Below are 132,381 nucleotides of genomic sequence, written 5' to 3' on the forward strand. Positions count from 1 at the left end.
AGTTATTTTTTTAAATTTACACTACTGTTACAACAGATATGAGTGGTGGTACTAGTTGGCAAGTGGGCCTGGTACACACGCTGGCAGGCAGGCAACTGCAATTAGATTACACTAGCAGACTGATGTTTCACAGTCAAAAAAGATTTTTTTTTTTAATTTACACTACTGTTACAACAGATATGAGTGGTGGTACTAGTTGGCAAGTGGGCCTGGTACACACGCTGGCAGGCAGGCAACTGCAATTAGATTACACTAGCAGACTGATGTTTCACAGTCAAAAAAGATTTTTTTTTTAAATTTACACTACTGTTACAACAGATATGAGTGGTGGTACTAGTTGGCAAGTGGGCTTGGTACACACGCTGGCAGGCAACTGCAATTAGATTACACTAGCAGACTGATGTTTCACAGTCAAAAAAAATGTTTTAAAAATTTTTTACACTACTGTTACAACAGATATGAGTGGTGGCACTAGTTGGCAAGTGGGCCTGGCACACACTCTGGCAGGCAGGCAACTGCTATTAGATTACACTAGCAGATTGATGTTTCACAGTCAAAAAAGTTTAAAAATAAATAAATTTCACAGTCAAAAAAGTTATCTTTTTTAAATTTACACTACTGTTACAACAGATATGAGTGGTGGCACTAGTTGGCAAGTGGGCCTGGCACACACGTTGGCAGGCAGGCAACTGCTATTAGATTACACTAGCAGATTGATGTTTCACAGTCAAAAAGGTTTTTTTTTTAAAAAAAATTCACAGTCAAAAAAGTTTTTTTTTTTTTAAATTTACACTACTTTTATAACAGATATGAGTGGTGGCACTAGTTGGCAAGTGGGCTTGGCACACACGCTGGCAGGCAGGCAGGCAACTGCTATTAGATTACACTAGCAGATTGATGTTTCACAGTCAAAAAAGTTTTTTTTTTTAAATTTTACACAACTGTTACAACAGATATGAGTGGTGGCACTAGTTGGCAAGTGGGCCTGGCACACACGCTGGCAGGCAGGCAACTGCTATTAGATTACACTAGCAGACTGATGTTTCACAGTCAAAAAAGTTTTTTTTTTAAATTTACACTACTGTTACAACAGATATGAGTGGTGGCACTAGTTGGCAAGTGGGCCTGGCACACACGCTGGCAGGCAGGCAACTGCAATTAGATTACACTAGCAGACTGATGTTTCACAGTCAAAAAAGTTTTTTTAAAAACATTTACACTACTGTTACAACAGATATAAGTGGTGGCACTAGTTGGCAAGTGGGCCTGGTACACACGCTGGCAGGCAGGCAACTGCAATTAGATTACACTAGCAGACTGATGTTTCACAGTCAAAAAAGATTTTTTTTTTAAATTTACACTACTGTTACAACAGATATGAGTGGTGGTACTAGTTGGCAAGTGGGCTTGGTACACACGCTGGCAGGCAGGCAGGCAACTGCAATTAGATTACACTAGCAGACTGATGTTTCACAGTCAAAAAAAATGTTTAAAAAAATTTTACACTACTGTTACAACAGATATGAGTGGTGGCACTAGTTGGCAAGTGGGCCTGGCACACACTCTGGCAGGCAGGCAACTGCTATTAGATTACACTAGCAGATTGATGTTTCACAGTCAAAAAAGTTTAAAAATAAATAAATTTCACAGTCAAAAAAGTTATCTTTTTTAAATTTACACTACTGTTACAACAGATATGAGTGGTGGCACTAGTTGGCAAGTGGGCCTGGCACACACGTTGGCAGGCAGGCAACTGCTATTAGATTACACTAGCAGATTGATGTTTCACAGTCAAAAAGGTTTTTTTTAAAAAAAAATTCACAGTCAAAAAAGTTTTTTTTTTTTTAATTTACACTACTTTTATAACAGATATGAGTGGTGGCACTAGTTGGCAAGTGGGCTTGGCACACACGCTGGCAGGCAGGCCGGCAACTGCTATTAGATTACACTAGCAGATTGATGTTTCACAGTCAAAAAAAGTTTTTTTTTAAAAATTTTACACAACTGTTACAACAGATATGAGTGGTGGCACTAGTTGGCAAGTGGGCCTGGCACACACGCTGGCAGGCAGGCAACTGCTATTAGATTACACTAGCAGACTGATGTTTCACAGTCAAAAAAGTTTTTTTTTTAAATTTACACTACTGTTACAACAGATATGAGTGGTGGCACTAGTTGGCAAGTGGGCCTGGCACACATGCTGGCAGGCAGGCAACTGCAATTAGATTACACTAGCAGACTGATGTTTCACAGTCAAAAAAGTTTTTTTAAAAACATTTACACTACTGTTACAACAGATATAAGTGGTGGCACTAGTTGGCAAGTGGGCCTGGCACACACGCTGGCAGGCAGGCAACTGCAATTAGATTACACTAGCAGACTGATGTTTCACAGTCCAAAAATTTTTTTTTTACAATATTTACACTACTGTTACAACAGATATGAGTGGTGGCACTTAGCAAGTGGGCCTGGCACACACGCTGGCAGGCAGGCAACTGCAATTAGATTACACTAGCAGACTGATGTTTCACAGTCAAAAAAGTTTTTTTTTTACAAAATTTACACTACTGTTACAACAGATATGAGTGGTGGCATTTAGCAAGTGGGCCTGGCACACACGCTGGTAGGCAGGCAACTGCTATTAGATTACACTAGCAGACTCAGAAAGCAGCAGTACTGCACTTCCGGGGGTAGAGTTAGCCGAGGTGAGGAGTGCTAGCTACAGGCTCTACACTAAAGGCCTACTTTCGATCTCCCCAAGCTGTGTTGTGTCCTTGGCCAACACAGACATCGTGCAGCCCGGATCCCTTTTGGTAAAGCAGCGGCGGAAGTGATACCAGAGCAAGTTGGCTCGAGTGCTGAGCCAGTACGCCAGTGGGCGTTCATCCACATAACCAGCTCCAGAGCCAACTCCCCTGTTGCCGCAAGCTGGAATTCTCCCGTCAAGCGGCAGTCACAGACCGCAACTAGCCTCCCATGGAAGCACCAAAGCAAGGAGTGGAGTTAGCATGGCTAACAGGGTATACATACCACCGCAGGATGTGAGTTCCATTCTACCCTGCAACCCGCAATGAGGTGAAGGAGGTTGCAACGTTGAGGAATGCAGAGAGGGTATACACCCTGATGAGGTACCGGTAAAGGGTTGGTTGCTAGCCCCGGAGGTTGTGGCTGCCGGGAGGGGCAGGGGGAGTGGAGTCTCTTAAGAAGTATGTTCTGTGTATGTGATTAAGGTACAAAGTGACTGCACACATTATGCTCAACTATAAGACTGTTTAAGGGATTTGCTCAAGCCAGCTGTTTTGTTGCATGTATACCGGGGTTGTCTTCCCTGTGTGGGATATACGGAGAGTGATGGCCCGCTGTGCAAGGTTTCATTAGACAGCATTTCGAGGCTGCAATTAAACTAGACCTGTTAGAAGCAATTAAACCAGAACGGTTAGAAGCACCATTCAATAGCTGGATGGGAGACAAGCCTGAGACAGGAACTGCTCATTAACTCTGTTTCGCCTTGCTTGTGACTAACAATCTAACATATGCTTGCATATTTTGCCGTATATATGCTGGGATTATAAACTTTGGGTTGGAGATTTGATGAGTGGTGGTCAGTAGCCCAAGTTTATGCTAGGCAGCACTACGATGGAGTATTAAAATCAGTCCTGCAAGAAGGAGCGCATAATAGTTCGGTGTGAAATAAGACTCAGAGGCCTAGATTCAGAGTTGGGCGGTAGCCGTCAAAACCAGCGTTAGAGGCTCCTAACGCTGGTTTTGGGCTATCGCCGGTATTTAGAGTCAGTCATTAAAGGGTCTAACGCTCACTTTCCAGCCGCGACTTTTCCATACCGCAGATCCCCTTACGTCAATTGCATATCCTATCTTTTCAATGAGATCTTTCTAACGCCGGTATTTAGAGTCGTGGCTGAAGTGAGTGTTAGAAATCTGACGACAAAACTCCAGCCGCAGAAAAAAGTCAGGAGTTAAGAGCTTTCTGGGCTAACGCCGGTTTATAAAGCTCTTAACTACTGTGCTCTAAAGTACACTAACACCCATAAACTACCTATGTACCCCTAAACCGAGGTCCCCCCACATCGCCGCCACTCTATTAATTTTTTTTAACCCCTAATCTGCCGACCGCCACATACGTTATACTTATGTACCCCTAATCTGCTGCCCCTAACACCGCCGACCCCTATATTATATTTATTAACCCCTAATATGCCCCCCTCAACATCGCCTCCACCTGCCTACACATATTAACCCTTAATCTGCCGAGCGGACCGCACCGCTACTATAATAAAGTTATTAACCCCTAATCCGCCTCACTCCCGCCTCAATAACCCTATAATAAATAGTATTAACCCCGAATCTGCCCTCCCTAACATCGCCGACACCTAACTTCAATTATTAACCCCTAATCTGCCGACCGAATCTCGCCGCTACTGTAATAAATGGATTAACCCCTAAAGCTAAGTCTAACACTAACACCCCCCTAAGTTAAATATAATTTAAATCTAAGGAAATAAAATAACTCTTATTAAATAAATTATTCCTATTTAAAGCTAAATACTTACCTGTAAAATAAACTCTAATATAGCTACAATATAAATTATAATTATATTATAGCTATTTTAGGATTTATATTTATTTTACAGGTAACTTTGTATTTATTTTAACCAGGTACAATAGCTATTAAATAGTTAAGAACTATTTAATAGCTAAAATAGTTAAAATATTTACAAAATTACCTGTAAAATAAATCCTAACCTAAGTTACAATTAAACCTAACACTACACGATCAATAAATTAATTAAATAAAATACCTACAATTATCTACAATTAAACCTAACACTACACTATCAATAAATTAATTAAATACAATATCTACAAATAAATACAATGAAATAAACTAACTAAAGTACAAAAAATAAAAAAGAACTAAGTTACAAAAAATAAAAAAATATTTACAAACATTAGAAAAATATTACAACAATTTTAAACTAATTACACCTACTCTAAGCCCCCTAATAAAATAACAAAGCCCCCCAAAATAAAAAAAATGCCCTACCCTATTTTAAATTAAAAAAGTCCTCGGGCTGAAGTCTGGATCCAAGCGGCAGCTGAAGAACTCCATCATCGGGCTGAAGTCGGAAGTCCATCATCGGGATGAAGTCTTCTATCAAGCCGCATCTTCAATCTTCTTTCTTCTGGAGCGGAGCGGAGCCATCTTCTTTCCAACCGACGCGGATCCAACCTCTTCAACCGACGCTTACTCGCCGAATGACGGTTCCTTTAAATGACGTCATCCAAGATGGCGTCCCTCGAATTCCGATTGGCTGATAGGATTCTATCAGCCAATCGGAATTAAGGTAGGAATATTCTGATTGGCTGATGGAATCAGCCAATAAGAATCAAGTTCAATCCGATTGGCTGATCCAATCAGCCAATCAGATTGAGCTCGCATTCTATTGGCTGTTCCAATCAGCCAATAGAATGCGAGCTCAATCTGATTGGCTGATTGGATCAGCCAATCGGATTGAACTTGATTCTGATTGGCTGATTCCATCAGCCAATCAGAATTTTCCTACCTTAATTCCGATTGGCTGATAGAATCCTATCAACCAATCGGAATTCGAGGGACGCCATCTTGGATGACGTCATTTAAAGGAACCGTCATTCGGCGAGTAGGCGTCGGTTGAAAAGGTTGGATCCGCATCGGTTGGAAAGAAGATTGCTCCGCTCCGCTCCAGAAGAAAGAAGATTGAAGATGCGGCTTGATAGAAGACTTCATCCCGATGATGGACTTCCGACTTCAGCCCGATGATGGAGTTCTTAAGCCGCCGCTTGGATCCAGACTTCAGCCCGAGGATGGACGTCACTCTTCAGCCCCCCGCTTGGGCTTGGATCAACACTTCCGAGGCTTGGCTCAAGACTTCCGAGGACGGATCGGTGAACCTGGTATGGTGAAGATAAGGTAGGAAGATCTTCAGGGGCTTAGTGTTAGGTTTATTTAAGGGGGATTTGGGTTAGATTAGGGGTATGTGGGTGGTGGGTTGTAATGTTGGGGGGGGTATTGTATATGTTTTTTTTACAGGCAAAAAAGCTGAATTCTTTGGGGCATGCCCCGCAAAGGGCCCTGTTCAGGGCTGGTAAGGTAAAAGAGCTTTGAACTTTTTTAATTTAGAATAGGGTAGGGCATTTTTTAATTTTGGGGGGCTTTGTTATTTTATTAGGGGACTTAGAGTAGGTGTAATTAGTTTAAAATTGTTGTAATATTTTTCTAATGTTTGTAAATATTTTTTTATTTTTTGTAACTTAGTTCTTTTTTATTTTTTGTACTTTAGTTAGTTTATTTAATTGTAGTTATTTGTAGGTATTGTATTTAAATAATTTATTGATAGTGTAGTGTTAGGTTTAATTGTAACTTAGGTTAGGATTTATTTTACAGGTAATTTTGTAATTATTTTAACTAGGTAACTATTAAATAGTTATTAACTATTTAATAGCTATTGTACCTGGTTAATATAATTACAAAGTTGCCTGCAAAATAAATATTAATCCTAAAATAGCTACAATATAATTATAATTTATATTGTAGCTATATTAGGGTTTATTTTACAGGTAAGTATTTAGCTTTAAATAGGAATAAGTTATTTAATAATAGTTAATTTATTTCGTTAGATAAAAATTATATTTAATTTAGGGGGGTGTTAGGGTTAGGGTTAGAATTTGCTTTAGGGGTTAATACATTTATTAGAATAGCGGTGATCTCCAGTCGGCAGATTAGGGGTTAATGTTTGAAGTTAGGTGTCGGCGATGTTAGGGAGGGCAGATTAGGGGTTAATACTATTTATTATAGGGTTATTGAGGCGGGAGTGAGGCGGATTAGGGGTTAATAACTTTATTATAATAGCGGCACGGTCCGGTCGGCAGATTAGGGGTTAATAAGTGTAGGCAGGTGGAGGCGACGTTGTGGGGGGCAGATTAGGGGTTAATTAATATAATATAGGGGTCGGCGGTGTTAGGGGCAGCAGATTAGGGGTACATAGGGATAATGTAAGTAGCTGTGGTTCACGGAGCGGCAGATTAGGGGTTAAAAAAATATGCAGGTGTCAGCAATAGCGGGGGCGGTAGATTAGAGGTTAATAAGTGTAAGGTTAGGGGTGTGTAGACTCGGGGTACATGTTAGGGTGTTAGGTGCAGACGTAGGAAGTGTTTCCCCATAGAAAACAATGGGACTGCGTTAGGAGCTGAACGCGGCTTTTTTGCAGGTGTTAGGTTTTTTTTCAGCTCAAACAGCCCCATTGTTTTCTATGGGGGAATCGTGCACGAGCACGTTTTTTAAGCTGGCCGCGTCCGTAAGCACCGCTGGTATCGAGAGTTGCAGTGGCGTTAAATTATGCTCTACGCTCCCTTTTTGGAGCCTAACGCACTGAAAACCCAGCCATTCTGTGAACTCTAAATACCAGCGGTATTTAAAAGGTGCGGCCAGAAAAAAGCACGCGTAGCTAACGCACCCCTTTGGCCGCAAAACTCTAAATCTAGGCGAGAATATGCCGCTTTCTAACCCAGCTTTGCTTTGCCTATTTTTACCCTAACATTGAAGTCGAGCACTGACTGATATACCAGGATACACTTTAAACTTCAAAGAGACCCTTGTTAATGTGTACATTGCCTGATATATGTGACTTTGAGGAGACATATCTGCTTTTACTAACCTGGGTGCTTATGTAAAAGAACTAAAAAGACTCTGCATTATTTTAACCTCCAATTAAGAACAAAAGAAGTCTCCTATTTTTTCCTTTTTCTGGTCATCTTTTATAGGGCAGAGATGATTATCAAGAAATAAGAGATAACCTGGGGATGTTGTTACTAATGTATTTCTAGGGTAGATGTATTCATAGTTGGGGGCTGGTTATATCTGCTCTCTTAATTAGAGTCCTAGGACTATAAGACTTGAGAAATCCCCCGAATTTCCTGATTTTGAGGAGACACAGCAGTTTGCACTAACTTGGGACTTTATAAAAATGAACTGAAAAGACTCTGTATTATTTTGATTCCTAATCAAGAACAAAAGAAGGGGTGTCTCCTATTATTGCTTTTTTTTTTTTTTTCTCTCCCTTTTTTTTTTTTCCTTCTTAGGACAGAGAAAATAATTAATAAACAAGAGATAACTAGAATTGCTTTAATTTTTATGGGGCTGTCTATATTAATGTATTTCTGCTATCTTATTGCAGTTATATTCATAGTTGAGGGCTGGTCACGCCTGCTCTCTTAATCAGAGTCCTAGGATTACAAGACCTGGAAATACTAAAACTGGTGGGGTAAAAGTAATGCTTGTCTCTCCGTTTTTTTCCCTTTACTATCTACTTTGTTAGTGCCCACTGGCGCTATATACCTAAACTGTGGCCCAAGATAAACTTAGGAGAAAACTTTGAGTACTTACCATAGGGGTCTTAGCTAAAGACCCTGCAAGGTGGGTCACTACACGGGTTTAGGATAGGAGGAACTTTCTAACGGAGTATATAGAAATCTGTATGTATGCTATATTGAGAACTGCTTAGGCAAGGTTGTCTCTTTTTAGTTTTACATACTCAACGTTTAATTTTTGAGATTGCTATTACATATCACTTGGTGTTTTTGAAACAATAATTTGTGCTGAGGGGTTATATAAGGAAGAATCTCATAGGTTTTTACATTCATTCACCAGTTTCACAACCTCACATGATTAGGTAGATTTATGCCTGCTTTTCAAAGTCGATTCTTATTAAGATAGGAGGAATCATAAGTAGGCCCTATACACATTTTCAAAAACAATACACATTAGATGCACTTTTTAAGAGAAACGGGGAATACGACCCATATTTTTAAGTTGTTCAGGCTGCTACTCTAAGTCAGAATAGGTAGTGGAGTCACCTTTTAGCTAATTCAAAACTCTCTTGTTGTGTGTGTTTTTTTAGTCACTCTCACTATTTGTTTTTTTTTCTTTTTCTTTTTTTTTTTTTTTTTCCACTAACATACCTTTCACTAATAAGTGTACATGGAAAGATTTGTCACACACTCTAAAGCTAACTCACCAACTATTCCACCAAAACCGAGAGACAAAAAACTGAAACCTAACGATAGCTCCTTAGAAGCACAAACCGAAATAAGTATGACAACTCAAGACAATACGCTTTTAATCCAGCAAATCTCAGCACTTATAACTCCACAATTTGATGCACTAAGACAAGAGGTAGCTCTCCTTACCAGTGAAGTCAAACAGTTCTCTACCCGTATGACCGAATTAGAAACCAGACTTTCTGACCAGGAAGACGGGTCTAATGCCATGGACCAAGTAGTTAATGCCCATGAAAGTAGGCTCAGTGTAATCAACCGGAAGCTAGAAGAGCTAGAAGATAGGTCCCAACGAAATAACCTTAGGGTGATTGGGTTACCAGAGACCGTAGAATTTCAGGACCTAATCAGTTTTGCCTCTACTAAACTACCGCAGTTAGTTGGTAGTAATACCGACAACATAAGACTACCAGTAGAAAGAGCCCATAGGATAGGACTAGAAAGAAGGAATTCTGATGGATCAGTAAGGCCAAGAGTAGTCATTATAAGATTTTTGAACTATCAAGACAAGTACCATGTCCTGAGGTTGTACCGTAAGAATAATAATATCATGATCGGCCCCCACAAAATACTCCTATTCCAGGACTTTTCGGGAGAAACTCAGAACAAAAGAAGGGCTATGGCCCCGTATTGCTCAAAACTAATTAAAGCTAACTACAAGGCTAGACTGGTTTATCCGGCCAAGATTATTCTGGATAGGGATGGGGAAACAAAGATTTTTAATAATTTGGAAGAAATTAAGACATTTTGTCACAGTCAAGGGGTAGAATAAGACATAAAAGGGAGGGCTTTAGTACACACATGAAGTTTCAAAAGACTTTGTGCATGTATCTATCCACACTTTTGGATATAAATGAAATTTGGATATTCCCTTCTTCGGTTCTGACTTTTGGGAAAAGAAGATCCCAGGGCAAGCTTGGTGGAGTTTGTGTCCTGCTCACTGGGCACGCAACTTGATTCATCTATCGGATGAACTATGTACAAGGGGGGAGGGGATGGGTGGGAGGGGCAGGGATGTGGTTTTTTTTTCTTTTTCTTTCCCCCTTTTTTTTTTTTTCTATCTCCTTTTATAATATGGTTTAAATGGGTAAGATAAATCTATTATCATGGAATATCGGTGGGATATCCTCTCCCAGGAAGAGGAAGCTGATGATCAGACACTTGGGGGCTAAAAGACCGGATATAGCGTTTATCCAAGAGACCCATTTAAAACCTGTAGAAGCTGCTAAATTGAAAAGTAAGTGGGTCGGGGAGGTGGTTTTCACCCCCTATGATAAAGCAAAACGAGGCTTGGATATTCTGTTCCATAAACACCTGAAATACCATATACTCTCGGCTGAAAATGACAATAAAGGGAGGTACCAAATTATAGAAGTCAATATAGATGGCCGCAATTTTGTTTTTTGCAATGTATATGGACCCAATTACGTGGAGCCGAAGTTTTGGGATAATATCAGTTTAAAATTGTTCCCGCATTTAGGCAAAGATATAGTAATTGCAGGTGATTTTAACATGGTTTCCTCCTATACTTTAGATAGGTCAAAAATTCAAAAAAGTACTAGGAAGACGAGAGAATCTAAAATATTGCAAAAATTCTCTCAAAAGTTGGCACTTTTTGATATATGGAGGGCCCAGAATCCGGATAATAGGGAGTATACGTGTGTATCAGGGGTTTATAAATCCTTTTCTAGAATCGATTACTTTTTAGTGGCTAAACAGCTAATGAGGCTGGAAATTAAACCAAATCCATGAGATAATAGTGTCCGACCACGCAATTATCTCTTTGGAAATAAATGTTCAAAATTTTTCTGCATCTGCCAATAGAATTTTTTTTCCACAATACTTAATTAATAACGTACAATTTAAAGAGTGGCTTCAGCAGAGATGGAGACAGTTTGAGGCAGAGAATGCCGACTATAGTAGTAAACCTGAAATATTTTGGGAAACTGCCAATGCAGTATTCAGAGGACAGATTAAGGCATACCTGGTCAAATTGAAGAAAATTAGGATTCAGAGGGAAGAACAACTGTCCAGTACGCTTAGGAACAGCTATCAAAATTACATCAGTATGCCCTCTCTTAATGCATGGAACAAGTACAAAGAGGATAAGATCGCTCAAGAGATATACCTTAAACAGAATGCTATTCTAGACGAGCAAAAACAGAAGGCCTTTTTTTTCAGGGGTTCAAGGGATCTCGGCCAAATATTTGGCCAGATTAACGAAAATCAGACAGGCCAAAAATTATATTGCAGCTTTAAAGTATAAGAACGTTAGATGTACGGGGACACCAGGAATCAAGGATGTTCTTTCAAAGTTCTTCCAAGAACTATATTCAGCTAAACAGATTGACCATGAAAATAAAGAAAGGTTCTGGCAGAAGATAAAGCTACCGCAGATAGAGGCTGGTGACCTGCAGAGAAAAAATGAGCCGATAACGATTCAGGAAATAGTTAGTACAATGAAAAAATCTAAAAATTGGAAAAGCCCCTGGACCCGAAGCACTCCCAGCTGAATTTTATAAACTATTGATAGATATGATCCCCCCTAGTCTCTCTACTCTCTATAATGAATATTATATTAAGAGTCACACACAGTCAACCTTTTTTGCAAAATCTCATATAGTCCTAATCCATAAGAAAGGAAAGGATCCAGAGTTGCCGGCATCATACAGGCCAATATCCTTACTCAATCAGGATTATAAAATTCTACCAACAATTATTGCAAATAGGTTAAAGTCCTGCTTGGGCAAGATCATACATAATGATCAAACAGGTTTTATGACAGGAAGGAATCCGGTCAAAAACCTTCGGAAGGCGCAGCTGGTGTTAGACTTTTTTTGGAATAAAATGAAGGATAGGGGTGCTTATGACGGGACGGACCTCTCCATTCTTATGGTCGACGCCGAAAAGGCGTTCGACTCCATTATGGGGGACCACCTCTTTACATCATTGGAGAGGTTCGGCCTAACGGGAGTCATGTACCAGTTTATTTGTCAGATATACTGGGCTCCAGTTTCCGCAATTGTAGTTAATGGAGAAACCACAGAAAGATTTCAATTACAAAGGGGTACGCAACAAGGTTGCCCACTATCACCATTGCTCTTCAATGTAGCGTTGGAACCGCTAGCGATCCTTCTCAGGCAAGAATTACAAGGTATATATTTAGGAAGGCAAAGATTGGTGTTGTCCTTGTTTGCTGACGACTTACTTTTATATATGTGCAATAATGCAGTGTTGGTACTTGAATTATGTAACCTCTTTAGTTCCTTTTCTGGGTACAAAATAAATTATGAGAAATCAGAGCTACTCTGGGTAATTAAACCTTTTAATCATATAACGCATCCTTTTCAGGAACAGATTAAATATCTGAGGATTACTTTGGCCAGGAACCCCAAATTATGGTACAAATTAAATTATGTTCAGTGCTTTAAAGTAATAAAAGATAAACTACAGATATGGACGGATCTCCCTCTCTCATTGACGGCACGTAGCATGTTGATTAAGATGATTCTATTTCCAAAGTTATTGTACTTCCTACAAAACATCCCTCTACTTTTGTACAAAAAAGACGTTAGATATCTTAATAAGATTTCTAATCAATTTATTTGGAGGGATAAAAAGCCACGTATATCTATCCTCAAACTGACTTTACCAAAGAGCTATGGTGGGCTGGCATGCCCGAATGTGAAGCTTTACAATTATACTACCCTTTGTAAATATGCCGTAGATTGGATCACGGAGGAAGAAAAGGTTACATTTTATGAAATTGAATCTAGTATGATTTCTCCATTTGCGGTACAAGCAATATTGCATTATCCAGTTGCTAAGCTACCAAGTAACATTGTTCAGTTTTATACCTTTAAGGATATTATACGAGCTTGGCAGCTGATATGTGGGATACTGAAAGCTGATTACGCCAAATCAGAATTCCTCCCTATAGTAGGGAATCCGGACTTCGTACCTGGATTAGGTGTATCAGTGTATAAAGCATGGGCAGCAAAGGGATTAAAATTTGTAGCACAAATTTGTGAGAAGAAGACTTTGACAATAAAAATTATATAACGCTATCGCAGGAATATGATCTTCCCAGAGCACATTTCTATGCTTATCTGCAGGTCAGACATTGGGTTGGGCTGTTAAAACAAAAAACTGGGCCAGAATTAGACTCTGGAGAACTAGGGGATGTAAATAGGAAGTATCAGGGGGGGGGTGAGGACCATCTCACAGACATATAAGGTACTAATTACCTTAGCTGGTAAAAGCAACATTATGAAGATCCAAGAAAAATGGATCAGAGTTAGAGTAGATGCGAATTTTGATGTACTAAGTCACAGTTTAAGACTGGCGTCTAAAGCAACAGTCTCAACCAGCCTTAAAGAATCCCACCTGAAGCTAATAAATATGGCCTATTATACACCAAGTAGAGTTGCAAGGTGGGCACAAGACCAAGGAACTTGCTCCAGATGCGATTCGTTGGGAGCAGATGTTGTGCACTGTTTCTGGTCATGCCCCAAAATCCATCAATTTTGGCAAAAAGTTACATTTTGGGGCTCTAAGATCCTTGGAATATGATTCAAACTGGACCTGTTACAGGTCCTCTTTTTTTTCCATTAAACGGTTTTATTACTTTTTAAATTAGAATAACATGAAATGGAAAGCAACATTGACAATCCAACATGGATTGTTTACAAACATCAGGTACAGACCGAAAAATACAGTAGCTGAGATAGCAAGTCATACAAAAAGTACATTACTAATGCAATACCTAAAAAGTATAAAACTAAGCCTCAACAGTTCATATTTCTGACCACTCAACAATGCAGTTAGTACTAGACGCAATGTATACGCTAGAGCTGTGATTTAAGTGTGACTATTCTCTCTGCTCCCAAATGTATAGTATGTCTGCAATAAAGTCTTGTTTGCCCATATAGGTGTAATACACTTTTTCTAAAGACAGTACATGATCCATTTCTCTTACCCACATTAAGAAATCAGGAACTTGGTGTTTCTTCCAATACCTTGGAATTAAGCGTTTGGCACAATTTAACATGCATTGCAGTAGTTTCTTCCGATATATACATGGGATTTTAGGTGTGTCGTTTAAAAGGACTATGGTGGGAGATAGTGTTATCGATGTTCCTAAGGTTGTGTTAATACATTCAGTTATAGCCTGCCAGTAGTTTTGTAATAGCGGACAGGACCACCAAATATGAGATAAAGTGCCACGGTCTCCACAATGTCTCCAACATAAGGGGGAAGAGCAAGAGAATATGCTATGTAAGCGATGAGGGGTCAGATACCATCGAGAAAGCAGTTTGTAATTAATCTCAACAATTGTCAGTGACAATGATGACTTTTTAATTTCTGTAAAAAATATGACTCCAGTTGGTTTCTGGTATGTTGATATCTAACTCTTTTTCCCATTTAGAGATATAGGAAGCTTTTTTAGACGGGAAAGAGCCCCGTAATATCTTGTAAATAATAGAAATGTGGGCTTTGTTTATAGTGGGCGAAGCACAGAGATTCTCAAAGGGGGTGAGGGTTCTAGTGAGGGCAGCTTTGTGGGGGTTGGAAGTGATAGCGTGTCTAGTTTGTAAGTAGGGAAACCAAAGATGGAATGGGGGGCTTAGTAGTTGAGAGAGCTCAGTTTGAGGGCGAATCATTCCTTTATTAATAAGCAGGTGTACCGGGATGTTAGTGGGAGATCCCTCTATTGTTGGTGTGGGTATGCTGCCAGACTGCAGTATTAGGGGATTGTTCAAGAGGGGAGTAAGGGGCGATGGTAAGCTCGATATCTTTTTGTCTATTGTCAGTATTTTATCCCAAGTTCGCAATGTAGCTGTCACAAAGTAGTTAGTGTATATGGTGGCTGGTCTGTATTTAGGGAGAAGTGACATTTTTATTGCATTGATACGCCCTAACCAGGAGAGGTGTCCCTGTTTCTGCCAAGCTTCAAGAGTAGCCCTGATTTGCTCCTGAAGAGGAATATAGTTAAGGTCGAATAGTTCTGTAAGTTTAGATGAGATATCTATTCCTAGGTAGCGTATTTTGTCAGTTATCTGAAAGGTAGTGTGGGTCTTTATATAGCGGAGATCGTCCTCGGTCAAGTTTAGGGGCATTAATGTGGACTTTTCCATGTTAATAGAAAAATTTGAGACTTTTTTATAGGATTCGAATTCGGAGAGGAGGGCCGGCAGGGATATATCTGGAGAGCGGACAGAGAATATAATATCGTCCGCGTAAAGCAGGCATTTCTGTTGGGCTGAGCCAAAAGCAATGCCCTGTATGTTGTCATTGTTTCTAACCCTCGAAGCAAAGACCTCCACTGCCAAAGCAAAAAGCAGTGGAGATAAGGGGCATCCCTGCTGGGTGCCATTACATATAGGGATTGTTTTGGGACAAAGTACAGTTAACATTAACTCTAGCAGAAGGGTTATTGTATAGGACTTGTATTCGTGTGATCAGGGTGTTGGAGAACCCGAACTTCGACAGAGTGGACCACAAAAATTCCCAGTCCACCCTGTCGAAGGCTTTCTCGGCGTCTGTCAATAATAAGATCAGGGGGGTCTTATGGGTATTGACAGTATGGATAGTTTGCAGGACTCTAATGGAGTTGTCCTTAGCCTCTCTCTCAGGGATAAAGCCAACTTGGTCAGTATGGATGAGGGAGGGGAGAACTTTGTTAATTCTTGACGCTAACAACTTTGCATACAATTTAATGTCGATATTTATCAATGAGATTGGCCGATAGTTAGACACTTGCTCTGTGTTCTTACCCGGTTTCGGTATAACCGAAATAGTCGCTTCTAGTAGTGTTTTTGAAAAATGGCCACCATTGCCTATGGAGTTATATAATGATAATAGATGGGGGCCCAGCAATGTTTTAAATAGGTGATAAAATTTTGGGGTGAAGCCATCAGGGCCTGGGGCTTTGCCCTACGGAAGGTTTTTGATGGCAATTAACAACTCCTGTAGGGAGAACTGAGGATCTAGGGAAGCACTTTCCTCCTTGGAGAGGGATGGTAATTGGGACTCTGATAGATAATCTAGTAATAGCTGGCGCTTTGTGTTTATATTGGAGGGTGAGAGATTATACAGGGAGGAGTAATATTTTGCAAACTGATTAGTTATATCTCCACTAGTTGTGAAAGAGTTTCCTGATGCATCAGATATTTTAGTTATGAAAGTCTTATAACGCTTCATTTTAAGGGAGCGAGCTAGGAGGCGGCCTGCTTTATTGTTCTCTATGAAAAATTTTGATTTTTGCGTGAGAGCTCTGAGATGTGCATTTTTAACCAGGTACTGGTTAAGGGCCTCTCTAGCTTGTTGTGAGTCTGCTAGTAGTTGTTGAGATTTGGGGTTTTGTTTTAGTGCCTTCTCACTGCTATGAAAGTCTGTTGTTAACGCCAAATATTGTGCCGCTTTTTGTTTTCTTAATTTGTGTGTGTGGCTCATGATTAGTCCCCTTACGTAGCATTTATATGCTTCCCAGTTATTTGTGGGGGAGGTGACAGAGGGAATATTAATGGAAAAAAATTCCTCAGTCTTATTTATAATATCAGTGATAACTAATGGGTCAGAGAAAATATGGTCAGTAAGTTTCCAGTGTTGGAGGTGCAAAGGTTTAGGGGACCATTTAAATGTGGAGCATACCATACTGTGTTCAGACCAAGTAGTATGATATAACCTGGAGTCAGAAAAGGATGTTAGTATGTTTTGGTCACAGAGAATATAGTCCAACCGGGTATAGGAGCGCTGTGGGCTAGAGAAAAATGTATAATCCCTAGTTGTGGGGTGTGTGATTCTCCAGGTGTCTATGAGGGGAATGGTACTAATTGCCTGGCTATTAGCTTTTATTTGGATGTTTCGCAAGTAAGACCTACCTGTGGAGGTGTCAAGTGCTGGTGAGAAAGGAAAATTGAAGTCCCCGCCTAGTAAGATTGGTCCCTTGGCTATATCTAATATTAGATTAGTGACTTTACGGAAAAAGGGGGGTGAGGGGCGATTAGGAGCATAGATGTTGGCAAATGTTATAGGCCTTCCGTAGTATAACCCCACTAGGATTAATATTCTGCCGTCATGGTCTTGGGTTTTCTGTAACAATTTAAAGGAAATCCCTTTTCTAAAGAAAATGCCTACCCCGTTATGTTTGGTCGGGCTAGAGTTTAAAAAATGCTGGTCAAAGTAGAATTGGGACAAGGTAGGCTCATGATTTCTCTTAAAGTGTGTTTCCTGGACCATTACATATGGTAATGGTCCAGGTGCTTTTTATAGAAGTCATGGAGGGCTATGGATCGTTTTTGAGGGGCCAAAAAGTGGTGTATTAGGATGATGTGTGAGCAAATCACTGAGGCTAGATATCAGTAAGATCAGTCCGTACCAAATTTTAACACTGTAAAATGGGAACAAAGAAAGGAAGGAGGGGAAGAGGAAGGGGGGGGAAGAAAAAAGAAAAGGAAAAAGGGGAAAGATAAAAGTAAAGAAGATAGGAAAAAGGAAAAAGAAAGCGTTAATATACCCTCTATTCCGGGAAAAGAAGGTTTAAAAGAGAAAGAAAAACTGACAGAGGGGGAAAGATCAGCTCGACGGAGCTCATCCCAAGAGGCACTTAATATATAAAATATAACCTTAAACATTTCTAGAGTATAAACACATAACTAGCTAGGCAGCATTTCAAACAATTAAATCAGAACAGCAATGACATTTTGTTGACATTGTCTTGTTGTGACCTCTACTAGTATATGAAGATAGTCTCAGATGTCCCTTTTGGCCTAGGGCCCATTTCTTAGGCATTTATATAACTTAAAATCTACGCATTGGTTCAAACTTTGAAAGATAGCAAGAGATAAGTGGAAGAACAGAGAACAAAAATACTATTCTAGAGCATAAGATACTAAGGTAAACAGTTGCATGTATGGGAATTACCATCCCTGTCTGAGGGCAGTTTCTTCATTATTTAAGAGAACAGAGAAAGTGTCCAGACATTAAGTACTTACAGTTACCAATAAATACAGACTGGGCCAATATAGGTCAAGTGTTTTCTAATAGATTAGTCGGTTCTACACATTGCTTTTTCTTGCCTTGCTTGTTGACCACCTCGGACCACATTCTCCTCTGCGGTCTAGGTGGTGCTGGGTTTTCTTTCACCAATGGAGTATTAGCTGTTTCTGGGACAGGGATATCAAGTTTACTGCAGAAGAGAGGTAGTAGGATATGTAATATCTTTTGGGTAAGCAGAGACAATCAAGTAACTACTCTTGGTAATTGTAATAATAACCCCTTTCCACCAAGAACTAGACGACACATAGCTTGGGAGTCAACCACAACTATTTCTTCAACAGAACAAAAATAACAAACACTTTTAAAAAACAGTCTCCCCTACAAGGGGTTTCCCAACTGAAACAGCAGAGAGTTTAAACAGTAACATACAGTTTAACATACATTTTAACCATTAGCCTAAATAACAATTCCTGCATAGTTCATAAAATTGTAGCAGAGAGGCAGTAGGATCTGTAATATATTTTGGGTAGGCAGAGACAAGCAAGTAAATACTCTTGGTAATTGTAGCAGAGAGGCAGTAGGATCTGTAATATCTTTTTGGTAAGCAGAGACAAGCAAATAACTACTCTTGGTAATTGTAGCAGAGAGGTAGTAGGATCTGTAATATCTTTTGGGTAAGCAGAGACAAGCAAGTAACTACTCTTGGTAATTGTAATAATAACCCCTTTCCACCAAGAACTAGACGACACATAGCTTGGGAGTCAACAACAACTATTTCTTCAACAGAACAAAAATAACAAACACTTTTTAAAAAACAGTCTCCCCTACAAGGGGTTTCCCAACTGAAACAGCAGGGAGTTTAAACAGTAACATACAGTTTAACATACGTACATTTTAACCATTAGCCTAAATAACAATTCCTGCATAGTTCATAAGTGGCGAGTTTTGCCACAATGCTCCCCCAGAACCAAGCCGGCATACCCAGTCTGATCCCAACGGATTGGTTTGGGGAGGTCCGGAGGAGTGTTCACAGATCAAGGTTCAAGTTCAGTTTGTCTGGACAACCCGTCGGCGTTGCCGTTTTGCTTCCCAGGTCGGTAATGGATTGTTAAGTCAAACGGCTGCAGCACCAAAATCCAGCGCAATAGCTGGGCATTGTCTCTGGATACCCTGTTTAGCCACACCAACGGGTTGTGATCTGTGAGCAGGGAAAATTGTTGTCCATATAGATATGGCTGGAGTCTCAGCACGGCTCCCAATCCAAACATAGAAGCGTCTGTATGGACGAGAAAGTGTTTAGTTGGATCCGGGGCAGCAAGGATAGGGGCATTTACGAGAGCGTTTTTCAGTTCTTGGAATGCTTGTTCACACTCTGGGCTCCAGGTAACAATCTTAGGAAGGTTTTTACGGGTGAGGTCGGTGAGGGGTTTGGCTAGGGTACTATAATTAGGTAGAAACTTCCTATAATAGCCTGCGGTACCTAGAAAGGCTAGCACTTGGGTCTTGGTATGGGGAGTGGGCCACTTGGCTATGGCCTCTACCTTGGCCGGTTTGGGCTTCTGCTGCCTGCTACCTACTCGGTGCCCTAGGTACTGGACCTCCACCATCCCTATATGACATTTGCTAGGCTTAAGGGTTAATCCTGCCTCCCTAATGCGATCTAGGATCACCCCTATATGGTTCAAATGCTCGTCCCAGGAGCTGCTAAATATAGCTATGTCGTCTAAATAGGCGCATGCGTACTCGTGGGACCCATCCAGTAGCCGATCTACCATTCGCTGGAAAGTAGCCAGAGCGTTCTTCATCCCGAATGGCATGACCTTGAATTGGTACAGGCCAAACGGGGTGACGAACGCTGATTTGGGGATGGCATCCTCGGCTAGTGGGATCTGCCAGTACCCCTTACACAGATCTATGGTGGTGAGGTACTGGCCTCGAGCCATTTTATCTAGGAGCTCATCTATCCGGGGCATAGGGTAGGCATCAGAGACGGTTTTATCATTAAGTTTCCGGTAGTCTACGCAGAAGCGAGTCGTGCCGTCCCGCTTCGGTACTAGAACTACCGGCGAGGCCCAGGGGCTGTCCGAGTGCTTAATCACTCCTAACTGTAGCATCTCGTCAATCTCCTTCCGCATATGTTCTCTCACCGATTCTGGTATGCGGTAAGGAGGTTGACGCATGGGGAGGTGACCTGGGGTTTCTACCCTATGGGTGGCCAGTCGAGTATATCCAGGCACGTTGGAGAACGTGTCTCTCTTTTCCTGCAGTAGCTCTGCTATTTGAGCTTGTTCCCGAGGACTTTCGTTCCGGTTCTTCATTCCTAGGAGGTCGGGAAGAGGTAAACTGTCTGCGTCATCCGCGGCAGGAGCGCAAATAGCATTCACCTCCTCTGCGCGTTCGTGGTACGGCTTCAACATATTTACATGGAGCATGCATCTACCGCCTGCTCCAGTACATGGGCCGATCACATAGGTGGTGTCACAGATTTGTTCCACTACCTTGTATGGGCCCTGCCAGGAGGCCTGCAGTTTATCATTTTTGACCGGTTTTAAGATTAGCACCTTCTGCCCAGTCTGAAAACTGCGGTCCCTGGCGCCCCTATCATACCAACGGTGCTGACGGGTTTGAGCCGCCTGAAGGTTGGAGCGGACGGTCCGAGTCAGGGCCTCTAGGCGCTCCCTAAACTCCAGCACGTATGGTACAATAGGAGTACCGTCACTAGTGACTTCCCCCTCCCAATGCTCTCGGATTAAGTCTAGGGGACCCCGTACCCTCCTTCCAAATAATAATTCAAAGGGAGAGAACCCCGTGGACTCCTGAGGTACCTCCCGGTAGGCGAAAAGCAAATGGGGTAGAAACCGCTCCCAGTTCTTCTGGGTATCCATGAACGTGCGGAGCATCTGTTTTAGTGTTCCATTAAACTGTTCACAGAGCCCATTAGACTGGGGGTGATAAGCGGAATTTACAATGGGTTTCACCCCACATGCTCTCCACAACTGGTGGGTAATCTCGGCCGTAAACTGGGTGCCCCGGTCCAAAATAAATCCCATGTGGGAGAAGATTCTGATGAGGGCATCCGCCACAGTCTCGGCATGAATATTAGCCAGAGCCACTGCCTCGGGATATCGGGTGGCATAATCCACGACAGTGAGTATATATCTCTTCCCCGAGGGGCTAGGCTTGGCTAGGGGGCCAATGAGGTCCACCGCCACTCGACTAAAAGGCTCCTCTATTATGGGGAGGGAGTGTAGCTTCGCCTTATATCGGTCTCCTCTTTTCCCTACTCGTTGGCAGGTGTCACACATCTGGCAATACTGCCTAATATCTTTGGTGATCCCTGGCCAAAAGAAATTCTGAGTTAGGCGGTGCTTCGTCCGACTAACTCCTAGGTGGCCTGACAGCGGAATATCGTGGGCAACCCATAGCAGTTCTCGTCTATACCTCTGAGGTACTATTAACTGCTGAACGGACAGGGGAATAGATCCAGCCACTATCTTCTCTGCATACCTGTACAGTAACCCCTTATCCCAACCATACCTCTCTCCTTCCAACCCCACCTTATTCTGGTCTACCTTATCCCTATATACTTGCAACGAGGGGTCAGTGGCCACTTCGCTACCAAACTCTAGTGGAGGGGTCCAAGAGACATTAGGGGGGTGATTGCTTACCTGAGCCTCAGAGTGATCAGCCAGTGCGTTGGTGCGGGCCTGTTGTCGGGTAACCATGGGCAGTGCTGCTTGTGGGGAGGTTCGGGGTGCAAAAGCTGAAGTCAGCTCCCCTAAGTCGTTGCCCAAAATAACTTCTGCGGGCAAATTTTGCATAAGGCCCACTTCTACATTCCCCGACCCTGCTCCCCAATCCAAGAGTACTTTGGCCGTGGGAATCTTGTAAATGGCTCCCCCGGCCACCCGGACAGCTACACAGTCTCCGGTGAGTTGATTGGTAGAAACTAAATGTTTCCAGAGCAAGGTTATGGTGGCCCCAGAGTCACGCAGCCCTTGGACACGTCGGCCCTCTATATAGACCACCTGGCGGTGGCTTTGTAGGTTGTCCGAAGTGGCCTGTACTGGGTTTACCTCGTGTAAGATGCCCAAGGGTTCCTCGTGGAAGACTGCAGGTTGGGTCTGTAGTCGGGGCTCATTCTGGTAGCAGTGTACAGCTGCCTGGTTGTTTGACAAGTTGTTCTGGTTGTTCCAGGTGGATCGATTCTTGTTCCTGGGACAGTTTCTCTGAATGTGCCCTTGTTGGTTACAAAGATGGCAACGGATAGCTGATCGAGTCTGGTATCGGGGAGGGGGTGGGTAGAGTCCCCCTCCAGGATGGGGTAGCAGAGGTGTGGGAGCTGCAGTGGGGGTTGGGGTGACCCCAATACTGGAGCGTTGCTGTGTTCGTTGAGCTCTCCGAGCGTCTTGGTATTCATCGGCCAAGGTCGCTGCGGCATGTTCTGTGCACGGTTTTCGTTCTCTCAGCCAGTTTTGCAATTCAGTGGACACCCCTTGGAAGAATTGCTCCATCAACAGGAGTTGTAAAAGGTCTTCCAACTGGGTGACTTGGGCTGCCTGCAACCAGCCTTTAGCGGCCCTGGTTAGCCGATGCGCCCACTGAGTTTGGGTATCTTTCTCCAGCTTCTTCAGGTCTCGGAACCGCTGTCGGTATGCCTCCGGGATAATAGCATACCTAGTCAGGATGGCCTGTTTTACCTTCTGGTAGTCCCTGCTGTCATCATCTCGTATGGTGCGGTAGGCTTCAGCAGACCGTCTGGATAACTTGCCAGCCAGTAGGGGAACTTGGTCAGTGGTACTAATGTTATGCAGTTGGCATAATCGCTCAAAGTCCTGTAGGTACCCATCGATATCCTCTGTGTCGGTATGATCCTTGAATGCGTGGTAGGGAATCTTAGCTTTCCCTGTACCAGCACTGGAGTGTACTGGTAGCCCCTCTCCGGGTCTCGGGGTGGTTTGTCGGGTCACCATCAAGTACTCATGTACGTCTGCTGATGTCCGTGTCAGGAGATCCTCCGAATGGGGTAGCGGAAAAAAAGCCAACCGGGTCCGCATCTCTTTTTGGAATTCAGTTTCGTTGTTCGCAATGGGTACGGCCGTACCTGTTACCCGGTCTCCCTCCATGAGCTCTGCAATCAGCCTTGCTTTGGTTTTATTGCTGGCAATAATTCCTCTCGCCTCCAGTAATTCCTTCAATGCAGTTCTCTTTAGTCTGGTATAATCTGTCCCCATTCACCGTCTGTTTATATACATCACATGTCCTACGATTTGCTGTGCGGTTTGAATCCCGTCGCTTGCCACCAATTGTAGCAGAGAGGCAGTAGGATCTGTAATATATTTTGGGTAGGCAGAGACAAGCAAGTAACTACTCTTGGTAATTGTAGCAGAGAGGCAGTAGGATCTGTAATATCTTCTTGGTAAGCAGAGACAAGCAAATAACTACTCTTGGTAATTGTAGCAGAGAGGTAGTAGGATATGTAATATCTTTTGGGTAAGCAGAGACAAGCAAGTAACTACTCTTGGTAATTGTAATAATAACCCCTTTCCACCAAGAACTAGACGACACATAGCTTGGGAGTCAACAACAACTATTTCTTCAACAGAACAAAAATAACAAACACTTTTTAAAAAACAGTCTCCCCTACAAGGGGTTTCCAAACTGAAACAGCAGGGAGTTTAAACAGTAACATACAGTTTAGCATACATTTTAACCATTAGCCTAAATAACAATTCCTGCATAGTTCATAAGTGGCGAGTTTTGCCATAGGCGGTAAAAAAGGCATATTCTCTTCTGGTATATCTGGATTTTAGATTCCAGAAAAGTGAATGCAGGGTGTTCTCTTGCTAACTGGAATATCTTCTCCCGATCTCTGTAGGTTTGAAAGCAGACAATGATATCCCTGGGAGGTTGGTTATCAGAGGGTTTGGGGCGTAAAGCAGGATGAGCCCTTTCCAGGAGGATATTTTCTATTATTCTCTGACATGCAATCGCCAGGGATTGAAACAGGTTCTGCAGCTGGTTCTTCACCTTTTATTGTTTCTGGGACCCCTCTAATCCTGAGGTTATTCCGGCGTGCCCGGTTTTCAATGTCGTCAATTTTATTTTCTAAATCAGTCATTTGCGTTTGTTGCGATTCAATTGAGTCAGACATAGAGGACATTTCCTTAACCAGCTCTTCTCTATCGTTCTCTAAGGTCTCTACACGAAAGCCAAGTTCATTTAAATCTCTTTTAAGCTCAGCACATTCAGACTTGATGCAAGATTTAACCTGATTTATTAGGGCTTCCATTGCCTTGAGTGTCACTGGACCATCTGGGGTCTGTTGTGCAGGATCTGGGGATAAAGTGTGGTCTAGAGGGGTATCCGGGTAGTCTGATAATGATTCATCTTCCCTTCCCATCTGAAGTGCATCTGCTTTTTTCTTTTTGTCTGTGTTCTTGAAAAAGGTACTCACAGTGGCAGCTGCATTAATGGATTTTATATTTTTGTCCGCTTTTGTATTCCTTTTCTGCGCCATGTTAGGATCAGGGGAGCAAATTATTTAATACAATAGAGTGGGCCTATACTGCAATTACAATGTCTGGTATCCGATATCTGATATCTTAGAGCAAGACCAAGTTGGTTCAAACAGGATGTGCACCTCTTCTTGATTCAGCTAGCTGTATTAAGTTAAAGAGTATGTCTTGTGCTTGATAAGCTAGCCCAGTAGGGGGATAGAGACAGGAAAATATTATGGCAAGTTGTCCATGTTATTCAGTATGTCATTTATTTATTAGGCGCAGGGGCCTGCTTTCTGAGGCTAGTATAGCGTTTACATGTTCTGCCGGTTATGTAACGTTCAGGTTTATAGCTTAAAAATCGCTACATTTGTCCTAAAATTCTGCGTTGCTGTATTAAAGATGTTATTGTGCTTTCTTCTCTATGCCCATGTTGTGCTTTCCTGCGCTTGCAGGATCTCTTACCCCCAAAATGTCAGGAGGATGCCTCTCACTCAGGTCACTAGAATCTGGGGACCGTTAACGTCAGGTCAAGCACCAAAGTTAAGGTTGCTGCTGCACGCCCTGTTAATCTATGGACGTTGTCTCCACTTATGGGGATTGCTCCGCTCCTCTGTTCCGGTGCCCGGTCACTCTAGGCAGGTCTCATGTGCGGCCTAGGCCGCAAATCGGTGCCGCAAACTTGTAAGCTCTACTGAGCAGCCAAACACCTGCAATCAGCTCCCCAACTGTTCACATGCTGCCAGGAGCTATTTTTAAGGCTCTAGAGATGCATGAGGATAGCCAAAAGGTAGGCTCCGTCACTGCCGATGCTGGAGCTCTAGTGAAGTGCGGCCATCACCGATGGCTGCACACTCCGCCCCCCCTACAGGTCCTCTTTTTATATGAATATTCCGTGACAATGACAAATATAAGATTCATAAACTTGCTTATATTGGTGGGTAGGAACTCAATATTAAAAACATCTTTCTCTCCCCTTTAAAAATTCCTGTTGGGTCCAAGAGCAACTGGAACAAGGGGTGCTTTCATTGAACTGGTTTAATTCTGAGTAGGAATTTCCCCTCCCCCCTCTCCTTTTTTTTCTCTCCCCCCTCCCTTCTCCCTCCTCCCTCCCCCACCTTTCTAGCTGCTTGCTATCTCCTGGGTCGGTTTATCCCTCCTTCCCTCCCTGTTGGTTGGTGTGAAGTGAGTGGGGCACAGTCCTCTTGGCATGATTCCTACTTAAGTCAACTTATAGGATGTAAGGGGGTGATAAGAACACCAGAAATACAGCCGGTTCTGGGTCTATAGCCCTGATTTAATAGGTATTAACGGTAGTATATTCACTGATATCTAATAAGCTGAGTTTGTAAAAATATCATTCACAATAATAGGCAGTGCCTCTTCTCTGGGCTTTTTTTTTTTTCTTTTTTTTATTTCATTTTTTTCCTCTTATGGTTTTTTTTGTGATGTTGTTTCTGCTACAGTCTGAGTGCTTAAGATTTCTGAATGACTAGATAGGTTCAAGACAATGCTCCTCAAGGATATGTTTAGTAGACTAACTCATAAGTAGTCCTATGCATAGAATCTCGTTGTATACAGGTACGAAATTATACATTTATTTTGTTCTTCAGCTGTTATGCCTGTTAAGATAAGAGCGACAGTAAGAGATTGTCACCGCTGTTATATAGCAAATGTTATAGACATTTGTCTGTAAAGCTATGGTAAGATATAATTTAGATCTGCCATATGAGTAATATTGTTTTTGTTTATGCATAAATATGTTTGCATGTGATTTTTGAAATAAAGAAATTAAAAAAAAAAAAAGTTACACTAGCAGACTGTTTCACAGTCAAAAAAGTTTTTTTTTTTTACAAAATTTACACTACTGTTACAACAGATATGAGTGGTGGCACTGCAGGCAGGCAACTGCAATTAGATTACACTAGCAGACTGATGTTTCACAGGCAAAATTACACAGGCAAAAAAAAAAGATGTTCTAGCCCTAAAAAGGGATTTTTGGGGTGCTGTCCTTACAGCAGAGATCAGATGAGTCCTTCAGGACTGTAGTGGACACTAATTAATACACTAGCCTAGCTATGAATTTCCCTATAAAATCAGCAGCAGTTACACTATCCCTCCTCTCATTAAGAATGCAGGATCAGAATGAATTTAAAATGGCTGCTGTCCAGGAGCTGGGAGGGTCTGGGAGGGAGTGTCTGCTGCTGATTGGCTGAAATGTGTCTGCAGGCTGTGAGATACAGGGTCAAAGTTTACTCAATGATGAGGAATAGGGGAGGATCGAACATTGCATATGTTCGCCCGCCACGGCGAACGCGAACAAGCTATGTTCGCCGGGAACTATTCGCCGGCGAACTATTCGCAACATCACTAGGGCTAGAACATCAGTCTGCTTTTTTTTTCTGTGTAATCTAATTGCAGTTGCCTGCCTGCCAGCGTGTGTGTCAGGCTCACAGCGTATACTGTGCCCACTTGCCCAGTGCCACCACTCATATCTGGTGTAACAGTAGTGTACATTTAAAAAAAACAACACTTTTTTGACTGTGAAATAATAACAGTTTCCTCCAGTGTCACACCAGTGCAACTCATATATGGTGTAACAGTAGTGTACATTAACCCCTTAATGACCACAGCACTTTTCCATTTTCTGTCCGTTTGGGACCAGGGCTATTTTTACATTTCTGCTGTGTTTGTGTTTAGCTGTAATTTTCCTCTTACTCGTTTACTGTACCCATACATATTATATACCGTTTTTCTCGCCATTAAATGGACTTTCTAAAGATACCATTATTTTCATCATATCCTATAATTTACTATAAAAAAAATTATAAAATATTGAGGAAAAATGGAAAAAAACACACTTTTTCTAACTTTGACCCCCAAAATCTGTTACTCATCTACAACCACCAAAAAACACCCATGCTAAATAGTTTCTAAATTTTGTCCTGAGTTTAGAATTACCCAATGTTTACATGTTCTTTGCTTTTTTTGCAAGTTATAGGGCCATAAATACAATTAGCACTTTGCTATTTCCAAACAATTTTTTTTTCAAAATTAGCGCTAGTTACATTGGAACACTGATATCTGTCAGGAATCCCTGAATAGCCATTGACATGTATATATATTTTTTTAGAAGACATCCCAAAGTATTGGTCTAGGCCCATTTTGGTATATTTCATGCCACCATTTCACCACCAAATACGATCAAATAAAAAAAATTGTTCACTTTTTTCACAAATTTTTAAAAAAACTTTAGGTTTCTCACTGAAATTATTTACAAATAGCTTGTGCAATTATGGCATAAATGGTTGTACATTTTTCTCTGGGATCCCCTTTGTTCAGAAATAGCAGACATATATGGCTTTGACGTTGCTTTTTTGATAATTAGAAGGCCGCTAAATGCCACTGCGCACCACACTTGTATTATGTCCAGCAGTGAAGGGGTTAATTAGGGAGCATGTAGGGAGCTTTTTGGGGTAATTTTAGCTTTAGGGTAGTGTAGTAGACAACCCAAAGTATTGATATAGGCCCATCTTGGTAAATTTCATGCCACCATTTCACCGCCAAATGCGATCAAATAAAAAAAAACGTTACATTTTTCCAAATTTTAGGTTTCTCACTGAAATCATTTACAAACATTTTGTGCAATTATGGCACAAATGGTTGTAAATGCTTCTCTGGGATCCCCTTTTTTCAGAAATAGCAGACATATATGGCTTTGGCATTGCTTTTTGGTAATTAGAAGGCCGCTAAATGCCGCTGCGCACCACACGTGTATTATGCTCAGCAGTGCAGGGGTTAATTAGGGAGCTTGTAGGGTTAATTTTAGCTTTAGTGTAGTGTAGTAGACAACCCCAAGTATTGATCTAGGCCCATTTTGGTATATTTCATGCCACAATTTCACCACCAAATGCGATCAAATTAAAAAAAATAGTCAACTTTTCACAAACTTTAGGTTTCTCACTGAAATTATTTACAAACAGCTTGTGCAATTATGGCACAAATGGTTGTAAATGCTTCTCTGGGATCCCCTTTGTTCAGAAATAGCAGACATATACGGCTTTGGCGTTGCTTTTTGGTAGTTAGAAGGCCACTAAATGCAACTGCGCACAACACATGAATTATGCCCAGCAGTGAAGGGGTTAATTAGGGAGCTTGTAGGGAGCTTGCAGGGTTAATTTTAGCTTTAGTGTAGAGATCAGCTTCCCACCTGACACATCAGACCCCCTGATCCCTCCCAAAGAGCTCTCTTCCCTCCCCCACACCACAATTGTCCCCGCCATCTTAAGTACTGGCAGAAAGTCTGCCAGTACTAAAATAAAAGCTATCTTTTTTTTATTTATATATATATATATATATTAGCATATTTACATATGCTGTTGTGTAGGATCCCCCCCTTAGCCCCCAACCTCCCTGATCCCCCCCAAAACAGCTTCCTAACCCTCCCCCTCTGCCTTATTGGGGGCCATATTGGGTACTGGCAGCTGTCTGCCAGTACCCAGTTTGCAAATAAAATGTTTTTTTTTTTTTTATTTCATTTTTCTGTAGTGTAGCTTCCCCCCCCCAAGACCAATCCCCCACCCACTCCCAGATCACTTAGATTTCCAAGTATTACATATTTTGCACCCCTTTCTCCCACTTATAAAAACATTTTTTTCTGTAGTGTAGCTGTAGCGGTTCCCACCCGCTCCCTCCCCGTGTACGCGCCCGCCCGCCTCCTCCCGTGCACGCGTGTGCGTCTGTCACTGTGAAGCGGGCGTAACCCTTACACTACCTAATCGATACAACATCATTGCTGATGTTTTAAAGCACATTATTCCAAACAATTTAGCAATGTTAGGTGATTTATGCCCTTTATGGATTAAAACCAGACTCTGCATCAACTATGTAATTTTCCATGGGAATTTTGCCATGGATCTCCCTCCGGCATGCCACAGTCCAGGTGTTAGTCCCCTTGAAACAACTTTTCCATCACTATTGTGGCCAGAAAGAGTCCCTGTGGGTTTTAAAATTCGCCTGCCTATTGAAGTCTATGGCGGTTCGCCCGGTTGCGAACATTTGCGGAAGATCGCGTTCGCCGTTTGCGAACCCAAATTTTTATGTTCGCGACATCACTAGTTATTACACTTTTGGATTCCAGAATAATATAATTGGGCTAATACCTGAAGGATACTTAACTGAAGAACAATTAATAGAACAATCCTTTGCATCTATGCCAGAGGGACTATTTACAATTCAGTCTATTTATCCCTTCAGCTCAGAGGAAGGCATCAGTAAAATTGAAGAAGCCTCTCTAGTGTTTGATCAGCCAATCAAACAGCAAGATTACCCCAATACCCAGAGTCATGGGGGCAATGTAAATTATAATCAAGGGGATCTCACCTCTGGGTTGGAGAAGCCTATGAGATAGGACAGTCTGAAATCTTTCCAGGATTTCAGCAAATAGTCGAAGAGCAAATATCTTTAGCTAATGGCTGTTCCAGTGTTGATGAACCCAACTAACTTAAAGGAATTGAGATCACTCCTGGGTATGACGAATTATTCTCACAAATTTATTGATAATTATGCAGAATTAGCGAAACCACTACTACTTCTTCTAAAGAAAGATGTGAAATGGCACTGGAGTGAGACTCAAGAGACAGCCATCAGAGAGCTGAAGAGAAAACTCACTCAAGCACCTTGCTTAGTGTACCCAGAAGGGGGTAAACCTTTCTACTTAGAGACAGGTTACCCAGATATAAGCATGAGTGCTGTTTTGTACCAAAAGCATGATAATTTAAACAAAATCATTGCTTATGCGAGCAAAACTCTATCCCAAGTAGAAATAAAATTTAGCGATTGCGAAAAAAGCCCTCTTATCTACTGTATGGGCTCTACAAAATTTCTGCAGCTATATACAGGGCGAGAAAATTATTGTAGAAACGGCCCACCAGCCTTTGCTATGCTTGCAAAGTTAGAGAATAAGAGATGGGAATTTGTCTAACAGCCGCATAACCGCTTGGACTCTCCTTACAAGGCTGGCCATTAGAAATTCGCTACAAACAAAACAAAAAGAATCCAATTACACAGGGGCTTGCTGAGCTCCCCAACTCTACTGTAGGAACAATTGGTTTTCCCATATAATATATATAATGAGGACCATTGTCAAACATTACCTTGCCTTTACAAATGCCCTTTTCAGATTAGGTTTAACTTTACTTTTATTTTGTGGGTTTGGGGGGTGGGGCTTACTGTTATGGGTTGTTTGATCTTCTTTTGTTGAAAAAGAGCTGATTTCTTTAGGCCAATGCCCTACAAAAAGGCCCTTTTAAGGGCCCACAAAAGGCCCTTTTAAGGGCCCTTGGTAGTGTATTATAGATTAGGGTTTTTTATTTTGGGGTGTTTTTTTTTAAACAGGGTATTAAAATAGGAATAATTTTTATAGTTTTGGATAATTTGGTTTGTTATTTTTTGTAATGGTATTTTTTTTGTTGTTGTAATTTTAGTGTTTTTATTTTTTTAATGTTAAGTTTTAGTGTAAGGCAGCTTAGGTTTTATTTCACAGGTAAATTTGTATTTAATTTAACTAGGTAGTTAGTAAATAGTTAATAACTATTTAGTAACTAGTCTACCTAGTTAAAATAAATACAAACTTACCTGTGAAATAAAAATAAATCCTAAACTTAATAGAATATAAATATTAGTGATATGGTAGCTAGCTTAGGTTTTATTTCACAGGTAAGTTTGTATTTAGTTTTAAATAGGTATTATTTAGTTAATAATTGTAACTTTAATTTAGCTCTACTTTAATTATGTTAAAGTTAGGGGGTGTTAGGGTTAGGCTTAGGGTTAGGTTGAGGAGTCAATATAGTTTAATTTAGGTTGTTTTGCAATGTGGGGGGCTGGCGGTTTAGAGGTTAATAGGTTTATTTAGTGGTAGGGATGTGGGAGGTCAGAGGTTTAGGGGTTATAAACTTTAGTGTAATGGCGGCAATATCGGGAGCGGCAGATTAGGGGTTAGTAGATTTATTTCGGTGTCGGCGATGTCGGGGGTGGCAGATTATTGGTTAATAACATTATGTAGGTGTCGGCGATGTCGGGGGCAGCAGATTAGGGGTGTTAGGTTTAAAGGTAACTTTTTTTTCCCCATAGACATCAATGGGGCTGCATTACGGAGCTTTTCATACCGCGAACGCAGGTGTTATTTTTTTTTCTAACACTCTCTCCCCATTGATGTTTATGGGGAAAGCGTGCACGAGCACGTCAAAACAGCGCTTGGATTTTGTGTGGTATGGAGTCAACGCAAACATATTGGACGCACAAGACGGCTGTTTGAAAACTTGTAATGGCAGCGCAATAGAGTGTGAACTAACGCAACTTTTGTTGCGTTTGTTTCGCACCCCGTTGCGCCCATAACTTGTAATCTACCTGTCTGTAAATAAAATATGTACTAAAACATTTATTCTGCTTTCAGTAACAGATAATGCCCCTAATTAGTATCTTCCTATAACATCAGCTGCTCTAACCAAACAACCAATTCCCAAAACTGCAGGAGAGTTGTGTGATCATTTAGCTGGGAACGATGGAGCTGATTTACTAAGGAGGAGCTTTGCATGATGGAAGCTGTGGTGCATGATGGGGAATGTAGTCTTCTTTAACACACTGCAGGAAACTAGTTCTAATGCTCTCTTGCCTGGGTTTCTGGGAACTGTAGGCCCTTAATTACACTAGGATGCCGGGAGATAAAGTTTAGAGCTGAAGGAAATATAAAAAAAAGAATCTCATAATGACTACATAACCCAGCATGCTTTGCATTACTTTAATACACAAATCCCAGGCTGCTGTATTAACAGACCGAACCCTTTCATCTATCTCCTGACTGTGCATCTGAGAACTGATAATGTATCACTAAGGGTAAGGAAATAATATGATGTTCCCTTATTTAATGTTGTATGTACATGCCAGGGACATAATTTATGTCAGCAGGAGGAGATGGCAATGAGTCTCTGTATGTGACAAAACAATTACATAGGATCATCATTAGCAGGAGTGGGTGTAATATCATCCTTCTTCTATATATATATATATATATATTTATATTTAATGTGATATTCACAAAGGAGAGGTGATAACATCTGCCTAAATGTGTCATAAGTATAATGATAATATTATACAGACATATATAATGTGATATACACACAGGAGAGGTGATAACATCACTAAATGTGTCATAAGTATAATAATAATATTATACAGACATATATAATGTGATATACACACAGGAGAGGTGATAACATCAGCCTAAATGTGTCATAAGTATAATGATAATATTATACAGACATATATAATGTGATATACACACAGGAGAGGTGATAACATCACTAAATGTGCCATAAGTATAATGATAATATTATACAGACATATATAATGTGATATACACACAGGAGAGGTGATAACATCTGCCTAAATGTGTCATAATTATAATGATAATATTATACAGACATATATAATGTGATATACACACAGGAGAGGTGATAACATCAGCCTAAATGAGTCATAATTATAATGATAATATTATACAGACATATATAATGTGATATACACACAGGAGAGGTGATAACATCAGCCAAAATGTGTCATAAGTATAATGATAATATTATACAGACATATATAATATGATATACACACAGGAGAGGTGATAACATCAGCCAAAATGTGTCATAAGTATAATGATAATATTATACAGACATATATAATGTGATATACACACAGGAGTGGTGATAACGTCACTAAATGTGTCATATTAATAATATACATATATATATATATATATATATATATATATATATAATGTGATATACACACAGGAGAGGTGATAACATCAGCCTAAATGAGTCATAAGTATAATGATAATATTATACAGACATATATAATGTGATATACACACAGGAGTGGTGATAACATCAGCCTAAATGAGTCATAAGTATAATGATAATATTATACAGACATATATAATGTGATATACACACAGGAGTGGTGATAACATCAGCCTAAATGTGTCATAAGTATAATGCTAATATTATACAGACATATATAATGTGATATACACAGGAGAGGTGATAACATCAGCCTAAATGAGTCATAATTATAATGATAATATTATACAGACATATATAATGTGATATACACACAGGTGAGGTGATAACATCTGCCTAAATGAGTCCTAAGTATAATGATAATATTATACAGACATATATAATGTGATATACACACAGGAGAGGTGATAACATCTGCCTAAATGTGTTATAATTATAATGATAATATTATACAGACATATATAATGTGATATACACACAGGAGAGGTGATAACATCTGCCTAAATGAGTCATAAGTATAATGATAATTTTATACAGACATATATAATGTGATATACACACATGAGAGGTGATAACATCAGCCTAAATGTGTCATAAGTATAATGATAATATTATACAGACATATATAATGTGATATACACACAGGAGAGGTAATAACATCTGCCTAAATGTGTCATAAGTATAATGATAATATTATACAGACATATATAATGTGATATACACACAGGAGAGGTGATAACGTCACTAAATGAGTCATAAGTATAATGATAATATTATACAGACATATATAATGTGATATACACACAGGAGAGGTGATAACATCTGCCTAAATGAGTCATAATTATAATGATAATATTATACAGACATATATAATGTGATATACATACAGGAGAGGTGATAATGTCACTAAATGTGTCATAAGTATAATGATAATAATATACAGACATATATAATGTGATATACACACAGGAGAGGTGATAACGTCACTAAATGTGTCATAAGTATAATGATAATAATATACAGACATATATAATGTGATATACACACAGGAGAGGTGATAACATCAGCCTAAATGAGTCATAATTATAATGATAATATTATACAGACATATATAATGTGATATAAACACAGGGCAGGTGATAACGTCACTAAATGTGTCATAATTATAATGATAATATTATACACACATATATAATGTGATATACACACAGGAGAGGTGATAACGTCACTAAATGTGTCATAAGTATAATGATAATAATATACAGACATATATAATGTGATATACACACAGGAGAGGTGATAACATCAGCCTAAATGAGTCATAATTATAATGATAATATTATACAGACATATATAATGTGATATAAACACAGGGCAGGTGATAACGTCACTAAATGTGTCATAAGTATAATGATAATATTATACAGACATATTTAATGTGATATACACACACAGGAGAGGTGATAACATCTTCCTAAATGAGTCATAAGTATAATGATAATATTATACAGACATATTTAATGTGATATACACACAGGAGAGGTGATAACATCTGCCTAAATGTGTCATAAGTATAATGATAATATTATACAGACATATATAATGTGATATACACACAGGAGAGGTGATAACATCAGCCTAAATGTGTTATAATTATAATGATAATATTATACAGACATATTGTCATGTTCTGTCTCAGGATATCATGTGAGAGCCTCATTGTCTGGAACAGTTGCTTTAAAGGAAGATTAGTAGAAGCCATACTGATTGAAAATGAAAACAAATTTATTTAAACAACAAAATACTTTGTTTAAGCAAATACTTGCAGAATATTTAAATATGCTACTCAGGTATGTTAAGACCACATACAGCAGGAGTGAAAATAAAGAAAACTAGTAAGCAGAGATGCAGATTCAAAAAGGAAAGTCTTTCTCTTGGTAACTGAAATGTAAGATTTGCACAAGGCAGAAAACAACTTGTAAACAGGTAGCAGGTTTAAAGGTAAAGTCTTTCTCCTTGTAATTGCTGAGTCCAGGAATTGCACAAGGCAGGAAACAACTTGCAAACTGGTAACAGGTTTAAAGGTAAAGTCTCTCTCCTTGTAATTGCTGAGTGCAGGAATTGCACAATGCAGGAAACAACTTGCAAACTGGTAACAGGTTTAAAGGTAAAGTCTCTCTCCTTGTAATTGCTGAGTGCAGGAATTGCACAATGCAGGAAACAACTTGCAAACTGGTAACAGGTTTAAAGGTAAAGTCTCTCTCCTTGTAATTGCTGAGTGCAGGAAATGCACAAAGCAGGAAACAAACTTGAAGATTGGTAACAGGTTTAAATGTAAAAGCTTTCTCCTGGTAATACCTTGTAAACAGGTGCAAAGGAAATCTTTCTCCAAAGAAATACAGGAAACAGGTTCTGACTTGACAAAACAGATCCAATGTGAAGACAAAAATGCAGACTAAAAGCCATCCTTAAATAGGGAGGTTTTGCACAGGGTTGGTTCTGATTAATTCCAGAATTGAGAACACCTGTGTGTTGCACAGGTGTAATAACAAGTAAGGCAAATAGTTATTTATCAGATCTTTTAAGTTCCTTGCTATTCCTAGAACGGGCTGTGGCTCAACACACAAGCAAACCGACTTGCAAGCACACAGGAATAGTAACCACACAGGTTCAAATCCCCACACAGCCCTTCTTAGCAGAATGCCTCCCAGACCTTTTCTTTTTCTTTTTAATCTGGAGGCTTGGTTCCTGACACATATATAATGTGATATACACACAGGAGAGGTGATAACATCACTAAATGTGTCATAAGTATAATAATAATATTATACAGACATATATAATGTGATATACACACAGGAGAGGTGATAACATCACTAAATGTGTCATAAGTATAATAATAATATTATACAGACATATATAATGTGATTGACACACAGGAGAGGTGATAACATCACTAAATGTGTCATAAGTATAATGATAATATTATACAGACATATATAATGTGATATACACACAGGACAGGTGATAACATCAGCCTAAATGTGTCATAATTATAATGATAATTTTATACAGACATATATAATGTGATATACACACAGGAGAGGTGATAATGTCACTAAATGTGTCATAAGTATAATGATAATAATATACAGACATATATAATGTGATATACACACAGGAGAGGTGATAACATCAGCCTAAATGAGTCATAATTATAATGATAATATTATACAGACATATATAATGTGATATAAACACAGGGCAGGTGATAACGTCACTAAATGTGTCATAAGTATAATGATAATATTATACAGACATATATAATGTGATATACACACAGGAGAGGTGATAATGTCACTAAATGTGTCATAAGTATAATGATAATAATATACAGACATATATAATGTGATATACACACAGGAGAGGTGATAACATCAGCCTAAATGAGTCATAATTATAATGATAATATTATACAGACATATATAATGTGATATAAACACAGGGCAGGTGATAACGTCACTAAATGTGTCATAAGTATAATGATAATATTATACAGACATATTTAATGTGATATACACACAGGAGAGGTGATAACATCAGCCTAAATGAGTCATAAGTATAATGATAATTTTATACAGACATATATAATGTGATATACACACAGGACAGGTGATAACATCTGCCTAAATGTGTCATAAGTATAATGATAATATTATACAGACATACATAATGTGATATACACAGGAGAGGTGATAACATCTGCCTAAATGTGTCATAAGTATAATGATAATTTTATACAGACATATATAATGTGATATACACACAGGACAGGTGATAACATCTGCCTAAATGTGTCATAATAATAATACACAGATATATATATATATATATATATATATATATATATATATATATATATATATATATATATATATATATATATAAAATGTGATATACACACATGAGAGGTGATAACATCTGCCTAAATGTGTCATAAGTATAATGATAATATTATACAGACATACATAATGTGATATACACAGGAGAGGTGATAACATCTGCCTAAATGTGTCATAAGTATAATGATAATATTATACAGACATATATAATGTGATATACACACAGGATAGGTGATAACATCAGCCTAAATGTGTCATAAGTATAATGATAATATTATACAGACATATATAATGTGATATACACACAGGAGTGGTGATAACATCAGCCTAAATGAGTCATAAGTATAATGATAATATTATACAGACATATATAATATGATAGACACACAGGAGAGGTGATAACATCAGCCTAAATGTGTCATAATTATAATGATAATATTATACAGACATATATAATGTGATATACACACAGGACAGGTGATAACATCAGCCTAAATGTGTCATAATTATAATGATAATATTATACAGACATATATAATGTGATATACACACAGGAGAGGTGATAATGTCACTAAATGTGTCATAAATATAATGATAATAATATACAGACATATATAATGTGATATACACACAGGAGAGGTGATAACATCAGCCTAAATGAGTCATAATTATAATGATAATATTATACAGACATATATAATGTGATATAAACACAGGGCAGGTGATAACGTCACTAAATGTGTCATAAGTATAATGATAATATTATACAGACATATATAATGTGATATACACACAGGAGAGGTGATAATGTCACTAAATGTGTCATAAGTATAATGATAATAATATACAGACATATATAATGTGATATACACACAGGAGAGGTGATAACATCAGCCTAAATGAGTCATAATTATAATGATAATATTATACAGACATATATAATGTGATATAAACACAGGGCAGGTGATAACGTCACTAAATGTGTCATAAGTATAATGATAATATTATACAGACATATTTAATGTGATATACACACAGGAGAGGTGATAACATCTGCCTAAATGAGTCATAAGTATAATGATAATTTTATACAGACATATATAATGTGATATACACACAGGAGAGGTGATAACATCTGCCTAAATGAGTCATAAGTATAATGATAATTTTATACAGACATATATAATGTGATATACACACAGGACAGGTGATAACATCTGCCTAAATGTGTCATAATAATAATACACAGATATATATATATATATATATATATATATATATATATATATATAATGTGATATACACACATGAGAGGTGATAACATCTGCCTAAATGTGTCATAAGTATAATGATAATATTATACAGACATACATAATGTGATATACACAGGAGAGGTGATAACATCTGCCTAAATGTGTCATAAGTATAATGATAATATTATACAGACATATATAATGTGATATACACAGGAGAGGTGATAACATCTGCCTAAATGTGTCATAATTATAATGATAATATTATACAGACATATATAATGTGATATACACAGGAGAGGTGATAACATCTGCCTAAATGTGTCATAATTATAATGATAATATTATACAGACATATATAATGTGATATACACACAGGAGAGGTGATAACATCAGCCTAAATGTGTCATAATTATAATGATAATATTATACAGACATATATAATGTGATATACACAGGAGAGGTGATAACATCTGCCTAAATGTGTCATAAGTATAATGATAATATTATACAGACATATATAATGTGATATACATACAGGAGAGGTAATAACATCTGCCTAAATGTGTCATAATTATAATGATAATATTATACAGACATATATAATGTGATATACACACAGGAGAGGTGATAACATCAGCCTAAATGTGTCATAAGTATAATGATAATATTATACAGACATATATAATGTGATATACACACAGGAGAGGTGATAACATCAGCCTAAATGTGTCATAATTATAATGATAATATTATACAGACATATATAATGTGATATACACACAGGAGAGGTGATAACATCTGCCTAATGAGTCATAAGTATAATGATAATATTATACAGACATATATAATGTGATGTACATTACAGGAGAGGTGATAACATCTGCCTAAATGTGTCATAATTATAATGATAATATTATACAGACATATATAATGTGATATACACACAGGAGAGGTGATAACATCTGCCTAAATGTGTCATAATTATAATGATAATATTATACAGACATATATAATGTGATATACACACAGGAGAGGTGATAACATCAGCCTAAATGTGTCATAATTATAATGATAATATTATACAGACATATATAATGTGATATACACACAGGAGAGGTGATAACATCAGCCTAAATGTGTCATAATTATAATGATATATAGTCATAAATATAAAATATAAAATAATAATAATACACAGACATATATAATGCTATATAAACACAGGAGAGGTGATGACATGTCACTAAATGTGACACAATAATAATAATAATAATACACAGACATATATAATGTACTATACACACAGGAGAGGTTATGACATGTCACTAAATGTGACACAATAATAATAATAATAATACACAGACATATATAATGTACTATACATACAGGAGAGGTGATAATGTCACTAAATGTGTCATAATAATAATATTCAGACATATATAATGTTATATACACACAGGAGAGGTGATAACATGTCACTAAATGTGACATAATAATAATAATAATAATAATATAATACAGACAATAGGGGGGGTAGTTATCAACGTGTCTATTTTACCTGTCTTGGACGGCCCAATACGCCCGCCTAAGCTCCCCTCACATCGCCGCTGCGGACCTGCAAAATTTCGCCTAAGTTATCAAAAAAGCTGTCAAAAAGCTGCGCACCAAGTACGGGGCAATGAGCAGCGGACTGTGATAGTTATCACTTATCCGATCTCGCTGCTCTTCGGCTTTTTTACATCTTTCTTGCTAGCCTGTCACTAAGCACTCACACTAACTACACTGTTCTACCCCCTATACCGGCGCCCCCGGAGCCCCCCGCAACTAAATAAAGTTACTAACCCCTAAACCGCCACTCCTAGACCCCGCCGCAACTCTTATAAATGTATTAACCCCTAAACCGCCGCTCCTAGACCCCGCCGCAACTCTTATAAATGTATTAACCCCTAAACCGCCGCTCTTAGACCCCGCCGCAACTCTTATAAATGTATTAACCCCTAAACCGCTGCTCCCGGACACCGCTGCCACCTACATTATACCTAGTAACCCCTATACCGTCGCCCTCTATAATAAAGTTATTAACCCCTATCCTGCTGATCCCGCACCTCGCCGCAAATAAATAAATAGTTTAACCCCTAAACCGCCGCTCCCTGACCCCGCCGCAACCTATATTAAATTTATTAACCCCTATCCTGCCCCCCTACACCGTCGCCACCTATAATAAATTTATTAACCCCTATCCTGCCCCCCACTACACCGCCGCCACTATAATAAAATTATTAACCTCTAAACCTAAGTCTAACACTAACCATAACACCCCCCTACCTAGTTAAAATAAATTGAAAGATGCCTGTAAAATAAAAATAAATCCTAACATAGCTACAATATAATTATTATTTATATTGTAGCTATATTAGGGTTTATTTTAAAGGTAAGTATTTAGTTTTAAATAGGATTAATTTAGTTAATAATAGAAATATTATTTAGATTTATTTAATTAATATTTAAGTTAGGGGGGTTTTAGGTTTAGTGTTAGACTTAGGTTTAGGGGTTAATAAATTTATTACAGTGGCGGCGGTGTAGTGGGGGGCAGGATAGGGGTTAATAAATGTATTATAGGTGGCAACGGTGTAGGGGGGCAGATTAGGGGTTAATAAATTTAATATAGGTTGCGGCAGGGTCCGGGAGCGGCGGTTTAGGGGTTAAACTTTTTATTTAGTTGCGGCGAGGTGCGGGATCGGCAGGATAGGGGTTAATAACTTTATTATAGAGGGCGGCGGTATAGGGGGGGCAGGATAGGGGTTACTAGGTATAATGTAGGTGGCAGTGGGCTCCGGGAGCGGCGGTTTAGGGGTTAATACATTTATTATAGTTGCGGTGGGCTCCGGGAGCGGCGGTTTAGGGGTTAATATGTATAGAGTAGAATTTTGTGACGTAAACTTCGATCCGCCGGACTCAGTCCGACACAGATCGATTCTTACGTCACTCCAGATGTTCCGAACACAAGTTCGGCACAATCTGACTACTTTTGGAAGTTATCAAAGAACTACCAGATACGCTCAGCACTTTTCCGGCCCAGCGTACCTGGTTTTCAAACCACCGCCCTGGAGGCGGCGTATGCCATAGGAATCAATGGGAGTCTAACAGCAGCGAAAGCTCATGTTCGCTGCTGCCCGAAATCCCATTGATTCCTATGGTAAAAGTCTACACCTAACACCCTAACATGTACCCCGAGTCTAAACACCCCTAATCTGCCCCCCTACACCGCCGCCACCTACATTATACTTATTAACCCCTAATCTGCCGCCCCCTACACCGTCGCCACTATATTAAATTAATTAAACCCTAAACCTAAGTCTAACCCTAACACCCCGCTAACAAATATTATTTAAATAAATATAAATAAAATTATGATTGGAACAGCCAATAGAATGCGAGCTCAATCCTATTGGCTGATTGGATCAGCCAATAGGATTGAACTTCAATCCTATTGGCTGATTGGATTTTTCAAGGGACGCCATCTTGGATGACATCATTTAAAGGAACCTTCATTCTTCGTTAGGACGTCGATGGAAGAGGATGCTCCACGTCGGATGGATTGAAGATGGACCCACTCTGCTCCGGATGGATAAAGATAGAAGATGCCGCCTGGATGAATACTTCTGCCGGTCTGGAGATCCTGTTCTGCCCGAATCAGATGAAGACTTTTGCCGGTCTGGAGGTCCACTTGTGCCCGGCTGGGTGAAGACGGCTCAAGGTAGGGTGATCTTCAAGGGGGTAGTGTTAGGTTTTTTTAAAGGGGGTTTGGGTGGGTTTTAGAGTAGGGTTGAGAGTGTGGGTGGTGGGTTTTAATGTTGGGGGGGGTTGTATTTCTTTTTTTACAGGTAAAAGAGCTGATTACTTTGGGGCAATGCCCCGCAAAAGGCCCTTTTAAGGGCTATTTGTAATTTAGTATAGGGTAGGGAATTTTATTATTTTGGGGGGCTTTTTTATTTTATTAGGGGGCTTAGATTAGGTGTAATTAGTTTAAAATTAAATTAAAATTATTTTTTTATTTTCTGTAATTTAGTGTTTGTTTGTTTTTGTACTTTAGTTTATTTTATTTAATTGTAGGTAATTGTAGTTAATTAATTTAATTTATTTAATTGTAGTGTAATTGTAACTTAGGTTAGGATTTATTTTACAGGTAATTTTGTCTTTATTTTAGCTTGGTAGTTATTAAATAGTTAATAACTATTTAATAACTATTGTACCTAGTTAAAATAAATACAAAGTTGCCTGTAAAATAAAAATAAATCCTAAAATAACTACAATGTAATTATTAATTATATTGTAGCTATCTTAGGGTTTATTTTATAGGTAAGTATTAAGTTTTAAATAGGAATAATTTATTTAATTATAGGAATATTTATTAAGATTAATTTAAAAAATATTTAAGTTAGGGGGGGGGTGTTAGGGTTAGGGTTAGACTTAGGTTTAGGGATTAATAAAATTAATATAGTGGCGGCGGTGTAGGGGGGCAGATTAGGGGTTAATAAATATAATGTAGGTGGCGGCGGGGTCCGGGAGAGGCAGTTTAGGGGTTAATAACTTTCTTTAGTTGCGGCGGGGTCCGGGAGCGGCGGTTTAGGGGTTAAACAATTTATTTAGTTGCGGCGGGGTCCGGGAGCGTCAGTTTAGGGGTTAATAAATATAATGTAGGTGGCGGCAGTGTAGGGGGGCAGATTAGGGGTGTTTAGACTCGGGGTACATGTTAGGGTGTTAGGTGTAGACATTTCCCATAGGAATCAATGGGATATCGGGCAGCAGCGAACATGAGCTTTCGCTGCTGTCAGACTCCCATTGATTCCTATGGCATCCGTCGCCTCCAGGGCGGTGGATTGAAAACCAGGTACGCTGGGCCGGAAAAGTGCCGAGCGTACCTGCTAGTTCTTTGATAACTAGCAAAAGTAGTCAGATTGTGCCGAACTTGCGTTCGGAACATCTGGAGTGACGTAAGCATCGATCTGTGTCGGACTGAGTCCGGCGGATCGTATGTTACGTCACTAAATTCTACTTTTGTCGGTCTCTAGCCTTTGATAACTAAGGCGAATCAGGCTCGCCACAAATACGCTGCAGAATTCCAGCGTATTTGCGGTTGACAGCTTGATAAATAGAGGCCTCTGTCTGCATGTAATAGTTTATCATGACAACTAATACAAATTACATTAGGAGATATAATCTCCACAATTTTACAACAAATGCACTTAGCTTTGGTAGAACCGATGTCAGGCAGCAAAGTTCCAGCAGATACTTCTGAGGCAGGATCAGGTTGAGACATCTTGAGAATATAAAAAATAAAACAACATATAAAGCAAAATTATCAATTTCCTTATATGACAGTTTCAGGAATGGGAAAAAAAGCAAATAGCATAGCCCTCTGACTTAGAAAAAAGCAAGAGGCAAAAAGCAATGGGGCAATAAATAATGAAAAAAATTTGGCGCCAAGTATGACGCACAACATAACTAGAAATTTTTTTGGCGCCAACCATGTCCGGAAATGACACACCCGCGTCACTAAGGACGCAACCCTGTGTGAACCCCTGCGTCAACTATGACGCCGGAATTGACGAACTTGCGTCAACGGACGTGCTTTTTTCGCGCCAAAAAATTATCGCGCCAAGAATGACGCAATAAAGTGTAGCATTTAGTGCACCCGCGAGCCTAAGACAGCCCGCAAATTAAAACAAGTAGTCAATTGAAAAAAAAGACTAAACCCAGGTAAGAAAAATATTTCTCAATATTAACTTTCCAAAATATGAAACTGACAATCTGCAAAAGGAAATACATGAACCTGACTCAAGGCAAATGTAAGTACAATACATATATTTAGAACTTTATATAAATGCATAAAGTGCCAAACCATAGCTGAGAGTGTATTAAGAAATAAAAACATACTTACCAAAGACACCCATCCACATATAGCAGATAGCCAAACCAGTACTGAAATGGTTATCAGTAGAGGTAATGGTATAAGAGTATATCGTCGATCTGAAAAGGGAGGTAGGAGATGAATCTCTACGACTGATAACAGAGAACCTATGAAATAGATCCCCGTTAGGAAAATCACTGCATTCAATAGGTAATACTCTCCACGTCCCTCTGACATTCGCTGTACTCTTAGAGGAATCGGGCTTCAAAATGCTGAAAAGCGCATGTCAATGTAGAAATCTTAGCACAAACTTCACCACCTCCATAGGAGGCAAAGTTTGTAAAACTGAATTGTGGGTGTGTTGAGGGGTGTATTTATAGGCATTTTGAGGTTTGGGAAACTTTGCCCCTCACTAGCTCATGGACTCTTGCCAATTACATTAAAGAAATTTGCTTTATTCTCCAGGTAATCCACTCATTGTAGCTGGTGCTTTAGTGTAACAGTATAATTTAAAATTGTTCTGCAGAATTAAATTTAAATAATCTCATTGCACAAAGTTGTGTCTCTTGCGAGTGGTCATGTAAACGTGTCTCACTTACTGGTAATGACAATGCTATTTTACGTTCAGGTTAGGGAACCAAGTGTGTTAGTTAATGGGAGGGGTAGCATTATAATTAATTGGTATTTTTCAAATACAAAATAAAATAAATATATTATTTTTATTCAACAGGTTAAAGTACATTGAAGAACTTTACACAGTATTAGAAGACATGGAGGCTGGTAAGTGTTATCTATAAGGAAATAGACTATTATAGCACAAATAGGGATTCTCTAAGCACTGGAAAACCAGTGTAAGAATTAAGCTTCAGGGTTGTAAGATCAGTGTAATGTGTACAAACGTTTAGTAGGGTAAAGATCAGTATAACATGTTCAAACGGTTAGTAGGGTAAAGATCGGTATACCGTGTACAAACGGTTAGAAGGGTAAGGATCGGTGTAACATGTACAAATGGTTGGTAGGGTAAAGATTAGTGTAACGTGTACAAACAGTTATTAGGGTAAAGATCGGTGTACCGTGTACAAATGGTTAGAAGGGTAAGGATCGGTGTAACATGTACAAACGGTTAGTAGGGTAAAGATCGGTGTACCTTGTACAAATGGTTAGAAGGGTAAGGATCGGTGTAACATGTTCAAACAGTTTGTAGGGTAAAGATTAGTGTAATGTGTACAAACAGTTATTAGGGTAAAGATCGTTGTACCGTGTACAAACGGTTAGAAGGGTAAGGATCGGTGTAACATGTACAAACGGTTGGTAGGGTAAAGATCAGTGTAACATATACAAATGGTAGTAGGGTAAATATTGGTGTAACGTGTACAAACGGTTAGTAAGGTAAAGATCGGTGTAACGTGTACAAACGGTTAGTAGGGTAAAGATCAGTGTAACGTGTACAAACGGTTAGTAGGGTAAAGATCGGTGTAACGTGTACAAGCGGTTAGTAGGGTAAAGATCGGTGTAAGGTGTACAAACGGTTAGTAGGGTAAAGATTGGTGTAACGTGTACAAGCAGTTAGTAGGGTAAAGATCGGTGTAAAGTGTACAAACGGTTAGTAGGGTAAAGATCGGTGTAACGTGTACAAGTAGTTAGTAGGGTAAAGATCAGTGTAACGTGTACAAACGGTTAGTAGGTTAAAGATCAGTTTAACGTGTACAAACGGTAAGTAGGTAAAGATAGGTGTACCGTGTACAAACGGTTAGTAGGGTAGAGATCAGTGTAACGTGTACAAACGTTTAGTAGGGTAAAGATCAGTATAACATGTTCAAACGGTTAGTAGGGTAAAGATCGGTGTAACGTGTACAAACGGTTAGTAGGGTAAAGATCGGTGTACCGTGTACAAATGGTTAGAAGGGTAAGGATCGGTGTAACATGTACAAATGGTTGGTACGGTAAAGATCAGTGTAACACATACAAACGGTTAGTAGTGTAAAGATTGGTGTAACGTGTACAAACGGTTAGTAAGGTAAAGATCGGTGTAATGCGTACAAACAGTTAGTAGGGTAAAGATCGGTGTAATGCGTACAAACAGTTAGTAGGGTAAAGATCGGTGTAACGTGTACAAACGGTTAGTAGGGTAAAGATCGGTGTACCGTGTACAAATGGTTAGAAGGGTAAGGATCGGTGTAACATGTACAAATGGTTGGTACGGTAAAGATCAGTGTAACACATACAAACGGTTAGTAGGGTAAAGATTGGTGCAACGTGTACAAACGGTTAGTAGGGTAAAGATCGGTGTAATGTGTAAAAACGTTTAGTAGGGTAAAGATCAGTATAAAATGTACAAACGGTTAGTAGGGTAAAGATCGGTGTACCATGTACAAACGGTTAGTAGGGTAAAGATTGGTGTAAAGTGTACAAACGATTAGTAGGTAAAGATCAGTGTAACATGTACAAACGGTTATTAGGGTAAAGATCAGTATAACATGTTCAAATGGTTAGTAGGGTAAAGATTGGTGTACCGTGTACATACAGTTAGAAGGGTAAGGATCGGTGTAACATGTACAAACGGTTAATACATATGAAAAGAAGTGTGCGCAGGAGAAACACCAAACTCCCCCAAACCTATAGTCCCTCACAATAGGAAAGAACAAGATAGCAAGAAAATGTGTATATGGAGGAGCGCTCAAGCGTAAGGTGTGTAGATGCAAATGAATAATATAAAAGTGGATAATAAAAACGTGGCTATGCCAAATTTATTAAAAAATGAACAAATTAAAAACAATAACCATAGATATATGTTGAGATCGGACATCTCCGATATATAAAAGGGCTAAAAGAAAAAAAGCACATGGATAGTTGCCACCACAGGGAAAAAAAGTCTCTGATATAGATTATAACCAGAATTCAAATTATCATAGGGGCCCCCAGTGGTAAGTCACTAATAACTTGATCCCAAACTCTGGTAATAACTGGATGTGTATTACTTTTTCTTCCGAGTACTGTTTCTGACTCAATCGGTTTCCAGGGCTTCACCTCCGTAGAGGCGTGTGCGTGACTGATGACATCACAGAACGTCGGCGCTGTCTTCGATTTAGGGATCCTATTGGTCAGGACCGTCCTTGTAGCGGAGGAATAGCAGCCGCTTTAATTGTACTTGTGTTTTCTCCCAACTACTTTATAGAGGCCTTGCAACTCTAAAGCAACTTTCGGGCCGTTACCATGGCAAACTTCAGCCTCTGTCGTTCAGCCATGGGAAAAAAGGCCTAAGTGCGTCTCCATAACGACAGAGGCTGAAGTTTGCCATGGTAACGGCCCAAAAGTTGCTTTAGACTTGCAAGGCCTCTATAAAGTAGTTGGGAGAAAACACAAGTACAATTAAAGCGGCTGCTATTCTTCCGCTACAAGGACGGTCCTGACCAATAGGATCCCAAAATCGAAGACAGCGCCCACGTTCTGTGACGTCATCAGTCACACACGCGCCTCTCCGGGGTTTTGCCCTGGAAACCGATTGAGTCAAAAACAGTACTCGGAAGAAAAGGTAATACACATCCAATTATTACCAGAGTTTGGGATCAAGTTATTAGTGACTTACCACTGGGGGCCCCTATGATAATTTGAATTCTGGTTATAATCTATATCAGAGACTTTTTTCCCTGTGGTGACAACTATCCATGTGCTTTTTTTCTTTTAGCCCTTTTATTTATCGGAGACGTCCGATCTCAACATATATCTATGGTTATTGTTTTTAATTTGTTCAATTTTTAATAAATTTGGCATAGCCACGTTTTTATTATCCACTTTTACATTATTAATTTGCATCTACACACCTTAAGCTTGAGCGCTCCTCCATATACACATTTTCTTGCTAACATGTACAAACGGTTAGTAGGGTAAAGATTAGTGTAACGTGTACAAACAGTTATTAGGGTAAAGATCGGTGTACCGTGTACAAACGATTAGAAGGGTAAGGATCGGAGTAACATGTACAAACGGTTGGTAGGGTAAAGATCAGTGTAACTTATACAAACGGTAGTAGGGTAAAGATTGGTGTAACGTGTACAAACGGTTAGTAAGGTAAAGATTCAGTGTAAGGCGTACAAACGGTTAGTAGGGTAAAGATCGGTGTAACGTGTACAAACGGTTAGTAGGGTAAAGATCGGTGTAATGTGTACAAACGTTTAGTAGGGTAAAGATCAGTATAAAATGTACAAACGGTTAGTAGGGTAAAGATCGGTGTACCGTGTACAAACGGTTAGAAGGGTAAAGATCGGTGTAACATGTACAAACGGTTAGTAGGGTAAAGATTGGTGTAACGTGTACAGTTAGTAGGGTAAAGATCAGTGTAAAGTTTACAAACGGTTAGTAGGTAAATATCAGTGTAACGTGTACAAACGGTTAGTAGGGTAAAGATCGGTGTAACGTGTACAAACGGTTAGTAGGGTAAAGATCAGTATAACGTGTACAAACGGTTAGTAGGGTAGAGATTGGTGTAACGTGTACAAATGGTCAGTAGGGTATAGATCAGTGTTACGTGTTCAAACGGTTAGTAGGGTAAAGATTGTTGTAATGTGTACAAACGGTTAGTAGGGTAAAATTGGTGTAATGTTTACAAACGGTTAGTAGGGTAAAGATCTGTTTAACGTCTACAAACAGTTTGTAGGGTAAAGATTGGTGTAATGTTTACAAACGGTTAGTAGGGTAAAGATCAATGTAACGTGTAAAAACGGTTAGTAGGGTAAAGATCGGTGTAACGTGTACAAACGGTCCGTAGGGTAAAGATCAGTATAACATGTACAAATGGTTGGTAGGGTAAAGATCAGTGTAACATATACAAACGGTAGTAGAGTAAAGATCAGTGTAAAGTGTACAAACGGTTAGTAGGGTAAAGATCGGTGTATTATGTACAAATGGTTAGTAGGGTTAAGATCGGTGTAACGTGTACAAACGGTTAGTAGGGTAAAGATCGGTGTAACGTGTACAGACAATTAGTAGGTTAAAGATCGGTGTAACTTGTACAAATGGTTAGTAGGGTAAAAATCAGTTTAACATATACAAACGGTAGTAGGGTGAAGATCAGTGTAAAGTGTACAAACGGTTAGTAGGGTAAAGATAGGTGTAACGTGTACAAATGGTTTGTAGGGTAAAGATTGGTGTAATGTGTACAAACGGTTAGTAGGGTAAAGGTCAGTGTAATGTGTACAAATGGTTAGTAGGGTAAAGATCAGTGTAACGTGTACAAACGGTTATTAGGGTAAAGATTGGTGAAACGTGTACAAACTGTTAGTAGGGTGAAGATCAGTGTAACATATACAAATGGTTAGTAGGATAAAGATCAGTGTAACGTGTACAAACACCTAGTAGGGTAAAGATCAATGTAACGTGTACAAACAGTTAGTAGGGTAAAGATCAGTGTAACATGCACAATGGGTTAGTAGGGCAAAGATCAGTATAACATATACAAACGGTTAGTAGGGTAAAGATCGGTGTAATGTGTACAATGGGTTAGTAGGGTAAATATCGGTGTAACGTGTACAAATGGTTAGTATGGTAATGGTCGGTGTAACTTTTACTAACGGTTATTAGGGAAAAGATCGGTGTAATGTGTACAAACGGTTAGTAGGGTAAAGATCAGTGTAACGTGTACAATCGATTAGTAGGGTAAAGATCAGAGTAACGTGTACAATCGGTTAGTAGGGCGAAGATCAGTGTAACGTGTACAATTGGTCAGGGTAAAGATTAGTGTAATGTGTTCAAACGGTTAGTAGGGTAAAAATCACTGTAACGTGTACAAACAGTTAGTAGGGTAAAGGTCAGTGTAAAGTGTACAAACAGTTAGTAAGGTGAAGATCAGTGTAACATGTACAAACGGTTAGTAGGGTAAAGATCAGTGTAACGTGTACAAACGTTTAGTAGAGTGAAGATCAGTGTAACATATACAAACGGTTAGTAGGGTAAAGATCAGTGTAACGTGTACAAACGGTTAGTAGGGTAAAGATCAGTATAACGTGTACAAACGGTTAGTAGGGTAAATATTGGTGTAGCGTGTACAAACTGTTAGGATAAAGATCAATGTAACGTGTACATAACGGTTAGTAGGGTAAAGATCAGTGTAACGTGTACAAACTGTTAGTAGGATAAAGATCAGTATAACGTGTACAAACGGTTAGTAGGGTAAAGATCAGTATAACGTGTACAAACGGTTAGTAGGATAAAGAACGGTGTAACGTGTACAAACAGTTAGTAAGGTAAAGATCAGTATAACATGTACAACGGTTAGTAGGGTTCAGATCAGTATAACGTGTACAAATGGTTAGTAGGATAAAGATCGGTGTAACGTGTACAAACATTTAGTAAGGTAAAGATCAGTATAACGTGTACAAACGGTTAGTAGGGTAAAGATCAGTATAATGTGTACAAACGGTTAGTAGGATAAAGAACGGTGTAACGTGTACAAACTGTTAGTAGGATAAAGATCAATGTAACGTGTGCAAACGGTTAGTAGGGTAAAGATCAGTGTAACATGTACAAACAATTAGTAGGGTAAAGATCCGTATAACGTGTACAATGGGTTAGTAGGGCAAAGATCAGTATAACGTACACAAACTGTTAGTAGGGTAAAAATCGGTGTAACGTTTACAAACGGTTAGTAGGGTAGAGATCAGTGCAACATATACATATGGTTAGTAGGGTAAAGATCAGTGTAACGTGTACAAATGGTTAGTAGGGTAAAGATTGATGTAACTTGTACAAACGGTTAGTAGGGTAAAGATCTGTGTAACGTATACAAACAGTTAGTATGGTGAAGATCAGTGTAATGTGTACAAACGGTTAGTAGGGTAAAGATCAGTGTAACATGTACAAACAGTTAGTAGGGTAAAGATCAGTATAACGTGTACAAACAGTTAGTAGGGTAAAGATCGGTGTAACGTGTACAAACGGTTAGTAGGGTAAAGATCAGTGTAACGTGTACAAACAGTTAGTAGGGTAAAGATCAGTATAACGTGTACAATGGGTTAGTAGGGAAAAGATCAGTATAACGTACACAAACGGTAAGTAGGGTAGAGATTGCTGTAACGTGTACCAACGGTTAGTAGGGTAAAAATCGGTGTAACGTTTACAAACGGTTAGTAGGGTAGAGATCAGTGTAACATATACATACGGTTAGTAGGGTAAAGATCAGTGTAACGTGTACAAATGGTTAGTAGGGTAAAGATTGGTGTAACTTGTACAAACGGTTAGTAGGGTAAAGATCTGTGTAACGTATACAAACGGTTAGTAGGGTAAAGATTGGTGTAACTTGTACAAACGGTTAGTAGGGTAAAGATCTGTGTAACGTATACAAACGGTTTAATATGGTGAAGATTGGTGTAATATGTACAAACGGTTAGTAGGGTAAAGATTGGTATAACGTGTACAAAAGGTTAGTAGGGTAAAGATCGGTGTAACGTGTACAAATAGTAGTGTAAAGGTCAGTGTAAAGTGTATAAACGGTAAGTAGGGTAAAGATCAGTGTAACTTGTACAAACTGTTAGTAGGATAAAGATCAATGTAACGTGTACAAAAGGTTAGTAGGGTAAAGATCAGTGTAACGTGTACAAACAGTTAGTAGGGTAAAGATCAGTATAACGTGTACAAATGGTTAGTAGGGTAAAAATCAGTATAACGTGTACAAATGGTTAGTAGGGTAAAGATCAGTATAACGTGTACAAACGGTTAGTAGGATAAAGATCGCTGTAACGTGTACAAACTGTTAGTAGGATAAAGGTCAGTTTAAAGTGTACAAACGGTTATTAGATAGTGTTATTATGAGTATAACTGTACTGTGTAATGTTTAATTATTAGATAGTGTTATTATGAGTATAACTGTACTGTGTAATGTATATTTATTAGATAGAGTTATTATGAGTATAACTGTACTGTGTAATGTATATTTATTAGACAGTATTATGTGTGTAACTGTACTGTGTAATATATATTTATTAGATAGTGTTATTATGAGTATAACTGTACTGTGTAATGTATATTTATTAGATACTGTTATTATGAGTATAACTGTACTGTGTAATGTATATTTATTAGACAGTATTATGTGTGTAACTGTACTGTGTAATATATATTTATTAGTCAGTATTATGTGTGTAACTGTACTGTGTAATGTATATTTATTAGATACTGTTATTATTAGTGTAACTGTACTGTGTAATGTATATTTATTAGACAGTATTATGTGTGTAACTGTACTGTGTAATGTATATTTATTAGATGGTGTTATGTGTGTAACTGTGCTATGTAATGTATATTTATTAGATGATGTTATGTGTGTAACTGTACTGTGTAATGTATTATTAGATAGTGTTATTATGTGTGTAACTGTACTGTGTAATGTATATTTATTAGATAGTGTTATTATGTATGCAACTGTACTGTGTAATGTATTTTTATTACATAGTGTTATGTGTGTAACTGTACTGTATAATTTGTATTTATTAGATGGTTTTATTATGTGTGTAACTACTGTGTAATGTATATTTATTAGATGGTTTTATTATGTGTGTAACTGTACTGTGTAATGTATATTTATTAGATGGTATTATTATGTGTGTAACTGTACTATGTAATGTATATTTATTAGATAGTGTTATTATGTGTGTAACTGTACTATGTAATTTATTGTTATTAGATATTGTAACTCTGGGGCCTAGTTATCAAGCCGTCAACCTCAAATACGCTGGAATTCTGCAGCGTATTTGTGGCGAGGCTGATTCGCCTTAGTTATCAAAGGCTAGAGACCGGCAAAAGTAGAATTTTGTGACGTAAACTTCGATCCGCCGGACTCAGTCCGACACAGATCAATTCTTACGTCACTACAGATGTTCCGCACACAAGTGCGGCACAATCTGACTACTTTTGCTAGTTATCAAAAAACTAGCAGGTACGCTCGGCACTTTTACGGCCCAGCGTACCTGGTTTTCAAACCGCCACCCTGGAGGCAGCGGATCCCATAGGAATCAATGGGAGTCTGACCATAGCGAAAGTACAAGTTCGCTGCTGCCCGACATCCCATTGATTCCTATGGGAGATGTCTGCACCTAACACCCTAACATGTACCCCGAGTCTAAACACCACTAATCTGTCCCCCCTACACCGCTGCAACTAAATAAAGTTATTACCCCCTAAACCGCCGCTCCCGGAGCCCACCGACACTATAATAAATATGTTAACCCCTAAACCGCTGCTCCCGGAGCCCACCGCAACCTATATTAAATTTATTAACCCCTAATCTGCCCCCCCTACACCGTCACCACCTATAATACATTTATTAACCCCTATCCTGCCCCCCACTACACCGCCGCCACTGTAATAAAATTATTAACCCCTAACCCTAGCACCCCCCTAACTTAAATATTAATTAAATAAATCTAAATAATATTTCTATTATGAACTAAATTAATCCTATTTAAAACTAAATACTTACCTGTAAAATATACCCTAAGACCTAGATTTGGAGTTTGGCGTTAGCCGTGAAAACCAGCGTTAGAGGCTCCTAACGCTGGTTTTAGGCTACCGCCGGTATTTTGGAGTCACTCAAAATAGGGTCTAACGCTCACTTTTCAGCCGCGACTTTTCCATACCGCAGATCCCCTTACGTCAATTGCGTATCCTATCTTTTCAATGGGATTTTTCTAACTCCGGTATTTAGAGTCGTTTCTGAAGTGAGCGTTAGCGACAAAACGACAAAACTCCATTGGCTGATCGGAACAGCCAATAGAATGCGAGCTCAATCTGATTGGCTGATTGGATCAGCCAATCGGATTGAACTTGATTCTGATTGGCTGATTCCATCAGCCAATCAGAATATTCCTACCTTAATTCCGATTGGCTGATAGAATCCTATCAGCCAATCGGAATTCGAGGGATGCCATCTTGGATGACGTCCCTTAAAGGAACCGTCATTCTTCAGTTGGACGTCGCCGGAAGAAGATGGGTCCGCGGTGGAGGTCTTCAGGATGGAGCCGGTCGTCATCGGATGAAGATAGAAGATGCCGCTTGGATCAAGATGGTTGCCGGTCCGGATTCGCCTCTTCTTCCTGGATAGGATGAAGACTTTGGAGCCTCTTCTGGACCTCTTCAGCCAACGGGTGATGGATCGCCAACCCCCGCTTGGGTTGGATGAAGATTTTGGAGCCAGGACGGATCGGTGATACCTGGTGAGGTGATGACAAGGTAGGATGATCTTCAGGGGCTTAGTGTTAGGTTTATTTAAGGGGGGTTTGGGTTAGATTAGGGGTATGTGGGTGGTGGGTTGTAATGTTGGGGGGGGGTATTGTATGTTTTTTTTTACAGGCAAAAGAGCTGAACTTCTTGGGGCATGCCCCGCAAAGGGCCCTGTTTAGGGCTGGTAAGGTAAAAGAGCTTTTAACTTTAGTAATTTAGAATAGGGTAGGGCATTTTTTATTTTGGAGGGCTTTGTTGTTTTATTAGGGGGCTTAGAGTAGGTGTAATTAGTTTAAAATTGTTGTAATATTTTTCTTATGTTTGTAGATATTTTTTTATTTTTTGTAACTTAGTTCTTTTTTATTTTTTGTACTTTAGTTAGTTTATTTCATTGTAGTTATTTGTAGATATTGTATTTAATTAATGTATTGATAGTGTAGTGTTAGGTTTAATTGTAGGTAATTGTAGGTATTTTATTTAATTAATTTAATGAAAGTATAGTGTTCGGTTTAATTGTAACTTAGGTTAGGATTTATTTTACAGGTAATTTTGTAATTATTTTAACTAGGTAACTATTAAATAGTTCTTAACTATTTAATAGCTATTGTACCTGGTTAAAATAATTACAAAGTTGCCTGTAAAATAAATATTAATCCTAAAATAGCTACAATGTAATTATAATTTATATTGTAGCTATATTAGGGTTTATTTTACAGGTAAGTATTTAGCTTTAAATAGGAATAATTTATTTAATAAGAGTTAATTAATTTCGTTAGATTAAAATTATATTTAATTTAGGGGGGTATTAGTGTTAGGGTTAGACTTAGCTTTAGGGGTTAATCCATTTATTAGAATAGCGGTGAGCTCCGGTCGGCAGATTAGGGGTTAATAATTGAAGTTAGGTGTCGGCGATGTTAGGGAGGGCAGATTAGGGGTTAATACTATTTATTATAGGGTTAGTGAGGCGGATTAGGGGTTAATAACTTTATTATAATAGCGGTGCGGTCCGCTCGGCAGATTAGGGGTTAATAAGTGTAGGCAGGTGGAGGCGACGTTGAGGGGGGCAGATTAGGGGTTAATAAATATAATATAGGGGTCGGCGGTGTTAGGGGCAGCAGATTAGAGGTACATAGGGATAATGTAAGTAGCGGCGGTTTACGGAGCGGCAGATTAGGGGTTAAAAATAAAATGCAGGTGTCAGCGATAGCGGGGGCGGCAGATTAGGGGTTAATAAGTGTAAGGTTAGGGGTGTTTAGACTCGGGGTACATGTTAGAGTGTTAGGTGCAGACGTAGGAAGTGTTTCCCCTTAGCAAACAATGGGGCTGCGTTAAGAGCTGAACGCGGCTTTTTTGCAGGTGTTAGGTTTTTTTTCAGCTCAAACAGCCCCATTGTTTCCTATGGGGGAATCGTGCACGAGCACGTTTTTGAGGCTGGCCGCTTGCGTAAGCAACTCTGGTATTGAGAGTTGAAGCTGCGTTAAAAATGCTCTACGCTCCTTTTTTGGAGCCTAACGCAGCCTTTATGTGGACTCTCAATACCAGAGTTATTTTTATGGTGCGGCCAGAAAAAAAGCCGGCGTTAGTTTTTCGGGTCGTTACCGACAAAACTCCAAATCTAGCCGTAAGATAGCTACAATATAAATAATAATTATATTGTAGCTATCTTAGGATTTATTTTTATTTTACAGGCATCTTTCAATTTATTTTAACTAGGTACAATAGCTATTAAATAGTTATTAACTATTTAATAGCTTACCTAGCTAAAATAAAGAGAAATTTACCTGTAAAATAACCTAAGTTACAATTACACCTAACACTACACTATACTTTAATAAATTATTCCTATTTAAAACTAAATACTTACCTGTAAAATAAACCCTAAGATAGCTACAATGTAATTAATAATTACATTGTAGCTATTTTAGGAATTATATTTATTTTACAGGTAATTTTGTATTTATTTTAGCTAGTTAGAATAGTTATTAAATAGTTATTAACTATTTAATAACTACCTAGCTAAAAGAAATACAAAATCACCTGTAAAATAAATCCTAACCTAAGTTACAATTAAACCTAACACTACACTATCATTAAATAAATTAAATAAATTAACTACAAATAACTACAATTAAATACAATTACATAAACTAACTAAAGTACGGAAAAAAAAAAGCTAAGTTACAAAAAATAAAAAAAATAGGTTACAAACATTTAAAAAATATTACAACAATTTTAAGCTACTTACACCTAATCTAAGCCCCCTAATAAAATAACAAACCCCCCAAAATAAAAAAATGCCCTACCCTATTCTAAATTTAAAAAGTTCAAAGCTCTTTTACCTTACCAGCCCTTAAAAGGGCCATTTGTGGGGCATGCCCCAAAGAATTCAGCTCTTTTACATGTAAAAGAAAAATACAACCCCCCCAACATTAAAACCCACCACCCACATACCCCTAATCTAACCCAAACCCCCCTTAAAATAACATAACACTAATCCCCTGAAGATCATCCTACCTTTAGTCGTCTTCACTCAGCCGAGCAGCGATGGAACCGAAGAGGAGACCCGGACCGGCAGAAGTTATCCTCCAAGCAGCGCTGAAGAAATCTTCCATCCGATGAAGTAATCCTCCAAGCGGCGCTGAAGAAGTCTTCCATCCGGGCGATGTCATCTTCCAAGAGGCGCTGAAGAAGTCTTCTATCCGGGCGATGTCATCTTCCAAGCGGGGTCTTGAATCTTCATCCCGCCGACGCGGAACATCCTTCTTTACCGACGGACTACCGACGAATGAAGGCTCCTTTAAGGGACGTCATCCAAGATGGCGTCCCTTCAATTCCGATTGGCTGATAGGATTCTATCAGCCAATCGGAATTAAGGTAGGAAAAATCTGATTGGCTGATTGAATCAGCCAATCAGATTCAAGTTCAATCCGATTGGCTGATCCAATCAGCCAATCAGATTGAGCTTGCATTCTATTGGCTGATCGAAACAAACGGTTAGTAGGGTAAAGATCAGTGTAACATATACAAACGGTTAGTAGGGTAAAGATCAGTGTAACGTGTACAAACGGTTAGTAGGGTAAAGATCAGTATAAAGTGTACAAATGGTTAGTAGGGTAAAGATCAGTGTAACTTGTACAAACTGTTAGTAGGATAAAGATCAATGTAACGTGTACAAATGGTTAGTAGGGTAAAGATCAGTATAACGTGTACAAATGGTTAGTAGGGTAAAGATCAGTGTAACGTGTACAAACAGTTAGTAGGGTAAAGATCAGTATAACGTGTACAAATGGTTAGTAGGGTAAAGATCAGTATAACGTGTACAAACGGTTAGTAGGATAAAGATCGGTGTAACGTGTACAAACTGTTAGTAGGATAAAGGTCAGTTTAAAGTGTACAAACGGTTATTAGATAGTGTTATTATGAGTATAACTGTACTGTGTAATGTATAATTATTAGATAGTGTTATTATGAGTATAACTGTACTGTGTAATGTATATTTATTAGATAGAGTTATTATGAGTATAACTGTACTGTGTAATGTATATTTATTAGACAGTATTATGTGTGTAACTGTACTGTGTAATGAATATTTATTAGATACTGTTATTATTAGTGTAACTGTACTGTGTAATGTATATTTATTAGACAGTATTATGTGTGTAACTGTACTGTGTAATGTATATTTATTAGATGGTGTTATTATGTGTGCAACTGTGCTATGTAATGTATATTTATTAGATGATGTTATGTGTGTAACTGTACTGTGTAATGTATTATTAGATAGTGTTATTATGTGTGTAACTGTACTGTGTAATGTATATTTATTAGATAGTTTTATTATGTATGCAACTGTACTGTGTAATGTATTTTTATTACATAGTGTTATGTGTGTAACTTTACTGTATAATTTGTATTTATTAGATGGTTTTATTATGTGTGTAACTGTACTGTGTAATGTATATTTATTAGATGGTATTATTATGTGCGTAACTGTACTGTGTAATGTATATTTATTAGATAGTGTTATTATAAGTGTAACTGTACTGTGTAATGTATATTTATCAGACAGTGTTATTATGAGTGTAACTGTACTGTGTAATACTGTATATATTTATTAGATAGTGTTATGTGTGTATCTGTACTGTGTAATGTATATTTATTAGATAGTGCTATTATGTATGTAACTGTACTGTGTAATGTATATTTATTAGATGGTGTTATTATGAGTATAACTGTACTGTGTAATGTATATTAATTAGATAGAGTTATTATGAGAATAACTGTACTGTGTAATGTATATTTATTAGACAGTATTATGTGTGTAACTGTACTGTGCAATATATATTTATTAGACAGTATTATGTGTGTAACTGTACTGTGTATTATATATTTATTAGACAGTGTTATTATGAATATACTGTGTAATGTATTTTTATTAGATTGTGTTATTATGTGTGTAACTGTACTGTGTAATGTATATTTATTAGATGGTGTTATTATGTGTGTAACTGTGCTGTGTAATGTATATTTATCAGACAGTGTTAATATGAGTGTAACTGTACTGTGTAATGTATATTTATTAGATAGTGTTATTATGTGTGTAACTGTACTGTGTAATGTATAGTTATTAGATGGTATAATTATGAATTTAACTGTACTGTGTAATGTATATTTATTAGATAGTGTTATTATGTGTGTGACTGTACTGTGTAATTTATAGTTATTAGATGGTATAATTATGAATGTAACTGTACTGTGTAATGTATATTTATTAGATAGTGTTTAGATAGTGTTTTTAACTAAATAAAGTTACTAACCCCTAAACCGCCGCTCGTAGACCCTGCCGCAACTCTTTTAAATGTATTAACCCCTAAACCGCCGCTCCTAGACCCTGCAGCAACTCTGATAAATGTATTAACCCCTAAACCGCCGCTCCCGGAGCCCACCGCCACCTACATTATACCTAGTAACCCCTATCCTGCCCCCCCTATACCTATAAAGTTATTAACCCCTATCCTGCAGATCCCACACCTCGCCGCAACTAAATAAATAGTTTAACCCCAAAACCGCCGCTCCCTGACCCCGCCACAACCTATATTAAATTTATTAACCCCTATCCTGCCCCCCCTACACCGTCGCCACCTATAATAAATTTATTAACCCCTATCCTGCCCCCCACTACACCGCCGCCACTGTAATAAAATTATTAACCACTAAACCTAAGTCTAACACTAACCCTAACACCCCCCTAACTTAAATATTAATTAAATAAATCTAAATAATATTTCTATTATGAACTAAATTAATCCTATTTAAAACTAAATACTTACCTATAAAATAAACCCTAATATAGCTACAATATAAATAATAATTATATTGTAGCTATCTTACGGCTAGATTTAGAGTTTTGTCGGTAACGACCCGCGTAGCTAACGCTGGCTTTTTTCTGGCCGCACCTTTTAAATAACTCTGGTATTGAGAGTTCACAGAATGGCTGCGTTAGGCTCCAAAAAGGGAGCGTATAGGCATATTTAACGCCACTGCAACTCTCGATACCAGAGTTGCTTACGGACGCGGCCAGCCTCAAAAACGTGCTCGTGCACGATTCCCCCATAGAAAACAATGGGGCTGTTTGAGCTGAAAAAAAACCTAACACCTGCAAAAAAGTCGCGTTCAGCTCCTAACGCAGCCCCATTGTTGTCTATGGGGAAACACTTCCTACGTCTGCACCTAACACCCTAACATGTACCCCGAGTCTAAACACCCCTAACCTTACACTTATTAACCCCTATTCTGCCGCCCCCGCTATCGCTGACACCTGCATATTATTTTTAACCCCTAATCTGCCGCTCTGTAAACCGCCGCTACTTACATTATCCCTATGTACCCCTAATCTGCTGCCCCTAACACCGCCGACCCCTATATTATATTTATTAACCCCTAATCTGCCCCCCACAACGTCGCCTCCACCTGCCTACACTTATTGACCCCTAATCTGCCGAGCGGACCGCACCACTATTATAATAAAGTTATTAACCCCTTATCCGCCTCACTAACCCTATAATAAATAGTATTAACCCCTAATCTGCCCTCCCTAACATCGCCAACACCTAACTTCAAACATTAACCCCTAATCTGCCGACTGGAGCTCACCGCTATTCTAATAAATTTATTAACCCCTAAAGCTAAGTCTAACCCTAACACTAACACCCCCCTAAGTTAAATATAATTTAAATCTAACGAAATAAATTAACTCTTATTAAATAAATTATTCCTATTTAAAGCTAAACACTTACCTGTAAAATAAATCCTAATATAGCTACAATATAAATTATATTTATATTATAGCTATTTTAGGATTTATATTTATTTTACAGGTAAGTTACAAAAAATAAAAAAAATAAGTTACAAACATTTAAAAATATTACACCAATTTTAAGCTACTTACACCTAATCTAAGCCCCCTAATAAAATAACAAAGACCCCCAAAATAATAAAATGTCCTACCCTATTCTAAATTAAAAAAGTTCAAAGCTCTTTTACCTTACCAGCCCTTAAAAGGGCCTTTTGTGGGGGCATGCCCCAAAGAATTCAGCTCTTTTGCCTGTAAAAGAAAAATACAACCCCCCCCAACATTAAATCCCACCACCCACATACCCCTAATCTAACCCAAACCCCCCTTAAAATAACCTAACACTAATCCCCTGAAGATCATCCTACCTTGAGTCGTCTTCACTCAGCCGAGCAGCGATGGAACCGAAGTGGACATCCGGAGCGGAAGAAGTGATCCTCCAAGCGGCGCTGAAGAAATCTTCCATCCGATGAAGTGATCCTCCAAGCGGCGCTGAAGAAGTCTTCGATCTGGGCAATGTCATCTTCGAAGAGGCGCTGAAGAAGTCTTCTATCCGGGCGATGTCATCTTCCAAGCTGGGTCTTCAATCTTCATCCCGCCGACGCGGAACATCCTTCTTTACCGACGGACTACCGACGAATGAAGGCTCCTTTAAGGGACGTCATCCAAGATGGCGTCCCTTCAATTCCGATTGGCTGATAGGATTCTATCAGCCAATCGGAATTAAGGTAGGAAAAATCTGATTGGCTGATGGAATCAGCCAATCAGATTCAAGTTCAATCTGATTGGCTGATCCAATCAGCCAATCAGGTTGAGCTCACATTCTATTGGCTGTTCCGATCAGCCAATAGAATGCGATCTCAATCTGATTGGCTGATTGAATCAGCCAATCGGATTGAACTTGATTCTGATTGGCTGATTCCATCTGATTGGCTGATTTAGTTGCGGCGGTGTAGGGGGGGACAGATTAGTGGTGTTTAGACTCGGGTACATGTTAGGGTGTTAGGTGTAGACAGCTCCCATAGGAATCAATGGGATGTCAGCAGCGAACTTGTACTTTCGCTATGGTCAGACTCCCATTGATTCCTATGGGATCCGCCGCCTCCAGGGTGGCAGTTTGAAAACCAGGTACGCTGGGCCGTAAAAGTGCCGAGCGTACCTGCTAGTTTTTTGATAACTAGCAAAAGTAGTCAGATTGTGCCGCACTTGTGTGCGGAACTTCTGGAGTGACGTAAGAATCGATCTGTGTCGGACTGAGTCCGGCGGATCGAAGTTTACGTCACAAAATTCTACTTTTGCCGGTCTCTAGCCTTTGATAACTAAGGCGAATCAGCCTCGCCACAAATACGCTGCGGAATTCCAAATTTTTCATGCAAACTGTAAGAGTAATTACTTTTCCACTTAAAGTCACATCAAAACATACATGCAAATCATCAGATGAACATTTATTTCCACCTTCCACAATAATTATTTTTACCTTTATTTTTGTTCTTATCAAATGCTTTGAATACTATAGTAAGAATGTAATGTCATTTTAACTTTAAGAAATTTTAACTATACTATTTTCCTCAAGGTAATAGAGCTCTTTACCACTAACTTAATCAAGTCAGAACTTATAATCCAGTCAAATATTGTGTTTTTTATTGCAACAATGAAATATTCTGTTTTTTAACCTCTTGTAGTCATACCTCCATTATTTTTCACCTATTTGTTCACCCATTTCTTAGTGCAATATATATTGCAGAAAAATAAAAAATTAACACGAGAAGCTCATCTATAGGTCACGATTACACACATATATATGTAACTGTACTGTGTAATGTATATTTATTAGATAGTGTTATTATGTGTGTAACTGTACTGTGTTATGTATATTTATTAGATGGTGTTATTATGTGTGTAACTGTACTGTGTAATGTATATTTATTAAATAGTGTTATTATGTGTGTAACTGTACTGTGTAATGTATATTTATTAGATAGTGTTATTATGTGTGTAACTGTACTGTATAATGTATATTTATTAGATAGTGTTATTATGTGTGTAACTGTACTTTGTAATGTATATTTATTAGATAGTGTTATTATAAGTGTAACTGTACTGTGTAATGTATATTTATTAGATAGTGTTATTATAAGTGTAACTGTACTGTGTAATGTATATTTATTAGATGGTGTTATTATGTGTGTAACTGTACTGTGTAATGTATATTTATTAGATAGTGTTATTATGTGAGTAACTATACTATGTAATGTGTATTTATTAGATAGTGTTATTATAAGTGTAACTGTACTGTGTAATGTATATTTATTAGATGGTGTTATTATGTGTGTAACTGTACTGTGTAATGTATATTTATTAGATAGTGTTATTATAAGTGTAACTGTACTTTGTAATGTATATTAGATTGTGTTATTATGTGTGTAACTGTACTTTGTAATGTATATTTATTAGATTGTGTTATTATGAATGTAACTGTACTTTGTAATGTATATTTATTAGATAGTGTTTTTATTAGTGTAACTGTATTGTGTAATGTATATATATTAGATGGTGTTATTATGTGTGTAACTGTACTGTGTAATGTATATTTATTAGATGGTGTTATTATAAGTGTAACTGTACTGCGTAATGTATATTTATCAGACAGTGTTATTATGTGTGTAACTGTACTGTTTTATGTATATTTATCAGACAGTGTTATTATGTGTGTAACTGTACTGTGTAATGTATATTTATCAGACAGTGTTATTATGTGTGTAACTGTACTGTGTAATGTATATTTATTAGATGGTGTTATTATGTGTAAATGTACTGTGTAATGTACATTTATTAGATAGTGTTATTATGTGTGTAACTGTACTTTGTAATGTATATTTATTAGATTGTGTTTTGTGTGTAACTGTACTTTGTAATGTATATTTATTAGATTGTATTATTATGAATGTAACTGTACTGTGTAATGTATATTTATTAGATGGTGTTATTATGAATGTGACTGTACTTTGTAATGTATATTTATTAGATTGTGTTATTATGAATGTAACTGTACTGTGTAATGTATATTTATTAGATGGTGTTATTATGAATGTAACTGTACTTTGTAATGTATATTTATTAGATTGTGTTATTATGAGTGTAACTGTACTGTGTAATGTATATTTATTAGATGGTGTTATTATGTGTGTAACTGTACTGTGTAATGTATATTTATTAGATAGTGTTATTATGTGTGTAACTGTACTTTGTAATGTATATTTATTAGATAGTGTAATTATGAGTGTAACTGTACTGTGTAATGTATATTTATTAGATAGTGTTATTATGAGTGTAACTGTACTGTGTAATGTATATTTATTAGATAGTGTTATTATGAGTGTAACTGTACTGTGTAATGTATTTTTATTACATAGTGTTATGTGTGTAACTGTACTGTATAATTTGTATTTATTAGATGGTTTTATTATGTGTGTAACTACTATGTAATGTATATTTATTAGATGGTTTTATTATGAGTGTAACTGTACTGTGTAATGTATATTTATTAGATAGTGTTATTATGAGTGTAACTGTACTGTGTAATGTATATTTATTAGATAGTGTTATTATGAGTGTAACTGTACTGTGTAATGTATATTTATTAGATAGTGTTATTATGAGTGTAACTGTACTGTGTAATGTATATTTATTAGATAGTGTTATTATGTGTGTAACTGTACTTTGTAATGTATATTTATTAGATAGTGTTTTTATGTGTGTAGCTGTACTGTGTAATGTATTGTTATTAGATGGTGTTATTATAAGTGCCACTGTACTGTGTAATGTATATTTATTAGATAGTGTTATTATGTGTGTAACTGTACTTTGTAATGTATATTTATTAGATTGTGTTATTATGAATGTAACTGTACTTTGTAATGTATATTTATTAAATAGTGTTATTATTTGTGTAACTGTACTGTGTAATGTATATTTATTAGATAGTGTTATTATGTGTGTAACTGTACTGTATAATGTATATTTATTAGATAGTGTTATTATGTGTGTAACTGTACTTTGTAATGTATATTTATTAGATAGTGTTATTATAAGTGTAACTGTACTGTGTAATGTATATTTATTAGGTAGTGTTATTATAAGTGTAACTTTACTGTGTAATGTATATTTATTAGATGGTGTTATTATGTGTGTAACTGTACTGTGTAATGTATATTTATTAGATAGTGTTATTATGTGAGTAACTATACTATGTAATGTGTATTTATTAGATAGTGTTATTTTAAGTGTAACTGTACTGTGTAATGTATATTTATTAGATGGTGTTATTATGTGTGTAACTGTACTGTGTAATGTATATTTATTAGATAGTGTTATTATAAGTGTAACTGTACTTTGTAATGTATATTAGATTGTGTTATTATGTGTGTAACTGTACTTTGTAATGTATATTTATTAGATTGTGTTATTATGAATGTAACTGTACTTTGTAATGTATATTTATTAGATAGTGTTTTTATTAGTGTAACTGTATTGTGTAATGTATATTTATTAGATGGTGTTATTATGTGTGTAACTGTACTGTGTAATGTATATTTATTAGATAGTGTTATTATGTGTGTAACTGTACTGTGTAATGTATATTTATTAGATGGTGTTATTATAAGTGTAACTGTACTGCGTAATGTATATTTATCAGACAGTGTTATTATGTGTGTAACTGTACTGTTTAATGTATATTTATCAGACAGTGTTATTATGTGTGTAACTGTACTGTGTAATGTATATTTATCAGACAGTGTTATTATGTGTGTAACTGTACTGTGTAATGTATATTTATTTGATGGTGTTATTATGTGTAACTGTACTGTGTAATGTATATTTATTAGATAGTGTTATTATGTGTGTAACTGTACTTTGTAATGTATATTTATTAGATTGTGTTTTGTGTGTAACTGTACTTTGTAATGTATATTTATTAGATTGTGTTATTATGAATGTAACTGTACTGTGTAATGTATATTTATTAGATGGTGTTATTATGAATGTAACTGTACTTTGTAATGTATATTTATTAGATTGTGTTATTATGAATGTAACTGTACTGTGTAATGTATATTTATTAGATGGTGTTATTATGAATGTAACTGTACTTTGTAATGTATATTTATTAGATTGTGTTATTATGAGTGTAACTGTACTGTGTAATGTATATTTATTAGATGGTGTTATTATGTGTGTAACTGTACTGTGTAATGTATATTTATTAGATAGTGTTATTATGTGTGTAACTGTACTTTGTAATGTATATTTATTAGATAGCGTAATTATGAGTGTAACTGTACTGTGTAATGTATATTTATTAGATAGTGTTATTATGAGTGTAACTGTACTGTGTAATGTATATTTATTAGATAGTGTTATTATGAGTGTAACTGTACTGTGTAATGTATTTTTATTACATAGTGTTATGTGTGTAACTGTACTGTATAATTTGTATTTATTAGATGGTTTTATTATGTGTGTAACTACTGTGTAATGTATATTTATTAGATGTTTTTATTATGAGTGTAACTGTACTGTGTAATGTATATTTATTAGATAGTGTTATTATGAGTGTAACTGTACTGTGTAATGTATATTTATTAGATAGTGTTATTATGACTGTAACTGTACTGTGTAATGTATATTTATTAGATAGTGTTATTATGTGTGTAACTGTACTGTGTAATGTATATTTATTAGATAGTGTTATTATGTGTGTAACTGTATTGTGCAATGTATATTTAGTAGATAGTGTTTTTATGAGTGTAACTGTACTGTGTAATGTATATTTATTAGATAGTGTTATTATAAGTGTAACTGTACTGTGTAAAGTATATTTATTAGATAGTATTATTATGTGTGTAACTGTACTTTGTAATGTATATTTATTAGATAGTGTTATTATGAGTGTAACTGTACTGTGTAATGTATATTTATTAGATAGTGTTATTATGTGTGTAACTGTACTTTGTAATGTATATTTATTAGATAGTGTTATTATGTGTGTAGCTGTACTGTGTAATGTATTGTTATTAGATGGTGTTATTATAAGTGCAACTGTACTGTGTAATGTATATTTATTAGATAGTGTTATTATGTGTGTAACTGTACTTTGTAATGTATATTTATTAGATTGTGTTATTATGAATGTAACTGTACTTTGTAATGTATATTTATTAGATGGTGTTATTATGTGTGTAACTGTACTTTGTAATGTATATTTATTAGATAGTGTTATTATGAGTGTAACTGTACTTTGTAATGTATATTTATTAGATAGTGTTATTATAAGTGTAACTGTACTATGTAATGTATATTTATTGGATAGTGTAATTATGAGTGTAACTGTACTATGTAATGTATATTTATTAGATAGTGTTATTATGAATGTAAATGTACTGTGTAAGGTATATTTATTAGATAGTGTTATTATGTGTGTAACTGTACTATGTAATGTATATTTATTAGATAGTGTTATTATAAGTGTAACTGTACTATGTAATGTATATTTATTGGATAGTGTAATTATAAGTGTAACTGTACTGTGTAATGTATATTTATTAGATAGTGTTATTATGTGTGTAACTGTACTGTGTAATGTATATTTATTAGAGAGTGTTATTATGTGTGTAACTGTACTATGTAATGTATATTTATTAGATGGTGTTATTATGTGTGTAACTGTACTATGTAATGTATATTTATTGGATAGTGTAATTATGAGTGTAACTGTACTATGTAATGTATATTTATTAGATAGTGTTATTATGAATGTAACTGTACTGTGTGATGTATATATATTAGATAGTGTTATTATGTGTGTAACTGTACTGTGTAATTCATATTTATTAGATAGTGTAATTATGAGTGTAAATGTACTTTGTAATGTATATTTATTAGATAGTGTTATTATGTGAGTAACTGTACTGTGTAATATATATTTATTAGATAGTGTTATTATAAGTGTAACTGTACTGTGTAATGTATATTTATTAGATAGTGTTATTATGAATGTAACTGTACTGTGTAAGGTATATTTATTAGATAGTGTAATTATGAGTGTAAATGTACTATGTAATGTATATTTATTAGATAGTGTTATTATGAATGTAACTGTACTGTGTAAGGTATATTTATTAGATAGTGTTATTATAAGTGTAACTGTACTGTGTAATGTATATTTATTAGATAGTGTTATTATAAGTGTAACTGTACTGTGTAATGTATATTTATTAGATAGTGTTATTATGTGTGTAACTGTACTGTGTAATATATATTTATTAGATGGTGTTATTATGTGTGTAACTGTACTGTGTGATGTATATTTACTAGATAGTGTTATTATAAGTGTAACTGTACTGTGTAATGTATATTTATTAGATAGTGTTATTATAAGTTTAACTGTACTGTGTAATGTAAATTTATTAGATAGTGTTATTATGTGTATAACTGTACTTTTTAATGTATATTTATTAGATGGTGTTATTATGTGAGTAACTGTACTGTGTAATGTATATTTATTAGATAGTGTTATTATGTGTGTAACTGTACTATGTAATGTATATTTATTAGATAGTGTTATTATAAGTGTAACTGTACTGTGTAATGTATATTTATTAGATAGTGTTATTATGTGTGTAACTGTACTATGTAATGTATATTTATTAGATAGTGTTATTATGTGTGTAATGTATATTTATTAGATAGTGTTATTATAAGTGTATCTGTACTGTGTAATGTATATTTATTTGATAGTGTTATTATGTGTGTAACTGTACTATGTAATGTATATCTATTAGATAGTGTTATTATAAGTGTAACTGTACTGTGTAATGTATATTTATTAGATAGTGTTATTATGTGTGTAACTGTACTATGTAATGTATATTTATTAGATAGTGTTATTATGTGTGTAATGTATATTTATTAGATAGTGTTATTATAAGTGTATCTGTACTGTGTAATGTATATTTATTAGATAGTGTTATTATGTGTGTAACTGTACTGTGTAATGTATATTTATTAGATAGTGTTATTATGTGTGTAACTGTACTGTGTAATGTATATTTATTAGATAGTGTTATTATGTGTGTAACCGTACTGTGTAATGTATATTTATTAGATGGTGTTATTATGTGTGTAACTGTACTTTGTAATGTATATTTATTAGATAGTGTTATTATAAGTGTAACTGTACTGTGTAATGTATATTTATTAGATAGTGTTATTATGAGTGTAACTGTACTGTGTAATGTTTATTTATTAGATAGTGTTATTATAAGTGTAACTGTACTGTGTAATGTATATTTATTAGATAGTGTTATTATAAGTGTAACTGTACTGTGTAATGTATATTTATTAGATAGTGTTATTATGTGTGTAACTGTACTGTGTAAGGTATATTTATTAGATAGTGTTATTATAAGTGTAACTGTACTGTGTAATGTATATTTATTAGATAGTGTTATTATAAGTGTAACTGTACTGTGTAATGTATATTTATTAGATAGTGTTATTATAAGTGTAACTGTACTGTGTAATGTATATTTATTAGATAGTGTTATTATGTGTGTAACTGTACTGTGTAATGTATATTTATTAGATAGTGTTATTATGTGTGTAACCGTACTGTGTAATGTATATTTATTAGATGGTGTTATTATGTGTGTAACTGTACTTTGTAATGTATATTTATTAGATAGTGTTATTATAAGTGTAACTGTACTGTGTAATGTATATTTATTAGATAGTGTTATTATGAGTGTAACTGTACTTTTAAATATATTTTTGAATTTTTTTGTGACACTTTTTATTTGAGAGTGGAAGTTAAGCTGGAGTCATGCTAACCAGATGCGTGTTAAATCAATTGTGCTTGAATGAACCCTTTTACCTTCAATTTGTAACTGTTAGCACTCCTCTCATAAACTAGCTCTTGAACAGGCCCCAAATTGGTGCCATTTTTTTTTTACTTTTTTTTGTGATGTCCAGGGCAGAGGCAAGGATTGTTGGTTATACAAATAGGAGTATACATTTAATCCCCCCGTAAGGGGCAACCTTTTTTTTTTAGTGAATCCCAAATAACTTTCACTAAATACTTGCTATGAAAACATTTGTTTAAAGATTTGAATCAGAACTTGCCCTCTGTTTGTTATTTAAATAATTGTAACCTAGATTACAAGTTTTGCGCTATAGAGTGTGCAAAACGAACGCAACAAAAGTTACGTTTAAACCTAACACCCTAACATAGACCCCACGTCTAAACACCCCTAATCTGCTGTCCCCGATATCACCGACACCTACATAAAGTTATTAATCTCTAATCTGCCACCCCGAAATTGCTGCCACCAAAATAAATTTATTAACCCCTAATCTGCCATTCCCGATATCGCTGCCACTATAATAAAGTTATTAACCCCTATTCCCCTGCACCCCAACATCGTCCACACTATAATAAAGATATTAACTATTCCGCTGCTCTCTGACATCGCCACCACTAAATAAAGTTATTAACCCCTATACCTCTGGTCTCCCACATCACTGCCACTAAATAAACCCATTAACCCCTAAACCGCCAGCCCCCCACAACGCCAAAAACTGAATTAAACTATTAACCCCTAAACCTAACAACCCCCTAACTTTATATTAAAATTACAAGATCTCTATCTTAAAATAAATAAAAACCTAAGTTTAAAGTATATATTAAACTAACATTACTATTATACTAAAATTAAAATAACTACAAATTAAATAAACTAAATTATACATTAAAATAACTTTAAATCTACAATTACATAAAATACTAAACTACAAAAAAAATAAAGTACAAAAAATAACAAACACTAAATTAGAAAAGATAACAAATGAAAATAAAAACAATTACACCAAATCTAATAGCCCTATAAAAATAAAAAAGCCCCCCAAAATAAAAAAAACCCTAGCCTACAATAAACTACCAATAGCCCTTAAAAGGGCCTTTTGTAGGGCATTGCCCTAAAGAAATCAGCTCTTTTACCTGAAAACCCACCACCCAACCAACCCTCCAAAATAAAAACATAACGAACAAAAACCTAAGCTACCCATTGCCCTGAAAAGGGCATTTGTATGGATATTGCCCTTTAAAGGGCATTCAGCTCTTTTTCTTGCCCCGAAAAGGGCATTCAGCTCTTTTAAGAAAAAATCAAACCCTAATCTAAAAAAACCCACCCAGAAAAAGTTTTTAAAAAAACCTAACACTAACTCCCGATGATCCACTTACAGTTTTTGAAGTCCGGACATCCATCCTCATCTAGGTGGCGAAAAGTCTTCATCCAGGCGGCGTCCTCTATCTTCATCCAGGCGGCATCTTCTATCTTCATCCCAGCAGTGCGGAGCGGCTCCATCTTGAAGATATCCGGCACGGAGCATCCTCTTCATGCGGTCGTCGCCGTATACTGAATCTTCAATGCAAGGGAGCCTTTTCAAAATGGCGTCCCTTGCATTCCTATTGACTGATTTGATTTTTTAAATTCAAATCAGCCAATAGGATGAGAGCTAATGAAATCCTATTGGCTGTTCAAATCAACCAATAGGATGAGAGCTACTGAAATTCTATTGACTATTCAAATCTTTTAATTTTTTTAGTAGTGTTAGGTTTTTTTAATGTGTAATTTAGTTTATTTAATTTTTAGTTATTTTAATTTTAGTATAATAGTAATGTTAGTTTAATATATCGTTTAAACTTAGGTTTTTTAATTTCACAGGTAAGTTTTTATTTATTTTAAGATAGGGATCTTGTAATTTTAATTTAAAGTTAGGGGGTTGTTAGTTTTAGGGGTTAATAGTTTAATTTAGTGTTTTGCGATGTGGGGGGCGGGTGGTTTAGGGGTTAATAGGTTTATTTAGTGGCAGTGATGTGGGAGGCCAGAGGTTTAGGGGTTAATAACTTTATTTAGTGGCGACAATGTCGGGAGCGGCAGAATAGGGGTTAATATCGCCCGCTGGTATTTAGAGTCAGTCAGGAAAGGGTCTAACGCTCACTTTGCAGCCGTGATTTTTCCATACCGCAGATCCCCTTACGCCAATTGCGTATCCTATCTTTTCAATGGGATCTTTCTAACGCCGGTATTTAGAGTCTTGGCTGAAGTGAGAGTTAGAAATCTAACAACAAAACTCCAGCCGCAGCAAAAAGCCAGGAGTTAAGAGCTTTCTGGGCTAACGCCGGTTCATAAAGCTCTTAACTACTGTGCTCTAAAGTACACTAACACCCATAAACTACCTATGTACCCCTAAACCGAGGCCCCCCCCACATCGCTGCCACTCTATTACATTTTTTTAACTCCTAATCTGCCGACCGCACACCTCCGCAACCTACGTTATCCCTATGTACCTCTAATCTGCTGCCCCTAACACCGCCGACCCCTATATTATATTTATTAACCCCTAATCTGCCGCCCCCAACGTCGCCGTCACCTACCTACAATTATTAACCCCTAATCTGCCGACCGGACCTCACCGCTACTATAATAAAGTTATTAACCCCTAATCCGCCTCACTCCCGCCTCAATAACCCTATAATAAATAGTATTAACCCCTAATCTGCCCTCCCTAACATCACCGACACCTAACTTCAAGTATTAACCCCTAATCTGCCGACCGGACCTCACCGCTACTCTATTAAATTTATTAACCCCTAAAGCTAAGTCTAACCCTAACACTAACACCCCCCTAAATTAAATATAATTTTTATCTAACGAAATAAATTAACTCTTATTAAATAAATTATTCCTATTTAAAGCTAAATACTTACCTGTAAAATAAACCCTAATATAGCTACAATATAAATTATAATTATATTGTAGCTATTTTAGGATTTATATTTATTATACAGGCAACTTTGTATTTATTTTAACTAGGTACAATAGCTATTAAATAGTTAATAACTATTTAATAGCTACCTAGTTAAAATAATTACAAAATTACCTGTAAAATAAATCCTAACCTAAGTTACAATTAAACCTAACACTACATTATCAATAAATTAATTAAATAAAATACCTACAATTATCTACAATTAAACCTAACACTACACTGTCAATAAATTAATTACATACAAATACCTACAATTAAATACAATTAAATAAACTAACTAAAGTACAAAAAATAAAAAAATAATTTACAAACATTAGAAAAATATTACAACAATTTTAAGCTAATTACACCTACTCTAAGCCCCCTAATAAAATAACAATGCCCCCAAAATAAAAAAATGCCCTACCCTATTCTAAAATACAAATAGAAAAGCTCTTTTACCTTACCAGCCCTTAAAAGGGCCTTTTGCGGGGCATGCCCCAAAGAATTCTGCTCTTTTGCCAGTAAAAAAAACATACAATACCTCCCCAACATTACAACCCACCTCTCACATACCCCTAATCTAACCCAAACACCCCTTAAATAAACATAACACTAAGCCCCTGAAGATCTCCCTACCTTATCTTCACCACGCCGGGTATCACCGATCCGTCCAGAAGAGGCTCCGAAGTCTTCACCCAAGCCCAAGCGGGGGCTGAAGAGATCCATCATCGGGCTGAAGAGATCCATCATCCGGCTGAAGAGGTCCATCATCGGGCTGAAGAGATCCATCATCCGGCTGAAGAGGTCCATCATCGGGCTGAAGAGATCCAACATCCGGCTGAAGAGGTCCATCATCGGGCTGAAGTCTTCTATCAAGCGTCATCTTCAATCTTCTTTCTTCCGGATCCATCTTCATCCCGACGACGCGGAACATCTATCCTGGCCGACGACTTCCCGACGAATGACGGTTCCTTTAAATGACGTCATCCAAGATGGCGTCCTTCGAATTCCGATTGGCTGATAGGATTCTATCAGCCAATCGGAATTAAGGTAGGAAAATTCTGATTGGCTGATGGAATCAGCCAATCAGATTCAAGTTCAATCCAATTGGCTGATCCAATCAGCCAATCAGATTGAGCTTGCATTCTATTGGCTGATCGGAACAGCCAATAGAATGCGAGCTCAATCTGATTGGCTGATTCCATCAGCCAATCAGAATTTTCCTGTAAAATAAAAATAAACCCTAAGATAGCTACAATGTAACTATTAGTTATATTGTAGCTAACGTAGGGTTTATTTTATAGGTGAGTATTTAGTTTTAAATAGGAATCATTTATTTAATGCTAGGAATATTTATTTAGATTTATTTAAATTATATTTTAGTTAGGGGGTGTTAGGGTTAGCGTTAGACTTTGGTTTCGGGGGTTAATAAATATAATGTAGGTGGCGGGGGTGTAGGGGGCGCAGATTAGGGGTTAATAAATATAATGTAGGTGGCGGCTGTGTAGGGGGGGCAGATTAGGGGTTAATAAATATAATGTAGGTGGCGGCATTGTAGGGGGGGGCAGATTAGGGTTTAGTAAGTATAATGTAGGTGGCGGCGGTGTAGGGGGGGCAGATTAGGGGTTAATAAGTATAATGTAGGTGGCGGTGGACTCCGGGAGCGGTGGTTTAGATGTTAAACACTTTATTTAGTTACGGCGGGGTCAGGGAGCGGCGGTTTAGGGGTTAATAAGTATAATGTAGGTGGCGGCGATGTAGGGGGGGGCAGATTAGGGGTGTTTAGACTTGGGGTACATGTTAGGGTGTTAAGTGTAAACGTTCCCATAGGAATCAATGGGATATCGGGCAGCAGCGAACATAAGCTTTCGCTGCTTTCAGACTCCCATTGATTCCTATGGCATCCGTCGCCTCCAGGGCGGCGGATTGAAAACCAGGTTCGCTGGGCCGGAATAGTGGCAAGCGTACCTGGTAGAAAATTGATAACTAACAAAAGTAGTCAGATTGTGCTGAATTTGCATTTGGAACGTCTGTAGTGATGTAAGCATCGATCTGTGTCGGACTGAGTCCGGCGGATCGTATGTTACGTCACTAAATTCTACTTTTGCCAGTCTGTAGGGTTTGATAACTAAGGGGAATCAGGCTCGCCACAAATACGCTGCGGAATTCCAGCGTATTTGCGGTTGATGGCTTGATAAATAGATGCCATAGAGACAAGCACTATACAAATGCTCAAACTAAAGGGAGGTTAACTTACTTATAGGATACACCTCCATAGCTTGATTAGTGCATTCTGAAAGATCATTAGTCTTGGTTCCAAAATTTAGACACAAATTGTAAACCTCAGTCTCAGAGAATCTCAGTAGGAAGACTTTGTATTCGTACAACATGAGGGATTAAGAGAATCAGGTATATCCTGAAAAGTGAACTCGTGCTTTAGACGTTTTCGATATGCCTTTACAGAAAGCTGGTTATAAAACCTTTTAATCCCAGTCAGTAATGGAAGCAAGGGTACTGAGAGCCTTGACATAAATCAAGGATAAAGGATTTAGCTGCTGATGCTCTGCCAGATAAAATGTGCAGAAACCAATCAGCAAACAGCACGCAGCCTACCTAGCTATGCTTTTCAGCAAAGGATATCTAAATAATGAAGGAAATTACAGAATAGAAGTGTGACGGATACCCCGTCTACCCCTACTGGGTAGCTCCAATAAACGGGTCCTGCTTCCTCCCTGCCGACTACAGCTATGTAGCTGGCAAGTGACCACAGCCTGTAGCCACCCCTCAGTGTCGCACCCTGTGGCAGACTCCGGCTTCCCAGACTAGGTAGCTCTGCCAGAGGGTCCTTCCTCTGCCTGGAACAGGCTGGTATGTAGCCCAGAAAAGTGATTTTAGCAGGCGCTCACCCAAATAACTAGACATACTAGCATTCAGGTGAAACAGGAACAGATTTTATTGTAAAATATACACTCCTTTTATACACAAAGCACATCTTGATAAGACATTGGACAATCCCACTATTTTCCTGCCATTCCCGTCCCTCCAGACAGACCGGCGTCTCCATATCAGCCATAGTCCCACAGAATCCCAGGACCCAGGTGTGACGGTTTTGAGGTGATCTCGGGGCACTTCCAGGATGTAATTTGAAAGCTCTCGGTCCCCAGATGCCACAGTCCATAGAGCGGCATGATTCCTTACTGTGGACCAGAGATACAGCCCGTTGAATTTATGGGGTAGGGGCATCCAAAACCCCTGGTTCCCAAAGAATCTCCCCTTCCGGTAATCCCTCCACCTCATGTCCTCCCTAGGGGCTACCAATCCCCAAAAGAGTAGAGCTCTGGGGCAAAGGGCCACTGGAGCAACCAGGGGTGAAGTTAACAGGTGTCCTGCTGTTCTGTGGCTGACCGGGAGTTACAGGAGCCCGGCCAGCCTGAGAGGGGTTAAGCGGGTGTCCGTTGTAAGGCGGACGACCGGGAGTTCCAGGAGCCCGTCCAGCCTAGGAGGGTTTTTCCCAGTCATAGATCAGCTCTTCCATGACCAAGTGTACACAGCAAAACAACACATAGCACACATCCGGGAGATCCCATAAGCCATTTAATGGCCAAATCTAATGTAACAGGGAGTGAGCCATGTAGTAGGGGGTGGGGGGTAGCCTTAGCTGTCCATTATCCATGACATCTCCCCCCCCTCCAGTTCGGCATACCTGGCTAGACCCTTAACGGGTCAGCCTGGGGCTGTCCGACGGTGGCCCTTCACTTCTCGGTTGCTGGGAGAGGTTATCCCATCTCTCCTGGACTTGTTGCCTCCTGGGGGGTTCCTGCTCGCGTGATACTGTCCCTAGGCACAGGGACAGTCACACAATGCAACATCCTAAACAAGTTTCCCAAGACCGGCTCCCAAACAGTTGTTCTCCCACAACTTCCAGTGTCCTTAAGTTCCATGGCCACACTGCCTCCCTCTGTGACACTCTGTTGAGTACCGACTAACCCACCCACAAACAAAGTTTCCCAGCTGTATCCCCACCCCAGACTGTAGGTTGAAGTTGCTCCTTGGTGGGGCAGGCAAGACTCGGGTGCCCAAACCGGTGTCACCAAATGCAGGGGCAGGTATCCAACAAAGTCATTGCCAGTTTCCCAGTTGTAGGTGGAAGTTGCTCCATGGTGGGGCAGGCAAAACTTGGGTGCCCGAACTTGTGGCATCAACTGCATGAGTGGGTACCCCCTGTGAGAAAAGGGACGAGAAAAGGGTAGAGACCCTGTCAAGCTACTGAGGGGAGAGACCGTCTGTCTCTTCTTCCGAGGAGATCTACCACTGGGGAGGGAGGTCTGCTACCTCCGCTCCATGGGAAACTGCTCTGCCGCTAGGGAGGGAGACCGACTGTCTCCTCCCATGGGAAGGGGTTCTGCTGCTGGGGAGAGTTATCGACATCTGTCTCTCCCTCCAAGGGGTTCTGTGTAACTCCCAGGGGGTGGCTCTGTCGCTGGGGAGAGAGACCCGCTGTCTCCTCTCCCAGCTCCTGACTCTGCTGCTGGGGAGAGAGACCAACTGTCTCCTCTCCCAGGAAGGGGTTCTGCATAAGGGGAGGGAGGACTACTACTTCCGCTCCCAGGATATGGCTCTGCCGCTGTGGAGAGAGACTGACTGTCTCCTCTCCTGGCTCCTGGCTCTGCCGCTGGGGGGAGAGACCAACTGTCTCCTCTCTCAGGAAGGGGTTCTGCGTAAGGGGAGGGAGGATGACTACCTCTGCTCCCAGGGGATGGCTTTGCCGCTGGAGAGAAAGACCGACTGTCTCCTCTCCCAGCTCATGGCTCTGCCGCAGGGGAGAGAGACCAACTGTCTCCTCTCTCAGGAAGGGGTTCTACGTAAGGGGAGGGAGGACGACTACCTCTGCTCCCAGGGGATGGCTCTGCCACTGGGGAGAGAGACTGACTGTCTCCTCTCCCGGCTCCTGGCTCTGCCGCTGGGGAGAGAGACGACTGTCTCCTCTCCCAGGAAGGAGTTCTGTTTAAGAGGAGGGAGGATGCCTACCTCCTCTCCCTGGTTTCCTGGAGCTGTTGCAGGTTCTGGGCAGAGGCCGGCGGCTCTCTGCCCTGTTGCCATCGTTTCTGCTAGGGTGGCACCCTGGTCCAAGACCATAAGCTCGGAGCCAGATTTGCTGATCGGGATCCAGCAGTCCTGGTTCCTTTTTTCTTTGTTGCCACTCCTCCACGGTCAAGCTCCATGAATCCCAGAGGGCTGCACCCCAGATCTGTATAGCCTCAGCACGCTGCTTAATGAGATCTAGCAGCCTCTTGTATTCCTTGACCAGTGCCTCTTCCTGGTCACTTCTAAAATCCATATCGTCTAGTAGTCAGGATTCCTCCAAGAGATCCAGCAGTTCCTCTTGGAGCCCAGAGATATCCTCCAGAACCTGGTCCGTCTCGCTCCCAAACTGTGGGTCCTCTGTCCTTTTTGTAAATAGCAATCCAGCGCCGCCGAAGCCAAAGCCCTCTGTGGGGGAGCCATCCTCCAGCCATGGCTGCGCTTGCATAGCGAGCCACTGGAGGGCCCGATAGCTGTCCTCCACCCACATCTCTTGCTGGACCAGTCTATCTAGAACAGATAGCCATTCCTTCTTTGGCTGTTTTCCCAGGAAAGGCACTCTCAAGGTCCGCCGAACCTGGAACCTTGTGTAATTCATGGGGAGGACCTTTCCATTGTCCTGCTCCTGTTGAAGAGCCTCCCACCAGAGGTCCTGGCAGATCAGGTCTCTCTGTTCCAGCTCATCCTGTAGGTAAATAGGACTGTCCAGCTGGGCCAGCGCCTCCTGTACTCTCCTTAGAAATTCGACTTCTATAGTTACCCGCTACTGTGGCCCTTCTCCTCTGTCAGCAGGAGATATGTAGAAGAAGCAGATCCCACCGCTGCCAGCCAATGTGATGGATACCCCGGCTACCCCAACTGGGTAGCTCTGCCAAGCAGGTCCTGCTTCCTCCCTGCTGACTGCAGCTATGTAGCTGGCAAGTGACCACAGCCTGTAGCCACCCCTCAGGGTCCCACCCTGTGGCAGACTCCGGCTACCCAGACTAGGTAGCTCTGCCAGAGGGTCCTTCCTCTGCCTGGAACAGGCTGGTATATAGCCCAGGAAAGTGAGCTCACCCAAATAACTAGACATACTAGCATTCAGGTGAAACAGGAACAGATTTTATTATAAAACATACACTCCTTTTATACACAAAGCTCATCTTGATAAGACACTGGACAATCCCACAATTTAACCGCCCCTTCAGACAGACCGGTGCCTCCATAGAATCCCAGGACCCAGGTGTGACGGTTTTGGAGTGATTCCGGGGGAGTTACTTGCCTTCCAGAAAAATATGCGGCGTGATTCATTACTGGGGATCGGAGATACAGCCCGTTGAAGTTATGGGGGTAGGGGCGTCCAAATCCCCAGTTCCCAAAGGAGCTCCCCTTCTTCTATCCCCCCACCTCTTGTCCTCCTTTGGGGCTACCAATCCCCAAAAGAGTGGATGCCCTGCTGTTCTGTGGCCGACCGGGAGTTCTAGGAGCCCAGCAAGCCTGAGAGGGGTTAAGTGTGTGTCCGTTGTAAGGCGGCTGACCAGGAGTTCCAGGAGCCCGGCCAGCTTAGGAGGGTTTTTCCCGGTCATAGATCAGCTCTTCCATGACCAAGCAAAACAACACATAGCACGCATCTGGGAGATCCCATAAGCCATGAAATGGCCAAATCTAATGTAACAGGGAGGGAGCCATGTAGTAGAGGGGTGGGGGTAGCCTTAGCTGTCTGGTATCTGTGACAAGAAGTAAATTAGAAAGCTGTTTAAAATTGTATTTTCTATCTGAATCATGAAAGAAAAAACGTGGGTTTCCAGTTCCTTTAATGTAGTGCAATGCACTTTTCATTTTATTTCCGATGACTGTGCTTCTGAAATTGAAATAAACATATTTGGATTTAGTACAAGTTTTTTTATATTTGGATTATATTGTTTAGGTAATTGTATTTGTTAACAAGAATGTACTAAGGGTTAGGGATAGGGTTAGGGATTGGTTTATGCATAAGGTGATTTTGCCATGCTGTAATCATTATGATAGACTACTACTATTTGCAGATTTAATAAAATGTAATACATCAATAATTTTAGCAAGATAATGAATTGTGTCTATATACTGCACCCTAATGCATGACAAAATGTATCCTGAAAACACAACAGAAACCTTACAAGTTGGTTGTATCTGGCTCAATCCATTGGACATGATCTATTGATTCAGCTTATTTGAATGCACTGTCCAGTCTACGTGTTACAATGCATTTCTGGCTCTGTAGAACTCCATATTAACATACCTTCAAATTGTACCAGTCCTTGCCATAGTAAGTGTAGAATTATACAGCCAATCAGAGGTTGTATTGCACTTAGCGATGTCGCGAATAGTTCGTCGGCGAATAGTTCCCGGCAAACATAGCTTGTTCGCGTTCGCCGCGGCAGGCGAACATATGCAATGTTAGGTCCGCCCCCTATTCATCATCATTGAGTAAAACTTTGACCCTGTACCTCACAGTCAGCAGACACATTCCAGCCAATCAGTAGCAGACCCTCCCTCCCAGACCCTCCCACCTCCTGGACAGCATCCATTTTAGATTCATTCGGAAGCTGCATTCTTAGTGAGAGGAGGGACAGTGTAGCTGCGGCTGATTTAATAGGGAAATCAATAGCTAGGCTAGTGTATTCAGTGTCCACTACAGTCCTGAAGGACTCATCTGATCTCTGCTGTAAGGACAGCACCCCAAGAAGCCCTTTTTAGGGCTAGAACATCAGTCTGCTTTTTTTTTTTTCCCTGTGTAATCTAATTGCAGTTGCCTGCCTGCCAGCGTGTGTGTCAGGCTCACAGCGTATACTGTGCCCACTTGCCCAGTGCAACTCATATCTGGTGTAACAGTAGTGTACATTTAAAAAAAAAACAACACTTTTTTGACTGTGAAATAATAGCAGTCAGTTTCCTTCACACGTGTGTGTTTCAGTGCCTGCCTGCCAGGGCACAGTGTCACCCCAGTGCAACTCATATCTGGTGTAACAGTAGTGTACATTAACCCCTTAATGAACACAGCACTTTTCCATTTTCTGTCCGTTTGGGACCAGGGCTATTTTTACATTTCTGCAGTGTTTGTGTTTAGCTGTAATTTTCCTCTTACTCGTTTACTGTACCCACACATATTATATACCGTTTTTCTCGCCATTAAATGGACTTTCTAAAGATACCATTATTTTCATCATATCCTATAATTTACTATAAAATTTTTTATAAAATATGAGTTTCCAAATTTTGTCCTGAGTTTAGAAATACCCAATGTTTACATGTTCTTTGCTTTTTTTGCAAGTTATAGGGCCATAAATACAAGTAGCACTTTGCTATTTCCAAACCATTTTTTTTCAAAATTAGCGCTAGTTACATTGGAACCCTGATATCTGTCAGGAATCCCTGAATAGCCCTTGACATGTATATATATTTTTTTTTAGAAGACATCCCAAAGTATTGATCTAGGCCCATTTTGGTATATTTCATGCCACCATTTCACCGCCAAATGCGATCAAATAAAAAAAATTGTTCACTTTTTCACAAATGTTTTCACAAACTTTAGGTTTCTCACTGAAATTATTTACAAACAGCTTGTGCAATTATGGCATAAATGGTTGTACATTTTTCTCTGGGATCCCCTTTGTTCAGAAATAGCAGACTTATATGGCTTTGACATTGCTTTTTGGTAATTAGAAGGCCGCTAAATGCCACTGCGCACCACACGTGTATTATGTCCAGCAGTGAAGGGGTTAATTAGGGAGCATGTAGGGAGCTTTTTGGGGTAATTTTAGCTTTAGTGTAGTGTAGTAAACAACCCAAAGTATTGATCTAGGCCCATCTTGGTATATTTCATGCCACCATTTCACCGCCAAATGCGATCACATAAAAAAAAACGTTACATTTTTCCAAATTTTAGGTTTCTCACTGAAATCATTTACAAACATTTTGTGTAATTATGGCACAAATGGTTGTAAATGCTTCTCTGGGATCCCCTTTTTACATAAATAGCAGACATATATGGCTTTGGCATTGCTTTTTGGTAATTAGAAGGCCGCTAAAAGCAGATGCACACCACACGTGTATTATGCTCAGCAGTGCAGGGGTTAATTAGGGAGCTTGTAGGGTTAATTTTATCTTTAGTGTAGTGTAGTAGACAACCCCAAGTATTGATCTAGGCCCATTTTGGTATATTTCATGCCACCATTTCACCACCAAATGCGATCAAATTAAAAAAAATAGTCAACTTTTTCACAAACTTTAGGTTTTTCAATGAAATTATTTACAAACAGCTTGTGCAATTATGGCACAAATGGTTGTAAATGCTTCTCTGGAATCCCCTTTGTTCAGAAATAGCAGACATATATGGCTTTGGCGTTGCTTTTTAGTAGTTAGAAGGCCACTAAATGCAACTGCGCACAACACATGAATTATGCCCAGCAGTGAAGGGGTTAATTAGGTAGCTTGTAGGGAGCTTGCAGGGTTAATTTTAGATTTAGTGTAGAGATCAGCTTCCCACCTGACACATCAGACCCCCTGATCCCTCCCAAAGAGCGCTCTTCCCTCCCCCACCCCACAATTGTCCCCGCCATCTTAAGTACTGGCAGAAAGTCTGCCAGTACTAAAATAAAAGGTATCTTTTTTTTTAAAATATATTTTTGGCATATTTACATATGCTTTTGTGTAGGATCCCCCCCTTAGCCCGCAACCTCCCTGATCCCCCCCAAAACAGCTTCCTAACCCTCCCCCTCTGCCTTATTGGGGGCCATATTGGGTACTGGCAGCTGTCTGCCAGTACCCAGTTTGCAAATAAAATCTTTTTTTTTTATTTTTATTTCATTTTTCTGTAGTGTAGCTTCCCCCCCCCCCCCCAGACCATTCCCCCACCCGCTCCCAGATCACTTAGATTTCCATGTACTAAATATTTTGCACCCCTTTCTCCCACTTATAAAAACATTTTTTTGTGTAGTGTAGTGGTTCCCACCCGCTCCCTCCCCGTGCAGGATCGCTTCCAGCTGCTTTCCAAACCGAGGATGTATGCCATACATCCTCAGATGTTAACTGTATTTTTTCTGAGGACATATGGCGTACGTCCTCGGTCATTAAGGGGTTAAAAAAAAACTAGAAATTTGACTGTGAAATAATAGCAGTCAGTTTCCTTCACGCGTGTGCGTTTCAGTGCCTGCCAGGGCACAGTGTCACCCCAGTGCAACTCATATCTGGTGTAACAGTAGTGTACATTAAAAAAAAAACAACACTTTTTTGACTGTGAAATAATAGCAGTCAGTTTCCTTCAAACGTGTGCGTTTCAGTGCCTGCCTGCCAGGGCACAGTGTCACCCCAGTGCAACTCATATCTGGTGTAACAGTAGTGTAGATTTAAAAAAAACAACACTTTTTTGACTGTGAAATAATAGCAGTCAGTTTCCTTCACATGTGTGCGTTTCAGTGCCTGCCTGCCAGGGTACAGTGTCACCGCAGTGCAACTCATATCTGGTGTAACAGTAGTGTACATTTAAAAAAAAAACACTTTTTTGACTGTGTTAAATAATAGCAGTCAGTTTCCTTCACACGTGTACGTTTCAGTGCCTGCCTGCCAGGACACAGTGTCACCGCAGTGCAACTCATATCTGGTGTAACAGTAGTGTAGATTTAAAAAAAACAACACTTTTTTGACTGTGTTAAATAATAGCAGTCAGTTTCCTTCACGCGTGTGCGTTTCAGTGCCTGCCTGCCAGGGCACAGTGTCACCCCAGTGCAACTCATATCTGGTGTAACAGTAGTGTACATTTAAAAAAAACAACACTTTTTTGACTGTGAAATAATAGCAGTCAGTTTCCTTCACACGTGTGCGTTTCAGTGCCTGCCTGCCAGGGCACAGTGTCACCCCAGTGCAACTCATATCTGGTGTAACAGTAGTGTACATTAAAAAAAAAACAACACTTTTTTGACTGTGAAATAATAGCAGTCAGTTTCCTTCAAACGTGTGCGTTTCAGTGCCTGCCTGCCAGGGCACAGTGTCACCCCAGTGCAACTCATATCTGGTGTAACAGTAGTGTAGATTTAAAAAAAACAACACTTTTTTGACTGTGTTAAATAATAGCAGTCAGTTTCCTTCACACGTGTGCGTTTCAGTGCCTGCCTGCCAGGGCACAGTGTCACCCCAGTGCAACTCATATCTGGTGTAACAGTAGTGTAGATTTAAAAAAAACAACACTTTTTTGACTGTGTTAAATAATAGCAGTCAGTTTCCTTCACACGTGTGCGTTTCAGTGCCTGCCTGCCTGCCAGGGCACAGTGTCACCCCAGTGCAACTCATATCTGGTGTAACAGTAGTGTACATTTAAAAAAAAACAACACTTTTTGACTGTGTTAAATAATAGCAGTCAGTTTCCTTCACACGTGTACGTTTCAGTGCCTGCCTGCCAGGGCACAGTGTCACCGCAGTGCAACTCATATCTGGTGTAACAGTAGTGTAGATTTAAAAAAAACAACACTTTTTTGACTGTGTTAAATAATAGCAGTCAGTTTCCTTCACGCGTGTGCGTTTCAGTGCCTGCCAGGGCACAGTGTCACCCCAGTGCAACTCATATCTGGTGTAACAGTAGTGTACATTTAAAAAAAAACAACACTTTTTGACTGTGTTAAATAATAGCAGTCAGTTTCCTTCACACGTGTACGTTTCAGTGCCTGCCTGCCAGGGCACAGTGTCACCGCAGTGCAACTCATATCTGGTGTAACAGTAGTGTAGATTTAAAAAAAACAACACTTTTTTGACTGTGTTAAATAATAGCAGTCAGTTTCCTTCACGCGTGTGCGTTTCAGTGCCTGCCAGGGCACAGTGTCACCCCAGTGCAACTCATATCTGGTGTAACAGTAGTGTACATTAAAAAAAAAAAACACTTTTTTGACTGTGAAATAATAGCAGTCAGTTTCCTTCACGCGTGTGCGTTTCAGGGCCTGCCAGGGCACAGTGTCACCCCAGTGCAACTCATATCTGGTGTAACAGTAGTGTACATTAAAAAAAACAAACACTTTTTTGACTGTGAAATAATAGCAGTCAGTTTCCTTCACACGTGTGCGTTTCAGGGCCTGCCAGGGCACAGTGTCACCCCAGTGCAACTCATATCTGGTGTAACAGTAGTGTACATTTAAAAAAAAAAAAAACTTTTTTGACTGTGAAATAATAGCAGTCAGTTTCCTTCACGCGTGTGCGTTTCAGGGCCTTCCAGGGCACAGTGTCACCCCAGTGCAACTCATATCTGGTGTAACAGTAGTGTACATTAAAAAAAAAAACCACTTTTTTGACTGTGAAATAATAGCAGTCAGTTTCCTTCACACGTGTGCGTTTCAGGGCCTGCCAGGGCACAGTGTCACCCCAGTGCAACTCATATCTGGTGTAACAGTAGTGTACATTTAAAAAAAAAAAAACTTTTTTGACTGTAAAATAATAGCAGTCAGTTTCCTTCACACGTGTGCGTTTCAGTGCCTGCCTGCCACTCATATATGGTGTAACAGTAGTGTACATTAACCCCTTAATGACCACAGCACTTTTCCATTTTCTGTCCGTTTGGGACCAGGGCTATTTTTACATTTCTGCGGTGTTTGTGTTTAGCTGTAATTTTCCTCTTACTCGTTTACTGTACCCACACATATTATATACCGTTTTTCTCGCCATTAAATGGACTTTCTAAAGATACCATTATTTTCATCATATCCTATAATTTACTATAAATTTTTTTTATAAAATATGAGGAAAAAATGGAAAAAAACACACTTTTTCTAACTTTGATCCCCAAAATCTGTTACTCACAGGCCCGGACTAGACGTCGGGCATACCGGGCATATGCCCGGTAGGCCGCGAGGGCGTTAAGCCCCGCCCACTGCGACCTCATGCAAAAAATTTTTTTTTGAGAAGTTACATTTTTTTTAGTAATAACATATTTAATAAATGTTTATGTTCATTAAAGTTTGTATCTGTATAGTACTATATATTACTAATTTACATCACATTCCATACAATGTATATCAATCTATTTAATCTGACTGGTTTGGTTACGGACCTTCAGCCAATCATATATTTCCTGGGCCTTCCCCATTCCCAAATCGGCCGCGCAGGCGCACGGTTTCTGGCGGTGAATTAAGCTACTAGTACTGAGAGGCGCGCACTGTGAGTGATGACACGCCCGGCCACGTGACACAGAGAGGCTGTTAGAGACAAACTAGTGTGTGTCAGTGCGTAGGGAGGCCGGAAATATGCTGCCAGCAGGACCGGGTCCATTCAGTGAGGCTCAGGGGATTGTGAACAGGGCTGAGTGAGGAGAGGCTTTTGCGAGTGTGACGACGAGGCTGCGACTCAGCAGGTGGCCAGGTAGGTGAGCCTGAAGTGCACCGCTCTGTTCTCACAATCTCCCATTCCATGTCACCATGTGTGTTGTCTTTGCTGCCCCGGCTGCTCAGCAAGTGCTCAAGTACAACCGCATGCTGCTAATTAGCTGGTGCAGCTTGTGACACCTTCCTTCACATGTTCTACTATTCCTGCGGTTTCTTTTAACTGACACAGTCTGGAGGCACTTGGGGAATACTACTTCATTATATATGGGTGAGCAAGCTGCCTATTGCACGAATTGTTTTATTTGTGATGCCCAAACACATATCTATTTTAATATTTGATATGCCCTTTGCTTTTCCCCCTCAAAAACCAGGGCTCACATTCCCATCCTCCAGCAGGTCTCAGAAAGAGAGGACCTTTTTTTTTTTTTTTACATAAATTACTAGTCAGTGTAGTAGGCACCGGCTGGCCGTCCTGCTGCAGGCTGCGGTTGTATGGGGATTGCAAAGCAGATAAGATCATGATTCATTTTATCCCTGTGCACTATGCAGTGTACATTTAAAGTTTTTCATAGTCAGGCCCCTTCAGCTGTGATCAGTGAAACAGTTGACTGTTAGTGAGAAATTTATCTGACCAGGGTAAAGGGTCAGATTATTTACTACATCGGCAGCCGGCTCACAGGGATCACTGCTCCATGGAATGTAAGTTGTGGCTTTTGCAGTAACATGGTCCTAGTTCCCTTAACTAAATGTTTTTGTGAAATTTTGTGTATGTATGTGAGTATGTATGTATGTATGTATATAATTATGTTTGTGCATTTGTATGTATGTGTGTATATGTATGTGAGTGAGTATGTATGCAATTATGTGTGTATTTGTATGTGTGTATATGTATGTGAGTGAGTATGTATGCAATTATGTGTGTATTTGTATGTGTGTATATGTATGTGAGTGAGTATGTATGTATGTATGTATATAATTATGTTTGTGCATTTGTATGTATGTGTGTATATGTATGTGAGTGAGTATGTATGCAATTATGTGTGTATTTGTATGTGTGTATACGTATGTGAGTGAGTATGTATGCAATTATGTGTGTATTTGTATGTGTGTATATGTATGTGAGTGAGTATGTATGCATGTAATTATGTGTGTATTTGTATGTGTGTATATGTATGTATATAATTATGTTTGTGCATTTGTATGTATGTGTGTATATGTATGTGAGTGAGTATGTATGCAATTATGTGTGTATTTGTATGTGTGTATACGTATGTGAGTGAGTATGTATGCAATTATGTGTGTATTTGTATGTGTGTATATGTATGTGAGTGAGTATGTATGCAATTATGTGTGTATTTGTATGTGTGTATATGTATGTGAGTGAGTATGTATGCAATTATGTGTGTATTTGTATGTGTGTATATGTATGTGAGTGAGTATGTATGCAATTATGTGTGTATTTGTATGTGTGTATATGTATGTGAGTGAGTATGTATGCAATTATGTGTGTATTTGTATGTGTGTATATGTATGTGAGTGAGTATGTATGCAATTATGTGTGTATTTGTATGTGTGTATATGTATGTGAGTGAGTATGTATGCAATTATGTGTGTATTTGTATGTGTGTATATGTATGTGAGTGAGTATGTATGCATGTAATTATGTGTGTGAGTGAATATGTATGTATTCATGTAATTATGTGTGTGTATTTGTGTGTGTGTGTGTGTGTGTATGTATGTAATTGAGTATGCATGTAATTATGTGTGTGAGTGAATACAGGGAGTGCAGAATTATTAGGCAAATTAGTATTTTGACCACATTATACTCTTTATGCATGTTGTCTTACTCCAAGCTGTATAGGCTCGAAAGCCTACTACCAATTAAGCATATTAGGTGATGTGCATCTCTGTAATGAGAAGGGGTGTGGTCAAATGACATCAACACCCTATATCAGGTGTGCATAATTATTAGGCAACTTCATTTCCTTTGGCAAAATGGGTAAAAAGAAGGACTTGACAGGCTCAGAAAAGTCAAAAATAGTGAGATATCTTGCAGAGAGATGCAGCACTCTTAAAATTGCAAAGCTTCTAAAGCGTGATCATCGAACAATCAAGCGTTTCATTCAAAATAGTCAACAGGGTCGCAAGAAGCGTGTGGAAAAACCAAGGCGCAAAATAACTGCCCATGAACTGAGAAAAGTCAAGCGTGCAGCTGCCAAGATGCCACTTGCCACCAGTTTGGCCATATTTCAGAGCTGCAACATCACTGGAGTGCCCAAAAGCACAAGGTGTGCAATACTCAGAGACATGGCCAAGGTAAGAAAGGCTGAAAGACTACCACAACTGAACAAGACACCCAAGCTGAAACGTCAAGACTGGGCCAAGAAATATCTCAAGACTGATTTTTCTAAGGTTTTATGGACTGATGAAATGAGAGTGAGTCTTGATGGGCCAGATGGATGGGCCCGTGGCTGGATTGGTAAAGGGCAGAGAGCTCCAGTCCGACTCAGACGCCAGCAAGGTGGAGGTGGAGTACTGGTTTGGGCTGGTATCATCAAAGATGAGCTTGTGGGGCCTTTTCGGGTTGAGGATGGAGTCAAGCTCAACTCCCAGTCCTACTGCCAGTTTCTGGAAGACACCTTCTTCAAACAGTGGTACAGGAAGAAGTCTGCATCCTTCAAGAAAAACATGATTTTCATGCAGGACAATGCTCCATCACACGCGTCCAAGTACTCCACAACGTGGCTGGCAAGAAAGAGTATAAAAGAAGAAAATCTAATGACATGGCCTCCTTGTTCACCTGATCTGAACCCCATTGAGAACCTGTGGTCCATCATCAAATGTGAGATTTACAAGGAGGGAAAACAGTACACCTCTCTGAACAGTGCCTGGGAGGCTGTGGTTGCTGCTGCACGCAATGTTGATGGTGAACAGATCAAAACACTGACAGAATCCATGGATGGCAGGCTTTTGAGTGTCCTTGAAAAGAAAGGTGGCTATATTGGTCACTGATTTGTTTTTGTTTTGTTTTTGAATGTCAGAAATGTATATTTGTGAATGTTGAGATGTTATATTGGTTTCACTGGTAAAAATAAATAATTGAAATGGGTATGTATTTGTTTTTTGTTAAGTTGCCTAATAATTATGCACAGTAATAGTCACCTGCACACACAGATATCCCCCTAAAATAGCTAAAACTAAAAACAAACTAAAAACTACTTCCAAAAATATTCAGCTTTGATATTAATGAGTTTTTTGGGTTCATTGAGAACATGGTTGTTGTTCAATAATAAAATTAATCCTCAAAAATACAACTTGCTTAATAATTCTGCACTTCCTGTATGTATGTATGCATGTAATTGTGTGTGTATTTGTATGTATGTGAGTGAATATGTATGTATGCCTGTAATTGTGTGTGTATTTGTATGTGAGTGAATATGTATGTATGTGAGTGAATATGTATGTATGCATGTAATTGTGTGTGTATTTGTATGTATGTGAGTGAATATGTATGTATGCCTGTAATTGTGTGTGTATTTGTATGTATGTGAGTGAATATGTATGTATGCCTGTAATTGTGTGTGTATTTGTATGTATGTGAGTGAATATGTATGTATGCATGTAATTGTGTGTGTATTTGTATGTATGTGAGTGAATATGTATGTATGCCTGTAATTGTGTGTGTATTTGTATGTATGTGAGTGAATATGTATGTATGCATGCATGTAATTATGTGTGTGTATGTAGAAAGATGTGTGTGTGTAGAAAGATTGTGTGTATGTAGAAAGATTGTGTGTGTGTGTTTGTATGTGTGTGTGTGTGTTTGTATGTGTGTGTATGTAGAAAGATGTGTGTGTTTGTATGTGTGTGTGTATGTAGAAAGATTGTGTGTGTGTGTATGTAGAAAGATTGTGTGTGTGTGTATGTAGAAAGATGTGTGTGTGTGTGTGTGTGTAGAAAGATTGTGTGTATGTAGAAAGATTGTGTGTGTGTGTATGTGTGTGTGTGTATGTAGAAAGATGTGTGTGTGTGTGTTTGTATGTGTGTGTGTATGTAGAAAGATTGTGTGTGTGTGTGTGTATGTAGAAAGATGTGTGTGTGTGTGTGTGTGTGTGTTTGTATGTGTGTGTATGTAGAAAGATGTGTGTGTGTGTGTATGTAGAAAGATGTGTGTGTGTGTGTTTGTATGTGTGTGTATGTAGAAAGATGTGTGTGTGTGTTTGTATGTGTGTGTGTATGTAGAAAGATTGTGTATGCGTGTGTATGTAGAAAGGTGTGTGTGTCTGTTTGTATGTGTGTGTATGTAGAAAGATGTGTGTGTGTGTTTGTATGTGTGTGTGTATGTAGAAAGATTGTGTATGCGTGTGTATGTAGAAAGGTGTGTGTGTGTCTGTTTGTATGTGTGTGTATGTAGAAAGATGTGTGTGTGTGTTTGTATGTGTGCGTGTATGTAGAAAGATTGTGTATGCGTGTGTATGTAGAAAGATGTGTGTGTGTGTGTCTGTTTGTATGTGTGTGGGTGTATTTCTGGTGTAACACTGAGAAAATAAATTACTGTTATAGTTTTTATACAAACCTATGGCTGGAATTATGCAAATATATTTTTGTGTATAGAGAAATGATTGGTTCAGTGGAATGTCATTTTAGCTATGGCTTCAGTCAGACGTATGCTATAGAGAAGATGTTCTGCAAACATATTATATTAAACAATCATATTTAGGTAACAGTTGTTTAATATGTAGCATGCCTCAACTAAGAAATCAGTTTCTAGGTTTCTGCTGCACCAGTTAAAGGGACACTGAACTCAATTTCTTTCTTTCATGATTCAGATAAAGCATGTAATTTTAAGCAACTTTCTAATTTACTCCCATTGTCAAAATTTCTTCATTCTCTTGCTATCATTATTTAAAAAGCAGGAATATAAAGCTTATGATCCAGTCAATTTTAGGTTCAGCACCATGGATAGCGCTTGCTTATTGGTGGTTACATTTAGCAAACCAATATGCAAGCATAACCCATGTTGTGAATCAAAAATCGGCCGGCTCCTAAGCTTACATTCCTGCTTTTTTTAAATAAAGATAGCAAGAGAACATAGAACAATTGATAATAGAAGTAAATTAGAAAGTTGCTCAAAATTGCATGCTTTATCTGAATGATGCAAGAATTTATTTTGGTTTAGTATCCCTTTAAGGTCCGACACCCTCCCTAAAGTATGGTTAAATAAGAAGTGGTGAGCGGGGGGGGGGGGGGGGGGGGGCCCCTATGCCCCAAAATGCCCGGGCCTTTTTTTGGTCCCAGTCCAGCCCTGGTTACTCATCTACAACCACCAAAAAACACCCATGCTAAATAGTTTCTAAATTTTGTCCTGAGTTTAGAAATACCCAATGTTTACACGTTCTTAGCTTTTTTTGTAACTTATAGGGCCATAAATACAAGTAGCACTTTGCTATTTCCAAACCACTTTTTTTCAAAATGAGCGCTAGTTACATTGGAACCCTGATATCTGTCAGGAATCCCTGAATAGCCATTGACATGTATATATTTTGTTTTAGAAGACATGCCAAAGTATTGATCTAGGCCCATTTTGGTATATTTCATGCCACCATTTCACCGCCAAATGCGATCAAATAAAAAGAATTGTTCACTTTTTCACAAATTTTTTAAAAAACTTTAGGTTTCTCACTGAAATTATTTACAAACAGCTTGTGCAATTATGGCATAAATGGTTGTACATTTTTCTCTGGGATCCCCTTTGTTCAGAAATAGCAGACATATATGGCTTTGACGTTGCTTTTTGATAATTAGAAGGCCGCTAAATGCCACTGCGCACCACACTTGTATTATGTCCAGCAGTGAAGGGGTTAATTAGGGAGCATGTAGGGAGCTTTGTGGGGTAATTTTAGCTTTAGTGTAGTGTAGTAGACAACCCAAAGTATTGATATAGGCCCATCTTGGTAAATTTCATGCCACCATTTCACCGCCAAATGCGATCAAATAAAAAAAAACGTTACATTTCTCCAAATTTTAGGTTTCTCACTGAAATCATTTACAAACATTTTGTGCAATTATGGCACAAATGGTTGTAAATGCTTCTCTGGGATCCCCTTTTTACATAAATAGCAGACATATATGGCTTTGGCATTGCTTTTTGGTAATTAGAAGGCTGCTAAATGCCGCTGCACACCACACGTGTATTATGCTCAGCAGTGCAGGGGTTAATTAGGGAGCTTGTAGGGTTAATTTTATCTTTAGTGTAGTGTACTAGACAACCCCAAGTATTGATCTAGGCCCATTTTGGTATATTTCATGCCACCATTTCACCGACAAATGGGATCAAATTAAAAAAAATAGTCAACTTTTTCACAAACTTTAGGTTTTTCACTGAAATTATTTACAAACAGCTTGTGCAATTATGGCACAAATGGTTGTAAATGCTTCTCTGGGATCCCCTTTGTTCAGAAATAGCAGACATATATGTCTTTGGCGTTGCTTTTTGGTAGTTAGAAGGCCACTAAATGCAACTGCGCACAACACATGAATTATGCCCAGCAGTGAAGGGGTTAATTAGGGAGCTTGTAGGGAGCTTGCAGGGTTAATTTTAGATTTAGTGTAGAGATCAGCTTCCCACCTGACACATCAGACCCCCTGATCCCTCCCAAAGAGCTCTCTTCCCTCCCCCACCCCACAATTGTTCCCGCCATCTTAAGTACTGGCAGAAAGTCTGCCAGTACTAAAATAAAAGGTATCTTTTTTTTAAAAATATATATTTTTTTAGCATATTTACATATGCTGTCGTGTAGGATCCCCCCTTAGCCCCCAACCTCCCTGATCCCCCCCAAAACAGCTTCCTAACCCTCCCCCTCTGCCTTATTGGGGGCCATATTGGGTACTGGCAGCTGTCTGCCAGTACCCAGTTTGCAAATAAAATGTTTTTTTTTTATTTTTATTTCATTTTTCTGTAGTGTAGCTTCCCCCCCCCCCAGACCATTCCCCCACCCGCTCCCAGATCACTTAGATTTCCATGTACTAAATATTTTGCACCCCTTTCTCACACTTATAAAAACATTTTTTTGTGTAGTGTAGCGGTTCCCACCCGCTCCCTCCCCGTGCAGGATTGCTTCCAGCTGCTTTCCAAACCGAGGACGTACGCCATACATCCTCAGACGTTAACTGTATTTTTTCTGAGGACGTATGGCGTACGTCCTCGGTCATTAAGGGGTTAAAAAAAAAACTAGAAATTTGATTGTGAAATAATAGCAGTCAGTTTCCTTCACACGTGTGCGTTTCAGGGCCAGTGCAACTCATATCTGGTGTAACAGTAGTGTACATTAAAAAAAAAACTAGAAATTTGACTGTGAAATAATAGCAGTCAGTTTCCTTCACGCGTGTGTGTTTCAGGGTCTGCCAGGGCACAGTGTCACCCCAGTGCAACTCATATCTGGTGTAACAGTAGTGTACATTAAAAAAAAAAACTAGAAATTTGACTGTGAAATAATAGCAGTCAGTTTCCTTCACACGTGTCCGTTTCAGGGCCTGCCAGGGCACAGTGTCACCCCAGTGCAACTCATATCTGGTGTAACAGTAGTGTACATTAAAAAAAAAAAAAACTAGAAATTTGACTGAAATAATAGCAGTCAGTTTCCTTCACGCGTGTGCATTTCAGGGCCTGCCAGGGCACAGTGTCACCCCAGTGCAACTCATATCTGGTGTAACAGTAGTGTAGATTAAAAAAAAACTAGAAATTTGACTGTGAAATAATAGCAGTCAGTTTCCTTCACGCGTGTGCATTTCAGGGCCTGCCAGGGCACAGTGTCACCCCAGTGCAACTCATATCTGGTGTAACAGTAGTGTACATTAAAAAAAAAAAAAACTAGAAATTTGACTGAAATAATAGCAGTCAGTTTCCTTCACGCGTGTGCATTTCAGGACCTGCCTGCCAGGGCACAGTGTCACCCCAGTGCAACTCATATCTGGTGTAACAGTAGTGTACATTAAAAAAAACCTAGAAATTTGACTGTGAAATAATAGCAGTCAGTTTCCTTCACGCGTGTGCATTTCAGGGCCTGCCAGGGCACAGTGTCACCCCAGTGCAACTCATATCTGGTGTAACAGTAGTGTACATTAAAAAAAAAAAAAAACTAGAAATTTGACTGTGAAATAATAGCAGTCAGTTTCCTTCACGCGTGTGCATTTCAGGACCTGCCAGGGCACAGTGTCACCCCAGTGCAACTCATATCTGGTGTAACAGTAGTGTACATTAAAAAAAAACTAGAAATTTGACTGTGAAATAATAGCAGTCAGTTTCCTTCACGCGTGTGTGTTTCAGGGCCTGCCAGGGCACCGTGTCACACCATTGCAACTCATATCTAGTGTAACAGTAGTGTACATTTAAAAAAAAATATATTTTTGACTGTAATAGATTGAATAGCAGTTAGTTGTCTGCAAACGTGTGTGTCAGGCCTACAGCGTCTACTCTGCCAACTTCTGCCAGTGCACAGTGCCACTCATATCTGTTGTCACAGTAGCTTGCACGCATAGTACCACTAATCGAAAAAAAATGACAGGCAGAGGCAGGCCACCCCGCAGGGGCCGTCGTGGTCATGGTGCTGTGATTCCCTTTGGCCCTAGAATAATGCAGTGCGGTGCGTTAAACGGGAAGTTTGGTCTGTCACTGTGAAGCGGGTGTAACCCTTACACTACCTGATCGATACAACATCATACCTGATGTTTTAAAGCACGTTATTCCAAACAATTTAGGAATGTTAGGTGATTTATGCCCTTTATGGATTAAAACCAGACTCTGCACCAACTATGTAATTTTCCATGGGAGTTTTGCCATGGATCCCCCTCCGGCATGCCACAGTCCAGGTGTTAGTCCCCTTGAAACAACTTTTCTATCACTATTGTGGCCAGAAAGAGTCCCTGTGGGATTTAAATTCGCCTGCCTATTGAAGTCTATGGCAGTTCGCCCGTTTGCGAACGGAAAATTTTATGTTCGCGACATCACTAATTGCACTGTCTAGTCTACGTGTTACAATGCATTTCTGGCTCTGTAGAACTAGAAATTTGACTGTGAAATAATAGCAGTCAGTTTCCTTCACGCGTGTGCGTTTCAGTGCCTGCCAGGGCACAGTGTCACCCCAGTGCAACTCATATCTGGTGTAACAGTAGTGTACATTAGAAAAAAAACAACACTTTTTTGACTGTGAAATAATAGCAGTCAGTTTCCTTCAAACGTGTGCGTTTCAGTGCCTGCCTGCCAGGGCACAGTGTCACCCCAGTGCAACTCATATCTGGTGTAACAGTAGTGTAGATTTAAAAAAAACAACACTTTTTTGACTGTGAAATAATAGCAGTCAGTTTCCTTCACATGTGTGCGTTTCAGTGCCTGCCAGGGCACAGTGTCACCGCAGTGCAACTCATATCTGGTGTAACAGTAGTGTACATTTAAAAAAAAAACACTTTTTTGACTGTGTTAAATAATAGCAGTCAGTTTCCTTCACACGTGTACGTTTCAGTGCCTGCCTGCCAGGACACAGTGTCACCGCAGTGCAACTCATATCTGGTGTAACAGTAGTGTAGATTTAAAAAAAACAACACTTTTTTGACTGTGTTAAATAATAGCAGTCAGTTTCCTTCACGCGTGTGCGTTTCAGTGCCTGCCTGCCAGGGCACAGTGTCACCCCAGTGCAACTCATATCTGGTGTAACAGTAGTGTACATTTAAAAAAAACAACACTTTTTTGACTGTGAAATAATAGCAGTCAGTTTCCTTCAAACGTGTGCGTTTCAGTGCCTGCCTGCCAGGGCACAGTGTCACCCCAGTGCAACTCATATCTGGTGTAACAGTAGTGTACATTTAAAAAAAACAACACTTTTTTGACTGTGTTAAATAATAGCAGTCAGTTTCCTTCACACGTGTGCGTTTCAGTGCCTGCTTGCCAGGGCACAGTGTCACCCCAGTGCAACTCATATCTGGTGTAACAGTAGTGTAGATTTAAAAAAAACAACACTTTTTTGACTGTGTTAAATAATAGCAGTCAGTTTCCTTCACACGTGTGCTTTTCAGTGCCTGCCAGGGCACAGTGTCACCCCAGTGCAACTCATATCTGGTGTAACAGTAGTGTACATTTAAAAAAAAACAACACTTTTTGACTGTGTTAAATAATAGCAGTCAGTTTCCTTCACACGTGTACGTTTCAGTGCCTGCCTGCCAGGGCACAGTGTCACCGCAGTGCAACTCATATCTGGTGTAACAGTAGTGTAGATTTAAAAAAAACAACACTTTTTTGACTGTGTTAAATAATAGCAGTCAGTTTCCTTCACGCGTGTGCGTTTCAGTGCCTGCCAGGGCACAGTGTCACCCCAGTGCAACTCATATCTGGTGTAACAGTAGTGTACATTAAAAAAAAAAAACACTTTTTTGACTGTGAAATAATAGCAGTCAGTTTCCTTCACGCGTGTGCGTTTCAGGGCCTGCCAGGGCACAGTGTCACCCCAGTGCAACTCATATCTGGTGTAACAGTAGTGTACATTAAAAAAAAAAAACACTTTTTTGACTGTGAAATAATAGCAGTCAGTTTCCTTCACACGTGTGCGTTTCAGTGCCTGCCAGGGCACAGTGTCACCCCAGTGCAACTCATATCTGGTGTAACAGTAGTGTACATTAAAAAAAAAAAACACTTTTTTGACTGTGAAATAATAGCAGTCAGTTTCCTTCACGCGTGTGCGTTTCAGGGCCTGCCAGGGCACAGTGTCACCCCAGTGCAACTCATATCTGGTGTAACAGTAGTGTACATTAAAAAAAAAAAACACTTTTTTGACTGTGAAATAATAGCAGTCAGTTTCCTTCACACGTGTGCGTTTCAGGGCCTGCCAGGGCACAGTGTCACCCCAGTGCAACTCATATCTGGTGTAACAGTAGTGTACATTTAAAAAAAAAAAAAACTTTTTTGACTGTGAAATAATAGCAGTCAGTTTCCTTCACGCGTGTGCGTTTCAGGGCCTTCCAGGGCACAGTGTCACCCCAGTGCAACTCATATCTGGTGTAACAGTAGTGTACATTAAAAAAAAAAACCACTTTTTTGACTGTGAAATAATAGCAGTCAGTTTCCTTCACACGTGTGCGTTTCAGGGCCTTCCAGGGCACAGTGTCACCCCAGTGCAACTCATATCTGGTGTAACAGTAGTGTACATTAAAAAAAAACCCCACTTTTTTGACTGTGAAATAATAGCAGTCAGTTTCCTTCACACGTGTGCGTTTCAGGGCCTGCCAGGGCACAGTGTCACCCCAGTGCAACTCATATCTGGTGTAACAGTAGTGTACATTTAAAAAAAAAAAAACTTTTTTGACTGTAAAATAATAGCAGTCAGTTTCCTTCACACGTGTGCGTTTCAGTGCCTGCCTGCCACTCATATATGGTGTAACAGTAGTGTACATTAACCCCTTAATGACCACAGCACTTTTCCATTTTCTGTCCGTTTGGGACCAGGGCTATTTTTACATTTCTGCGGTGTTTGTGTTTAGCTGTAATTTTCCTCTTACTCGTTTACTGTACCCACACATATTATATACCGTTTTTCTCGCCATTAAATGGACTTTCTAAAGATACCATTATTTTCATCATATCCTATAATTTACTATAAATTTTTTTTATAAAATATGAGGAAAAAATGGAAAAAAACACACTTTTTCTAACTTTGATCCCCAAAATCTGTTACTCACAGGCCCGGACTAGACGTCGGGCATACCGGGCATATGCCCGGTAGGCCGCGAGGGCGTTAAGCCCCGCCCACTGCGACCTCATGCAAAAAATTTTTTTTTGAGAAGTTACATTTTTTTTAGTAATAACATATTTAATAAATGTTTATGTTCATTAAAGTTTGTATCTGTATAGTACTATATATTACTAATTTACATCACATTCCATACAATGTATATCAATCTATTTAATCTGACTGGTTTGGTTACGGACCTTCAGCCAATCATATATTTCCTGGGCCTTCCCCATTCCCAAATCGGCCGCGCAGGCGCACGGTTTCTGGCGGTGAATTAAGCTACTAGTACTGAGAGGCGCGCACTGTGAGTGATGACACGCCCGGCCACGTGACACAGAGAGGCTGTTAGAGACAAACTAGTGTGTGTCAGTGCGTAGGGAGGCCGGAAATATGCTGCCAGCAGGACCGGGTCCATTCAGTGAGGCTCAGGGGATTGTGAACAGGGCTGAGTGAGGAGAGGCTTTTGCGAGTGTGACGACGAGGCTGCGACTCAGCAGGTGGCCAGGTAGGTGAGCCTGAAGTGCACCGCTCTGTTCTCACAATCTCCCATTCCATGTCACCATGTGTGTTGTCTTTGCTGCCCCGGCTGCTCAGCAAGTGCTCAAGTACAACCGCATGCTGCTAATTAGCTGGTGCAGCTTGTGACACCTTCCTTCACATGTTCTACTATTCCTGCGGTTTCTTTTAACTGACACAGTCTGGAGGCACTTGGGGAATACTACTTCATTATATATGGGTGAGCAAGCTGCCTATTGCACGAATTGTTTTATTTGTGATGCCCAAACACATATCTATTTTAATATTTGATATGCCCTTTGCTTTTCCCCCTCAAAAACCAGGGCTCACATTCCCATCCTCCAGCAGGTCTCAGAAAGAGAGGACCTTTTTTTTTTTTTTTACATAAATTAATAGTCAGTGTAGTAGGCACCGGCTGGCCGTCCTGCTGCAGGCTGCGGTTGTATGGGGATTGCAAAGCAGATAAGATCATGATTCATTTTATCCCTGTGCACTATGCAGTGTACATTTAAAGTTTTTCATAGTCAGGCCCCTTCAGCTGTGATCAGTGAAACAGTTGACTGTTAGTGAGAAATTTATCTGACCAGGGTAAAGGGTCAGATTATTTACTACATCGGCAGCCGGCTCACAGGGATCACTGCTCCATGGAATGTAAGTTGTGGCTTTTGCAGTAACATGGTCCTAGTTCCCTTAACTAAATGTTTTTGTGAAATTTTGTGTATGTATGTGAGTATGTATGTATGTATGTATATAATTATGTTTGTGCATTTGTATGTATGTGTGTATATGTATGTGAGTGAGTATGTATGCAATTATGTGTGTATTTGTATGTGTGTATATGTATGTGAGTGAGTATGTATGCAATTATGTGTGTATTTGTATGTGTGTATATGTATGTGAGTGAGTATGTATGCAATTATGTGTGTATTTGTATGTGTGTATATGTATGTGAGTGAGTATGTATGTATGTATGTATATAATTATGTTTGTGCATTTGTATGTATGTGTGTATATGTATGTGAGTGAGTATGTATGCAATTATGTGTGTATTTGTATGTGTGTATACGTATGTGAGTGAGTATGTATGCAATTATGTGTGTATTTGTATGTGTGTATATGTATGTGAGTGAGTATGTATGCATGTAATTATGTGTGTATTTGTATGTGTGTATATGTATGTATATAATTATGTTTGTGCATTTGTATGTATGTGTGTATATGTATGTGAGTGAGTATGTATGCAATTATGTGTGTATTTGTATGTGTGTATACGTATGTGAGTGAGTATGTATGCAATTATGTGTGTATTTGTATGTGTGTATATGTGAGTGAGTATGTATGCAATTATGTGTGTATTTGTATGTGTGTATATGTATGTGAGTGAGTATGTATGCAATTATGTGTGTATTTGTATGTGTGTATATGTATGTGAGTGAGTATGTATGCAATTATGTGTGTATTTGTATGTGTGTATATGTATGTGAGTGAGTATGTATGTATGTATGTATATAATTATGTTTGTGCATTTGTATGTATGTGTGTATATGTATGTGAGTGAGTATGTATGCAATTATGTGTGTATTTGTATGTGTGTATACGTATGTGAGTGAGTATGTATGCAATTATGTGTGTATTTGTATGTGTGTATATGTATGTGAGTGAGTATGTATGCAATTATGTGTGTATTTGTATGTGTGTATATGTATGTATATAATTATGTTTGTGCATTTGTATGTATCTGTGTATATGTATGTGAGTGAGTATGTATGCAATTATGTGTGTATTTGTATGTGTGTATATGTATGTGAGTGAGTATGTATGCAATTATGTGTGTATTTGTATGTGTGTATATGTATGTGAGTGAGTATGTATGCAATTATGTGTGTATTTGTATGTGTGTATATGTATGTGAGTGAGTATGTATGCAATTATGTGTGTATTTGTATGTGTGTATATGTATGTGAGTGAGTATGTATGTATGTATGTATGTATATAATTATGTTTGTGCATTTGTATGTATGTGTGTATATGTATGTGAGTGAGTATGTATGCAATTATGTGTGTATTTGTATGTGTGTATACGTATGTGAGTGAGTATGTATGCAATTATGTGTGTATTTGTATGTGTGTATATGTATGTGAGTGAGTATGTATGCAATTATGTGTGTATTTGTATGTGTGTATATGTATGTATATAATTATGTTTGTGCATTTGTATGTATCTGTGTATATGTATGTGAGTGAGTATGTATGCAATTATGTGTGTATTTGTATGTGTGTATATGTATGTGAGTGAGTATGTATGCAATTATGTGTGTATTTGTATGTGTGTATATGTATGTGAGTGAGTATGTATGCAATTATGTGTGTATTTGTATGTGTGTATATGTATGTGAGTGAGTATGTATGCAATTATGTGTGTATTTGTATGTGTGTATATGTATGTGAGTGAGTATGTATGTATGTATGTATGTATATAATTATGTTTGTGCATTTGTATGTATGTGTGTATATGTATGTGAGTGAGTATGTATGCAATTATGTGTGTATTTGTATGTGTGTATACGTATGTGAGTGAGTATGTATGCAATTATGTGTGTATTTGTATGTGTGTATATGTATGTGAGTGAGTATGTATGCAATTATGTGTGTATTTGTATGTGTGTATATGTATGTGAGTGAGTATGTATGCAATTATGTGTGTATTTGTATGTGTGTATATGTATGTGAGTGAGTATGTATGCAATTATGTGTGTATTTGTATGTGTGTATATGTATGTGAGTGAGTATGTATGCAATTATGTGTGTATTTGTATGTGTGTATATGTATGTGAGTGAGTATGTATGCAATTATGTGTGTATTTGTATGTGTGTATATGTATGTGAGTGAGTATGTATGCATGTAATTATGTGTGTGAGTGAATATGTATGTATTCATGTAATTATGTGTGTGTATTTGTGTGTGTGTGTGTGTGTGTATGTATGTAATTGAGTATGCATGTAATTATGTGTGTGAGTGAATACAGGGAGTGCAGAATTATTAGGCAAATTAGTATTTTGACCACATTATACTCTTTATGCATGTTGTCTTACTCCAAGCTGTATAGGCTCGAAAGCCTACTACCAATTAAGCATATTAGGTGATGTGCATCTCTGTAATGAGAAGGGGTGTGGTCAAATGACATCAACACCCTATATCAGGTGTGCATAATTATTAGGCAACTTCATTTCCTTTGGCAAAATGGGTAAAAAGAAGGACTTGACAGGCTCAGAAAAGTCAAAAATAGTGAGATATCTTGCAGAGAGATGCAGCACTCTTAAAATTGCAAAGCTTCTAAAGCGTGATCATCGAACAATCAAGCGTTTCATTCAAAATAGTCAACAGGGTCGCAAGAAGCGTGTGGAAAAACCAAGGCGCAAAATAACTGCCCATGAACTGAGAAAAGTCAAGCGTGCAGCTGCCAAGATGCCACTTGCCACCAGTTTGGCCATATTTCAGAGCTGCAACATCACTGGAGTGCCCAAAAGCACAAGGTGTGCAATACTCAGAGACATGGCCAAGGTAAGAAAGGCTGAAAGACTACCACAACTGAACAAGACACACAAGCTGAAACGTCAAGACTGGGCCAAGAAATATCTCAAGACTGATTTTTCTAAGGTTTTATGGACTGATGAAATGAGAGTGAATCTTGATGGGCCAGATGGATGGGCCCGTGGCTGGATTGGTAAAGGGCAGAGAGCTCCAGTCCGACTCAGACGCCAGCAAGGTGGAGGTGGAGTACTGGTTTGGGCTGGTATCATCAAAGATGAGCTTGTGGGGCCTTTTCGGGTTGAGGATGGAGTCAAACTCAACTCCCAGTCCTACTGCCAGTTTCTGGAAGACACCTTCTTCAAACAGTGGTACAGGAAGAAGTCTGCATCCTTCAAGAAAAACATGATTTTCATGCAGGACAATGCTCCATCACACGCGTCCAAGTACTCCACAACGTGGCTGGCAAGAAAGAGTATAAAAGAAGAAAATCTAATGACATGGCCTCCTTGTTCACCTGATCTGAACCCCATTGAGAACCTGTGGTCCATCATCAAATGTGAGATTTACAAGGAGGGAAAACAGTACACCTCTCTGAACAGTGTCTGGGAGGCCGTGGTTGCTGCTGCACGCAATGTTGATGGTGAACAGATCAAAACACTGACAGAATCCATGGATGGCAGGCTTTTGAGTGTCCTTGCAAAGAAAGGTGGCTATATTGGTCACTGATTTGTTTTTGTTTTGTTTTTGAATGTCAGAAATGTATATTTGTGAATGTTGAGATGTTATATTGGTTTCACTGGTAAAAATAAATAATTTAAATGGGTATATATTTGTTTTTTCTTAAGTTGCCTAATAATTATGCACAGTAATAGTCACCTGCACACACAGATATCCCGCTAAAATAGCTATAACTAAAAAAAAACTAAAAACGACTTCCAAAACTATTCAGCTTTGATATTAATGAGTTTTTTGGGTTCATTGAGAACATGGTTGTTGTTCAATAATAAAATTAATCCTCAAAAATACAACTTGCTTAATAATTCTGCACTTCCTGTATGTATGTATGCATGTAATTGTGTGTGTATTTGTATGTATGTGAGTGAATATGTATGTATGCCTGTAATTGTGTGTGTATTTGTATGTGAGTGAATATGTATGTATGTGAGTGAATATGTATGTATGCATGTAATTGTGTGTGTATTTGTATGTATGTGAGTGAATATGTATGTATGCCTGTAATTGTGTGTGTATTTGTATGTATGTGAGTGAATATGTATGTATGCCTGTAATTGTGTGTGTATTTGTATGTATGTGAGTGAATATGTATGTATGCATGTAATTGTGTGTGTATTTGTATGTATGTGAGTGAATATGTATGTATGCCTGTAATTGTGTGTGTATTTGTATGTATGTGAGTGAATATGTATGTATGCATGCATGTAATTATGTGTGTGTATGTAGAAAGATGTGTGTGTGTAGAAAGATTGTGTGTATGTAGAAAGATTGTGTGTGTGTGTTTGTATGTGTGTGTGTGTGTTTGTATGTGTGTGTATGTAGAAAGATGTGTGTGTTTGTATGTGTGTGTGTATGTAGAAAGATTGTGTGTGTGTGTATGTAGAAAGATGTGTGTGTGTGTGTGTAGAAAGATTGTGTGTATGTAGAAAGATTGTGTGTGTGTGTATGTGTGTGTGTGTATGTAGAAAGATGTGTGTGTGTGTGTTTGTATGTGTGTGTGTATGTAGAAAGATTGTGTGTGTGTGTGTGTATGTAGAAAGATGTGTGTGTGTGTGTGTGTGTTTGTATGTGTGTGTATGTAGAAAGATGTGTGTGTGTATGTAGAAAGATGTGTGTGTTTGTATGTGTGTGTATGTAGAAAGATGTGTGTGTGTGTTTGTATGTGTGTGTGTATGTAGAAAGATTGTGTATGCGTGTGTATGTAGAAAGGTGTGTGTGTGTGTGTGTCTGTTTGTATGTGTGTGTATGTAGAAAGATGTGTGTGTGTGTTTGTATGTGTGTGTGTATGTAGAAAGATTGTGTATGCGTGTGTATGTAGAAAGGTGTGTGTGTGTCTGTTTGTATGTGTGTGTATGTAGAAAGATGTGTGTGTGTGTTTGTATGTGTGCGTGTATGTAGAAAGATTGTGTATGCGTGTGTATGTAGAAAGATGTGTGTGTGTGTGTCTGTTTGTATGTGTGTGGGTGTATTTCTGGTGTAACACTGAGAAAATAAATTACTGTTATAGTTTTTATACAAACCTATGGCTGGAATTATGCAAATATATTTTTGTGTATAGAGAAATGATTGGTTCAGTGGAATGTCATTTTAGCTATGGCTTCAGTCAGACGTATGCTATAGAGAAGATGTTCTGCAAACATATTATATTAAACAATCATATTTAGGTAACAGTTGTTTAATATGTAGCATGCCTCAACTAAGAAATCAGTTTCTAGGTTTCTGCTGCACCAGTTAAAGGGACACTGAACTCAATTTCTTTCTTTCATGATTCAGATAAAGCATGTAATTTTAAGCAACTTTCTAATTTACTCCCATTGTCAAAATTTCTTCATTCTCTTGCTATCATTATTTAAAAAGCAGGAATATAAAGCTTATGATCCAGTCAATTTTAGGTTCAGCACCATGGATAGCGCTTGCTTATTGGTGGTTACATTTAGCAAACCAATATGCAAGCATAACCCATGTTGTGAATCAAAAATCGGCCGGCTCCTAAGCTTACATTCCTGCTTTTTTTAAATAAAGATAGCAAGAGAACATAGAACAATTGATAATAGAAGTAAATTAGAAAGTTGCTCAAAATTGCATGCTTTATCTGAATGATGCAAGAATTTATTTTGGTTTAGTATCCCTTTAAGGTCCGACACCCTCCCTAAAGTATGGTTAAATAAGAAGTGGTGAGCGGGGGGGGGGGGGGGGAGTGGGCCACTATGCCCCAAAATGCCCGGGCCTTTTTTTGGTCCCAGTCCAGCCCTGGTTACTCATCTACAACCACCAAAAAACACCCATGCTAAATAGTTTCTAAATTTTGTCCTGAGTTTAGAAATACCCAATGTTTACACGTTCTTAGCTTTTTTTGCAAGTTATAGGGCCATAAATACAAGTAGCACTTTGCTATTTCCAAACCACTTTTTTTCAAAATGAGCGCTAGTTACATTGGAACCCTGATATCTGTCAGGAATCCCTGAATAGCCATTGACATGTATATATTTTGTTTTAGAAGACATCCCAAAGTATTGATCTAGGCCCATTTTGGTATATTTCATGCCACCATTTCACCGCCAAATGCGATCAAATAAAAAGAATTGTTCACTTTTTCACAAATTTTTTAAAAAACTTTAGGTTTCTCACTGAAATTATTTACAAACAGCTTGTGCAATTATGGCATAAATGGTTGTACATTTTTCTCTGGGATCCCCTTTGTTCAGAAATAGCAGACATATATGGCTTTGACGTTGCTTTTTGATAATTAGAAGGCCGCTAAATGCCACTGCGCACCACACTTGTATTATGTCCAGCAGTGAAGGGGTTAATTAGGGAGCATGTAGGGAGCTTTTTGGGGTAATTTTAGCTTTAGTGTAGTGTAGTAGACAACCCAAAGTATTGATATAGGCCCATCTTGGTAAATTTCATGCCACCATTTCACCGCCAAATGCGATCAAATAAAAAAAAACGTTACATTTCTCCAAATTTTAGGTTTCTCACTGAAATCATTTACAAACATTTTGTGCAATTATGGCACAAATGGTTGTAAATGCTTCTCTGGGATCCCCTTTTTACATAAATAGCAGACATATATGGCTTTGGCATTGCTTTTTGGTAATTAGAAGGCTGCTAAATGCCGCTGCACACCACACGTGTATTATGCTCAGCAGTGCAGGGGTTAATTAGGGAGCTTGTAGGGTTAATTTTATCTTTAGTGTAGTGTAGTAGACAACCCCAAGTATTGATCTAGGCCCATTTTGGTATATTTCATGCCACCATTTCACCGACAAATGGGATCAAATTAAAAAAAATAGTCAACTTTTTCACAAACTTTAGGTTTTTCACTGAAATTATTTACAAACAGCTTGTGCAATTATGGCACAAATGGTTGTAAATGCTTCTCTGGGATCCCCTTTGTTCAGAAATAGCAGACATATATGTCTTTGGCGTTGCTTTTTGGTAGTTAGAAGGCCACTAAATGCAACTGCGCACAACACATGAATTATGCCCAGCAGTGAAGGGGTTAATTAGGGAGCTTGTAGGGAGCTTGCAGGGTTAATTTTAGATTTAGTGTAGAGATCAGCTTCCCACCTGACACATCAGACCCCCTGATCCCTCCCAAAGAGCTCTCTTCCCTCCCCCACCCCACAATTGTCCCCGCCATCTTAAGTACTGGCAGAAAGTCTGCCAGTACTAAAATAAAAGGTATCTTTTTTTAAAAAATATATATATTTTTTAGCATATTTACATATGCTGTCGTGTAGGATCCCCCCTTAGCCCCCAACCTCCCTGATCCCCCCCAAAACAGCTTCCTAACCCTCCCCCTCTGCCTTATTGGGGGCCATATTGGGTACTGGCAGCCAGTACCCAGTTTGCAAATAAAATGTTTTTTTTTTATTTTTATTTCATTTTTCTGTAGTGTAGCTTCCCCCCCCCCCAGACCATTCCCCCACCCGCTCCCAGATCACTTAGATTTCCATGTACTAAATATTTTGCACCCCTTTCTCACACTTATAAAAACATTTTTTTGTGTAGTGTAGCGGTTCCCACCCGCTCCCTCCCCGTGCAGGATTGCTTCCAGCTGCTTTCCAAACCGAGGACGTACGCCATACATCCTCAGACGTTAACTGTATTTTTTCTGAGGACGTATGGCGTACGTCCTCGGTCATTAAGGGGTTAAAAAAAAACCTAGAAATTTGACTGTGAAATAATAGCAGTCAGTTTCCTTCACACGTGTGCGTTTCAGGGCCTGCCAGGGCACAGTGTCACACCAGTGCAACTCATATCTGGTGTAACAGTAGTGTACATTAAAAAAAAAACTAGAAATTTGACTGTGAAATAATAGCAGTCAGTTTCCTTCACGCGTGTGCGTTTCAGGGTCTGCCAGGGCACAGTGTCACACCAGTGCAACTCATATCTGGTGTAACAGTAGTGTACATTAAAAAAAAAAACTAGAAATTTGACTGTGAAATAATAGCAGTCAGTTTCCTTCACGCGTGTGTGTTTCAGGGTCTGCCAGGGCACAGTGTCACCCCAGTGCAACTCATATCTGGTGTAACAGTAGTGTACATTAAAAAAAAACTAGAAATTTGACTGTGAAATAATAGCAGTCAGTTTCCTTCACACGTGTCCGTTTCAGGGCCTGCCAGGGCACAGTGTCACCCCAGTGCAACTCATATCTGGTGTAACAGTAGTGTACATTAAAAAAAACAAAAACTAGAAATTTGACTGAAATAATAGCAGTCAGTTTCCTTCACGCGTGTGCATTTCAGGGCCTGCCAGGGCACAGTGTCACACCAGTGCAACTCATATCTGGTGTAACAGTAGTGTACATTAAAAAAAAACTAAAAATTTGACTGTGAAATAATAGCAGTCAGTTTCCTTCACGCGTGTGCATTTCAGGGCCTGCCAGGGCACAGTGTCACCCCAGTGCAACTCATATCTGGTGTAACAGTAGTGTACATTAAAAAAAAAAAAAAAACTAGAAATTTGACTGTGAAATAATAGCAGTCAGTTTCCTTCACGCGTGTGCATTTCAGGACCTGCCAGGGCACAGTGTCACACCAGTGCAACTCATATCTGGTGTAACAGTAGTGTACATTAAAAAAAAACTAGAAATTTGACTGTGAAATAATAGCAGTCAGTTTCCTTCACGCGTGTGTGTTTCAGGGCCTGCCAGGGCACCGTGTCACACCATTGCAACTCATATCTAGTGTAACAGTAGTGTACATTTAAAAAAATATATATTTTTGACTGTAATAGATTGAATAGCAGTTAGTTGTCTGCAAACGTGTGTGTCAGGCCTACAGCGTCTACTCTGCCAACTTCTGCCAGTGCACAGTGCCACTCATATCTGTTGTCACAGTAGCTTGCACGCATAGTACCACTAATCGAAAAAAAAATGACAGGCAGAGGCAGGCCACCCCGCAGGGGCCGTCGTGGTCATGGTGCTGTGATTCCCTTTGGCCCTAGAATAATGCAGTGCGGTGCATTAAACGGGAAGTTTGGTCTGTCACTGTGAAGCGGGTGTAACCCTTACACTACCTGATCGATACAACATCATACCTGATGTTTTAAAGCACGTTATTCCAAACAATTTAGGAATGTTAGGTGATTTATGCCCTTTATGGATTAAAACCAGACTCTGCACCAACTATGTAATTTTCCATGGGAGTTTTGCCATGGATCCCCCTCCGGCATGCCACAGTCCAGGTGTTAGTCCCCTTGAAACAACTTTTCTATCACTATTGTGGCCAGAAAGAGTCCCTGTGGGATTTAAATTCGCCTGCCTATTGAAGTCTATGGCAGTTCGCCCGTTTGCGAACGGAAAATTTTATGTTCGCGACATCACTAATTGCACTGTCTAGTCTACGTGTTACAATGCATTTCTGGCTCTGTAGAACTGCATGTTAACATACCTTTAAATTGTACCAGTCCTTGCCTACTAAGTGTAGCATTATAAAGCCAATCAGAGGTTGTATTGCACTGTCTAGTCTATGTGTTACAATGTATTTCTGAGTCTGTAGAACTGCATGTTAACATACCTTCAAATTGTACCAGTCCTTGCCCTAGTAAGTGTAGCATTATACAGCCAATCAGAGGTTGTATTGCACTGTCTAGTCTATGTGTTACAATGCATTTCTGGGTCTGTAGAACTGCATGTTAACATACCTTCAAATTGTACCAGTCCTTGCCCTAGTAAGTGTAGCATTATACAGCCAATCAGAGGTTGTATTGCACTGTCTAGTCTATGTGTTACAATGCATTTCTGGGTCTGTAGAACTGCATGTTAACATACCTTCAAATTGTACCAGTCTTTGCCCTAGTAAGTGTAGCATTATACAGTCAATCAGAGGTTGTATTGCACTGTCTAGTCTACGTGTTACAATGCATTTCTGGGTCTGTAGAACTGCATGTTAACATACCTTCAAATTGTACCAGTCCTTGATCTAGTAAGTGTAGAATTATACAGCCAATCAGAGGTTGTATTGCACTGTCTAGTCTATATGGGCACATCAACTGAAGTTTTTCACTTTTACTCACCCCTTTCACATTTGGGACCAGCCACTTTACACACCCAGGAATGTATACATTAGATTCTTTCTAAATAAATAATGGCAGCCAGTAGTACAAATCAAAATGTATTTATACTGTAAGGCAACCAGTCAAAATAGACTCAAAAAAGAACTAGGCTGATTTATCGCTTTAATAACATGATTTATCGCTTTAATAACATGTTCAAGGTGTTTTGATAATAGATATATAAATCTTGTTTTTATGAATCTTAAAGATTATAGCGATTATACATTTGCACATGAATTCTTACAAAAAAAAGAAATGAAGCAAGGAATTTTTCATCTACAAGGATAAGGTGTGTAGTTGGGCCAGTCTGTGTGTTGCAAATGAAGAGAGGTACTAATAAGTAGACATGTGCGATTCGTTTCGGATGGATTCGGAAATTCGGCAGAATTCGTAAAATTCGGGATTCGGATCGATCCGAATTTCCAAATTAAAATACTGCCGAATCTACCGAATAAATCCGAATTAGTTCGGATTTATTCGGATTTATTCGGTAGATTCGGCTGGCCATGGATTACACTAGTATTGTACAGTATATTAGGTTATATCACTCTACTATGGGTTACACCTAATATACTGTACATAATACTAGTCTAATCCCACCTAACACTTACCGAAATTCCGAATCGAACCGAATCCAGCCGAATTTCTTCGAATCCGAATGAATCCGAAACTAATCCGAACCGAATCGATTCAAATTTCTCCGAATTTGAATCGGTCCGAACCGAAATTTGAAAAATTCCGAATCGATCTGAACCGAACCGAACCGAATTTTTTCGCCATGCACATATCTACTAATAAGCAGGTGCTATGTAATATCTCTGTGACAGATACTGGCTACCCTTACTGGGTAGCTCTGCCAAAGGGTCCTGCTTATTCCCCGGAACCTGCAGCTGTATAGCTGGAAAGTGATTATAGCAAGTAGCCCACCCAAATAACCAGACAAGACCAGTATTCAGGTGAAACAAGAAATGATTTTATTGAGAAACACACTATGCTTATATACACACAGAAAGGGTCTTATCTGACTTCCAGATCTCCCGCCATTCCCGCCCCTCCAGACAGGCTGGCACCCCCCATAGCAACCACAGTCCCATAGAGTACCAGTGATACTGAGGTGGTGGTTTCAGGGTGATCCCAGGGGAGCGAGGGCACTTGGTAAATATATGGAGGGTGGGGGTGTCCAAAACCCCCAGTTCCCAAGGGAGCTCCCTTTCGGCAATCACCCCACCTCTGGTCCTCTCTAGGGGCTACCAATCCCCAAAAGAGCAGAGCTCTGGGGCAAGGGGCCGCTGGAGCAACCTGAGGTAAAGGTTAATGGGTATCCGGTGCGGCCGGCTGGCAGTTCCATGAGCCCGGCCAGCCGAGAAGGGTTTATGCGGTCAGGGATCAGCTCTTTCCTGATAAAGTACAACCAGTATAACAATAGATAGCAAGAGTCTGGTAAATCTCGTGAGCCATGAAAGGGTCAAAACTGGTGTGATAAGTGGAGAGCCAGGTAGTAGGGGGGTGGGGGTAGATTTGGCAATCCAGTATTAGTGACAATCTCCATGATTCATATATAATCATTATACAATTTTAGCAAGCTAAGGCATTACAAGGCAAATTAGTAGTACTTGATTGTGTTCCCCTTATTTTAAGGCTGCAATCTATTATTCAATAATCAAAGTATTGTAATATTTGTTGTTTGTGATACATATATACATATTTTGTTTGCTGCATTATATATAATAGCTGTTTCACACATTATGGATATGGATCTAATTTTATTTATTTGTTTTTTTAAATGTTTTTACATGTAGGAAGTTTGTCTGTGATTGGGGAACAGAATGATTCATTGAAAGAAATTCTAGATCAGGTACATGAGAAAGTTAATGTGCTGCAATATCCTCTAAAACGTCGGAACCGCAGGACAAGAATTGATCCTGTCAAAATGCCTAGAACCCTTCCTGTAGAAGTTCCATTTCCAGGGAGGACAACTGGAAACCTGCAGCTTTCTAAAAATATATGTGGAAACTTGCTGAATTCTGGGCTCATTTTTGGATTATCCAATAGCGGAGAAAACCCAGGGTCATCTGTTTTAATAAAGGGGAGCTCATATATCTGCATTGAGTGTGGACAGACATTTTCTCACGAGATGACGTTTCTACAGCATCAGAAAGGGCACAATTCTCTAAACATGGACACAAACATAATGGTTGCTGCAGGTAGTCGTGGTTTTAATAGTAACACTAAGGTTAAATCTTTAGACCAGAAGAGGACAGGACGAGAGTTTATATGTACAGAGTGTGGAAAGACATTTATTGGAAAGTCTAATCTTATTGTTCATCAAAGGACACATACCGGGGAGAAACCATATGGGTGTATTTTTTGTGGTAAACACTTTGGAAGAAGCTCAGTACTTAGGAAGCATGAGAGAATTCACACAGGAGAAAAGCCATATACATGTCTGTATTGTGGCAAACAGTTCAGTCAGAACTCTGGGTTGAAGAATCATGAGAGAATTCATACAGGAGAGAAACCTTATGCTTGCATAGAGTGTGGGCGAAGGTTCAGCCAGAGCGCTGACCTTATGGTTCACTACAGAACCCACACTGGAGAGAAACCATTTATATGCATTGAGTGTGGTAACAGCTTTATACGTAGCTCAGACCTTGTCATACACCAAAGAACTCACTCGGGCATTAAGCCTTTCTCATGCAATGAGTGTGGCAAAAGCTTTAGCCAGAGATCTCAGATTATAAGACACAGAAGAACTCACACAGGTGAGAGACCGTTCTCCTGTGATGTGTGCACAAAAAGCTTTATTCTCAGCTCAGAACTTAAGAAGCATCATAGAGTACATACAGGGGAGAAGCCCTACAAGTGTAAAGAGTGTGGCAAAACCTTCCGCCACTGCTCCAATATGAGCCGGCATCAAAAGATGCATGCAGAGGTTGAGGTTCTTGTACGGTGAGTTCAGATCAGCAACAGAGTCCATTTCTTTCAATAGAGGGTTATTTGTTTATTAATAAAATACTGTTTTTATTTTCACTTTTCCAGGGTTTAAATGTGTAGTTTAGGCATCACACAGATATATATATATATATATATATATATATATATATATATATATATATATATATATATATACATTTAATCTCCTGTGGTTAACACGTTTACCTTTTCTAATAAATAAGAAAGGAAACCATACAATTGCACTGTGAACTTATGCCACTTATTGATGACTATACCACCTTGCCAGTTTGGGGCAAGTATTTTTATTTAGTCTATGTTGGAGGTAAATCAATATGATACAAAACTTTGTTGTCTTGTCTGTTTTATAAACTGTGCAATAGTAGAACACGTCTCTGGCATGCCAAGGCTAGAACACAACTAAATGATAACTTGTGACAACTTGTGCACTGAATGCAAATGCAGCACACACAGAATTTGCTCTTATACTGGACTCTGGTGTGATTGTTTGTGCCGTCCATATGTTTGCATCTCAATCTGAAGAACAGTGTTCTATGATCACCCTAAGACTGTGGCTTTCTAAATGGAAATGTATATGCTACCCAGGTTGTAATAAAACCTAAACGTGCCAAAGGGTGTGCCTGAGGCCTTCATGCTCCCTGAGATTGTGTAACTTGAATTTATTTGCACATTTTTGCACAAGAGCAGATGCTGTTGTCAAAGGCTGAAAGGAAGTAAAGAGTATAAACACCTGGAGATGTAGATTTATTTTTGTCTTAATGATGAGTAAGACATATATTCAAGGCCCATATACAGGGATAAAAGTTAAGAAAGTAGCAGCACCAATTGGTATAATTTTCAACTCTGTTTATTGGGACATCAAATAAACATATTAGCACAACGTTTTGGTCCAACCGACCTTAAAGGGACAGTATACAATAAAATAGTTTTTCCCTTAATGTGTTTCCAATTACTTTATTTACCAGCTGCAGAGTATAAAATGTATGAGATTTGCTTTTTGAAGGCTTATTTGTGTATATGAATTAGATGATTTTGTGTTTTAAAGCCACAACCTAATAAAATGGGTTGAACTTATAGGTATAATCAGATCGCATTACTTTATCACATTGGGCACATATACAGCTTCTGTATCTTATATCTGTAGGTATAATCAGATCTCATTACTGTATCACATTGTGCACATATACATGTGTCTGTATCTTATATCTGTAAGTATAATCAGATCTCATTACTGTATCACATTGTGTACATATACATGTGTCTGTATCTTATATCTGTAGGTATAATCAGATCTCATTACTGTATCACATTGTGTACATATACATGCTTCTTTATCTTATATCTGTAGGTATAATCAGATCTCATTACTGTATCACATTGTGTACATATACATGTGTCTGTTTCTTATATCTGTAGGTATAATCAGATCTCATTACTGTATCACACTGTGTACATATACATGTGTCTTTATCTTATATCTGTAGGTATAATCAGATCTCATTACTGTATCACATTGTGCACATATACATGTGTCTGTATCTTATATCTGTAAGTATAATCAGATCTCATTACTGTATCACATTGTGTACATATACATGTGTCTGTATCTTATATCTGTAGGTATAATCAGATCTCATTACTGTATCACATTGTGTACATATACATGGTTCTTTATCTTATATCTGTAGGTATAATCAGATCTCATTACTGTATCACATTGTGTACATATACATGTGTCTGTTTCTTATATCTGTAGGTATAATCAGATGTCATTACTGTATAACACTGTGTACATATACATGTGTCTTTATCTTATATCTGTAGGTATAATCAGATCTCATTACTGTATCACATTGTGTACATATACATGTGTCTTTATCTTATATCTGTAGGTATAATCAGATCTCATTACTGTATCACACTGTACATATACATGTGTCTTTATCTTATATCTGTAGGTATAATCAGATCTCATTACTTTATCACACTGTGTACATATACATGTGTCTGTATCTTATATCTGTAGGTATAATCAGATCTCATTACTGTATCACACTGTGTACATATACATGTGTCTTTATCTTATATCTGTAGGTATAATCAGATCTCATTACTGTATCACATTGTGTACATATACATGTGTCTGTATCTTATATCTGTAGGTATAATCAGATCTCATTACTGTATCACATTGTGCACATATACATGTGTCTGTATCTTATATCTGTCCATAAACCAATCGCCAATACTTGGAGAGAACAGCTGAAAATTAACATTTTATTACCTTATCTCTTCAATAACCCACTGGGAGTGTAATTTCTTCTGCTGGCCGAGCTAACACAGCTTGGCCTCGAGGCAAAAACTTTCAGGATGGGTGGGGATACCACAGGCTAAATAAACTATTTCAAATAAAGGGTAATGGAAATACTTGTAAACAATTTAATACACTCCAGCATGTAAAGTGGATCTTTAGGAACAAATTAAAGTGGAGAATTATTTTGAGCAAACTGTCCCTTTAATCATGCAACATGATTAAGGTCAGTTGGACCGAAACGTTGTGCTACGATGTTTATTGGATGTCCCAATAAATAGAGTTGAAAATTATACCAAGTGGTGCTGCTACTTCCTGAACTGAGGGGTATGTGCAGGACCTCTGTAGTGTGCACCTGGTTGCAGTAAGTGCTGGGCATTCCTTTTAATTTTTCCATATACAGAGATGGCAGAAGCTCTGTTTTTTCCAAGAATATTATTTGTGACAAGAGATCAAAATTTGAGGCTGGAGGAAAGGAGATTTAAAGCGACAGTTTACAAAATAAGTTTTATTGGTTTAAAAGATAGATTATTATTATTATATACTTTATTTATGAAGCACCAACATATTCTGCAGCGCTGTCCATGGATATAATTCATTTAAATAAAACAATATAAGACTTGTACGAGACAGGACAAAATTTACAAACACATACAAGAGGGATTAAGGGCCCTATTCCTGTGGGAACTTACAATCTATAAGGGTAGGAGGTGGAGAAATAGGAGGTGAGGACTGCAAGATTGAGGAAGATGTTAATGCAGAGTTAAATGAGGAAAATGTTGTTAGGTAAGTGAAAATAATTTATTACTGAATTGGGTGGTAGGCTTCTCTGAACAGAAAAGTCTTCAGGGAACATTTAAAGGAAGAAAGATTAGGGCAAAGCCTGACAGCACGAGGGAGAGTGTTCCAGAGGGTAGGTGCTGCACGACAGAAGTCCTGCAGTCTAGCATGAGAGGAGGTGATAGTTGCAGATGCAAGGAGCAGGTCAATGTTGGATCTTAGTCGGCGGGTTGGAGTATACTTGTGTATTAGAGAGGATAGGTAGAGGGGAGCGGCATTGGTGAGAGCTTTGTATGTAAGGGTGAGAATTTTGAATTTAATTCTGCTGTGAATGGGAAGCCAATGAAGGGACTCGCAGAGGGGTGCAGCAGATACAGAGCAACGGGAAAGGTGGCAGAGGCATTTAGGATGGATTGAAGGGGGGAGAGGCAGGAAAGAGGAAGGCCAGCGAGTAGATTATTGCAGTAGTCAAGTCAGAAAATAACAAGGGAGTGGATTATTTGCTTTGTGGTGTCAGCGCTCAGAAAAGGGCGAATCTTGGAAATATTGCGTAGACGGCAGGATGTAAAAAGCGATTGGATAAGGGGGGCGAAGGACAGATTTGCGTCAAGTGTAACTCTGAGGCAGCAGACTTAGGGTGATGGGGAAATGGTGATGCCGTCAACAGGGATAGAGAAGTCAGAAGTTGGTGTAGAGCTAGAGGATAAGAAGGAGCTCAGTCTTGGACATGTTAATCTTTAGGTGGTGAGAGGCCATCGAGGAAGATATACCAGATAAGCAGTCGCTGACATGAGAAAGGACAGAGGGAGAGAGAGCAGGGATGGAGAGGTAGATCTGGGTGTCATCAGACTGTCCCTTTAATCTCCTGCCACGTAAATGTTTTTTTCACTGTAAGAGCAATCAAATAGTGCAACTCATTACCTAAGGAGGTAGTGAATGCCAATACCTTAGTTACATTTAAAAATGGTTTGGATACATTTCTGTCTAGGCACAGAGTTCAGGGATATGATTGCTTGTGTTCAATGGGTCACCTTTATTAATGGCATTAATTTAAGCTCAACTGGAGCTTTTTTGTAAGCACATTAAGATTTGTGTAGCTTGAACTGGATGGACTTCTGTCGTTTTTCAACCTCATCTACTATGTTACTATGTTAAGAAATATAAACGCACACCTTTTATTACAGTTAGTCTCCCCCTGTTATAATGACTAGGATTTGTAGGAACATTAGGCAGAAGTTGTTTTGTTTTTCATAAAGATTTAGTATTTTATACAAGTGTTATAACATCACTAATTACTCTACATCTTTCATAGCCCATGGAGTTATCCAACCAGATATTCCAATATTAAAACCATCTAGTTATCTCTGCAAGTTAAATGTTAATTTATTTAGAGAACTTTTCCTTACAATGCATTCTGGGAACCCATTTACCCTCACATATGGAGCAGGAAATGAATTTGTCGATGCATGAGAGGGATCATCAGAAGATTTAACAATCTCCAGCTTGTGTCAAAAAGCAAAGTCTTATAAACATTATGTTCCTGTGTGCTAGCTGACATAAATATTTGTCTGCCACACACAATGATTTAAAGATTCTGATGCCAGAGGACACGTGACATAAACCTTCTGCTGTCAGATGTGAAGTGACATAAACCACCTGCTGCCAGATGTCATGTGACGTAAACCACCTGCTGCCAGATGTCATGTGACATAAACCACCTGCTGCCAGATGTCATGTGACATAAACCTTCTGCTGCTGTCAGATGTCATGTGATGTAAACCACCTGCTGCCAGATGTCATGTGACATAAACCTTCTGCTGTCAGATGTCATGTGACATAAACCTTCTGCTGTCAGATGTCATGTGACATAAACCTTCTTCTGTCAGATGTCATGTGACATAAACCACCTGCTGCCAGATGTCATGTGACATAAACCTTCTGCTGTCAGTTGTTAAGTGACATAAATATTTTGCTGCCAGATGTGAAGTGACATAAACCACCTGCTGCCAGATGTCATGTGACATAAACCTTCTGCTGTCAGATGTCATGTGACATAAACCGTCTGCTGTCAGATGTGAAGTGACATAAACCTTCTGCTGTCAGATGTCATGTGACATAAACCACCTGCTGCAAGATGTCATGTGACATAAACTACCTGCTGCCAGATGTCATGTGACATAAACCTTCTGCTGTCAGATGTCATGTGACATAAACCACCTGCTGCAAGATGTCATGTGACATAAACCTTCTGCTGTCAGTTGTTAAGTGACATAAACCTTCTGCTGTCAGATGTCATGTGACATAAAACACCTGCTGCCAGATGTCATGTGACATAAACCACCTGCTGCCAGATGTCATGTGACATAAACCTTCTGCTGTCAGATGTCATGTGACATAAACCACCTGCTGCCAGATGTCATGTGACATAAACCTTCTGCTGTCAGATGTCATGTGACATAAAACACCTGCTGCCAGATGTCATGTGACATAAACCACCTGCTGCCAGATGTCATGTGACATAAACCTTCTGCTGTCAGATGTCATGTGACATAAACCACCTGCTGCCAGATGTCATGTGACATAAACCACCTGCTGCCAGATGTCATGTGACATAAACCTTCTGCTGTCAGATGTCATGTGACATAAACCACCTGCTGCCAGATGTCATGTGACATAAACCTTCTGCTGTCAGATGTGAAGTGACATAAACCACCTGCTGCCAGATGTCATGTGACATAAACCACCTTCTGCCAGATGTCATGTGACATAAACCACCTGCTGCCAGGTGTCATGTGACATAAACCACCTGCTGCCAGATGTCATGTGACATAAACCTTCTGCTGTCAGATGTGATGTGACATAAACCACCTGCTGCCAGATGTCATGTGACATAAACCACCTGCTGCCAGATGTCATGTGACATAAACCACCTGCTGCCAGATGTCATGTGACATAAACCTTCTGCTGTCAGATGTCATGTGACATAAACCACCTGCTGCCAGATGTCATGTGACATAAACCTTCTGCTGTCAGATGTGAAGTGACATAAACCTTCTGCTGCTGTCAGATGTCAAGTGACATAAACCTTCTGCTGTCAGATGTGAAGTGACATAAACCTTCTGCTGTCAGATGTGAAGTGACATAAACCACCTGCTGCCAGATGTCATGTGACATAAACCACCTGCTGCCAGATGTCATGTGACATAAACCACCTGCTGCCAGATGTCATGTGACATAAACCACCTGCTGCCAGATGTCATGTGACATAAACCTTCTGCTGTCAGATGTCATGTGACATAAACCTTCTGCTGTCAGATGTGAAGTGACATAAACCTTCTGCTGCTGTCAGATGTGATTTGACATAAACCTTCTGCTTCCAGATGTAAAGTGACATAAACATTCTGCTGTCAGATGCTGAGTGACATAATCCTGCGTCCAGATGTGAAGTGACATAAACCACCTGCTGCCAGATGTCATGTGACATAAACCACCTGCTGCCAGATGTCATGTGACATAAACCACCTGCTGCCAGATGTCATGTGACATAAACCACCTGCTGCCAGATGTCATGTGACATAAACCACCTGCTGCCAGATGTCATGTGACATAAACCTTCTGCTGTCAGATGTCATGTGACATAAACCACCTGCTGCCAGATGTCATGTGACATAAACCTTCTGCTGTCAGATGTGAAGTGACATAAACCTTCTGCTGCTGTCAGATGTGATGTGACATAAACCTTCTGCTTCCAGATGTAAAGTGACATAAACATTCTGCTGTCAGATGCTGAGTGACATAAACCTGCGTCCAGATGTGAAGTGACATAAACCACCTGCTGCCAGAGGACACGTGACATAAACCACCTGCTGCCAGATGTCATGTGACATAAACCACCTGCTGCCAGATGTCATGTGACATAAACCACCTGCTGCCAGATGTCATGTGACATAAACCTTCTGCTGTCAGATGTGAAGTGACATAAACCTTCTGCTGCTGTCAGATGTGATGTGACATAAACCTTCTGCTTCCAGATGTAAAGTGACATAAACATTCTGCTGTCAGATGCTGAGTGACATAAACCTGCGTCCAGATGTGAAGTGACATAAACATTGTACTGTCAGATGCTGAGTGACACAAACATTCTGTCAAATGTTAGGTGACATAAACATTCTGCTGTCAGATACTAAGTGACATAAACCTTCTGCTGTCAGATGTGAAGTGACATAAACCACCTGCCGCCAGATGTCATGTGACATAAACCACCTGCTGCCAGATGTCATGTGACATAAACCACCTGCTGTCAGATGTGAAGTGACATAAACCACCTGCTGCCAGATGTCATGTGACAAACCTTCTGCTGCTGTCAGATGTCAAGTGACATAAACCTTCTGCTGCTGTCAGATGTCAAGTGACATAAACCACCTACTGCCAGATGTCATGTGACAAACCTTCTGCTGCTGTCAGATGTGAAGTGACATAAACCTTCTGCTGTCAGATGTCAAGTGACATAAACCTTCTGCTGCCAGATGTGAAGTGACATAAACCTTCTGCTGTCAGTTGCTGAGTGACATAAACCTTCTGCTCTCAGATGTGAAGTGACATAAACCTTCTGCTGTCAGATGTGAAGTGACATAAACCACCTGCTGTCAGATGTCATGATACAAACCTTCTGCTGCTGTCAGATGTGAAGTGACATAAACCTTCTGCTGTCAGATGTGAAGTGACATAAACCACCTGCTGTCAGATGTCATGTGACATAAACCACCTGCTGCCAGATGTCATGTGACATAAAACACCTGCTGCCAGATGTGATGTGACATAAACCACCTGCTGCCAGATGTGAAGTGACATAAACCACCTGCTGTCAGATGTCATGTGACAAACCTTCTGCTGCTGTCAGATGTCAAGTGACATAAACCTTCTGCTCTCAGATGTGAAGTGACATAAACCTTCTGCTGTCAGTTGCTGAGTGACATAAACCTGCTGCTGTCAGATGTCATGTGACATAAACCTTCTGCTGTCAGATGCTGAGTGACATAAACCTGCTTCTGTCAGATGTCATGTGACATAAACCTTCTGCTGTTAGTTGTGATGTGACATAAACCTTCTGCTCTCACATGTGAAGTGACATAAACCATTCTGCTGTCAGATGCTGAACCTTCTGCTGACAGATGCTGAGTGACATAACCATTCTGATGTAAGATACTAAGTGACATAAACCTTCTGCTGTCAGATACTAAGTGACATAAACCTTCTGCTGTCAGATACTAAGTGACATAAACCTTCTGCTGTCAGATGCTGAGTGACATAACCATTCTGCTGTCAGATACTAAGTGACATAAACCTTCTGCTGACAGATGCAGAGTGACATAAACCTTCTGCTGACAGATGCTGAGTGACATAACCATTCTGCTGTAAGATACTAAGTGACATAAACCTTCTGCTGACAGATGCTGAGTGACATAAACCTTCTGCTGTCAGATACTAAGTGACATAAACCTTCTGCTGTCAGATGCTGAGTGACATAAACCTTCTGCTGTCAGATACTAAGTGACATAAACCTTCTGCTGTCAGATGCAGAGTGACATAAACCTTCTGCTGTCAGATACTAAGTGACATAAGCCTTCTGCTGTCAGATGCTGAGTGACATAAACCTTCTGCTGTCAGATGCTGAGTGACATGAACATTCTACTGTCAGATGCTGAGTGACATAAACCTTCTGCTGACAGATGCAGAGTGACATAAACATTCTGCTGTCAGATGCTGAGTGACATAAACCTTCTGCTGTCAGATGCTGAGTGACATAACCATTCTGCTGTCAGATACTAAGTGACATAAACCTTCTGCTGTCAGATACTAAGTGACATAACCATTCTGCTGTCAGATACTAAGTGACATAAACCTTCTGCTGTCAGATGCTGAGTGACATAAACCTTCTGCTGTCAGATATTAAGTGACATAAACCTTCTGCTGTCAGATGCTGAGTGACATAAACCTTCTGCTGACAGATGCAGAGTGACATAACCATTCTGCTGTCAGATGCTGAGTGACATAACCATTCTGCTGTCAGATGCTGAGTGACATAAACATTCTGCTGTCAGATACTAAGTGACATAAACCTTCTGCTGACAGATGCAGAGTGACATAAACCTTCTGCTGACAGATGCTGAGTGACATAACCATTCTGCTGTCAGATGCTGAGTGACATAACCATTCTGCTGTCAGATACTAAGTGACATAAACCTTCTGCTGTCAGATGCTGAGTGACATAACCATTCTGCTGTCAGATACTAAGTGACATAAACCTTCTGCTGTCAGATGCTGAGTGACATAACCATTCTGCTGTCAGATACTAAGTGACATAAACCTTCTGCTGACAGATGCAGAGTGACATAAACCTTCTGCTGACAGATGCTGAGTGACATAACCATTCTGCTGTCAGATGCTGAGTGACATAACCATTCTGCTGTCAGATGCTGAGTGACATAAACCTTCTGCTGTCAGATGCTGAGTGACATAAACCTTCTGCTGTCAGATACTAAGTGACATAAACCTTCTGCTGTCAGATACTAAGTGACATAACCATTCTGCTGTCAGATACTAAGTGACATAAACCTTCTGCTGTCAGATGCTGAGTGACATAAACCTTCTGCTGTCAGATACTAAGTGACATAAACCTTCTGCTGTCAGATGCTGAGTGACATAACCATTCTGCTGTCAGATACTAAGTGACATAAACCTTCTGCTGTCAGATACTAAGTGACATAACCATTCTGCTGTCAGATACTAAGTGACATAAACCTTCTGCTGACAGATGCAGAGTGACATAACCATTCTGCTGTCAGATGCTGAGTGACATAACCATTCTGCTGTCAGATGCTGAGTGACATAAACCTTCTGCTGTCAGATACTAAGTGGCATAAACCTTCTGCTGTCAGATGCTGAGTGACATAACCATTCTGCTGTCAGATGCTGAGTGACATAACCATTCTGCTGTCAGATACTAAGTGACATAAACCTTCTGCTGACAGATACTAAGTGACATAAACCTTCTGCTGTCAGATGCAGAGTGACATGAACCTTCTGCTGTCAGATACTAAGTGACATAAACCTTCTGCTGTCAGATGCTGAGTGACATAACCATTCTGCTGTCAGATACTAAGTGACATAAACCTTCTGCTGTCAGATGCTGAGTGACATAAACCTTCTGCTGTCAGATACTAAGTGACATAAACCTTCTGCTGACAGATGCAGAGTGACATAAACCTTCTGCTGACAGATGCTGAGTGACATAACCATTCTGCTGTAAGATACTAAGTGACATAAACCTTCTGCTGACAGATGCTGAGTGACATAAACCTTCTGCTGTCAGATACTAAGTGACATAAGGACATAAACCTTCTGCTGTCAGATACTAAGTGACATAAACTTCTGCTTTCAGATGCTAAGTGACATAAACCTTCTGCTGTCAGATACTAAGTGACATAAACCTTCTGCTGTCAGATGCTGAGTGACATAAAACCTTCTGCTGACAGATGCAGAGTGACATAAACATTCTGCTGTCAGAGAATGCTGAGTGACATAACCATTCTGCTGTCAGATACTATGTGACATAAACCTTCTGCTGTCAGATACTAAGTGACATAACCATTCTGCTGTCAGATACTAAGTGACATAAACCTTCTGCTGTCAGATGCTGAGTGACATAAACCTTCTGCTGTCAGATATTAAGTGACATAAACCTTCTGCTGTCAGATGCTGAGTGACATAAACCTTCTGCTGACAGATGCAGAGTGACATAACCATTCTGCTGTCAGATGCTGAGTGACATAACCATTCTGCTGTCAGATGCTGAGTGACATAACCATTCTGCTGTCAGATGCTGAGTGACATAAACATTCTGCTGTCAGATACTAAGTGACATAAACCTTCTGCTGACAGATGCAGAGTGACATAAACCTTCTGCTGACAGATGCTGAGTGACATAACCATTCTGCTGTCAGATGCTGAGTGACATAACCATTCTGCTGTCAGATACTAAGTGACATAAACCTTCTGCTGTCAGATGCTGAGTGACATAACCATTCTGCTGTCAGATACTAAGTGACATAAACCTTCTGCTGTCAGATGCTGAGTGACATAACCATTCTGCTGTCAGATACTAAGTGACATAAACCTTCTGCTGACAGATGCAGAGTGACATAAACCTTCTGCTGACAGATGCTGAGTGACATAACCATTCTGCTGTCAGATGCTGAGTGACATAACCATTCTGCTGTCAGATACTGAGTGACATAAACCTTCTGCTGTCAGATGCTGAGTGACATAAACCTTCTGCTGTCAGATACTAAGTGACATAAACCTTCTGCTGTCAGATACTAAGTGACATAACCATTCTGCTGTCAGATACTAAGTGACATAAACCTTCTGCTGTCAGATGCTGAGTGACATAAACCTTCTGCTGTCAGATACTAAGTGACATAAACCTTCTGCTGTCAGATGCTGAGTGACATAACCATTCTGCTGTCAGATACTAAGTGACATAAACCTTCTGCTGTCAGATACTAAGTGACATAACCATTCTGCTGTCAGATACTAAGTGACATAAACCTTCTGCTGACAGATGCAGAGTGACATAAACCTTCTGCTGACAGATGCAGAGTGACATAACCATTCTGCTGTCAGATGCTGAGTGACATAACCATTCTGCTGTCAGATGCTGAGTGACATAAACCTTCTGCTGTCAGATACTAAGTGGCATAAACCTTCTGCTGTCAGATGCTGAGTGACATAACCATTCTGCTGTCAGATACTAAGTGACATAAACCTTCTGCTGACAGATACTAAGTGACATAAACCTTCTGCTGTCAGATGCAGAGTGACATGAACCTTCTGCTGTCAGATACTAAGTGACATAAACCTTCTGCTGTCAGATGCTGAGTGACATAACCATTCTGCTGTCAGATACTAAGTGACATAAACCTTCTGCTGTCAGATGCTGAGTGACATAACCATTCTGCTGTCAGATACTAAGTGACATAAACCTTCTGCTGACAGATGCAGAGTGACATAAACCTTCTGCTGACAGATGCTGAGTGACATAACCATTCTGCTGTAAGATACTAAGTGACATAAACCTTCTGCTGACAGATGCTGAGTGACATAAACCTTCTGCTGTCAGATACTAAGTGACATAAACCTTCTGCTGTCAGATGCTGAGTGACATAACCATTCTGCTGTCAGATACTAAGTGACATAAACCTTCTGCTGACAGATACTAAGTGACATAAACCTTCTGCTGTCAGATGCAGAGTGACATGACCATTCTGCTGTCAGATACTAAGTGACATAAACCTTCTGCTGACAGATGCAGAGTGACATAAACCTTCTGCTGACAGATGCTGAGTGACATAACCATTCTGCTGTAAGATACTAAGTGACATAAACCTTCTGCTGACAGATGCTGAGTGACATAAACCTTCTGCTGTCAGATACTAAGTGACATAAACCTTCTGCTGTCAGATGCTGAGTGACATAAACCTTCTGCTGTCAGATACTAAGTGACATAAACCTTCTGCTGTCAGATGCTAAGTGACATAAACCTTCTGCTGTCAGATACTAAGTGACATAAACCTTCTGCTGTCAGATGCTGAGTGACATAAACCTTCTGCTGACAGATGCAGAGTGACATAAACATTCTGCTGTCAGATGCTGAGTGACATAAACCTTCTGCTGTCAGATGCTGAGTGACATAACCATTCTGCTGTCAGATACTAAGTGACATAAACCTTCTGCTGTCAGATACTAAGTGACATAACCATTCTGCTGTCAGATACTAAGTGACATAAATCTTCTGCTGTCAGATGCTGAGTGACATAAACCTTCTGCTGTCAGATATTAAGTGACATAAACCTTCTGCTGTCAGATGCTGAGTGACATAAACCTTCTGCTGACAGATGCTGAGTGACATAACCATTCTGCTGTCAGATGCTGAGTGACATAACCATTCTGCTGTCAGATGCTGAGTGACATAAACATTCTGCTGTCAGATACTAAGTGACATAAACCTTCTGCTGACAGATGCAGAGTGACATAAACCTTCTGCTGACAGATGCTGAGTGACATAACCATTCTGCTGTCAGATGCTGAGTGACATAACCATTCTGCTGTCAGATACTAAGTGACATAAACCTTCTGCTGTCAGATGCTGAGTGACATAACCATTCTGCTGTCAGATACTAAGTGACATAAACCTTCTGCTGTCAGATGCTGAGTGACATAACCATTCTGCTGTCAGATACTAAGTGACATAAACCTTCTGCTGACAGATGCAGAGTGACATAAACCTTCTGCTGTCAGATGCTGAGTGACATAACCATTCTGCTGTCAGATGCTGAGTGACATAACCATTCTGCTGTCAGATACTGAGTGACATAAACCTTCTGCTGTCAGATGCTGAGTGACATAAACCTTCTGCTGTCAGATACTAAGTGACATAAACCTTCTGCTGTCAGATTCTAAGTGACATAACCATTCTGCTGTCAGATACTAAGTGACATAAACCTTCTGCTGTCAGATGCTGAGTGACATAAACCTTCTGCTGTCAGATACTAAGTGACATAAACCTTCTGCTGTCAGATGCTGAGTGACATAACCATTCTGCTGTCAGATACTAAGTGACATAAACCTTCTGCTGTCAGATACTAAGTGACATAACCATTCTGCTGTCAGATACTAAGTGACATAAACCTTCTGCTGACAGATGCAGAGTGACATAAACCTTCTGCTGACAGATGCAGAGTGACATAACCATTCTGCTGTCAGATGCTGAGTGACATAACCATTCTGCTGTCAGATGCTGAGTGACATAAACCTTCTGCTGTCAGATACTAAGTGGCATAAACCTTCTGCTGTCAGATGCTGAGTGACATAACCATTCTGCTGTCAGATACTAAGTGACATAAACCTTCTGCTGACAGATACTAAGTGACATAAACCTTCTGCTGTCAGATGCAGAGTGACATGAACCTTCTGCTGTCAGATACTAAGTGACATAAACCTTCTGCTGTCAGATGCTGAGTGACATAACCATTCTGCTGTCAGATACTAAGTGACATAAACCTTCTGCTGTCAGATGCTGAGTGACATAACCATTCTGCTGTCAGATACTAAGTGACATAAACCTTCTGCTGACAGATGCAGAGTGACATAAACCTTCTGCTGACAGATGCTGAGTGACATAACCATTCTGCTGTAAGATACTAAGTGACATAAACCTTCTGCTGACAGATGCTGAGTGACATAAACCTTCTGCTGTCAGATACTAAGTGACATAAACCTTCTGCTGTCAGATGCTGAGTGACATAAACCTTCTGCTGTCAGATACTAAGTGACATAAACCTTCTGCTGTCAGATGCTAAGTGACATAAACCTTCTGCTGTCAGATACTAAGTGACATAAACCTTCTGCTGTCAGATGCTGAGTGACATAAACCTTCTGCTGTCAGATGCTGAGTGACATGAACATTCTACTGTCAGATGCTGAGTGACATAACCATTCTGCTGTCAGATGCTGAGTGACATAACCATTCTGCTGTCAGATACTGAGTGACATAAACCTTCTGCTGTCAGATGCTGAGTGACATAACCATTCTGCTGTCAGATACTAAGTGACATAAACCTGCTGTCAGATGCTGAGTGACATAAACCTTCTGCTGTCAGATACTAAGTGACATAAACCTTCTGCTGTCAGATGCTGAGTGACATAAACCTTCTGCTGTCAGATACTAAGTGGCATAAACCTTCTGCTGTCAGATGCTGAGTGACATAACCATTCTGCTGTCAGATACTAAGTGGCATAAACCTTCTGCTGTCAGATACTAAGTGACATAACCATTCTGCTGTCAGATACTAAGTGACAAAAACCTTCTGCTGACCGATGCAGAGTGACATAAACATTCTGCTGTCAGATACTAAGTGACATAAACCTTCTGCTGACAGATGCAGAGTGACATGAACCTTCTGCTGTCAGATACTAAGTGACATAAACCTTCTGCTGTCAGATGCTGAGTGACATAACCATTCTGCTGTCAGATACTAAGTGACATAAACCTTCTGCTGACAGATGCTGAGTGACATAACCATTCTGCTGTCAGATACTAAGTGACATAAACCTTCTGCTGACAGATGCTGAGTGACATAACCATTCTGCTGTCAGATACTAAGTGACATAAACCTTCTGCTGTCAGATGCTGAGTGACATAAACCTTCTGCTGACAGATGCAGAGTGACATAAACCTTCTGCTGTCAGATACTAAGTGACATAAACCTTCTGCTGTCAGATGCTGAGTGACATAAACCTTCTGCTGACAGATGCAGAGTGACATAAACCTTCTGCTGTCAGATACTAAGTGACATAAACCTTCTGCTGTCAGATGCAGAGTGACATAAACATTCTGCTGCCAGATTGTGAAAGACACAAACATTCTACATTCAGAAGCTGAGTGACATAACCATTCTGCTGACAGATGCTGAGTGACATAACCATTCTGCTGTCAGATGCTGAGTGACATAAACATTCTGCTGACAGATGCAGAGTGACATAAACCTTCTGCTGACAGATGCTGAGTGACATAACCATTCTGCTGTAAGATACTAAGTGACATAAACCTTCTGCTGTCAGATACTAAGTGACATAAACCTTCTGCTGTCAGATGCTGAGTGACATAACCATTCTGCTGTCAGATACTAAGTGACATAAACCTTCTGCTGACAGATGCTGAGTGACATAACCATTCTGCTGTAAGATACTAAGTGACATAAACCTTCTGCTGACAGATACTAAGTGACATAAACCTTCTGCTGTCAGATGCTGAGTGACATAAACCTTCTGCTGTCAGATACTAAGTGACATAAGCCTTCTGCTGTCAGATGCTGAGTGACATAAACCTTCTGCTGTCAGATGCTGAGTGACATGAACATTCTACTGTCAGATGCTGAGTGACATAAACCTTCTGCTGACAGATGCAGAGTGACATAAGCATTCTGCTGTCAGATGCTGAGTGACATAAACCTTCTGCTGTCAGATGCTGAGTGACATAACCATTCTGCTGTCAGATACTAAGTGACATAAACCTTCTGCTGTCAGATACTAAGTGACATAACCATTCTGCTGTCAGATACTAAGTGACATAAACCTTCTGCTGTCAGATGCTGAGTGACATAAACCTTCTGCTGTCAGATACTAAGTGACATAAACCTTCTGCTGTCAGATGCTGAGTGACATAACCATTCTGCTGTCAGATACTAAGTGACATAAACCTTCTGCTGACAGATGCAGAGTGACATAAACCTTCTGCTGACAGATGCAGAGTGACATAACCATTCTGCTGTCAGATGCTGAGTGACATAACCATTCTGCTGTCAGATGCTGAGTGACATAAACATTCTGCTGTCAGATACTAAGTGACATAACCATTCTGCTGTCAGATACTAAGTGACATAAACCTTCTGCTGACAGATGCAGAGTGACATATACCTTCTGCTGACAGATGCTGAGTGACATAACCATTCTGCTGTCAGATGCTGAGTGACATAACCATTCTGCTGTCAGATACTAAGTGACATAAACCTGCTGTCAGATGCTGAGTGACATAACCATTCTGCTGTCAGATACTAAGTGACATAACCATTCTGCTGTCAGATACTAAGTGACATAAACCTTCTGCTGTCAGATGTTGAGTGACATAACCATTCTTCTGTCAGATACTAAGTGACATAAACCTGCTGTCAGATGCTGAGTGACATAAACCTTCTGCTGTCAGATACTAAGTGACATAAACCTTCTGCTGTCAGATGCTCAGTGACATAAACCTTCTGCTGTCAGATACTAAGTGACATAAACCTTCTGCTGTCAGATGCTGAGTGACATAACCATTCTGCTGTCAGATACCAAGTGACATAAACCTTCTGCTGACCGATGCAGAGTGACATAAACATTCTGCTGCCAGATTGTGAAAGACACAAACATTCTACATTCAGATGCTGAGTGACATAAACATTCTGCTGTCAGATACTAAGTGACATAAACCTTCTGCTGTCAGATGCAGAGTGACATGAACCTTCTGCTGTCAGATACTAAGTGACATAAACCTTCTGCTGTCAGATGCTGAGTGACATAACCATTCTGCTGTCAGATACTAAGTGACATAAACCTTCTGCTGACAGATGCTGAGTGACATAAACCTTCTGCTGTCAGATACTAAGTGACATAAACCTTCTGCTGTCAGATACTAAGTGACATAAACCTTCTGCTGTCAGATGCTGAGTGACATAACCATTCTGCTGTCAGATACTAAGTGACATAAACCTTCTGCTGACAGATGCAGAGTGACATAAACCTTCTGCTGACAGATGCTGAGTGACATAACCATTCTGCTGTAAGATACTAAGTGACATAAACCTTCTGCTGACAGATGCTGAGTGACATAAACCTTCTGCTGTCAGATGCTGAGTGACATAAACCTTCTGCTGTCAGATACTAAGTGACATAAACCTTCTGCTGTCAGATGCTGAGTGACATAAACCTTCTGCTGTCAGATACTAAGTGACATAAACCTTCTGCTGTCAGATGCTGAGTGACATAAACTTTCTGCTGTCAGATGCTGAGTGACATGAACATTCTACTGTCAGATGCTGAGTGACATAAACCTTCTGCTGACAGATGCAGAGTGACATAAACATTCTGCTGTCAGATGCTGAGTGACATAAACATTCTGCTGTCAGATACTAAGTGACATAACCATTCTGCTGTCAGATACTAAGTGACATAAACCTTCTGCTGTCAGATGCTGAGTGACATAAACCTTCTGCTGTCAGATACTAAGTGACATAAACCTTCTGCTGTCAGATGCTGAGTGATTTAACCATTCTGCTGTCAGATACTAAGTGACATAAACCTTCTGCTGTCAGATACTAAGTGACATAACCATTCTGCTGACAGATACTAAGTGACTTAACCCTTCTGCTGACAGATGCAGAGTGACATAAACCTTCTGCTGACAGATGCAGAGTGACATAACCATTCTGCTGTCAGATGCAGAGTGACATAACCATTCTGCTGTCAGATGCTGAGTGACATAAACATTCTGCTGTCAGATACTAAGTGACATAACCATTCTGCTGTCAGATACTAAGTGGCATAAACCTTCTGCTGACAGATGCAGAGTGACATAAACCTTCTGCTGACAGATGCTGAGTGACATAACCATTCTGCTGTCAGATGCTGAGTGACATAACCATTCTGCTGTCAGATACTAAGTGACATAAACCTTCTGCTGTCAGATGCTGAGTGACATAACCATTCTGCTGTCAGATACTAAGTGACATAACCATTCTGCTGTCAGATACTAAGTGACATAAACCTTCTGCTGTCAGATGCTGAGTGACATAACTATTCTGCTGTCAGATACTAAGTGACATAAACCTTCTGCTGACAGATGCAGAGTGACATAAACCTTCTGCTGACAGATGCTGAGTGACATAACCATTCTGCTGTCAGATGCTGAGTGACATAACCATTCTGCTGTCAGATACTGAGTGACATAAACCTTCTGCTGTCAGATGCTGAGTGACATAACCATTCTGCTGTCAGATACTAAGTGACATAAACCTGCTGTCAGATGCTGAGTGACATAAACCTTCTGCTGTCAGATACTAAGTGACATAAACCTTCTGCTGTCAGATGCTGAGTGACATAAACCTTCTGCTGTCAGATACTAAGTGGCATAAACCTTCTTCTGTCAGATGCTGAGTGACATAACCATTCTGCTGTCAGATACTAAGTGACATAAACCTTCTGCTGACCGATGCAGAGTGACGTAAACATTCTGCTGCCAGATTGTGAAAGACACAAACATTCTACATTCAGATGCTGAGTGACATAAACATTCTGCTGTCAGATACTAAGTGACATAAACCTTCTGCTGTCAGATGCAGAGTGACATGAACCTTCTGCTGTCAGATACTAAGTGACATAAACCTTTTGCTGTCAGATGCTGAGTGACATAACCATTCTGCTGTCAGATACTAAGTGACATAAACCTTCTGCTGACAGATGCTGAGTGACATAACCATTCTGCTGTCAGATACTAAGTGACATAAACCTTCTGCTGACAGATGCTGAGTGAGATAACCATTCTGCTGTCAGATACTAAGTGACATAAACCTTCTGCTGTCAGATGCTGAGTGACATAAACCTTCTGCTGACAGATGCAGAGTGACATAAACCTTCTGCTGTCAGATACTAAGTGACATAAACCTTCTGCTGTCAGATGCTGAGTGACATAACCATTCTGCTGTCAGATACTAAGTGACATAAACCTTCTGCTGTCAGATGCTGAGTGACATAACCATTCTGCTGACAGATGCTGAGTGACATAACCATTCTGCTGCCAGATTGTGAAAGACACAAACATTCTACATTCAGAAGCTGAGTGACATAAACATTCTGCTGCCAGATTGTGAAAGACACAAACATTCTACATTCAGTTGCTGAGTGACATAAACATTCTGCTGCCAGATTGTGAAAGACACAAACATTCTACATTCAGAAGCTGAGTGACATAACCATTCTGCTGACAGATGCTGAGTGACATAACCATTCTGCTGTCAGATGCTGAGTGACATAAACATTCTGCTATCAGATTGTGAAAGCCACAAACACCTAGATTTAGAGTTTTGCGTTAGAAGGGATGCGTTAGCTACGCGTGCTTTTTTTCCCCTGCACCTTTTAAACAACGCTGGTATTTAGAGTTCTCTGAAGGACTG

General features: G+C 39.1%; 1 protein-coding gene across 1 annotated transcript; it reads left to right on the forward strand.

Moving 5' to 3' along the window:
• Positions 1-32,451: 32,451 nt before the first annotated feature.
• LOC128655841 (zinc finger protein 239-like) lies at positions 32,452-112,544 on the forward strand. Its single transcript, XM_053709402.1, has 3 exons — positions 32,452-32,504; positions 45,266-45,315; positions 111,291-112,544. Exons 2-3 carry the CDS (start codon positions 45,306-45,308, stop codon positions 112,442-112,444), a joined length of 1,164 nt encoding a protein of 387 aa, XP_053565377.1. The 5' UTR covers positions 32,452-32,504; positions 45,266-45,305; the 3' UTR covers positions 112,445-112,544.
• The last annotated feature ends 19,837 nt before the right edge of the window (positions 112,545-132,381 follow it).

The sequence above is a fragment of the Bombina bombina genome, chromosome 4 (genome assembly GCF_027579735.1).
Source record: "Bombina bombina isolate aBomBom1 chromosome 4, aBomBom1.pri, whole genome shotgun sequence".
NCBI classification, from domain to species: domain Eukaryota; kingdom Metazoa; phylum Chordata; class Amphibia; order Anura; family Bombinatoridae; genus Bombina; species Bombina bombina.